The sequence below is a fragment of the Macaca thibetana genome, chromosome 5, assembly GCF_024542745.1.
Source record: "Macaca thibetana thibetana isolate TM-01 chromosome 5, ASM2454274v1, whole genome shotgun sequence".
Taxonomy (NCBI): Eukaryota; Metazoa; Chordata; class Mammalia; order Primates; family Cercopithecidae; genus Macaca; species Macaca thibetana.
The window spans coordinates 150,390,517-150,512,412 of NC_065582.1; the positions used below are offsets into that span (position 1 = coordinate 150,390,517).

The window sequence follows — 121,896 nt, forward strand, 5'->3', positions numbered from 1 at the left end:
CATTTTCAGACATGCAAAAATCTGTTCAAAATATGTTTAAAATTATTTTTAAAGATTTATTTAGTCATACAGCATTCATTTATTATCATTCTAATAAAAACTTACGTGGGAGTCTTAACTATGATGGCAGTCCATGTGGCAATATATCATTTGTTATAAAAAGACTGCTTATGTTAAATAGTTATCACTTTATTCACCATTACCACTAGACTTTATAGAAGAAGGCAGTAGTGATGAGGCCAGGTTATTTTTAACATCACAGACACCAGTGTAAAAATCAGCAGCTGGGAACTTGGGAGGCAGGTTGGATCCCAGAGCTACTTATAATCAGGATTCCTTAGATGAGGGCCGTTAATTCATATATTTATGTAGCTGATTTCAATATATACTCCAAGTATGGAGACTACCATTAAAAATATTTCTGCTTCTTGGATAATTTTCCCTAGATGCCATCATATACTTAAATACAAATATAAGAAAAAAACTGCTCAATCCCTACTGATAATACTTTCAGAGCCCCTTTATTATGTTTTATTGCAGAATAGAAACATTTTTGCACCAACAGAAGGAAACAATTGACAATAAATAAATGCACTACATAAAATGAATTACATAGATCTAACCAAAGAGTTAGGAAGAGGTCCTAACTGGCTGTATTCTCAACACATGACTGATTTATTTGAACTATGAGTGTTTTGTCTCAGTTTTTCAGTTAAAATAGTTTCAAGCATTTCAGGGTAACACACAAAGTATGTACTTCCATTTTCCTTTGAACAGAACTTGACATGATTCCACCAGGTCCACTTTCTCAAATGGCCACAGCAGACATGTCTGAGCCGCAGCTGTCCCACTGAGAATGGCATATCCATGCCATGTTCCTAGAGTTTCTAGTCCTTCCCAAGCCTAGGTTCAGTGCTGCACGTGGGGATTTGATTTTATGACCTATGAGTTCATGAATCACAGACATACAATCAGTTAGCTAATGCATAATGTGAAGTAATTAGGGCTATGCATAGCTACATATTGAAGTCTCCGAAGTGTAATCATCAGAGAAAAATAAAACTACCCGAAAATGAGTATATAATGATAGCAGTTATGCAAATTTTAAAACAAAAAAAGCAATATTTTACTTTTAAAAAATATATAACAGTTGTATTGTTTATAGATACAGGCATAAGTAATAAAAAATTTAAAAAGTGGAATAAACACACACAGTGGAAGGATCATAAATGTTTCTAGTTAGAGAGAGAGAATATAGAAGAGTGACCACATTCTATCTCTGTCTGTTTATTTTCTCTAAAAGATAGAGACAGAAAGGGAGAGAATCAAATGCAATAAAATGCTATCATTTGATAAATCTAGGAGATAGTATTTTTCATTACATTTTCTGTAATGTTCTGTATATTTGAAATATTTAATAGTTACAATTAAAGTATATAGAGTTATAATTCTAGAATAAATTCATTCTTTGTCATAAAAAAATAGTAAAATCCATTTCCAATTGTGAGTAAACAAGTGTCAGGATCCCTTCTGTTTCCAAGCGGATACTGTGTCATCACAGAGTCTGTCTGTGATCTGTGTCCCTGTCATTTGTGACCCAAGCTAAGTTGTGCTGAAAGATGTATTTTTTTTTCCTATTCTAGAGTTATTTGGTTAAGTTTTCATTTGGAAACTCAAATCAAAAGTGCATGCTCCAGAGAAGACATCAACTCATAAGCCTCATCTATTTTTACCTTTTATCAACACCAGAATTTTGGTTAACATAATGGATATTAGAAATGACTAGTTGTGGTGGGTTGTCCTGTTTCTGGAAGGAATAATGAGCTTGTGGATTTTAGGTTGCTAATGAACTAAGATGTTATATGTTTTACTAAACAATAAAGAATTACAACCTTTAGTTGCTAGTCTGGCATGTAAGGAACTTAGAGGTCACCACTCTGTCATAACAAGTAAAAAACTGAAAAATGTGGAAAATCATACATTCTTCTTAAATCTATAAGAGAAGTGAGGTCACAGGAAAAATCACTGTCCCTGAAATAAGGGAGACAGAAGGGCAAATATAGAGACTCACAAGCTACTGGAGCAGAAATCTGAGTGGGAACCAGTACTGAAGTAGGAAACCTTAAAATGTAATTGACTAATTAGGAGTTAAGAAAGGGTAAAACTGGGAGTAAATACTCCAGTAGGGTCCCATCATAGAGGACACTATTAGTCCATTTTCACACTGCTGATAAGGACATACCCAAGACTGGGCAATTTACAAAAGAAAGAGGTGTATTGGACTCACAGTTCCACGTGTCTGCAGAGGCCTCACAATCATGGCGGAAGGTGAAAGGCAGTTCTCACATGTGCAGAGCTTGTGAAGGGGAACTCCCCTTTTTAAAACCCATTAGATCTGGTGAGACTTATTCACTATCATGAGAAGAGCATGGGAAAGACTTGCCCCTATGATTCAATTACCTCCCACTGGGTCTCTCCCACAACACGTGGGAATTTGAGATGAGATTTGGGTGCGGACACAGCCAAACCATATCAGGTACCCCCACACTTTTTTGGCTTTACCTACAGGAGATGAAGTTCATTCTCCACAGTAAACATGAGAGATAAATCTCCAGCTTCCAGCAGGAGAAAGATTCTGTTTTTTACATAGCCTGTCCCTGAGAGAAACTATTTTATCAGATCCTGATCTGAAGGGGTTTTATAGGAGCCTAACGTACCTGGGAAAGTGAAAAACCCAACCCTAACCCTCTCTAGCTTTTCACATGGGGGATGAAAAATACTTGACTCCATCACCCTGTAGCCATCCTCTACTGGTCGATAAAACTGAGGGACACCTGTGAAGTTCACAGTCCAGGGACATAAGCTCATTAAAATACTGAGACATAATCATAGGACTCTAGAATGCTTGCTAAATGCCCACACCTTACCAGCACATCACTAAAGGCCTATTTACTAGAGTTTATTTTACCCACTACATCATGTCCAGCTTTCAATAAGAAATTACAAGGCATACTCATAAAAAAGCATGAAATCATGTCCTTCACAGCAACGTGGATGCAGCTAGAGGCCATTATCCTAAGCAAATTAATGCAAGAATAGAAAACCAAATACCACATGTTCTCACTTATAAGTGGGAGCTAAACATTGAGTTCACATTGACATAAAGAGAATAATAGACATCAGGGACTACTTGAGTGTGGAGGGTGGGAGAAGAATGACAGTCAAAAAATGACCTACCAAGTGCTATGATTACAACATATGTGATAAAATCATTTCTACACCAAACCTTAGTGACACGCAGCTTACCCATGTAACAAGCTTGCATATGTACCCTGTGAACCTAAAATAAAAAGATGAAGAAAAGGAAAGTAAAAATGCCCTAAGGCTAAAAAAAAACAATTACAAGGCATACTAAAAGACAAAAAACACGGTGTAAACAAGGAAGGCATCAGAACCACTCTCAGACATGGCAGGGATATTGGAACCATCACACTGGGAATTTAAAATGATAATGATTAATGCGCGAAAGTGTCTAATGGACAAAGTACACAACTTGTAAGAAAATATAGGTCAGGTAAACAGAGAGATGGAAATGCTAAGAAAGAACAAAAGGAAATGCTAGAGATCAAGAACACTTTAACAAAATGAAGAATTCTTTGATGTGTTCATTAGGAGACTGGACATGGCTGAGGAACGAATCTCTGCGCATGAGAATATGTCAATAGAAAATTATAAAACCAAAATATGAAGAGAAAAATGATTGAATGAATGGAACAGAATATCTAATGACTATGAGGCAATGACAAAAGATGTAACACATGTATAATGAGAAAGCTAGAAAGAAAAGAGTCATGAACAGAAGAAACATTTGAAGTAACAACAACTGAGAATTTCCCTCAAATTAATGTCAGACGCCAAACCACAGATCCAGGAAGTGCAGAGAAAAACAAGCAGGATAAATACCCAATAATTTGCACCTAGTCTGAAAATAAAAGGTCAAGAAAAACCTTGAAATGAGTCAGAGGAAAAAAAAACAACTTACCTATACAGGAGCAAGACAAAAATTCCATCTGACATCTCAAAACTCATGCAACCAAGAAGAGAGTGGAGGGAAATATTTAAAGTGTTGAAAGAAAAAAATACATCAATCTAGAATTCACTCTCCTGCAAAGTTATCCTTGAAAGTCAAGGAGAATGAAATCTTTCTCAGACAAACAAAATTGAGGGAATTTGTTAAAAGTAGATCAGCCTTACAAGAAGTTATTTAGAGAGAAGAAACATGATAGAGCTCAGGAATTCAGATCTGCATGATAAACAGAAGAGGATTAAAGAAGGAATAAGGGGAGATAAGAAAATTTTCATTTTTCTTATTCTCAATTGATCTAACAGATAATGATTTGTTTAAAATAATAATAGCAACAATGTATTTGATGATTATAGCTTATGCATTAGTGAAATAAATGACATCAATGATACAAGGATGATGCGAGGGAGGAATTAGGAATATTTTGTTATTGTAAAATACTTGCACCACACACAAAGTAAAATAATTTTATTTGGAAATAATAATGAATTACTCTTACCACTCTTGTTCAACCTCTTCCCTCTGCTCAGAACGTCCTCCCAGCCTCTGGTCTAAATGAAAAACCTCTCCTCTTCCCCTAAAACCCTAAGAAACATTACCTCTTCTATAAAATCTTTCCTGGTCTTCCTTCCCAGCCATCTATTATGTGGAAATATTTTGATTTATTTCTTTCCATTGATTTTTCCACATTGTATGTAGATGTCTACATTAGTGCATATTTCTCTGTGTTGTATTTTTTTCTGTTAGGAATAAAGTCTACATATTACTAATCTTTATACCCTAAGACTTTAGAAAACTGTGAAGTCACATACATATAGAAGTTATTATTCATATACTGCTAAGACTGAACTAGGGTTTCTTGAGTATATCTCTTTGGGATAGCCCCCACTTATATTTTCCTATGAAATGCTAGACACAAAAGAGAAGTTCAAAGTTCAATTGCCTGAATTAAGAAAAGTGCTGCAATGATGACTTTTGTCACCAGAGGGCATCACTGACTCAGCAGCTGCTTCTCTAATGCTAAGACATTTTAAAACTTTGTATTTAAGTTTCCTTGACCAAGTCAAAAAAGTATTTATTGAACACATACCTTGTGTCAAGCAATGTTCTAGGTCTGGGGAAATACAGCAGTAAATAAAAGTGACGAGGTTTCTTTCTTTGATCTTGTTTATATTTCACTCAAAACTGATGGTTGGAAACAGCCTAAATTCTGTCAGCCTTAGGAATCTAAACTTGCCTAGATTTTGTTTCCAGTATGGGAAACCGGGTTAGTTTCGAGTTCTCCTTCTGTCACTCAGTCAATAAATACTTACTAAAAGCCTACTATGTGCTATATTTGGATTGAGTATTCAACAGACAAGACAAAGTGGCCTTAACTTTCATGGAAGTTACAATATAATCGAGAACACAAACACTAATTTTAAAATGTACAATTGTGGTCAGTGATAAAAAGGTAAATAAATTACAAGGTGATTTCACAGTATACAAGAGGGTAAGCTAATTATTTTTTAGAGTTTAGGGAAAGTATTTTTGAGGAAAGAGAACATAACTCCACCACCACCACCACCAAGATGAAGCATGGGTAGAAATAACTTAGGGAAGAATTTCTATGAGGATGTTCTAGAAAGAAGTAACCAGAAAGAGTCTAATAAAACATGACATGATGCCCGAACAAGGGAAGAACTGTCTAATCACAAAGACAGTTTGATATAGAATAGTAGCTACATAGGAAGCTGTACTAACTTTTCTTTTGATGATCTGGGATATGTCTGCTAATCTGGCTCTTTACCTAATGTAATCTCAGCCGTACAACAGCCTCATGACAAATCTAGAGCCGTAAGAGTTTGGGACAAGACTGAGAGTGTTGCTTAATAAAATACAGCAAATCTCATTGAGTTTACATAGAAGACTAGCTTCTATAGTAACAAGATATGGAATAAACAGCCAATAAAATAAAAAATATACAAAAAGTTTACAACAAAAGATGCATTATAACACCAGATAATTCAAATTAGTTCCACTTTAAGTAAGAATGGTAATTAATCATCTCAAAGGTACTGGGAATTAAGGATAAGGCCCACAAGAAACCAAAGTAGTCTCATGTATATGAAGAATAAGGCATGAAATTTTAGGTATATTTAGCTAGCTTCACGAATGAAAAAAATAAATTTGTTATATTTTTGCTTTTTTAAAAAAAAAATAGACCCAAGAGATCACCCTCTTCCAAACAGGGAAATCTCTGTTCTAAATAAAATACGTTATTAAGCTGGCATGTTTTTTTCTCATTGACTTCCTTGGAAAGTGATTTGAGAATTCTATAATCCAGGAAAGTATAATATCAGGTAGCTGTAAGGAGAGACTGAAATGAAGAGATATACTATTATTACTTTTGTCTGTTTAGTATTTCTTTTCCATTCTTTCTCTGGCAACCAAGCTAATTTTATCTGGGGTGAAACAATTTCATGTGGTTCTATGGAGCCTAAGACGAGACAAACAGGGCTTTGAAGAGCTCTTGTGACAGTAATTAGTTCAATGATGATCATGTGATCCAAGTCACATGAATTTGCTTTTTTGTGAACTTTTCTTCAATTGATATCTTAAAGACTATTTTTCCACTGAGGTTTTAAGTTTGAAAGATATGAGTATACGGCTTGATGATGAGAGGGACAGGATGTGAAGTAGCTCCAGGATCTAGTCATGACTGAAATTTGCCATACTCCATAACTTCCAAGAAATTTGGTGTGAAATATTCTTACCCCACTTGCAAGTGAAAATAATTCTTACTTATACAGAATATATTACAATCTATTCTTGTTATATACATTTTTTTTAAATCTTGAATTTCAAACTTGAAATGTTTTTAAAGATAATAAAGTCGTAATTTCTGCATTAAATAGGCCATTGAATCCTGATATTTTGCATTGTTCATTAACAAAACTATCGTTAACTAAAAATCATTCAAAAATATAAAAAAGCAAAGCAAGTTTATGAGATATTAGACTACGAGACTTCTGGGATTACACAAACAACACAACGGCTTACGTCAGATTCTGAGGTCATGAATTTCTCATGCAGATAAAAATACATATAGGAAATGAGGTGGATTAGTGAGTGAGTGCAGAGAAAGAGTCTAATTTAAAACTCATTATAAAATTTACCTACTAACAATGTAGGATGCTACACATGCAGTTATAAATGTACCTTAACAGGCTAAAAAATGAAATAGAATTTTTGAAGTGTTTAGCTCCAAGCAGAAAGCTGCTGGAGTTGACAAGTCCATTTTTAATATTTGATTTGAAAATCTTGGGCACAGCAGTAACAACTTAAGATGCAAATTAAATTTTTCAGGAAACAGGAGAGACAGATATTTTAATTGCATTTCCCATGAATAAAATGTTATAAAGTTCCCCACTGGAAGGGAAGCAGCTTTGTTTCACAGTCTAAATTTCACTTTGGATGGTTTGGGAGGAAGTCTTAATGTTATTCTCTTTTTTAATTTTCTCCTCCAGTTTGTATTAAGAATCCTCCCATACCCTGATATCTTAGGATGTTGTCAGAAGAACTACCAGGACATAAGCTTTATTTTAAAAGGAGTTAGTTACAAATGAGACCAAGTGAATGGGCTACATGTGACCTAGGATTAGAAGTGAATGCCTTGGAAAGGCAGTTCCCTCCAGGTCTACCTGCCCAGCTAACAATGAACTTGTGTTTGCATTTCAACACAATTTGCAACTTTTTTGCTTTAAGAGATATCAGTGAGCCTAAACTAAAAATTAAGTCCCTTGTTCCTTGACCAACCGAGGGTAACCAGCCTTTTCTCCAGATGTACATGTAGCTTGTCACAGCTTCATGTTCAACTCTTAAGACTAATGAGATGGTCTGAATGTTTGCCTCCCCTCCAAATGCATATGTTGAATTCCTAATCCCTAAGATGATGGTAATAGGAAGTAGAGACTTTGGGAGGTGATTAAGTCATGAGGGTGGAGTCCACATGAACGAGATTATTGTCCTTATAAAAGAGGGCCTTGAGAGGTCCTTTGCCCCTTCCAACATGTGAGGTTACACTGAGAATATGGCCATCTATGAACCAGAAAGTGGGCCCTCTTTAGACACTAAATCTGCTGGCACCTAGATCTTGGACTTTCCAGGTTCTAGAAATGTGAGAAATAAATTTCTGTTGTTTATAAGGTATCTAGTCTGTTTTTTTTATAGCAGCCTGAACAGATAAATAAAGAAGGTTAAAAAATGTTATTACTAACTCTATTAGTGCTGTAATGAATTACTGTATTATCTCGCTGATAGATCCAGAGGCTCACACATGGGGGACTGCTACTTGATGTTCAATGCTTTCCCCATAATACAGTAAACATAGAGATACATAAGGGCTTGCAAAGAAAATAGCAGTAGAAGAAAAAAAATGACCTTAGGAATTACATTTTCAAAGGCAGTAAATTGTCATGTTCCTGTATTGACTGACAGTGACCAGATTGCAGACTTCAGGACCCAAAGCAATGTCAACAGATGAAGTTACAGGATCAGAGGTGAGAGCATGTGGCTTTAGCCCAGGGCCTGGGACTGTCATGTGACACTTGTGTAAAGTCAGTTCAAGCCCATGTTGAGCTGGTCATCACAGTGGCAGCTGGGATAAGAGACAGGTGAGGCCAAGAGGCTCTGACATGGTGCATAAGAGGTGTCTAATACACAGAGACTGATAGAAAACTTAGTTCCAAATTTGCATACAACCACTGACCAGTGCAGCGAGTTTATGCATGCATTTTGTGTATTAACTCCATTTCTTTTAGACATTTCCAAAACTTAATCAATTTTTTTTGTCTTGAAACAAGCAAGACTCTGCAATTTTAACCAAAGGTATAACCAAAAAGAAAAAGTGCTATTGATAATACTGAACTATATAAAATACATAAGGGGAAGGCAAGATTCAATGTCATATATGATGGAGAAAATTTTACATTTTGACATATTTGAGATAGTTGGAATCCTACCAATACAAATCTGGCATCAGGGGATTCTTTTCCCTCTCATGATCCAAGACATTTAGTGTATTGAAAATATCTTTCAGTTTTATTTTTATATCTATTTTATATAATCTTAACTCAATAATTACTTCACAAATTTTTAAATGTTTATAATGAAGTTTTTATTGTGTATTTATAACTGTATGTAGAGTATATATGTACATATCTATAATTTACATATATAGATAACATATAAGCAGATATATATGCATATGTATGTTATGTTTATGTATGTTATCTATAGACATAAATTATGGAGGTATACTATGTGTATGCATATATGTGTTATCAATACACATAAGTTATAGATATATACAGCAATATAGAGAGAGAAAAAGAGGGAAAAAGAGCAAAAACAATTATGTAAACTTTATAATTTGCTACTCTGAGGAAAACACGAAGCTGATGTTTGTATCATTTATTCTAATTGGTCTAATGCATATCTTAACATATTATATTAAACAGAAAGTCAATTGCACCTCACTGATGATACTGTCCTCATTAACAATGATCCAAAGAAGAAATTATACTTCAATTAGTTTATAGCTATTCTTGGGAAATGTAAACCATTACTCTGGAATTTTTGCATATTTAAATATTTATGATTGGTTTACACATATTTATACTTTAATAATTCTGTATATTAAAAGTAAATGAAAACTGCTCTAAATGTGTAGTGGAATTGAGTAAATAGATGGCAGGTGGTAGGTGCCAGATATGACTGGCATCTATAGAAAAGGGAAATTTGAACACAGACAAACACACTGAGAACACCATGTGAAGGTAGAAATCGGGATGGCACATCTACAAACCCAAGAACTTCAAAGGGTGCCAGCAAACTACCAGCAGCCAGGAGAAAGACATGAAACAGATTCTCCTCACTGACCTCAGAAGGAACCAACCCTGCCAATGCATGATCTTGGACTTCCAGCCTCCAGAACTATGAGACAATACATTTCTGTTTGTTTAAGCCACTCAGCTAGGGGTACTTTGTTATGTCAGCCCTAGCAAACTAATATAGTGATTTGGTTCCAAAGAGTGCAGAATGGAAAGAGAGAGAAAAGAAGAATAACTTTAAAGTAGATAAAATTTACAATGATCTCAGCCAGGTGATCAAGGTGACATCAACAGTGATGAGTCATAATGATGGTAGGAACCCTTGGCATGATGTGGTGACAAAAGCACTTTACCTCTGTGACCTTCCTTGCAAAACCCCTAGCCCCAGTCTGGTCATGAGAGAAAGTATCAGACAAATCCCAACTAAGCAGCGTTCTACAAAATGCTGACTAGTGCTCCCCCAAACTGTCAAGGTCATCTAAATCAAGGAAAGTCTGAGGAACTGTCGCAGCCAAGAGGAGCAATGGAGACATGATGACTAAATAGAATGGAATTTTGAATGGGAGTAAGGAATAGAATATTTACTTAAAAGGAAGAAAATCTAAAAAACATTATGAACCTGAGTTAATAATAATGTATCAATATTGGTAAGTTAATCATAAAAGATGTGCAATATTAATATATTAATAACAGGAAAAATGGGTATGGAATATATGAAAATTCTCTGTACTATCTAGTACATTTTTATGTAAATCTAAAACTTAGTTCTAAAATGAAAAATGTATTTAAAAAATAAATGAAAATTTGATCAGCTGTATGTTTTGTGATGTGTTTAGAGTACATAAAACAAAGAACTGTGAAACACAGGTATGTTTAACATAAAATGCAGTTTGCAGTAACCCCCATGTGCTCATAAAAGTTAATGTACACATTAAATAAAAATAGTACTATCATAGGCCATTTATGTAAATAATGTAGTTCAGTGAGGCAGAATATAAATTTCAAATATTATCTACAGCACTTTTTAACCTTTTAAAAGTGTAATTAATGAATTATTTTCCCCTGTCAGGTTGCTAAGAATCATAATAATTTTTGACATAGTATCCTTAGACAGTTACATAAACAACCTGTGGTTCATTTATTTTCAGTGAAACAATAATTTTTGGTTCTACAGTAATAACTTAAGAGAAAATAAAGGAACAGATTGAAAGATTTATTGTAGATTTTATCTTCTGTATTATGTGCAAAATCAGATTGTCTGGGGATTTGCACAGAATTGTTCTGTCATTCTTCGCCTTGTCAGTTTCAGGCCGCTGCTTCTTAACATCAACACAAGACAAGATAGACCATTTACAAAAACATCTGAGGCACTAAGATACCAACTCATGTATGGTATATTAACTTTCCCAATAGAATAACACTTCTTACGAAGACATTAGAAATGCTTTTACTGAGAATTCTGTATCTGGGAATAATTAATTAATGTCTTGCTTTCTATTTGACTAATGATTAGCATTTATCATTGCTTCGGGAATCAACGCAGTTTTATCTGGTGGAGAACTGTCAGTCTGAGAGTCTTCGAATCAGGGATTATTGTAGAAAATAAGCCTTACTACACCATTGTAGGAAACACAGTTCCAGATGAAAGATTGAATCAGAGATTAAGTCACCAAGCAGTCAATTAGAGAAGCCAGGTCCTTCCAGCTAGAGACCTGAAGAGGTGTTTGTGGAGAAACCTATGAAATGCTCTTGCTTCTGCGTAGCTACTGCCTCTGTTGGCCAGCAGGACCAGGAGTAGGAAGAATGAACACAGAAGAGGCATCTTTATGAACGTCTGTCACTGTATAGAGTTGGGATAAGGCCTTTGGAGAATCATGACCACCGCTTTATTTCTGTCTTCAGAGTTCACAGAAGTACCTTTTACCACTCTAACTGGAAACCATACCGGAAAATGTAGCTCTCAGTATAATCAGTTTAGCCACAGTGGGTGTCATATGTATACTCTGTCCTTCTAAAAATCAGATAAAGCTATGAAGTATGTCTGTGCTTGAAATATTTTCGTCTACACATATGCAGGACTTTGTTAGAACACTGATTTGACCATTTGATTCCCAGAGTATACCCTTTATTAGAAAACTTAATGGGCTTAGATAATGACATGTTAGTGAGGATACTGTAAGTTAGGGTTTCACAATGATGCTGCTGGTAAATGCTTTCTTCAGAAATTTAAGAAAGAAAATAAGAGATACCAATGGTACAGCTGTGATTACATCTATGCCTGGATGCAGTCATCAAATATATTACACCTAGAGACCAAATCTATTCTGGAGTGAAATTCTGCTGGAAGAGATAGGGAGACGAAGCCCTTAAAGGGTCAAAGAATTCACAGAACAAAAAGCATACAGTAGGAGATAGCACAAATAATATTTAAAAGCAAGCATTAGACCATTAAACTTCGGAGTCAGATGTCAGACAAGCCTGGGTCTGAGGCTCAGCTCTCTCACTTACTAGTCACTGGACCCTGATCAGTGATTCACTCCCTCTAAACCTCACCTTTATCATTCTATGCTTGTATAATCCTTGCCAAAAGAGAAACTGCTTCAAAATTTTATCATGAAGAATAACAATAATAACTGCCTATGAAAACTCAACTGTACATAGTGCCTGACACACGTGAGTACTCCATAAACAGTTCTAGGAAGGCAGGGATTTTATCTATTTTGTTATCATGAAATCATCAGCTCTTGGCCCTGCTTACTAGCCTCTCATTACATTAATTAATTGAGTAACTAATGACAGCTATTTGCATTGCTATTCTTGCATTTGTTGGTGTCATACACTGAGGTGTACAGTATTCAGAAGGAGAAATATCATGATTGGTTTGTTTGTCTCTCTCAAAACCACATAAGCATGTGCTGCTTTCAAAATGTTGAAAGAAGACAGATTCGCCATTGGGTTTCCAGTATACCAGGAGTCTCTAAATTCTGAGTGTAGCCATGATAATCAGTCTTTTCTAACATCACCATTGCTCAACAGCCTTTTTCCCCATAAAATTCTTCACATGAATGCTTTTTTAAAGGCTGGTGGTGATCACTTTTGATTTTTACTTCTGGCCTCAGGCACTATAGCGTATCTTTGCTGAACAAAATGCTGTTATTTCCCAGAACTACTTTCTAACATTTGAAGTCATATGTCATGCTGTCTGTCTTTTTTTCTTCTCAGCTCCTAGGAGTAGCAAATGCCATTGTTGTTTCATAAAATCTTTACAGAGTCTTGCATATAAAGTGGGGATCAAAATGTGCCATTTTAAAGCCTACAGCCATTTCCAAACTTCAGGGTAAATGCCGACATTCTCCCTTTGTACCTACTGGAGACGTTTGGGTGACCCTATTAGCCATGCAGATATAAGGCAGTGGAGAAATGAAAATGAATGTGCTTCAGACCAAGCTTTTGAGAATTCTGTTTAATCATTTAATCATGTAAAAGGCTCTATTTACTTTGAGTTGACTTAGTCTTTGCAGAGATAATTATGTGGTTAGGATATATAAGTTTCCTCTGGCTGAGTCAGGTAGGCAGAGTGAATAAAAAGCTGAGAAAGGATGAATTTGTCCACCAAAAGAGAATTTGATTATATCCCAATAATATGTATATAATTTTTATTATACTATGGGAATATAATTATTTTCAATAATATGGAAATAAGCCAGCAGCTTAGAAGACATGTCCAATGTCCAGAGAACTTGAATCAAAGAGAATATCCAAAAATAGAGAAAGTTATGAGATAACCAGTTTTAATGTTTTCATGTTTACATTGTAATTCCTTCCCCTTTAAGAGAATACACTCTACAGACAGACTGCATGGGCTGAAATCCTGAGTTAATCGCATATTAGAAACATGTCCTTGGGAAATTTATATATCCTCTCAGTGCTTTAGAGTCTTATCTATAAAATGGAGAAAATAATACCTATATCCCAGGATTGGTAGGATAATTAAATGAATATATAAGTGTACATAATAGAAATGATATTGTTAAAGCAGTGTGTAGTTCATAGCAAGTACTGAGTAGGTGATTGTTATTTTACCAACCATATTATTGTCCCCAAAGGTAAGTAAAATCTTAATCTTGAGAACATTGCAATAGCTGTGTTTAGGAACTTATGACGATGCTTTGGGATGCTCAGGAATAAGATGTGGTCATGAGACGGCTGGAGATAACCTGTAACAGCAGAAAACAGGTCATGTGGAAAACAGGATGGATTTCAAGGACTTGTCGGGAGTGATCTCAGAAATCCTTGGGAAGAGACCTAGACTTCCAGCAATTATCCAGTATGGGGGCTTAGATTATTGGAGTGTGTACATTAAAAGTACAGATTGAGTATCCCTTATGTGAAATGCTCAGAACCACAAGTGTTTTTGAGTTTTGATTTTTTGGGATTTTAAAATATTTATATACACATAATGAGAGATCTTGGAAATGAAACCCAAATCTAAACATCAAAATTCATTTATGTTTTATATAGTCATCTATATATCTTTACCTATATATCTATCTACATATATCTATATGTCTTTACACATAGACTGAAGGTAATTTTATACGTTTTAAATAATTTTGAGCATGAAACAAAATTTGTGTATATTGAGCCATTAGAAATTGTCACTGCTTATTAGAATACCCCCTGGAAATTCTTTCCTCATTGGCTTCCAGGATGCTACATTCTCCTAGTGTGACTCCTGTTTTTCTGGATGATTCTCAGTCCCTTAATGGCTTCTCGTCTCAAAGCTGCTGGTTGGCATATACTGGCCTTCATCTCTACTCTACCTATACTTTCTAGATGATTTTCTCTAGTCTCATGGCTTTAAATATCATCTATATTATAAAGTCTCTCAAATGTATATCTTCATCGTGTACATCTACATTAAACTTCAGATCCACATGTACAGCTATCTGGTGGCACCACAGATGTCTAAGAGCTATCTGAGAGTTAACATGTTGAAAACATAGCTCCTGTTCATTTCTCACCACCTCGCCCCGCCAGAGAAACAACCTCACTCTTTTAGTAGCAGTTTCATTAGTTCAATTGTACAACAAAACCTTGAGGTCATTTTGACTCATTTCCTCTTCTTTCATCCTAGACCCAATTTATTTCCTGGTTGATTCCAACATCAAAATATGATAGAACTACTTAGTGTTATTTCCACTGCTAATACCCCAGGAAAACCATCATATCTGGCTTGGATGAATGCAATTGGCTCTTAACTGGTATCTCCATTTTTACTTTTATTTCCCTAAATGTATTCTACATATAGCAGCCACTAGTGCTACTTCAAAAAAAATAAACCTATCATCTTCCAGCCTCCGGAACTGCGAGAAAACTTATCATCACACTTCTCTTTAAACTGCTCAATGTCTTCTCTTTGCAGTTGCAATGAAAGACAAATCTTTCTCTGTAATTTATTGGGCCCTGCTACCTTTTTGACATTATTTTCAAATACTTGCTTCTCATTCACTTTGCATCAACCACATCGCCCCCTTAGTTGTTTCTCAAATAGTGCTCTGTGCTCATCCTTCCCATTTCCTGGACAATTCTTCATCTAGACATTCACAAGGCTAGTTCACTAGTGCCCAACAGGCTATCAGCCAGGACACAGAAACTACATTAGGTATTTCAGGGGAGAAGATTGGATGTGGAATTGGTTAAGCAGGTACTGAAGGACAGGAACGCCAAAGTCAACATTAAGGCTAACACGACATAGTAAATGCAGGCGGCAGCTACCACTGCTCCAACTGGGACAAAAAAAGGGGAGGGTTTTAGATGACCAGAGCCTTGCCACTCAGAGGGGTGTCCATGGAGTTGTTACTCAGATATCTGATAGTGGGCTGGCCATCTGGCATTGGGAGCTTGGGAAATCAAAGGAGGAGTTCTATGAGGTTTGGTCTCATACCTCAGAGGAAAAAAACTGAATGGTGTCCCTCCTCCCACCCCAAATCTATGTATTGCAGCCTTAATTCTCAGTGTGACTGTATGTGGAGGTAGGAAATTTAAAGAGGCAGTTAAGGCTAAATATGATTATAAGAGTTAGGGGCCCTGATGCAATATGGCTGATGTCCTTACAAGAAGAGGAAAAGGCACCAGGGATGCATGCACACAGAGAAAAGCCATGTAAAGACACACAGTCAGAAGGCAGCTGTCTGCAAGCCAAGGAGAGAGTCCTCAGGAGAAACTTTGATCTTAGAATTTCTGCCTCAAGAACTGAGAAAAAAAAATACCACAGACCCAGCCTGTGGTATTTTATTATGGCAGCCAGAGCAGACTGACACAGACCACTACCTGTGTGTACTGATGCTGAGGGATTCGAATGGAGAGTGAGGATTCTGAGTCGGGAACTCTAAGGAGTCAGAATGTGACTGGTTCAGAAAGTGCCTGAAAACTAAGATCATTTATTTCTTCCAGAGTGAAAGGATCATTTCTAGAGTGATGCTGTCAGGAACAGAATAGGAAGGAACAAATCATTTCTTCCTTCTGCACTCCAGTCTCCCTCTAGTGAATTCTACTGGAAGAACTTATGAAATCATCTGACAATGGAGAAACAATTTGCAGAGTCCCAACTGCCAGCAAGCAGAATACAGCATCAGAATCACGTGATCCCTGACTCTATTCATAGGGAGAAAATACGGTCCCATAAGTCTTAAGTAAGCACTGAAAATCTGTGTTTTTAAGGTGTCCAGTTGATTTTGAAGTTCAGCTTCATTTGAAAGCTCCTGACCTAAAACAAATCTCTTGTTTTGTGGTGAGGAAACTGAACAAAGGGCAGTGAAGTGTCTTATGGTCTGTAACTCTGAGGTTCTGGCTACATGTAAGGAAAAAATTAGCACTGAACATCCTAAGCATTTGCCATTAACAACCACTGCCTGCTTAGCTTGATTGATTTGTTTTTCCGTAATTGGGTTTATTCATTCACTGGGTGTAAATGGTGTGTTTCGCATTAGCTTGAATTAAAAGAGAATCCCATATATTAGATCATAATAATATATTGTATTTTTTCTAAATAGGAGATGGCCAATAGGGTACCATAAAACACAGCACTTAGCCCAGTGATGTCTAACAAATTGTTAGATATTTAGAAAAGAAGTATAATAGAAAATCAGTAAAACGTATGAGATGGTGGATAAGAGAGTAAATGATATAGCTGACAATAAAGAGGAAAGTGGAGTTAATAGATCTGCAGGGGTTTTTGTTTATATAGAATGAACAAAGTGGGAATTCATATGACAAAATTCTCTTGTCAATGTAGTATGAAATGAAAAAATATTCTAGTAAGGTATGAGCAGTGTTAGACTAGGGTGTAGCTATCATTTTTGTGTAAGTGGAGAAACAACTCTTTTTGTCTTTAATAAGCAGATTTGGTGGTGAATAGCATTACCTCAGTCTAGGGCACTGAATCATAAATCTTTACAATTTAGTTTTTTCTTTAAAAAAAAAATCCAGATCTTTTGTCAAAGGAAAAAAATCAACGTCAGTGGAAGGCACTCTAAATGTATCCTGTCCTCCATACATTTTAAAACAGCACTATTATTAGACAGTACACTGCAAAAATCAAATGAAGAATAATTATAGGATTTTATGTTTAAGATTAAAATACAAACCTGGCAATATCTGATTACTTGGCTTGTCTTTTCCCAATTGTATGAAAATATAAAATGATTTGTATTAAACTTGCTACTTCTCAAAGACAAAGGAGATAGTTCTTGGTGTTAGAATCCTGTGAGAATTTTTTCTCTGAATTTCATACACTGTTCTTCCACTGACAACAATAAGCAGAGAAACACATGCATAGGACTTTGCATGACATCTACTGGTTAAGTGTGTACATGATACAAAAGCTCATTTTTCTTTGTTCCAAATATATCAGTGGATAACCTCCCCAAGGCTCCCTGTGGAAGGACAATGCCCACAGGGCTGAAAGACTTCCTTTCTCCCAAAGGGTTCCATAGATCCATTCTGTAACCCATGGGATTTCATTTTACACAAATAAAAACTAATAAATTAGACAATAAAAGATACTCTAGTTGCAACATCTGGGCTTCCTCATCTCCTATATCTGAGTATTTCCTTAAACTCTAGAGTTTTCTCCCTGAAATATATTAACTTGATAAATTAGCAAATGGAACTGGCTTAGAAGTTTGTGAATGACTGAAAGCAGCAGCATGTTCTAGTAACACAGGAAGCGTGCGGTAGGGTTGGTACCTTGTCACACATTGGTAGTGATCTGAGGGTCAGGCGGAAGTCTTCAGCATCCAAAAATACTTTTTAACATTACTTTAAATTTCACTATTAGAAGGTTATATATTTAAACCCCTGCAAACACGTATATCCCTTTTTTAACATGAAAATAATGCAGTGTGTCTATTTTTGCGCTGACAGCTCTCCACTGTATTTGCCTCCTATCCAGATCCTTCCTTTGACCTTCTCTATGCCCCAGGTGTTGACCACCGCAGACTGAATCGCCCAGGTTCCCTTCTTGGCTGGCTTCTAGTTGAGATGGCTAGTGAAAAGCACTAGCAGGAGATCGATCAAAAGGCCGAAGGAGTGAGATATTGTGTCGTGGTGTTTTTTTCTCACTTCCTCATTGCTTTGGTGCTGTGTCTCTTGCAAGAGCTGTGACTGTCCATGAACACAGTTCCTGTATATGGCCCTTCCTTCAGAGTACAAAAACTCAGTATTGTCAATTTCTAAGTGCCCCACCACCTCCCTATATCCTTTGTTTGTTTTGTAGCTCTGCCTATACTCTTTAAGTAGTGACTTCAATAGAGACTCTATTTGAACCTTCGACTTATGTGCCAAAAACTTTAACAATACCTTTCTAGATGAGACTCAGTTTACATAAAAGGGTACATAAAAGGGAAGAAACAGAAGAAGGGGAGGGGTAGCATGCGAAGAAAGAAGAGCAGTGAAAGGCCAGGAAGCTGAAAAAAGGGACCTCAAACTCTCTTATTTGGCTAAGGACTTTTCCAAAATGGGACATGTATTTATATGAAAGGGTTTACCTCCTCATCTCCAAGTTAACATTCTGTGCCTAGGGGTAATTTTGTGCTTTGTTGCATTAGAACTTAAGCTCTATGAGAGAATGGTAGTTTTGGGGTTTTGTTGTTGCTTTCTGCCCGCATCTACTGATAACCAAATATCTAGAATTGATTAGACTTCCTTGTTATTGCAAATATTAAAAACATGTTTATATATTAATTACAACAAATAGTTTTTGTAAAGACAATTGAATCTCTACTCTGTCCTTTGGAGAAGTTATTTAACCTTTTCATGCTTGCACTTTCTCATCTATTTAATAGGATACAGCGTAATATAATGGTTAAGAACAGTGATGTACTGGTAAGTGTTTATCAACTGTCTCTCCAGGAAAAAAAAAAATTATAACATTTGCTGATCTCTTTAGAGTAAATAGTCCCACTAAACTCCTTAGTTTTCTATTGCTGCCATAACTATTTCCTTCTTATGCTGCATCTCTCTGACCCTACTTCTGTTTTCACTTCGTTTTCTCTGACCACAGGTGGGACAGGATCTTTACTTCTAAGGAGTCACATGATTATATTGAGTCCACCTGGGTAATCCAGGCTACTCTCCCATCTTAAGGTCCTTAACCTTAATCACATCTACAAAGTCCCTTCCGCCATGTAAAGTAATATCTTCACAAGTTACAGGGATTCAGACATGCATAACTTTGTTCATGGGGACCATCATTCTGGCTACCACACCCACGATGGACAATTTCAAGCAACCAATGTAACATCAACTGGCTCACAACATCCCTGATAATTCATCAGTTCTGTGAGCCAGATGAAATCACTCCTGCTACCAGAACTCAGAGTGTAAGTTTCAAAATTGAAAAGTCTGGGTTTGAATTTTGGCTTGGCAATATGACTTTGACCAAGTTGCTTCTTTCCTATATCTCAATCCTTATCTGTTTAATGTGTTTAATGGTGATAAAAATACTCCAATTTCACTGGGTTTTTAATGAGAATTGACAACAGAGATAATGCATGTAATTAGAAAATGTGAGTATTCAATGTATGTTAAGAATTATTTTTATGTTTCTATCATCTTTTCAAACATTTTTATGTTTGATAGTAGGAGTACAAATGTTTCTTATCCCAGCAAGCTAAAACATTAAATACCAATGTATACAGTGATTAAGTAATTAGAAAGTTCAGAGCACTCCTTTTCTTCCCAAGGCATGTGTAATTTATGTTCATAATGATTATTCTAAAATGTATCAAGAGGCTCAAAGACCTTCTGAAACGTCAAAGAAAGACACATTCAATTTGGCAGTGTTAGTGTTACTTCAATTTTGAACTAGCCAAATTCTTAGTTGCTGCTATTAAAATTTTCTAGTAACTACAATATCAATGCTTAAGAACAAAGCACCTTAAGCTAGGTAGGAGTAAAGCTGGAGTAAAATGGTCTCACAGTATAGTCTTGGAAGAAAAAACATTGTTGTGAATATACTCCTCTCAGTAAAGGTATGGATGAAACAGGAGCGAGGGGCTGGAAAAGGTGGGAAGACTGACAAGAGGTTATCTTGAGTGAAGTCTAAGTTACAATATCTCATGTATTTGATACATGGGGTTGGAGATGTCACCTTACATCCCTCTTAAGACTTCTGACCAAATAAATGTTCTTCAAAGATTTTTCTCTTCTCAAGTATCTAAGATATTTTATAACTTTGGAGCCACAACAAGACTGCCACATGGTACACAATTGTTCATTTATTTAATAATTAAATATTTATTGTGAATATTCAGAAATTATTCATAAAATAAAACAAAATTGGACAAAAGATATGTGAGGTTCAGATGTGATCTGCAAGTTTGCTTATGGCTCCAGCCACTTGTTCAAATTATAGAGAGTAGTTTCTTAGTTACCTAATGTCATGAAGTATTTTAGGTATTGATTCTCTGTCTAGTTCATTTAAATAATATAGAAATATGTGAGGGGAATATCCCTGATCTCAAAAACTTTATGATTGAAGTTAGGAAAAAATGGGATAATGTGTACCAGCAAGAGCTAAGTAATAACAAATGAATAGTCTAAACAAACAAACAAACAAACAAAAACTACAAGAAGCATATGGCTAAACAGAAAAGGGTAATGGGGTGAGGTGTACAATGAGTTCAGAGATCACTGTGAGTTGGAAAAGCCATGAAGAAGAGAAGACTTGAGAACCACATCAACTGATTAGAGGCTTGAAGGGAAGAGTATATTACAAGTAGAAATAATTAGCATGTGCAACAGGCCAGTTCTGTATGTGACATGTTGTGGGACAGTGAGGAGAGTGGCTGCACTGACCTCTCTTTTTATTTGGGAATTTTCTCTTTTAAATCCCAAATAACGAATTTTTATTTCAGCCATCTCACACCAAGATTTGTAGCTTTTCTATGAATAACAAACAGAAAAAGCTATAAAAAACTAACTTCAGTTTTGTGTAATTTTTTTTCTTCTTTTTTTCTCATGCAACTTTTTTGGCATGGCCTCTACTTAAAGCTATTCATCTGTTTATGTTTTAAAATCTCTAGCCTCTATTAGCAGGTGTAAGATCAAAGAAACCTGAATTGTAACCACCTAGCCAGATTTTTAGGGACATCAAATGTCAGAGGACAAGATAGCCTGATGGAGAGAAGGCTGCATATTCAAAACCAGAGTCGTGACACTCTCCTATTCTCTTTCAGGCTCTTCTTGTTCTGTTTCGTGTCATTTCCATGTGAAAATAAAAGTATCCTGAAAACCATATTCTGATAAAAAGAACACTAAATAAAATCAAGGAAGAATAATTATTACTGTTTCTCTATGTTTTTAAATCAGTTTTGTATCTATAATCATACTTCCCAAAATTTATTTTGCATTGACCCTCATCCATGTTTCAGCACAATACACTGATATGAAAAATATGTATCAGATTAAACAGTTTATTTCACAACTTTTATTTCCAAGGCAAAGATTAACTGTGACTACTCCCCCATGAGGTAAATAGAAGAATCTCCCTTCCCTTTCTTTCCCTGATTCTATAGCTAGAAGAGGGTACTCTACTGGAACTACTTAGTCTGCTCCCCCAATCTCAAGCCACAGAGAACCTAATACATTTTATTAGAATTCTGTGAAGAATTGAAATGAAAACTCACAAAGAAAGAGAGCGGAGACTTAGCCATGCCTGGTTTTGTTTACTGTTAGGTCCTCAGAAACTAGCAGAGTGTATGGCACATGGACATTCAGATAGCGTATGCTGAATGAAAGAATTGGTGAATGAAAACTTCTTAAGGAAAGAAACTTTTACAAGTCCTTGAAGTCACAATTCTAGCATTGTATCTGACCCTAAGTTTGATGGTGTTCAATAATTTGTTTAATGAAAAAACTGTTATAAATAATTAAATAAAAGAATAAAATCATCTCCACTGAAAAAAATGCACATCTCTTCAAACGGGATGGCCTCTACATCACATTTTCTTCTTCTTCAGAATTAAAAAGTCTGGGTTTGAATTTTGTCTTAGCAATATGACTTTGACCAACTTGCTTCTTTCACTGAGTTTTTAATCATGGGTTTCTTTAATCATGAAGATACACAAAATTTTAACTTATCTGCTGACTCTACCATCTTGTCATCTTAAATAACAAATAGAGAGAGACTCTTTAATGGAAAAAATATATTTGGAAATAGAGCACTGAAATGGGAATAAGCATGTGTAAACTGTATGCGTATTCCCATTGCAAAGCTCAGTTCCCAAATAAGCATCTTTTCCATTAGAGAGCTTCTCTCTGTTTGTTATTTAGATTTACACATATGGTGACAGAACTGGGATCTGAAAAGTATCACTTGCAAAGAATCAGTGATGCTTGGAACCTGTGTGCAGTACCCATTTGAGCCCTTTGAGCTCTCCACTTTAATGGCCAGGCTTTTCCACCCTGTCAAATCTTCTCCCAGGTTGAGCCTCCCTCCTTTTGTCAGTGGCTTTAAATGGATCTGGTTTGGAAAAAGCCACCTTAATAGAGGACCATACCTTCCTCCTGAGATAACAATTTTTTTTTTTTGGTCTTTTCTCGTAAGTCCTTTCTGATATAAACACAAGTATCTTTTTTGACTGAGTGCTTATGATTGCTACAGAATGCACATTCTGTCTATGAAGCATATCTTATCTGATTTGATCACCAAGTTTAATATTTTATCTGATCTGTATGCCTATGTTAATATCTTGTGAACATTTTTATCTTGGCTTCTTTCGATTTAGTTTGATATCCTTGCTTGTTTATGAAAACCTGAGTATGGTGGCTTATGCCTGTAATCCCAGCACTTTGGGAGGCCAAGGTGGGCGGATCGAGAGGTCAGGAGATGAGACCATCCTGGCCAATACAGTGAAACCCCGTCTCTACTAAAAATACAAAAAAATTAGCCGGGCACAGTGGCAGGCACCTGTAGTCCCAGCTACTCAGCAGGCTGAGGCAGGAGAAAGTCATGAACCCGGGAGGCGGAGCTCACAGTGAGCAGACATCTCGCCCCTGCACTCCAGCCTGGGCGACAGAGGGAGACTCTGTCTCAAAAACAAACAAACAAACAAACAAACATTCAAGGTGATAGGTGTAAGATGGCTAACTAAAAGCCACTATGGTGGTTGCAGCCATCTAAAACACGAGTTTAAACTCCTGACATTTCCTGATTGCATTTACAGGATTTTCTTTGCTCCTGGGAGATCATTAAGAAATGAAATGAGATTCTCAAATACTGACATGCCAGGTTTTCTGGGAGTCTAGCCAGCTACATATTAAGGTCTGTTCTTGTGCACATACATGTTAAACTGATAGACAAATTACATCAGGAAAATTCAGAACTCAAATCGTCGTTACTGGAGAAATCTACAGCTACAGATTTAATATGCAGAGTCTTCTAATTTTTCTCTATGCTTTTTTTTTTTGCTTTTTTTCGATCTGTTGACTTTTCTACTGGTGTTAAGATAAAAGTAACTGCTTATAGCGTTCCAGCTAAAACATGAATATAAATAGATATTCCAGATAGATAGATGATAGAGATGTCTTAAAGGCCTTTCAAATTAATGACTTTGCGAACTAAAATAGCTCCCTGGTTTCCAAAAACCTAGACACCTTTTAGAAATATAAATTTAGGTGTGCTTGACTAGCAATTATCTATGGTGGTAGAAAATTCATTGAAAATTTAATAAGCCAAAAACAGAACTAGATAAATGTTTATAAGTTAGGCTCTCAGATCAAACAGGTCAAAATCTTGAGCTCAAGGTAATATGTGGTATATGTTCAGCATAAAAATTGTGATTTTCCTTTCACACAGAGGGCAAAAAGAAAAAGCCAGAAATCAAAAATTTAACACTTGATAAAATTCTTTCCCATCTGCATTTCGCTAATTAAACGCATCTTACTAAAAAACAAAAGACAGATTTTTTATGAGTTCAAGGCTATTTGAAGACTTTGTTTTTCTTCTGTAATTCATCCAGTCCTAGCAAAAATGTAAATATTGAAAATTTAACCCTAAAGTTTATTTGAAAAGGAAAACAAAATGGTAAAAGGGTCTTTAAAAATCATATTGTCATACAAACTGCTTTACCGAAATTTTGATCTGCAGTATTTATTAGATTATCTATCAGGGCAAATGAAGTTTAGCCATATGAGCAGATTCCAATTTTGTTAGAAATATTGTCTTATACAAACTGGTTAGTTGGTATTACTACTTCAGTGCTAAAATTTTAAAATGAAAGTTGTAAAATCTTGTTTGTGTGTGTACATGTGTTTAGATTTGTTTTCCTGTATGTACATCTATTATGTGTTTTATCTACATGGTATGATCTAGCATAGTTGACCAGAAACCCCTTCAAGTTAAATGAGTCCTCACATAAAATATAAAATTATTGATTAAGCCAAATGCCTCCTAGTTCACATGAGTTAAGTCAATCTTTAATAAATATGGTGGTTTTAAAATTATAAGTAAAACACAAATTGAAAAGTCTTAAAATAGTCAGCATATATTCTTGCCGGGGTTTACTGGTCAGATAGTTTTTATACTTGCCTTTACCAAATATTTTAAAGTATCAGGTTTTGACAGGAAGGTTATAAAACTATAAACCCAGCCTAAAACGGGGAGATCTTTGTGTGATTTTTAATAATTAAGACTAATTTAATATTATAATCATTAATGTAATGAAACAGCTGTGTATTCTGAGTTATCAGAAAAATATCCATACATTTAAATTTTAGGTTCTTTCTTGGGCGATTATATAGTATTCACAGCTATAAATATAGTTAACAAAGAAATAACTTGAAATGATGACTAGCTTTGTCTGATATCTCAGTTCTCATAAATAATGTAGGTGAACTGTTAAAAATTTAAGTAAGTCTATTCATGTAATTTGAAAACTTAAAATCATGTTAAGTTAAATAATAGATACTTATTCAATGTCAGAGTCATTTCCAAGTAGGATTAAAAAATTATAGGAAAACATGTTTCTAAAAATTATAAGATAATTATTAATAAAACACTGATACGTTACAGTTAATTCAAAATTTTGCCTTCTAGTTTAGTTTTCACTAAAATTTAAGGCTACAAAGAGTTAGAATTTTTAATTCATAAAGTTCTGTCTACAAAGTGTGCCTTAAAATATATAAGATGTGCTTTTAATTAAAAAATAGTATAAAAATTATTAAAATATTGTTTATTAAGAAAAATAACAATTTTGTTTAATTTGGAGGTTATTTCAAAGTTGCTTCAAAATGTGAATTAAAAATAGAAACAAGATAGAAAGAAACCAGTAAGTAGAAGAGATATGTGAAGAAAGTTATGAATATGAAGAGGTATTTTAGGTAAGGAAAGTTAAAAAGAAAGGAAAGTAATTTTGTATGAGAAAGCATCTCACATGGTGAATTTTTTTCCTAAAGTAAAATGACTGATTATTTAAGAAATATAGAACAAAGCAGAAAATACAAGCTTGTCATCAACTACCTGAGTAAAGCTGTGATAAGATTCATGAAAAGAATATATGAAAGGAATTTTGTGTGTGATTGACTATAATTAAAAGGGAATTATTTGTGATAGTCTTTCTAAAGATTGAAATTTGATATTAAAAATACACTAATACAACACTAAAAAATTGTGGTCTTCTATTTTAGAAGAAGATTTCTCTTACAATACGGATTTACTCAGTATACTTGTAAGAGGTTTTGATTTTTGATTCTGAAACCTGCTTGTCTTTGAAACATTCAGATTTAGATCTCAGGAGCTGAAGTTTTGCTTACCTCACTGCCTGTGATTTGCAGGTCATCCATCATTGCCTTCTGGTTTTTCTCCCCTTGAAAAAGCATATATTTTTGCTTGGGTGGGGTGACAACTCTTTCCTTCAACCTTTTTGTCAAATTCTATACGTTTATTTTTAAAAATTCCATATGTTATAATGGCCTGGCACTGAAATGTTTATATGAATATCTAGGAAAAGTATATTTTCCTTCAATATACCTTGATTCTATACTCCTGGCTTCTGTTGATATGTCTGAGTTGTTCCACATAACAAGGTAACTTCTCATACCGTTAGTAAGAACCATGTATTCCCCTCCTGAAGGTACTAGTTTACTTGTTTATGTTTCTCTATAATGTAGTGTACCCTTATAATCCCAGATGCACTCTTCCTATCTCTGATTAAATTCAAGCACTTTTATCAGGTTTGACTTCCAGTTTATCAAAATGAGCTTCCCATAAATAGGATCAGTCACACTACAGGAGGTTTTTCTTTACCTTTTAGGTAACTAGCCATAGGAAATGGTTTTGTTTTCTCAAAATAATTTCTGGGTTGTCTTTATTAGATTTTTTATTACTTTGGAAAACTGAGCTTTCAAAGGGTTAAAGTTTTTACATCCATATATATTTCTGTATCATTTTTGAAGTATTTTCATTATTACTCTTGTTAAATAAATAATTATTATTTAGCAATGACCTGTAATTCTGTTTTGATCCAGTGTTTTGAACCTTTTGAAATTTTTGGCAGATTTCTCCAAGATCAAAATACCAAATTAAGTCTTTCTGACCTAAAATTAACTCTGAGGTTTTGCAGCTGGACTCCTGGAAAGATATATATATATATATATTTGATATATATATAGTAATTATTTAATATTTATATAGATATTAAATAATTAGACCTATTTAGCAAATTGTATGAAAGGCATTTGGAAATAATAAATGATACTAGATCTTTTTTCAGTTACATCTATGAGTATGTTATTGATATAAATTTCTAAAATGAATACAAATTTATAAAAATCTAATGTTATCAATCATAATTTTGATTATATTATATCTTTTCTACGGTTATATTTTTATGTTACTAATGTGAGTACTCTAAAGATTATATGAAATTTATAAAGCTTGATGGTATTAATGCAACACTGTCAGTAATGATTCTGGTTGTTACATGCTGCATGTAATAGAAATAATTAAATTTCCTTGTCATTTGGGAATGTTCATCAGATTTTAACCATGGCTATCTTAAGTTTTTGTCATCCACAGTTATTAAGTTCTTCTTTAAAAGTATTTATAATCAGCTATAGTCCAAAATTGCTTTTAGTGGGAAAACTCTAACAAACACTTTTAAACACAAATTTCTTATAAGATTAAGATGAATAAGCTAAATATAAATTTCTAAAACTCTAAGAAAGAAACAAATGGGTTTATAAAACTGCTAATTAAGATAAAGCAAGCAAATATTAATTACATAAAATTAAATAATTAATAAAGATTATTTTTATTACTTTTATTTAAAATAGCGTGAGTCCTTCACTTAAATGTTTTGTTTTCTAGATTTAAGAAAGTTTTCTCTCATGAGCTATCTATAGTTTTACAACATTTTGGTAAAGTATACTTTCATGAGTGAGGTGTGGATTGGTTGCCCTCTCTGCTTAGGCTGGGAACTCTCCAGGGCAAAGCCCAGAGACTCCAAAGATCATCAGTTCTCACTCTACCCTGAAAGTGATCCTTAGTGGGTCAGAAGCCAAAGTCAGCCCCCTTTTTCTGTGTGCTTTGGGAATACTGAACCTAGGGAAGAAGAGAAATTAATCATCCCTGAATTTTCGCTCAATCCTCCTTTCAGTCCTTCAAGGTGCTTACTATTTTCTCCTTTGGTTGACTGAAAAAGCCACATGAAGGGCCAGGAATCAAATGTGCAAGGGTCTTTTTAAAAAACCTGTGTCATTATTTCTACATTGAGATACCTCCTTCCAAGGCTTATAGAGGAAGCTTCAAGGAAGGAAACAGTCTACCAAGGCTCCCCACTCCTATGTCTTTTCTCATCATTACCAACATTCTACTCCACTCAAAGTAGTTGGCTCTTAAACCCAGTCCTACAATTCACCCCCTCGATTTCATTTATTCTCTCAGCAAAGATTGAACAGGCTTTCTGCTTAGTGCTGAAAATATAGCAATGAACAAGACATACAGGGCCCTGCTGTCTTGGACTTTACAATCTGGTAGGAAAAAGAACAAAGTAAATAGGCCTTGTCATTTTGCTTTTACCCTATAGCTTAATGATAGACTTTTAATTCGCCACTCAATTCTCAGCTCTGCCTCTTCAACTGCCAACTAATCTTTTAAAAATACCATATGGGCTAAAAATACCATATGGGTAAAAATACCATGTGGGCTATTCTTGCTTAAATCATTTGCTGATCACTCAGACCTAAAAGACTCTATGGTAAGTTCCTTGAGTGTGACAGTCAAGGTACTCCAGAAGCTACCCTTACCCTTCAGTTGTTACCTGCTATTTCTCCCCCATCATAAACACCGCAGTTCAACTGAGTAACTGCTTATCCTCCCAATATGCCATCTCAAATATTTCCAAACAGTTTGACTTAGTTGCCAACATTTTTTTTTGAAATGAGAGATCTCAATGTGAACAGAAATCTGTATCTCTACCTCATCTGTCAGCACTGTCCACATTTCAGTGTGGCAACAATTGGCTGAAGCCAAGGAGTGATTGCCTTCTTTAGATTGGGCATGGATTTTCTGAAGTGCCAGGTGCCCTCCTGATCTGAGTGTGCTTTCCTCATTTATGTTGTCTGCTGTATAGGCGTTTGTGCCGGTCATCCCCGTACTGCATTACCTTTTAAGTAGAACAAGAATGAGAGAGCGTGTATTGTATAATGTTAACAACATAGATATGAGTCAAAACCACCAGATTTTGAATCATGGAGAGGTTTCCTGGGGCAAAAACTTTCCCATAAGGATTATCTTTGGCAGACCAAAGACCAATAACCCAGAGACTACTGAGTTTGAAGTAAGCTGTAATATGACATGACTGTGCTTTACACACCTAGCCAGAAAATAGCATAATAGGTCAAAGAGCTCGTTAAAAAGAGACAAGTTTTTAAATAATACTTTTATGAACAAAAGTAGAGACATTTTCTTTTTATCCCTACCTGATTCCTTCAAAATTCAGAAAGTACTTATGAGTGTTCTTATTTTTCTTTATATAAGCTCAGTAAAAATCTGCTTTGTAAGCAGGATACAATTGGAAATATTGTTTATATCACCAAGGCTTTGACTAAAAGTCAAAGAATGCACATTCTTAACTACAGTTAACTTAACTTAGTGCATAAAATCCCTGGCTTCAAAAGATCCCAGACATACAATGAATGAATAAAAATTGTCACTTCCTAACAGATCTCAGAACTTAAGACAATTGAACTGGATCTTGAATTCTCTTGATTTCCTCTAACATTTGGCTGTAGCTCTCCAACTCAAAACAAAATCTGCCCTGTTTCTAAAGCCCCGTGAGCTGAAACTAATAGATTGTAAAGAACAAACCTCATGCATGATATATGGACCATGTAAAAAGTTTATAAAGCTGCCTGAGGTCATGACCCAAGACATTAAAATTAAAACCAGCAGTTAATGTTTTCATGCTGTAGACAGCTTCCCCAAAATGATGGAACAAGACATTATATTATAATGAGACTTTTACCACCCTTAATGCTACCTTTTTACTTGCAGAATAATGGTGTAATTGAAATTTCATGGTCAATAGCTTCTTCTGGTAAATTAAACTTAAAAAAAAAATCCTTTAGTATCCATTAGTTATATAAGAAAATGGTCATGCTATTGATAATACCACATGCTATACTTGAATAATTTCCTTGGGAACGTTGAGACCCAGAAACACAAAATAAGTGAACTGGCCACATGGTTACAATAGATCTCACCTAATTCCTTTTGGTCATAGGAATAATTCAATTGTTTGTCTTTAAGCCCAGGTTCATGGCTCAAAGCCATTATGTAAACTGGAATTGTCATATTACTGTTAATTTTACTTTATATTTTTCCTTTTAAAACTTTGTGTCTATCACTTGTTAAGGTTTTGCAGATGCACAAGTCCTAAAAAAATAATGCTGGGCCAGCATTTTAAGATGATCGTTAAAGACACTGAAACAGACAAAATTGAACTTAATATGGACTCCAGTCACTTCCTTCAAACTTCCCTTGTCACTCAAATGTGACTGAAAGGGTTTTAACACTGATTTCTAATCATCAATCACTCCCTGTAGTATGGGACAAGACCAGCAACTAAGATAGAACCATCCCAACATGAGGTCACATCAAAACCTATCTACAGGATTATTGATCAGGGATACTTTTGGAGAAAGATATTGATCAAAAGGGGCAACTGTGAAAGTTGGCGAAATCAAGATGGTATCACTAATATTAAGAAAACCCTGGGCTGGGTGCGGTGACTCATGCCTGTAATCCCAGCACTTTGGGAGGCCGAGGTGGCAGGATCACAAGGTCAAGAGATGGAGACCGTCCTGGCTAACGTGATGAAACCCCATCTCTACTAAAAATACAAAAAAAAAAAAAAAAAAAAAAAAAAAAACTAGCCCAGCGTGGTGGTGGGTGTCTGTAGTCCTAGCTACTCGGGAGGCTGAGGCAGGAAAATGGCATTAACCCAGGAGGCAGAGCTTGCAGTGAGCTATCGCGCCACTGCACTCCAGCCTGGGCAACAGAGCAACACTCTGTCTCAAAAAACAAACAAACAAACAAAAAAGCCTGAAAAATAGAGTTAAGGGAGGCCGTGAAGATAGGGTACTTACATTAGTATGCCTGATAATGAAAAATACTCCACAAAACCACAACCTTGCACAAAGGCCATCTCAACCTTACACAAAGAAAATACTTCCGCAAGTATATCTGTTCAGTAACTGCATATCTAACCTTGAACTGGCATCAGTCACGCTTGTTATTGATTTTTGCAGCCAAAGATAATTATTTAAAAACAATTATCTAATTCTCCTCATTATTTTCTTTTAAAACCTTTTGTCTTCCTTTACCTCTTTGGATATGCACACAGTGTACTACAGCCTGCATATCCCTGTTCTAATACCCTATTCCCAAATGAACATCTTTTCTCTCAGAAAACCTCTCTCTGTTATTTAGGTTGACAGCCCTAATGTAGCCAAATAAATACATTCCCAGTTTGCCTGGCAAACAGAACACCATGGAAGCCCCAGGCTTCAAACTAATGAATAGAGACTTTTCCACTGATGGTTGCAAATGGTGCCTGGAAGGTTTAAATTTTCATCTGTTACTGTCACTCATGATGCAAATGTCACTGCAGGTAGGCTTCTGACTTTTCACCTGCCAAGGAAAGTATCTTTGCAGAGTCCAGGAAGAGATGGATGTGTTTTCAAGCAAGTTTCCTGTGTACAATTGTCAGATTAATGAACAAAGCAGATATTTCAACTAACGAAAGAGTGGGCGTCCTTCTCTAACGCAAGGACCACAATCCATCAGTCTAATGCTTCTGCCAGGGCTCAGGGAGAGGCTTCCTCCTGTTCTTATTTACTTGACCTCAGCATCAATCCAGGTGCTTTCTATTGGATAGAAATCATTCAATTGTAATGCCCTTTAGAGTCAGCCTTAAGTTTCCTGTACTTTAACTCCCAATTTGTATGAAAAGCTTATCCGGAGATGACATTTCTTATAAAAGCATTGACATTTAGTTTTTCTGCTCTTCAAAATTTTTTCTTGAAACCTTGGCAGACACTAATTGCACTTCTGATCTATTTTCAGAAAACTGAACTAGAGAGAGAGCTATGCTCTTATTTGATGCCCAGGCTTTTGTACAGGCCCTTCTCTACCTTTTCTGCCTGGTGGATTTATGGTGCTTGACTCACATTCATTCCATGTACATGATCTACTTGATGCAAAAAGCAACACTACCTTCATTTTTACCCATAGCACCCCTTGTACCTATCTCTATCCTAGCACTTGAGTCCTGGAGCATATAATTCTCCCACACGAGTATCATCTTCTTGAGAACAAAAACTGACTTATTTATCTCTGTATGCTTGATAATAGTAAATGCTCAATAAAATGTTTGTTGATTGGTGTGATGAATGGATAAAGAGATAATTGGGCAGAAGGAAGGAAACTGTATGTATCAGAGTCAGATCACTCTCAATATGAAGACAGAGGAGGAGAAATCTGATTTATTTGCCCCAGGCCCCAGAGATGTAAAGATTAATGAAACATTTATCTAATTCTCAATGTAGCCAATTAGTGATGCAATGTAGGGGTTGCCTACTAATTAGTCTTCTAGAAACACTCCTTATAAGTAGAAATTCTGAAAACATTTTTAGTAGTTGTAACTGGTTGATAATCACAGTATCATCTTTCTCAGCCAGGAATAATCAGGGTGGTAGATAAGGTGAGATGGGGAGATGATTGATTGACTTTCTTCCCACTCAGTCTGAGTTGGAAAAAAATTAAGTTGAGGAGACTTACATTGGCATATATGATAAGCCAAAAGTGATTCAGAGATTTCCCAGAAATCAGGATAACTAGGAAGCCTTTTTAAAAATTTGAGTGATTGATTGTCTTTTGGCCTCTCTGCTTCCAATAAATAAAATCCTATGCTATAAAATGAAACTTTTTACTTCCCTATGTTCATCTGAATTTATTTTCTTTTTCCATTACAAATGATAATAATGATTTTTTACTCATAATTTTTACCTAAAAACTGAGTTTCAGCTAGTCTCAAAAAGGCTTTTGCTGAAAATATGTGAAAAACTACCCAAAAGAGCAACCTCACAAATAGGAAGATTGACTAACCTTCTTATGGTTGGAACTGAGAGAGGCCAGGAAGGTCCCATGCCCACCTCACCACCTATCACATGTCACAATGTTTAAATTTGCACATGGAAATGTATACATTTCCGTATTACATTTTTCAAGCTTTTGGAGGCCATTCACGGGAGTGGTAACACTTACTAGTGTCAAATAATCTTCACCTTGAGTGTGCCAGATATGTGACCCATGGGCTGTCATGCCATCTTCATTCTCCCTCCTTCTCCTACAGGCTGGTCTTGGCACTCATAGCCTCAGGTTCCTCAAGACAGATTTCCAGGCAGCTGTCACAAAGGGATTGAAATTGACCTTCAAAATGATACCTCTTTGTTAAATATTAGCTGAACTCTTCCTAAAACTTGCTTGGAAGCCCCGTCTTTCATCTGTGATCTTTCAGGTGAGTCGGAATATGTGGCTTATATATGCCTCCGTAAAAGTACCTGTTTGCAAAATGATACCTGTTCGATCTCCCAGTTCTAAGGAGACTTACTGACAGCTGGCGAATATAAAGAAATTCACCTATCTTGATGTCAATATAAGCTGATGTAAGTGATCATGGAAAAATTCCCCGTGATAATTTTGTGATTATCGGTAATCAAAATGGTAGAATGACTCTAAACGAAAAGAGAATAATCTGGATGGCTCAACACTTGAGGGAAATGAGTGACATGTTTTGTTTTGTTTTGTTTTGTTTTGTTTATATACAAGGAAGACTCCATCTTCATCCTAATTGACTTTGTGTATAATTACCCCATATCCATGTTGAATATTGTCATGCAGGAACCCAAGAGAAATAAAGAAAGGCATTTGGTTTTCCCTCAGGAAGTGTTCAGTCTGAGGGAGAGTTATGTTGCTGAGCTAAGAAAGCATAGAGAATCATTAAGGAATTGAATGAGAGTATAAACCCAGGACAGAGAAATCACAATTTTGTCTGTCAGTAAAGCTGACAAATAGCATGGTATAGTCATTTAACTGTTTTAATTTGATGTTTCTCAAATCTCAATTCTTCTCAAACCATCTTTACAATTTTGTAGCCATTTCCACATACGACTGATATAATTATTTAAATGATATTTAAAAATCAACTTGTTGACTTTTAAACAATCTTTTTATTTGAGTATTTTTAGTCTTAAAAAAATGTGAAGCTAGTGCAGAGAGTTCCCACATACCTCACACTCAATTTTTCTTACTTAACATCTGGTGTCAGGAGAGTGCCTTTACCATGATTAATGACTCAAGACTGATACATTATTCTTAGCTAAAGGCCATAGTTTACTTATAATTCCTTAGTTTTTTTATTAAACTAATAAAAACATTACTTTTGCCATTACTTTTAATGACAAAAACCACAATTACTTTTGCACCAACTAGTATTTTATATCCTTTTCATCTTCTAGGATCCCATCCAGAATACACATTACATTTAGTCATCATGTCTGCCTAGGATCCTGTTACCTGTGACTAAGACTTTTTTTATTTTTGATGACCTTGACAGTTTGGGAGAGTATGAGTCAGGTATTTTGTAGAATGTTTCTTAACTTGAATTTGTCTAATGTTTTTTGCATGATTAGATGGTGTTATAGGTTTTGTGAGGAAGACTACCGAGGTAAAGTTCCCTTCTCATCACATCCTATCAGGATTGCACACTGTCCAGATGAGTTATCCCTGTTGATGTTAGCTTATTTATTTTTCACATCAGCCTCACTTCACAAGTCAAGATCAGATCACAGTTTTGATGTGCTGTTTGTATCTTCTAACACATTTTTTCACAGTCTTTTATCTTTGTGTTTCAGTTTAGGCAATTTCTGTCAACCAATTTTTAAGTTCACTGATTCTTTCCTCAGCTGTGTCAAGTCTACTGATGAGTTTACAGAAGGCATCAGCTCTGTTCTCTACTTTTATTTCCAGTATTTTCATTTGACATCTTCCTGTAGTTTGCATCTCTCCACTGAATTATATATCTGTTCATCCGTATTGTCCAACTTTTCCACTAGAGCCTTTAACATATCAATCGTGGTCATGTGAAATTGTGGTCAGATAGCTCCAATATCTGGGTCATAGCTGAGTATATCTGTATGTATCACTTTGCCCATTGAGAGTGTAACATGTTGCTTACTTCTGTGTGTGTTTTGTAATTGTACTGAAAGTTTAACATTGTGTGTACGACAGCAGAGACTGAAGTAAATAGCATTCCCGCCTGGAAATGGGTATAGCTCTTCTGCTAGGCTTTTAGTTTATGGGAATGCAGGTAAGTAAGAGTTGAGCTGGATTTGAGTTTAGCTGTTGCGGTGATACCTTCAGTGCCTCACTGGCTTCTATTTTCTCTACTGTCACCTCGTGCTTAGGGGTTGGTTTTCTGGAAGGCTTCTCACCATATTCCTGCTCTACTCTCAGCTCTAGGTTTTGCCTGTGCTCTTGCCCTTCAGAGAGGCTTTCTCTGCAAGGTTTTGGCCCTCCCCAGTCAAAGACAGCCATTGCTTGTTAGGTAGTGCTTGCTAGCTTGCGGAAGGTGGGCACCAGGATTTTCTATTGCCCCGATTCAGCCTCGTATCATTGCATCTCAGGGCTCTCACAATGATCCTTCTCCCTCAGTGGTAGAAAATCTCTTGTGGTTTGGCCCAGTAGGTTCTGTGCCCCTACCGAGATGTACATTTTCCTTTCATGACCTACAGTGTGTCCTGACCTGTGACCTGTGTGTGGTAGGGTTTGCTGTTCTTCTCCCCAGTGACATAGGCATTTTCTCCCAGAGGGAGCATTCCAATGGAATGTTCTGTCTTTCTCCCAGGTTGTGATCTCTCCCTTTCTCCGGGCCTGAACCACAAGGGAAGTTGTCTGTCTTTTCCCACCTGCCCCCAGTCTTTCTTGTGAACACCCAGTGGAGAACTGTGAATAGCCTGCGTGCAGATACAAATTCCCCTTCTGTTATCAGTTCCCGGGGCTTCTATATTCTCACACTTTTCCACACTCCATTTTTAGCAACTCTTCTTTAAATGTTAGCTGAACTCTTCCTAAAACTTGCTTGGAAGCCCCGCCTTTCATCTGTGATCTTCCAGGTGAGTCAGAATATGTGGCTTGTATTTCCCTCCGTAAAAGTACCTGTTTTCCTTCAACTTTGGGTTAGTTGGTAGACCTGTGACCTCAGCTCTCTGATGCATTCAGGAAACTATATCATTTTGCAGAATACCTTGCTATTTCTGACTGTTAGGGTGTAAGCAATGCTCTTCTCAGTTTTTATAACCTATGCAAAAGCCAGAAGTCCCTGGTGCATTTTCAAATAAACATATAATAACTTGTTAATGTTCATCCTCATCTACCTGGAATTATCTAGTTTACTACCATATTATACATATCAGACTTTGGGAGATTTTCCTGTACTAGAAGAAAAAATGGACTGGATATCAAGAACCCTGGATTATACCCATGCTGTACCACTAACTAGGTGTGTAGCCTATGGAAAGTCATTTATACATTTTGGATTTCAGTTTTCTCACCTGCAAAATGAAGGTGTCACATCTCGTTGATCCTGAAGAGTCCTTTCTAGCTCTAACTTTGATTACATTTCATATTTTTAGAAGGAAAACATATTTTCACATGCTTTTGTGTGTACATTCTTTACTGAATAGAGAGTTGAAATTAGAACTTAGACAAATGTTCCCTGTAATTTAAGTACTTCCTAGCAGCAAGTTACATGCTTGATAAATTGCACTGAATGGTAAATGTTACTTTAGGAAGTGAGAATAGTAAACAGCCCATAAAGAAGGCCTGTGCTTTGCTGGCTGAGTAGTTCATTAATTTCAATAATTGATTTAATTATTGGCAAAATATAAATCCAGAGCAGCTGTGACTCTACACATAGAAAAAAAAATGAGATTTTCTGTAAATAGTAGCCATAGAATTGCACCTCAAATTTTCAAAAGGAAGTTCAGTGTACAACTCACATGAAAATCAAATTTTACAGGATCTACATATTTTATAAAATATATGTGTTCACTTTATTATTTACTTTTTACACTAGAGTATCCAAATAAATACTACATTTATTTAAGTGTTAATGTTTGTCTGTTTTTAAGACTTCAAATTACTTGTTGAATTGTTTTACAGTAGAAAAGCACAGGATATAATATAACTTTTAATAGTGAAAAATACATGCAAGCATATTTATTTTTGGCTTGTCATCTCTCTGCTTGTCCCCAGAAGAGATATTGATTTTTTAACCTATTTGTTTATTCTTATTGTCTAACTTTATTTGATAAATTTGACATGGAATTTGTGAATATGTCAAGTATTACTTTAGATATATTGCATTTAATGATAAATTATTTAAACTGACCATAGCATTGCCCTGTCATACCGCCATTCCCTGAATCTTGTGAAAGAGCAGTGCTTCTGATTGATCAGCAGGGTTGTTATAGGTGAAGTATGGGGTTCAGAGTCTTTGGTTCCCAAAAGCAGTGTTTGACTCAAGGTGGCCTTTCAGATATATTGTGCCCAAAACTCTACACCTCTTCTCTGCAGTGTTGGGTCAAACTCAAGAAATTTCTCCTGTAATTTATCTTTTTGTCCTTTGAATTAACTTATTACCATTAAATTTGTTGACTGCATATTATGCACAAATGTCACGTGTGATGATGTAGTAAGGCATATACAAACATAAGTAAGGCAATTTTTGCTTTTAATATGCTTACAATTTTAGGAAAAACATAGACAAGTAAATATTCAACATTGTGAGGATGAGCATCAAATCTGATAATCAAACAAGCTCTATAGTTTCCAACATGGTACCATACATTTTTGCAGTGCTTTATAGCAATGTTTGTGAAACCTGATTGTCAGGATTATCTGAGGAACCTACTAAATTAGAATCTCCAGTTTGGGGCCGAGGATTTGAATATTTGGAAAACTCAACAATGATTCTGATAACCATCCAGGTTTGGCAGCCACGTCTTTTGGGTTTAACAAAGTGAAGAACAGTCTCTTTAATCTATTTTTTTTTCTGGTAAGATACCCATAATTTTATGGAGGGATGTACTTTAATGCATAGATACTGCTTGGCATTAATGTGGATAAATGTATTGATTGCATTATTCCTTGTCACTATGAGTGTACCAAGTAACCCTGGCATTCTCCTGGTCATCAAGATGTATTTAGGATGGTCCAAATACTGTGAAGTGAAGGTTCTTGGTCATGGGTTTTGCTGTAATCTTTTCTCCTCATAGCCATGCGAAAGAGACTACTGTGCTATAATCATGGGTGAAGGCAGCCTATGGACAGTCAAATGATTGATAATATTGAGTTTGAGAAAATCACTAAGAATTAGTAATAGCGATGAAGGGCTTCCTGTATATCAGAGAATGCTCTAAATCTCTCCCTACCTGTGCTCTTATCAGTTATGTGAACTAAAAGTTCACTCCGTTATCTAATCTAGTTTGAATTAAATTTTGTCCTACTTTCAACCTATATTACCTAATGAATATGTTCATGAAACATTTATTGAGTACCAATTATGTGTTACGCACTTTCTCAGCACTTGGGGCAAATAAACAAACATAACTGAGAATCTCCTTGCATTTTGTTGACTAGATGCTCACAGCTGTATCACAAGTTACTAATAACTGGATATAGTTGCTTCTTTCGGGATGGGGCTGCTACAGTGTTTGTACCTGGCCAGCAAGTCTAGTCATCTGATTAATGTGATCATTTATTCAGTAATGATTTATGAGAGCTTTGTGAGCTAATCATCTGAGTTAATCCACATTAATGTATCTTTTAGGTAATATGCTTCTTTTCCCAGATTATAAACAATTGCAACATCATTCAAGGGCCTCTGCTTCCAAGAGGAATTTAGAACCAGGGTGGAGTTTTCCATATTTTAGTTTCCATCAGAAGACTGCCTGCCATATGCGTAAAAGGACAGATCTTGTTTTTCACCCTTAATCACGATTTTGACTTACCAACTTGCCCAAAACTTTAGTTTGGAGTGGATGAACATTGTGCTGAACTCTGGTTTTTTTTCTCTCATAGTCTACTATATCCTTCGGACCCCATTTGCTCATCTTCTACTCCACTCTCTATTAGAACATCCTCTAAGGAAAGGATTGTACATACATGTTGCCCTATGGAAAGACTTCAGCCAGGATCTCTCTTGCTTGGTCAGCATTCGAATGAAGTCCAATCCAGCTCACAATCCTGCACTCCCCAGCTGTGAGGGCTTTGCACTTTCACATTTCCTGCTTGTCTCCTCAGGTGTTTGGCTTCTCCTGCCCCAACCTGATGTTCTAATAGCAGTTACTCATACTTTCGGTAGAATTTTGCTCCGTGTGTTTACTCTCTGAAATATTCGTGCTATCTTATTTCTTCTTGGAATAGCAATGGCAAGCAGGTAAAGGAGACTTGGAAGGGAAACAAAAGCATCTGACTCAACCTGTGTATTCCAACACGGCTTCCATTTTACTCTGTCATCCCCTAAAGCTATTCAATTTTTTTTAAATTAACTTCTTTAAATCACTTGTGTTTCCTGTTTTATCTATTTTCTGTGTGTGATATTAGTTTCTGTCAATGTGGATTACTTAGTAAATTCTCAAGAGACAGATGGTATTATGTACTTGGTTCGAGACTTGGCAAGAATACACAGTCACTAATGGACTTTTTGATGTTAAATATTTTAACAATTATGTTCCTTGGACTAGTAATACTAAAGAAAAATATTTTTAATTCAAAACCCCTTGTAAAGAGGGTAACTCTTGAAAACTAAAGACCTTGAAGTGCTCCTGTTCATGTTGGTTATATTTAACTATACTTTCCATGTTACTAATTAAAACAGATTTTTTTTTGTTTGTATTTTGTTTTTTGGTTTTTTGAGACGGAGTCTTACTGTGTCACTCAGGCTGGAGTGCCATGGTGCGATCTCAATTCACTGCAACCTCCGCCTCCCAGGTTCAAGCGATTCTCCTGCTTCAGCCTCCTGAGTAGCTGGGATTACAGGTGCCCACTACCTTACCTGGCTAATTTTTGTATTTTTAGTAGAGATGCAGTTTCACCATGTTGGCCAGGCTGGTCATGAACTTCTGACCTCAAGTGATCTGCCTTCCTCAGTCTCCCAATGTGCTGGGATTACAGGTATGAGCCACAATGTGTGGCCAAAACAGAAACTCTTGATATTTTTATCGATTAATTCATTTATAAATAACAACTATATTAAACCCATTATATGTTAACATAAATAACATTTTCACTAAAATAACTATATTTTCCAAAACAAATAATAATGAACAGTGACATCGTTTAAGTTTTTGCAAATTTCTTTAACATCTGGTCTAATACAACTCAGCTGAATTTTCATATCTTCTTTTTCGTTCAGTCATCACACATCACATAGCCTCTGTAAAATTCCACTGTCTACTAATAAAAATGTAAAAGAAAAGGGCAGATAACATATTAGTAGCACCATTAAGTGCCTTTACCTTGTCTTTTGAGATTCCCTGAAAAGGTTCCAGAGACCTCACCACTGCCACCATGTTTTGAGAGCTGCTACTCTGAGTGATAATCAAACTTAAAGAAACATCACCATCCTGGCTAACACGGTGAAACCCCGTCTCTACTAAAAATACAAAAAACTAGCCGGGCGAGGTGGCGGGCGCCTGTAGTCCCAGCTACTCCGGAGGCTGAGGCAGGAGAATGGCGCGAACCCGGGAGGCGGAGCTTGCAGTGAGCTGAGATCCGGCCACTGCACTCCAGCCCGGGCTACAGACCAAGACTCCGTCTCAAAAAAAAAAAGAAACATCAGAGGCATCTCACTATAAGTGCCATCTGGAATAGCAAAAATGGCATATAGAGTTTCATCATGAAAAAGGTAAAAAAAAAAAAAAAAAAAAAGCCATATAATTGTATTTGTCCAACCATGCAGCTTGATATTTACCTGCTCAGATGGGAAGGCGACAAGAGACAGACATCACCCATCACCTCCAGTTCTGTGGCTGCCAGATTTTCTGGTGGTATGGGTATAGCCACGAAGGTCCTGCTGTATGGCACATGACTTGCCCTTAACATCTTTATTATTCTCTTCGTTTAGAAAGAGAGTTTATGTCTCCCACCATGAACCCTTCTAACAAATTGACGAAGCCTATAAATTCTATCCAGAATAACATTTTCAGTGTTAAAAATGAAATGCATAAATTAAAAAGAAAAATTTATATGAAAATAAGTTACCAACATATTTTATTGAGACATAATAAGACCTTTTTAATAACCCATAACATAATCAAATCTAATGACAGATAAATAACCAATATTATATCAAAGTGGTGATGTACATAAACCATATTTCAATATATCTGAAACCATTGTAAGGTGATATGAAAATATGTCTTTTTTATATTGGGACAAAGTCAGGTACAACTAATATTTCTGTGGTTTGTTGCCTACATTCATAGTAGGTTAGTAAAATACAAATATAATTGTTTAAACCGTCTTTTTCTTTTTTATACTCTCCCTGAAATCTATCCATAGATGGTTGGAGATCTACTAACTCTAGCTTCAGTCATGTTTTAGAGAGAAATGTTTCTGATAATGTTATCCTTGGAGTAGCAGCATCACAATCACCTAGAAACTTGTTGGAATCGCAAATTCAAGTGTCTCACTCCAGACCCCCTGGATCAACAACTGAAGTGGGGCCCAGATATCTGTGTTTCTCCAGATGCTGATGTACACGAATGTGTGGGCACTAATGTTCTAATAGTTCATTTACTGTACTCATGAGCAAAGTGTGTCCTGCATTAAGGAAAAAGCAGTCAACCAAGGCACATAGTCGAGAACTGGAACAAAAGGGATCCCTTTTAAAGGTTATGTGAGATTTCTTTCACAGAATGATCCATGAGACATCACAGAATACTAGGAAAATAGAAGAGGACTTGGAGACCATCTGCTCCAGGAGTAATATTCATGTTAAATGACAATTCGATTATGTTTATACGTGTGTTGAAAACTACAAAGTTTAAGAATGAGGATTTTGGTCAAATTTTAATAAATGAATGAATGAATAGTGTCAGGTTTAACTATCTGTATAGATGAATGTGGAGATGGCAGAAAGTAACAACCCTCATGTAGTATATTTGCTCTCTTAAATATTTCCAACTCTCTTATCTGTAACTAGAAAAATATTTTGAGGAAAATATGTAGGAACTTGCCAAAAGACAACAGAAAATTAGTTCCAGAGCCTGAACTAGGAACTCGGGACCTCTAACCCATAATCTAATACTGATGCTCTCTTATATATCATAGGGCAGTAACTTCACAGCCTGTACAATTTTATATGCTTGGACCTCAGAGTCACCTCCGGAAGATAGATTCTTTCTTTCCAAGATTTTATAAACTAGGTAAATAACTTATTTAGATAATATCATATTCTGGCCAGGCATGGTGGCTCACGCCTGTAGTCCCAGCACTTCAGGGAGGCCAAGGTGGGTAGATCAAGACCAGCCTGGCCAACACAGCAAAACCCCATCTCTACTAAAAGCACACACACACACGCACGCACACACATACACACACACACACACACAACAGCTGAGTGTGGTAATGGGCGCCTTGTAACCCCAGCTACTCAACCAGGAAGGCAGAGGTTGCAGTGAGCCAAGATCACGCTACTGCACTCCAGCCTGGTTGACAGAGTGAGACCCTGTCTCAAAAAAAAAAAAAAAAAAGAAAAAGAAAAAGAAAGAAGAAAAGAGAGAGAGAGAGAGAGAGAGAGAGATCACATTCCATTAAATGATTAGGATTGCTGTGGCTGTTTAAGTTGTTTACATGCTATTTAAAACATTGGAAACCCCAAGCCAAGCCAAACCAAGTCATCCCTTCTAGAAAGACAATTTAAGACATCGATTTTATAAAGACACATGCACACGTATGTTTATTGCGGCACTATTCACAATAGCAAAGACTTGGAATCAACCCAAATGTCCATCAGTGACAGACTGGATTAAGAAAATGTGGCACATATACACCATGGAATACTATGCAGCCATCAAAAAGGATGAGTTTGTGTCCTTTGTAGGGACATGGATGCAGCTGGGAACCATCATTCTCAGCAAACTATTGCAAGAACAGCAAACCAAATACCGCATGTTCTCACTCATAGGTGGGAATTGAACAATGAGATCACTTGGACACAGGAAGGGGAGCATCACACACTGGGTCCTATTGTGGGGAGGGAGTAGTGGGGAAGGATAGCATTAGGAGATATACTTAATGTAAATGGAGAGTTAATGGGTGCAGTACACCAACATGGCACATGTATACATATGTAGCAAACCTACATGTTGTGCACATGTACCCTAGAACTTAAAGTATAATAATAAAAAAAAATTCAAAAAAAAAGACATCAATTGAAACAATATTACTGAACAAAGAGAAAGTAGGATTGTTTTCTTGAATGAAGACATATAATTCAATGTACCAAGTTAAAATGGAAAAAAAAAAATTAAACCTGGAGAGAGGGCATTCTAATTGTAAATACCAACGAATAATGGAGCACACTTCAAGGGAAACACTAGAAGATTCATTGCTGAGGAATGGATCCGAGAATAATTTCTCATTTCAAGATTTCATTCCATAGAGTTTTAGGTAGATGAACAATTTGCTGCTGCTGTGCCTTATTTTTCTATTTGTAAACTCAGTAAACTTTCAAGACCATGTTGTTTACACTCTCTTACAGAATGTTGTCCGAACACCTCATAGACCTTGAAATTGGAAAGGAATTCCCTAAAAACTAAAGTCATTTATATTCCAAGTAGTTTAGCTAAGTGGCATTTTATTATAGATACATTTTATGTATAGGAAAAATTAAAACTATTCATGAAGTTTTTGATACAGAAGAATACTAAGGTTAAATAAAAATAATCTTACACAAAAATCATGGAACTTGCCTCCCAAAATTCAATGGTCAACGAATATTTAAGCTATGCTACATAAATAACAACAGAGAAAAAATAACTGGGGACAGTTCAAGGTTATTGTAGGAAATATGTGCATATAAATAAAAGACTATAGCAATGAAAGTGCCCTTATACTTGTTCATACTGTCACCATGGGGAAATCTTTTGAATAGGCTTCTGAGTCCACATAAAGAAAAGAATTAGGAACACTAGTCTAACTGCTACAGAGAATTGTGCAGTCATGCCAAAGTTTCAAACAGGGTAACATTTAAATTAAATGACTCATGGCTCTGGAAAGTATTTCTTGTTCAAAGTAGTATAATATGGGTTGACCACAACAATTCAGAAAGCCTTCACCCAGATTCAACAAAAAAATCTCAATTAGTGTATATGATGAAATAATAAAATTCATAGGATTACTTTAAAAAGGGACTTGAGAGGTCATAAAATCAGAAAATAAAATCACAAGCTCTACAATTTAGAAGGCAACTTAGCAATCTTATAGTATAATTATTTCTCATCACTTTTTTTGCCTTACTCTACTGATCAAGCATATTTCTGAACTCTACTTTCCTACCTTCTATGCAGATAGTTCCAAATATAATTAATATTTGTATTAATGACTTGAAGTTATCAGTCTAAGACGACATTAGTTTTCTATTGTTTTGTAGCTAGTTATCACATACTCGGTGACTTGAAATAGCACCTATTTATATGCTTACTCTTTCTGTAGTTGGAATCTAGCACATTCTAGCTAGTCGTTTGATCAGGGTCCATCTCAGAAGGTCGAGCTCAAGGTGCAGCTGGCTGTGTCCACATCTGGAGCTGTGGCTAGGGAAAGATACACATCCAAGCTCCATCAGGTGGTTATCAAAATTCATTTCCTTGTGATTGTAGAACTGATGTCCTTATTGTATTGCTATCTGTCAGTGAAGATTTTTCTCTTCTTCTTGAGGCTATCTTTGGACCAGGTGCAGTGGCTGACACCTGTAATCCCAACACTTTGGGAGGTCGAGGTGGGAGTGTTACTTGAAGCCAGGAGTTCAAGACCAGACTGAGCAAGAGCAACATAGAAAGAGTCCATCACTACAAAAAAAATTTTTTTTGAATTAAGAAAAAAATTGAGGCTACACTTGGAGTTTCACCAGGTGGCTCCTTCTACTTCAGGAATGGAGAACCTTCTTCAACTGGAATTTCATTCATGCTGCTTTTGACTTCCCCTGCTGAGACCAGACACAAAAGGGCTCAGGTGACTAGGTCAGGCCCAGTTGAATACTTTCCTAATTCCTTTTAACATTACCAAATCCCATGCATTAAATCAATTTATATTCATAATTTGGGGAATTATTGAGTGTATATGACAAGAAGATGGGAAATCTGGAGGAGTCATCCTACAATTCTGTATACTATAGAATTCCATGGAATGGAGAAGACATGGACTTTGAAATCAGAAAGGGAGGGGTTAAAAAACCTAACTTTGCCACGTGATTTATTTATAATAGGTGCTTAAGAAATATTTGTTGATTGAATTATGAGTGAAAAAGTGAACAAGGGAATATGTAAATGAATGAGCTTAACATTTCAAAGCCTACTTCATCATTGAGAAAGAAAAATAACAGTTGAATTGAAGGACGCTTATGAGAATAAAGTGAGATTATACACAAAGAGATCTTGGCACATAGTTAATATTCAATAAATTGGTACCTAGTATTAATCTTTCCACAGCAGCATAATATCTGGGCTTACCACTTTTATAAGGACTTCTAATGTCTCTGGTTTGCTGCAGCAGTCTGCTGCTAACACCAGCAATAATTCCAATCTTTGCATTTTTCTTCTCTTTCCCTTGCCTATAGAGCCCCTGGTTCTGCTACTTCTTTGATCAGCATTAAAGTCAGGTATCTTTAATAGCCATATAGTGTTTTCTTCCTTATGCTTGGTAAATTAGTTGTATCCGTCGGGATAATAGGGGTTTACAACAAACAAAAAATGCATTTTTACATATTTACATACTACTTGTCACAAGTAGGCTATGGATCTCTCCCACGTCAGAACCCAGGCCAATGAAATACCCTTCCCTAAACCATTGCTAGCCTCAAGGCAGAGAGGAAGGGAACATGGCAGAACCACGCCATGACTTATTGAGTACTCTGAATCATATGACCGAGCATAACATCCATGGAGCAGAATGCATCATTCCCCCACAGCAGAGCAGCAAATATTTTAATACAATCAGCCTCATTTTAGTGGTCATCCTTATGTAGTTAGTGGTCTTCAATTTTGCTGCTCCTTTTTGCTTTATGTTCAGGGACTGTTTTATTGACACCACATTGTTGGTTTATGTGCTTAGAGAGGTATTGTGGAAGAAGACATAATATTCAGCTTTGTTTAGAATTTATCTCACAAAATACATTAGTTTAAAATTATAACTAAAAGTATTCTGGAAAATATCACCTACTTATTTGTTTTAAAATCATCCTTATTTAGATATTCTTTTTTTATATTCATTTTTAATGTATGCTAGCCACTTTTTGTAAACCAGCAAACCACAGAAATACCCTTGTTCAGAACATTTCAAAATTGAGAAGGTAATTCTTTAGAATGTCAGTCAGCAGCATTTATTGGAGAGTGAATTGAATCAAAGGTACATTTATTTCATAGTACTATCCATAGTTTATACTTTCAGTTTTCATTTCCTGGTAATTCAGAGAAATTACAGTCATCAATTCTAATGATCAATAATATATGTCATCTTTACAGTTGCTTTGATTAAGGAAACAAGATACAGTGTAATGTAAAGACCTCCATAATGCACCAATTCTTGTAGATAGTACTTTGTTTCTTCATAGCAAATGGAAATTATACATTTCAGAACATTAGAACACTACTTTAGCCACAAAATAATGTACTATTGCATTGACAGTATATTAACCATAGGTCAAATTATTCCCTCTAACTCTACAATAACTTCATAATTAAAAAAAAAAAAAGTATCCTGCAAAACAGATCTTTCACTACATAGAAGAATTTTTGAGATCTTGAACATTTCCTTAATTTTATCTGTGACACAGAGGCCCCCTCGTGGTGGCATCTAGGTATTTGCAGTGACTATTTCTAAAGAAGAGTTTCAGGCTGTCTGGCATAAACAGAGCCTTTCTGGTGGAGCGAGGCTTGGATCAGTTCAAATTTTTGAGGCTCTTGGCATATGTAAAAATTACCAAAAATAAGTCTAATAAAGACAGAATATATTGTGGTGTATTTTAATTTTTTTAGTATACATAAATGCAATGGAATATAATTTTATCCTTTAAACAGAGAGAAAAGATCAAAAATATTAATTCAAAGTTTTCTAGATGGAGGTGACATGTATTCATAGAACCAAGTTTAAAGGTGCACACTTAGCAGATTCCAGGGAATTCAGTTAATCTTTCTGATATTGGTGGGCTTTTCTCGTTAACTACAATTTTAAATTTGAGTTCTTCTGTTGATGGGGGATTAAGCCAAGTGTTCCTCCTTCCCAACCAGTCCAGTTCCACGCCTCAACTCCTCGGCTCCCCACCCTGCCCTGCTTATTCTTGTGAACAGATAAATCATCTCAAATGAGGACTCTAAACTAAGAGGAAAAAATGGGTATTCAGCATAGGACAAAGCTTGCTCTGTTTCCTTTTTTCCCTCCTATGTTACACTTGGTTCAATAATCATCATGAAAAGTAAAAATAAAAATTGAGACAGTGTTTTGGACAGGAAGTGGAATATGATAGGCAATGCCATTAAACTTCCATGGTAAGAGTGTGACTTGAGGTCTTCATTAACCTTACAGAATACTCAGGTACATAGCCAAAGATTCTGATTTAGAAGGCTGTTTTGGTCCTGTGAAACTGAATTTGAACATCTACTCCAGGGTATCTTGGATCAGTTTAGCGTGTGTGTGTGTGTGTGTGTGTGTGTGTGTGTGTGTGTGTGTATATAAAACCTTGGCTACAAATTAGAATCAACTGGGGAACTTTGTAATTCTGATTCCCAGAACACATCTCTGACTAATTCAATCAGAATTTCTCAGAAAGGGTCCAAGAATCTCCTCAAATTCTAATATGCTGCTAATTTGAGAAACACTGGGCTGGAAAACAAAAAGGTCACAGCAGTGTCCCCATCAGGCTAAGACAACCAGGGACACACCTGAAATTCCACAAAGTTAGATTTCTTAATTCATTGCAATGAAGGATTTGCACACAGAGGCACTGTGAGTGCCTCAGTAAACAAAAGCAAAGATGGAGTTATTTGAGTACACAGGAGGAGAGTGGATGCTAGTGTTTCGATAGGCTGAAAGCAAAGCAGAGCTGTGTATAAAGGGGTCAACATCAGGTCTGCAATGCAAAGTGGACCCAGAGTTTTCCTTCCTTGGCAGCAGGAATGTTGAGATAGAAACGCAATGTGGTACCCAGAAACCCTTTATCTGAAGCTCTGCAGCTGGGTAGAAATCAAGAATGCTTTTCTGTGTCAAAATGACTTAGATCTTCCAGGCAAGAAAAGAATACGTCTTTCTCATAGATATGATTTCAGGCAGTACGGTTTCTGATAATCCATGATTTGGGAGAACAAAAATTTCTCAGTGTATAAGAAAGCAACAGTCACTCAAAGAAGCGGACACATTACAGCTGCAATATGTGCTTGGAGGAAACACTGATTCCTGTTAACTTTGCAGGTGACTTAATCGGTGTCTATTATTCCAACTTGAATGGTGGGACAGATTTTTACAGTCTGAGCTAATTGTTTTACCTTCTCAGACATGGCAGCTATCCCCACAAAGTTGCTTCCAATAAGAAACATAGGGTGTAAAAAGAGGATCCCGATAACATGTCAGTGTGTAGATGTTATTCATGAATTAATTCAGCAAAGAAGTATTGCGTGCCTACTATGTGCTGGGCTCTGTGCAGGGAACTGAAAATTCACTGATGAACACTACTCAATCCTCAGTTCTCAAGAAACTTACAAACTGGTTGGAGAAAAGCACAAATAAATAGGCAATTACAACAGTGTATAGAAATGTTATAGCTAGATTTAAAATAGAATTCCACGGACAATTAATCCAGTCTGGGGTATTCAGAAACTCAAAAAACATTATCAGATGTTATGGAAGAGAGAGGAGTGGTGGGGAGTTGGGTGTAGGGAAACGGGCAGAAAGGTGGAAGTAAAAGAAAAATGATTTTGAAAATAGAATCATCTGACTTCTAACCCAGACTCTACTGCAGTAACTCAGAGTTTTCTCACTTGTAAAGTTAGGAAAACAAATCAGAGAAATATTCATTGAGTACCAGACAGAGTTCTAAGTAACAGGAATACGTCAGTGAAAAAGAGACAAGCACCCTGACCCTTGTGTAACATCAATTAAAGCAGGTGTTTATTTGCAGAAAGTAAATAAAAACCATAACTAGTAAGTAAATTATTTGCTATGTTAGGTAATCAATGTCGAGAGGCGGTGGGGAGAGAATTGCTAGCGGAGGAGTCCTGGGAGAGGCGGCGGGGAATTGAAGATTCGTTGTGACGTCTTTCAAAAGGCGTAGGCAGCACGGGGCATTCTGGTGAGGTTAGATCACAGAAGTCATGCTTAGCTAAGCTAAAAGGGAATCCCCTGGCCTGTGTCAGCCACAATTTTGACCTCACTCAATATTTCCCTGTTCTTCTGACTTCAGAAAGCCTGACTTTGTACCTTAGATAAACTTCTTATTCTATAGCACAGTTCTGGATTTCTCATTGAGATCATTTCTGAAAAAGCAATCAGACAACAGTTGACATTTCTTGCAAACACTGGTAGCAGTTGAAAAGTTTAAGGCAGAGCCCTGGTTTGCGTATAATGTTCTAAATTTCCCTTAGCTGTTCTTTCCCTTTCTTTCATTCCCTACTTCAACCAAAAGCTGATTAAACCATGATTCTCAACACCCATGCTTTCGCCCCCCACCCTCAAAACCAGAACGATGTGTAAGAAATTTGGCTTGTCACATTCACCAGGATGAAGAGGTGTTTTGTTAATTTGGTGGAGACGGTCAGGGATGCTGAATGGTCTGCAATTTATGAGCCAGTGCATGTTAATTTTTTGAAAATTGATTTCATTCACAATGCCAATAACTTCTCTTTAAGAAACACTGGGTTAGGAAAACAAAACTTTGCCCAAAAGATTTAGCTGTTTCGAAAATTAGATTATAATGTGCTCAAAGCCTACCTACCTCATTTGTTAAGGTGTTTCTATTTTAGTTTAAAATATTTCAGAAGGGTGAGGTGTAGTAATGCCTGTAATTCCAGAACTCTGAGAGGTCAAGGCAGGTGGATTGCTTGAGCCCACGAGTTCGAGACTAGCCTGGGCAACATGGTGAAACTCCATCTCTACAAAAAATACAAAACTTAGCCAGGTGTGATGGTTTGCACTTGTAGTCCCAGCTGCTTCGAAGGCTGAGGTGGGAGGATCACTTGAACCTGGGAGGTCGAGGCTGCAGTGAGCCATGACATCATGCCACTGAGCTCCAGCCTGTGCAACAGAGTGAAACCCTGTGTGAAGAAAATTAATTAATTAATTAATTAATAATAATAGTAAAATGCTTCAGAATATACAAGGAAATATGTATGTGTTCATTTAATCTATGTTTTAGTGATAGTCAATTGCTGTAATCAAGAATTTACACTCCAGATATAGTAAGTATCTAATCAAGATGACTATGGACATATGTTTTGGTAATTCAAATAATAAATGTTACAAGATTTTATTTATAAAATTCGATGCTTAATAATTAGCAAAATCGTGACTGTAATGGTTTTTTCAATAGTGAAACTGGTGTTATTAAAAATACATAGATTCTAAATGGTAGAGCATTCTTGCACCTCCGTGGTGTGAAATAAACCCATGAATAATCATGTTCAAAGCTTAATTGCTAAATGGTCCTGAGTATAGAACACAGTTAAATGAACTATGGTAAACTATCATTTTGCTCTTAGGTATATACTTGGACTACAGTCTAATCGATGTGAAAATTTTAGCATAGGCATATAATAGAATAGTATACATTAATGAGAATGAACCATTGCCACACACAGCAACATGGATGAATTTCAGCAACATAAAGTTGAATTAAAAAATCAAACATAAAAGAATATATACTGTAAAATTTCATTTTAACTATTTTCAGAAATTGATTATACTAAAATTAATTGTGCTATGGTTATGAAATAGGATATTATACAGTTATTAAAACATTCAAAGACATTAAAAACTCATAATTTAATAAGATAATAATTTTTAAAACTCTATGTATTATATATGACTCCCATTCTGGGAATAAAATCTATGGATAAGTTGCTAGGAGCATAATAGATGTGTGCAGAGAGATAGCAGTCAGGGTCTCAATAAGAAATACAGTGATATACTCAAATTAGAATAATAGAAGAAGGCTTTATTTTAAAAACGGGAGAGCAGGATATAGGGGAACTACAAGGAATAAACAACACAGTTACTCCAAACAACAAGAGAGCTATTACCGCCCCTAAAGTCGAAGAGATAAGAAGACCAGTTACCAAAGCACAAGAGAGAGTTGCCTAGAGGTGGCCTTCTTGAGAGGAGCAGTGGTTGCAGGCAAAGGAGACAGCCAGGCCAAGATGAGCACAGGGAGGAAAGGGGAATAGTATAATTCACTCTCCTTCCTCCTCTCTGTCTTCTGCTGGGACTTTCCATTCGCAAAAGCCAACAAGACATCTCTGATGTGGTCTATACAGGTTGGCTCACCAGACAGAGAAATGGGTACACAAGGGTATGGATGTGGTTATCAATACTAAGGGTGTTCAGGGGCAGGTCTCAACCCAAGTGGCACGGATTACACATGGGATTGATTTCCTGGATTATCTTAGGAGATTCTGCAGGTATGGTCAATTGTTTTCTTTACATACCTTTATATTGCTTTACTGTAACAACAATATGTGCAGTATTTTTTTTTCATTCTAGCGGTAAAATGTATCTGTGTGTGAAGAGATGTGTATATGTGCCTGTGAATGAATGTATGTGAGTGTATGTATGAAAGAGAGAAAAAGAGGCAGGAGGGGTGTGAGAGGGAGTGGTTTAATGAGATTGTATGTGTGCAGGTGAAGTGGTATAGGTAAAGTGAGATGTCGTGTCTGTGTGTGCACGTGTCTGTGGGGGAGGCATATTAATGATTGTATGCGTATATGAAATGTGGAGGTGGGGTATATGTGAATGAGGACAGTTGTGAGAGTGTACGAGTGGATCTGAAACTATATGTGTATGAGGTGTGTGTGTGTGCACACGTATTTATGTATGTGAATAGGTGTGTTTCTGTGAGATAGTTGGGAGTGGGTTGTGCAGGAGGGGTGTGTTTTGACAGCGTATGTGAGGTGCACAGGTGGATGCAAAACCATGCAGACAAAGGGTAGGCCGGTGTGTTTGAGAGTGCATTTGTGAGACATGTGTGGCAGGGGTGTTTGTGAGGGGACATACATATTAGCATGTGTGCATGCAGGTAAACACATATGTGAGTGTCCTTAGATACATCTATACACATAGAAATAGAAATATTTTCTTCAAGTAAAAAGAAAACCAGAAGAAATTATGCCAAAATGTTAATAATAGTAATCTCTAGTGGCAGGATAAGAAGCAAATTTCATTTTCTTTACTTTTTTGTTCGATTGCAATCAGGAAAACAATGAACATTTTGGTCTGTTTTATTTGCTCCAAGAATACATGAAAATATTATTGTATCTTTTTGGCAGTATGTAAAAAAATCTTGACTAATAAAATATTCCTTTATGGGACTATGTTTGAAAATTGGAACCGCCTTTTTCAATATATAACTGAACGCATACCTAAATCCCTGGTTAATTTGTAGAAGGAAATCTTCCATTTAAATTTGAGAACCATTAAAACATTTAATTTTGTAATATAACGTAATTAATTCCTAGGTATTCAATAACTGAAACTAATTGCTACTGATGTTTTCAAGCCAATGACCTAATGGTTTTTGCATTAATGAGTCAGTGAAACTAGTTCAATGTCCCATTTATATCAAACTGCTTCAGAGAGCTAAAGGGCTTTAGGTTTTCCAAAAACTCAAAGCTTATACTAGACATTAATAGTGATTATCAATAGAAAGAGGAGTTTAGATAAGTTTTAAGTTTTCTTTCATTTTAGTGTTCTATTTACAGATGTTTTGTTGTTTTTAATGATGTATATCTAGGGCTTATGTAATAAGGCTTCTGTTAACTAATTTTAAAGCAGGTTTTCTTCCTAAGTAGAAGAAATAGGCCTTGAATTCTTTCACTGAAAACTTATTTTCTCTGCACTGCCTCATTCCACTAGTAACAAAATATGGAATTTTACCTTTTCCAAGTTATGTTTTTATAAAGGAAAAGTTTGTGGCAGTAAATGGCTGAAGTGTTATTCTATTTTTAATTTATTTCGAGCTTAGACAAGTTTTTTAAAGTGAAATACTACCACCGACATCAAGTCTTTCAGCCCAATTTATTTTGTATTGTTTACTGTAGGCTCCATGGTATCTATGTAACTTGAATTGGTTGCCTGAGTCGACCAAAAATAACATTCTAAGCCCCCCAAGATCTGAACAAGCCCCTCCTCTCAGCCAAGGGCATTCCAAAGTTATCCTGAAAAACTAGTTCAGGCCATGATGGGAAGGGGAGGTTGGACATGCCTCATAATGCCCTCCTCTCTTTTGGAATTCAGGAAAAGCTGACCAGCATAAACATCAACAGACCTTAGGTCTGATAAGAAATATTTACAATCTATTCTCCCTAAAGCCTGCTACCTGGAGGCTTCATAAGCATTATAAAACTTTGGTCTCCATAACTCCTTATCATAACCCAGGCATTTCCTTCCTGTTGATTCCAGGTCTTTAGATAATAACTGTTTCAATCAATGCCAATCAAGAATCTTTAAATCTACCTATGACCTGGAAGCCCTCGCTTTGAGTTGTCCTATCTTTCCAGATTGAGCCAATGTACATCATACATGTATTGATTGATGTATTATAACTCCTCAAAATGCATAAAAGCAAGCTCTACCCCGACCACCTTGGGTATATGTCATCAGGATCTTCTGAGGCTGTGTTATGGGCCTGTCCCTAACCTTGGCAAAATAATCTTTCTAAATTGATTGAGAACTGTCTCAGATATTTTTGAGTTCACACTTGAAATCATGGAAAACCAGTTTAATTTTATGTAGATAGCAAATTAATAAGTAATTACATATATCAGATCTTTTCTTCACACTCAGCTTTTAAAATGTGAACAAGTCAAACTCAATTGCAAATGCTATTAAGTGAGGCCAAACTGAAGACACTCATGATTGCAAAACATAATCACTCAACCAGAGAGGAGCGCTCACCCCAGGAATGCTTTCTATTGTCTGATCTGTGCTTCTCTCTTTGTCTCATCTGATTTCTCAATAGCACATCATTAAATAGACTGACTTCAAATAATATCATTTGGAAACTGCTAGGAAAATGTTAACAGAAACAGTCTTAAAAACCCACCATGTGCCTTTTCCTAGGGGTAAAGGAAGAGTGATCAGGCTTTTACTCGGCTGCTACATCAAACCACTGCTGTGGTTCAGTGAACACCTTATTTTCCCACTTGAATTTGAGCTCTTCTGCAAGATCGCTCCTGCCAATCTTGCGGAGATGTCGAGCCAGGAGGCGAAGTTTGTCGGTGAAAGTTGGAAGTGATTTTTTCCAGAAGCAAAGAAACTCGTGGATCTGTTCTGTGAGATCATCAGGGTTCTTGAGTTTGATGAGCTGAATGGTGCTACGGTGCAGAGGGAGAGTTGAGGAAAGAGACTCAGCATTTTCTTCTGAGAGCTCCTCAGCCAACCAATGGAGCAAGTTATCCCAAAGGGCTTCTGTCAGGCACAGGAGGAACACTCAGAGTTAGGACTCTTTCCTGAAGGATGCATGGGTCTAACCCTCCACACCTGTTTATAGGAAGTCTCCCTGCTCTTTGGTTTGGCCTTGGAGCGTGGTGCACAGATATGAGACTACCTAGAGCAACAGTCAAAAGCCTCTGAATCCCTGGTAGTCTGGGATCATCTCCTGGGGGCACTAACTATTGCAGAGAGTTTTAAATGCTTATGAAATTTTAATGTACCTGAGAACCAAGAGGGTGTGTTAAAATGATTTTTACACTCTGCTCTACATAATCTAATTGAGAAAAACTAGAGTAGGGGCAAACTTGACATTTTTAACAAGCTCCCAGAAGATGCTGGTGCTGAGGTCCCCAGCCATGCTTTGAGTAGCACTGTTTATTTGTTTTTTGTTGTTGTTGTTGAGATGGAGTCTCGCTCTGTCTCCAGGCTGGAGTGCAGTGGTGCAATCTCAGCTCACTGCAACCTCCGCCTCCTGGGTTCAAGCGATTCTTGTGCCTCAGACATCCAAGTAGCTGGGATTACAGGCATGCGCCACCACACGCAGCCATTTTTTTTTTTCTGTATTTTTAGTAGAGACGGGGTTTCACATGTTAGCCACGATGGTCTCGATCTTCTGACCTCCTGATCCGCCCACCTTGGCCTCCCAAAGTGCTGGGATTACAGGTGTGAGCCACTGCGCCCGGTCAAGTAGCACTGTTTTTGAAGGGTCATTTTAGGTTCAAACTGTATTTCTCCTTATTAGTGCTAATCTGATGCATAAATTGTACCAGCAGCTAGCCAATCCTCACACACATCCCTAACTATACACACAGTCACACACACACACACAAACACACACACGACACGATCTACCACCCAAAAACAATTCTGTGGAAGATCCTTTATACCAACACTTTCCACTGGGCCATCCTCTGTTGACTCCTGTTCACCTGTTGTTATGGTTGTTACTGATATGTAACTTAGATCCATAACTCTAAATAAAACCTTTTTCTCCGCTATCTGTCTCCTTTCACATTCCAGCCCTCTCCTGCATCGTAGCCACTTTCTCCCACTCTCATGCTCCACCCCTGCACCAGTTTCCCTGGTCTGGTGTTAAGCAAGCATTCTATCTGCTTTCCATTCATTACTCGACTATTCCTTCCTCCTACACACTCCTGTAAATTGCACTCTGATTTTACAATATAAAGCCACCTTTCTGTGAAAACAAGGAAAAGGGGCCAGCACTTCCTTCTTCTCCATCATCACTTTCAACCCAGTGTTCTGCTACCTCCATGCAATGCATTCAATTTGAAGTCCATGCTATCTGGGCAGGCTTTTCTTGTCCCATCCACGTCATCAGCAACACTCTGTAGGCAACTTCATCAGCAGCCCTGCGGATCATCATTCACACCTCTGACCCCAGATTATGTGGTTCCTTAATTTTGTCAACTCCAATGACATGTCTCGTGATGCCAAACTGGAAACTGACTTTCAAGGCCAATCTTCATGTTTCATGCTCAGCCAGAATTATTCTACCTCCATGGTTTCAGCCTCTTAATATTACTGTTGACCTCTACCTCCTAAACTTATTCCATGGCCTCTATTCCTTTGCTTCTGCTCAATATACTCTTTGCTGCCATCAGTACTATAGTGATCCCTTGGTGTCCCCCAGTCATTCAGTCACCTCTGCAGAGTCTCACATATCTCTGTACCTGCACTGCTCCTAGTGATCAATTATGCACATCAACGATAGTCTTGCATCCACCTTAAAATATGTTGTCTTTTTTAGCTTTCATTTTTCTCGGTTTGTCAATCTGAATCTTGAGTTATTCAGATTGCATTCACTTACCTGGGCTGCCTGAGGTTAGGAAAATATGTTGAATGCGATCAACAAACTGTAAGCTATGTAATACCATTTGAGCCCTTAGTCACTTGAAAATCCATTAAGAATAATTTTTCTAAACTCAATATAAATTTGTTTGTAACAAGGACATTAATCTTTTCTCTTTAGCCCCAATCTCAATCTTATTCTGTTTCTCTCAGCCCATGTCTGCTTCTACTTCACCCAAAGTCATTTGACTTGATTTCTCCTAACTTTGTTTTCATTTCAAAATTACTTTCTTACAAAATCTCACCCCTCTGTGTTTGCTGGATTCCATCCCTCACACTATTTTTCATCGAGTATTTTCCCTTCACACCTGTCCCTTAATCTCCCCTTCACCAAGGCTCCTTCCTTGCTTCCTACAAACACTCTCAGGCCTCCTCTTCCCTTGCTTCTGCTACTGTGTCACGCTATTGTGCTATTTCTGTCCTTCTCTTTATCACATATTCTTTTAATGTCTAATGTAAACTTGAGGCCTCAAGTTCCTCACTATTGACTCACTGCTTAAACCTCTGCTTAGGGGTTCTATTCCCTTCTTCAAAACTCTATTGAAGCTTTCCTTTCCAGTCTTCTGAGAGGCCTCCTAATTATTACGCACTGCACTGATTCCTGGCCTGCATCTTCTCTGATTTCCATGGAGCATTTTACTCCTCTTCTTGGAGGCCCTGGCCTCCCCTGCTTCTCCTCTTTCCTCTCTTGCCCTTTGTCAGCTGTCCTTTCCCCCTGCTAACTCTCTTCCTCCTATATTCTTTTCCCTCTGCTAACTCTTTTCCTCCTAATACTGCTGCATTACTGCATCCTATCTCAGACCTCTTATATTTCTGTCCTCTCCCCTCAATGAATGAATGCATCAACTCTTATTGATGTTACCTTATGGGAAATATCCTAGATCTACCCAATCTTTATCTTTTGGCATTGTTTTCCTAAATCCTGGCATAGCACTCCAATATTCATCTCCTAATTATCTGTCAGTGGATACTACAGTCAAAACAAATGTCATATTTCTAAAATCAAAATAATCAATGATGGCCTTTCCTTCTCACTACTTGATCTTCCTTCACTCTATTCACTTTCTTAGTTAATGCGACCACTCACCTGAGCAAACTGAGACATGTGATGTTATTCTCATTTTTCAAAGCCTATTTCTTATCCCCTGCACCCAAGTCCTGATGTTCCTAACTCTGATAATCTCAAATATTTGCTCTACTTTCCTGCCTTGCTGACTCAATCTTAACCGTGTTCTACCTAGCTTCTTCCTTGCCTGTTGCAGGAACCAGGGTTCTCACTTGTATCCCTGCTGTCAGTTTTGGTTCACCTGAAAGTCTAATCTGATCTTGCCAGTCCCCTGTTAACGAATTTCTTGCAGGGTCTTCCTACTATCTAAACGTCTTTACTAGGCATTTAAAACTTTTCATGTTTTCTCCCACTCAAAATGTCTAAGCTCATCTACCGTCACCCTTCCTACAGCAGTTCTGATGGCATTGGTCATGTGGGAGGACTCGTGTGAGGACAAATATCTCCTAACCTGTGTAAGAAACTAGAATTTCCTAGTACCCATAAGAAGGATCCTTCTATCTTTGTACTCTCCAGTGACTGTTGATGATGGCAGTGATTATGCTTTTATCTGGACATCAAATTCTTCAAAGATTAACAGCATTATTAAACTTGCAAAGCTTTCATCTATTGCTATTGTTTTCTATATCATCTGCTCTCTTTTTAGACACAGTTTATTTATACCTGAAAGGGTTTCTAATATGGTGTTTATTATATCCTATTCCTAATGGAGTTTAGTAAGACCTGAACATTTTCTGTACCAATCTGTAAGGGCAACCCCTGATTGAAAGTCTATCATTCATAATGGGCCTGATGCACTAGTAAGAAAATCCTCGCTGATGTTTTTTCAAGACCAATAAATTATCACATTAGCAGCTACTGACATCACAAAATAAAATGTTTCAAGAGCTAAAATAGAATAAAAGTTTCCAATTGCACCCTGAAATCTATAGCATTATTATGTAACTGAATTATGCATAATGACAACCAAATATTAAATGTTTCTTGTGGTTTCATATCAACATATACCTCAATTTCAAATAGATTGACTTCAAATGTTGATTTGAATTGACCATACTTTAAGATTTACAACTTAGGAGTCAACATTTCAGCTCAAAGTATAGTCATCTATTTAGTAAACTAAGCAACTGCTAGTCATACAAGTAAAATAAAACTCAGTAACATTTGTATTTCTTGCAGATTTCAACTCAGCTTTAATTACATGCAGATTTAAGAATGCTAGCTTGGTTTATTTGTGTATGACTTCACAGGAAATAAGTATTTATTAGACCAATAAAGTTAATGATTGTTTAATTGGAAAGTCACTTTCTCCATTCCTTTTTATGAAATGATTCACATATATATATAACATATAAGAGGTGTGGGGAAGCACCATAATGATGACAAAGCGAATATTCCTCACCTACAGGATCCTTAGAAACTCTTTGGGTACTCTGTGGACGGTTGATTAATTTCTTATGCTATTGTGGGAAAGGAACACAAAATAAACAGAAGAAATAATTAATTTGTGAATAAGTTACAACAAAAATTCATCCAAACCTCATCTCTATTTGGAAGAAGTACTGAATTGCATACCTCACAAAATTAAATACTGTGTTTGTGCATGCATGCTCAGCACTTGTTTTCCTAAGTAAAGCAAAGTATACTAACCCAAATATTTCAGCACATTTAAATTTAAGAATACACATTTAAATATTATTAAAGCACTCAGATTAACTCTAAATGAACATTTTCCAACCAAAATTTAAAACTGTTAAACCAGCTAGCATAGAGCAAGCTACCAGCATGCTATAAAGATGATATTTTGTATTTTGTAAAATCCCCTGTGGGGCAGGCGCTTTGCCTCAACACTCAGCACAGAACCTGGCACCTAACAGGTTAAAAGCAATCAAATCAGTGAGCGGATATTACTCGAAAATCAACATTTTATCAAGAAGTAAATATATTTATTTTGCCAGCTTTCTACAGAGTCTGGAGAACAGTTTTTTCTCAGGTAATATGAGATAGTGGAGACAGCATATAAGATAAAATAAAATTATCTGGGTTCAGATACCTAGCCCGTGGTTGAGTAGCATTGCACTTTGGGGAATTTATTTAAGTGCTCAGCCTCAGCCCTGAAATGCCTTTATGGATGCCCACATCACAAAGCCTTGCACACAAATGTTCACATCATCTTTATTTGAATTAACCAAAAACTTGAAACAACTAAAATGTTCTTTAGTAGATACATAGTTGAACAAACTATAGAACATCCACACTACAGGATACTAAAGTAATAAAACAAAACAAAACATAGATACATGGGACAATTTGCAAGGACCTCAGGGCATGATGCTAAGAGAAGTATTCTAGTCTCAAAAGGTTGTGTATTCTGATTATATCACATTGTTGAAATTACAAGATTATAAAGATGTAGAACAGATTAGTGATTGCCAAGGGTTACTGATGGAGGGAGAAGGGGTGAGGGAGCACAAAAGAGATCTTTGTGGTAATGTAATAGTTCTATATCTTGAATGTGGTAGTTACATAAATCTATACATGATAAAATGCCAGAGAACTATACATACACATTGTATCAATGTCAACTTCCTGGTTTTGATATCTTGCCATAGTTATCTAAAATGCAACCACTGAGGAAATCTGGGTTGTAAAGAATACATTGAACTTCTCTGTACTATATTTTGCAACTTCTTGTGAATCTATAATTACTGTATGTCAAAACGTTTTTTAAAGCTTATTTCACAGCAATGATACGAGGATGATGTAAGTGTTACATGTTAATGAGTAGCATACTGCTTCCCACTGAGCCCCCTAATACAAGTTAGTTGAATCTGAATATCACATTTTATAGGCATTCTTGTCACAAATATTATATAAACATGGAAACATATAAAACTTCCATTAAGAAGTTTTAATGGGAAAAAAATTAAGAAACATAGCATGAGTTGAAGTATGTTATACTATAGCACTGCAAAATAGCGCATATAATTTTCAAGGCATCAGCTATGTGTTTGAACCCCTCAAAATATTGAGAGAGAAATACCAGTTTAAATAATGCAGCAGATTGTATCATTCCCATCAAAGGGCCCATGGCCTTGGACAAGAGATACATATTGAGACTTTTCTTTGTATCAGCAGTTTCCCCCCCCCCCATAACTCTTTGTTCACAGATGTCTCATTGCATTTTGATGCACACAGAATGCTTCCAGTGTTTAAATTTTTTTTCATGTACATGACAATGCAATTCAAGTACTTCATCTGATGCACAACCATGGAAGCAGTGAATCGGGGTAGCTCAGGCTCTTTTTAGACTTCCAGGCACTGTGCTGGTTGCCCATGTGGTCCCTTCATGAAGGATTTTCATAAAGGATTTTCAGTGTTGCCTTCTCTTCCCTTCCCTTTCATTTTCCTCCTCTCCGTGCCCCCAAGCCTTTTTTGCACGATTTTGGTCTGTGCACTCTTTTCGCTTGCACACTACCTTTTGAACCTCCTTGGTGCTCAGGCTTAGCTACAAGCAGAACAGTCAGCCAACATTTGGCCTCCTGCAGTCTCCCCTCTCACAGGTTCCCAGCATCCCTACGTGGCTCGCTGGATGACTTCCTTAGCAGAAACAGCTCTCATTCCCGCCGCCCCCTCCCCACTTTCCTCTCTTGCCTCCTTGCAATCAAAAGATGCCTTTAAAGGCACTTCTCTGCTTCTTATTTGGTTTCTATTTGCAGGTTCTATTCCACAGTTTTCCAAGTCTAACTCTGTCACTGAGTATCCCAACCTCCAATCTCAAAATTCATTTTTAAACTTTTTTTTTTCCTTTCTTGATTTTAGCCTTGAAATATACTTTGAAACCGTTTGTTTCTCCCTCTGCCACCAGGCACTTCTGTGAACCATGCTTGCTTATCTAATTATGTGCTGGCTTAGAAATTCCAGGGGCCAATCTTGAAACAAACCAGGCAGAGAGACCAAGCTGTGAAATCCTCCCTCTTAGCGGGAGTTACAAACAGCCCACCACTGCTAGGCTGAAGTCAGGATCGCACAAACTGGACCTCCAGATGGGCGATTATGCAAGATAGCCCTTACAACAAGACACACAGACCTGCACCTTCCTGCACGACTCCTGCATGCTTTCCACACCTTTTCCTTCTTTAACTCCTTCACTCCGCCCAAAATGTTGAAATAGTCATTTGAAGGCATTAACTTGGCCTTTCCGCCACATGCTAGCATTTTGTTAGCGAAACTGCTTTCCCTTCAAAACAGTAACAATAACAACTACCACCACAACAACAAAACAACAAAAGGTGCCATTTGATTACATTTTCTCAGATTCTATTTGTGAAAGTAATATTTCTTATTCCTCTCAAGTAATCTGTTTTATGTTAATGTTGCATATTTTAATTTGCCACCTACGATATCTTAAATGCCACTTGCAACATGTCAGTGCACTGGAGAAATGCTGGACAAATTTAAACGTGACTCTCCAGCTCTCTGTAAACTATTTCCTTGCTGCACAATCCACATTTAAATGGGTATAGTGGGGCTTATGTGGCAGTTTTCCCTGAATTATAAGCCTCTTGAGGGCATCAGTATAAAAATATAAGCAATTCAGATATGTACAGATGTGTCACATTTTACGCTGTTAAGCACGATGCAAGTCTTATCTATTTAGAAGTCATTTTAAAAATTGAAATCAAAGACAGGCACCTACACCAGAAAGAGGTATGAGTTTCTTGAGCTTTATAGCCACTATCATTAGATTCTTTTGATTACTGACTACTCTTTACATGTTCCCTAATTATAGCCCCGTATTGAATTCTTAAAGCGAAGTAAACCATTTTTTACTTGAACTCGTATGTGTGAAAATTTGATCTTTTGTGTGCAACTCAACAAACTGGAGTTGGTTACATCCACTCAGTTACCCAGTGTTATCTCCCAAGGAACCTCCACGAGTTTACTGTCCTTGGGGCTTTTCAGTGCTCCAAGATCCAGCCATTATCAGTCTTCCCTTTACTCAATGTTTTTGAGGATCAGGAAAGTATATCTCATTCCTGTATATGTCAGACATCATCGTAGATAAGGTGTTGTACACACAAAGTGGTAAAAAATATTTTATTGGCTGGGTGCAGTATCATGCTTATTATCCCAGCACCTTGGCAGGCTGAGGCAGGAGGATAGCTTTAGCCCAGGAGTTTGAGTCCAGCCTGGGCAACATAGCAAGACCTCATCTCTACAAAAAAATACAAAAAAAAAAAAAAAACAAAAAAAAAAAAAAAAAAAAAAAAAAAAAGCCAGGCATAGTGGCTCACTCCTGTGGTCTCGGCTACTTGGGATGCTGAGGTAGGAGGATCACCTGAGCCTGGGAGGCAGAGGTTGCATTGAGCTGAAAGCATGCCACTGCACTCTAGCATTTGTGACAGAGTGAGACCCCCCCCCACTCAAAAAACTAAAAAAAAAATTGTGTTCACATGATGATACCGTCTCTCGATTTAAATGATACGCCCCTTCAATTTCTGCCATATTTTCAAGGAACTGGTCAAATTCTACCTCTTTTATCAATTGGTTTCTTATTTGGGAATTTATACACTATGCTATCACACAATTTAGCTAATAACTTAATATTATATTGTTGTTAATGCCATTCATATGTGTTGTTTTTCCTTCCCGAATTAGACACTCAGTGATTTATTGTGTCTTCTTCTGCATCTTCTTTTATATCAGTACTTAAATTTACCACGTGTTAAGCACATCATACCTTTAATAAATACTTAATAGCCAGAGGGGCCCTCCATGGACAGTCACAAGGATTGTTATCATCATATATGTAAGGTCAGCAGTTTCAGCTGTTCACACAGTCTGCACAGCAAGGTTTTTATGTATCCATGAAGATTTCTTCTACTATTTCCTACAGAACACATTTCAGATCTCCGCTGCTTTTTGAAAACACATGCCTTACACCCTGTCTACCACTGTCTCACAAGGTGTTTATTTTTCTATTCGCTGAGAAAATTAAGCAGTGGGTTGGGCATGGTGGCTCATGCCTGTAATCCTAGCACTTTGAGAGGCCGAGGTGGGTGGATCACCTGAGGTCAAGAGTTCGAGACCAGCCTGGCCAACATGGTGAAACCCTGTCTCTACCAAAAATGCAAAAATTAGCCAGGTGTGGTGGTGCACTCAGCTACTCAGGAGGCTGAGGCAAGAGAATCGCTTGATCCCAGGAGGCCAAGGTTGCAGTGAGCAGAGATCATGCCACTGTACTCCAGCCTGGGTGACAGAGTGAGACTTTGTCAAAAAAGAAAGAAAGAAAGAAAGAAAGAAAAAAAGAAAGAAAGAAAGAAAGAAAAAGAAAGAAAGAAAGAAAGAAAGAAAGAAAGGAAGGAAGGAAGGAAGGAAGGAAGGAAGGAAGGAAGGAAGGAAGGAAGGAAGGAAGGAAGGAAGGAAGGAAGGAAAGAAAGAAAGAAAGAAAGAAAGAAAGAAAGAAAGAAAGAAAGAAAGAAAGAAAGAAAGAAAGAAAGAAAGAAAGAAAGAAAGAAAGGAAGAAAGGAAGGAAGGAAGGAAGGAAGGAAGAAAAGAAAGAATAGTAGGCAGTGGTTCTCAAACCTGGGTGTTCCTGCCAATGAATCTTGAGAAAAGGGCAAAAAAGGGAAGCTCACACTTTGATTCAACTGGTCTCAGATAAGGCCACATTTGGAATAAGCAACTGGGTGATTCTGATGCTGAGGCTGAGTGACTGCACATAGAAAAAACCAATCAAGTATCAAACCCTACATGAATTATCAACTAGCAACCCTATAAATGTATCCCAATGAATGCCTGGAAGAATGAAAGAAATATCTTTATCCAAAAAGTGATGAAAATTTCTAATGTCACATCAAGACAAAAGTAAACTTCAGATTGCTTCAACTTACCTAAATCTATAGGGATATAGCAATAAAAATATTAATTTCTATTAAGTAATTTCATAAATTACCTTACAGGAATCACACAGATGACCTAGCTCTGGGGCCCATCTCCTCAGGCAGAAATTCCAGCTTCTGGAAAATTTTTCTCAAGTATTTCTGGCAGTTCCATGGGCTTTACTCTCTTGGTATCTACACTGTTCCACTAGGTGCCCCCAGTGCTCAGCTGGACCATGCAGCCCTCCACACTACTTCTGTGGGCACAGCAGCTTCTCCCCATGCATCTATCATCACGTAGCATGCCATGATGGTTTCTACCTGTCCTTCAGTTTTGCTTTCATGGTGCCACATAGCTTCAGCTGACATCTGTGTTTTCCACAGGTTTGCACAGCTGCTGTCCTACTGCTGCTCTGCTAGGTCCCACCAGCAGTGATACCACTGCACCTGCTCTGTACTGAGCTCTTGGTCCCTCTTGCTTCTCTCCCAAGGAAAGAAATTCTCGTTAGTGGCCAACCTAAGCTCTCTCTCCCGGTATATGAGCTGTGTGGCAAAACATGATAGGATGAAGAAAGTGGCTTCCTACCCCTCATGTCATATGACATTAAAGTAATATTCACTGTGCCCTGATATGCCACAGAACTAAATAAAATAGGCTTTCTGTTTTTCTAATTAAAACTTTTTTCCATCAGACATAATCATACATCTAAGGAGTGGAAATGGAAGATAGATTTTACCAATAGCTGCAGGGCTCAACCCTACACACTTACTGGCCTCTGCTGACTAGAGCTTTCAGTGTATAATTTATATTTATATATTTCACATATTTTAACATATATTATACATAATTATGGTATATAATAATGTATATTATATTTATATTATGTATCACATACTTAACATGCAATATTTAATACATTCATATGTATTTAATAAATTTATATGCTAAATTTATAAAATATGTTCACACGTTTTCAGGTAAAACCATCCTAACTTCCCTGCATACAGAATTCTGTCAAGTCATATCTCATATACCCAGTTATTTCTGAAACTCAGGTTCATTTCTTACCCCAGAAACACCTCAGCTTTCATGCAAATAACTTCTAGGCTGTTTACTTCTCTGCACACTCATAAGGCATGTCTGGAACTCTCAGAATTGAGCCTGAGCTCAAATCTGAATTGTATAAAAATTGCTTTCTCCTTAGTTACCTCATTTGCCTTTCGCTAAAAAAAAAAAAAAAAAAAAAAAGAAAAGAAAAAAAAAGTGTGGAAGATGGAGAGCTCTTACTGTTTTCCTCTGTGATACATGCAACATTAAGGATCAAGAGTGATCAGGTCTCCTGGTTGAGAGCTAACCACACTAGTCTCTGACAGTTCTTTTTTTTTTTTTTTTTTTTTTTAAATTTATTTATTATTATTATACTTTAAGTTGTAGGGTACATGTGCATAACGTGCAGGTTTGTTACATATGTATACTTGTGCCTTGTTGGTGTGTTGCACCCATCAACTCGTCATTTACATCAGGTATAACTCCCAAAGCAATCCCTCCCCCCTCCCCCCCTCCCCCCTCCCCATGATAGGCCCCGGTGTGTGATGTTCCCCTTCCTGAGTCCAAGTGATCTCATTGTTCAGTTCCCACCTATGAGTGAGAACATGCGGTGTTTGGTTTTCTGTTCTTGTGACAGTTCTTGGGACTGGAAAGAAGCTCAATACTTCAGCCTTGGCAGGGACTCACCCTCATTGTAATGTGCTTTCAGGGAGCTTTGGGGTGGTACTGGCACTGACTAAGCTGATGTCACTGTAGAAACATGTGCATGAAAACAAGAGTGAAAGACAATGCAGTGGAAAGACAATTGCCATTGTGGACCAGCTTTAGGGCTGATTTGTTTGGTGATATCACGTCATCATTGTGCCTTCCCAGCCTCACAGAATGAACACAGGTCATTATAGGGAGCAAAGCAAAGATAATGGGGCTCCTCACAATACCCAGTAAAACCTAAGGTGAAAGTTAGAAAGGGGACAGTCAGGAAAATCATAAATCCTTCCCACCATTTTACACATATTTTGAAGGGCTAAGCAGAAAACACAAAATGTTACCTTTGAATACTAGTGCAATATTTTTATTATTTTATTTCATTTCATTTCACTTCATTTTATTTTATTTTATTTTATTTCATTTTACTTTTTGAGATAGAGTCTAGCTCTTGTAGCCAAGGGTCAATGACGCGATCTAGGGTCACTGCAACCTCTGCCTCCAGGGTTCAAGTGATTCTCCGGCCTCAGCCTTGAACTCCTGACCTTGGGTGATCAGCCCACCTTGGCCTCCCAAAGTGCTTGGGTTACAGGCATGAGCCACTGTGCCTGCCCAGAATGCCCTATTTTTAACTGTACCTTGTGCAGTCACTAATTTCAAGGGCAACCGAAACAATATTATTGCCATTTGGCATAAGAAGTTGTAAACTTTGTCCTCTGTAATTTCTACTGCTTCCCAGTTCTTGCAGACTCTAGTGCAGAGCAAATTTTTGTGTAAAGTAACATCGTAAGAATTTTCTGATACTTTTAGCACCATTTAGCATGGATGCCACATAGCCTTATAGCTAAGCATCAAATTTATACAATCAATGAAAGAAAATGACATGCTGTTTTTATTAATTTTATTATTTACCCTAGAGCACTTATGCATGAAGACATTCTAATAGGTTATTATTGTGATACCTGTGGCAATAGCTCTTTCATCCAGCTGCCCTAACCTCACACTCCTCCCATTCCCATGCACTTACTGTAGGGCTTGCTTTTAAATAAGTCTTTTGTTATTAAAAGACATACAAGTAAAAGTGATAGGATTAACAATAGACTAAGAAAGTACATATAATTAGTATTTTTCTGTGTATCTTTAGCATGGATTTTTACCAGAAGCATTTAGGGTATTATAAGTCCTGACTTTTCCTGCTTACTGTACTTTGGATTTATTTTGCATATAGACCTCTTCTACCACGTAAGCATCAACATAAGCAAATGGCAATGCTTAGTTTATAATGTAAAATCATAACTTGTTTATAATGTAAAATCATTATGAATTGTATGAGTCATACATTAGAAAATTCAGCATACCCTTTACTATTATGCAATAATGAGCTCCAGTTTTGCTTAACTTGAGCTCATTTATTGCATAATAGTAAAGGGTTATTTACTTTATTATAATCTTATCACTTTTACCTGTATGTATTTTAGTAACAAAATAAAAGACTTCTTTACCGGAAAAATCCTACACAGATATCACAATAATCGCCTATTAGAATGTGTTCATGCATAAATGCTCTAGGGTAAATAATAATAATTTTATGACGTATGACCTCAAGTTTTGCTTAACTGGAGCTCATTTATTTCATAATAGTAAAGGGTTTGCTGAATTTTATAATGTATGACTCATACAATTCTTAATGATTTTACATTATAAACAAGCTAGACATTATATTGACCAAGAAAGTAATCTGGTACAAAAATTAATGCTAGTATAAAAACTCTGTGCTGTAGTAATGTGTTCAACATAATCACAAATCTAATAAAAGCTTATGTAAGTATCGAGTGAGGATGTACATGTAACTATATCATTGCAAACCCATAACAATGGTTTGAAGTGTTATTATCCCCATTTCACAGATGTAACTTTTCCAAGGTAATATGGCTAGGAATATGGCAAAATTAGTCATGAAACTGAGGTCTGTCTGAAGCTCTAACAATAAATAATACTTCCTCCAGATAATAATACCAGCTACTATAATTGCCATGTACCAGGAATTACTCTAAAAACTTAAAGTATGTTATAGAACCTTGACAGTATAATATGGTATATAGTCCATCATAAACACACACACACATCCTTGTGAGGTTCTTATGCCTATTTTATGAATGAGGAAACAAGTTTAGAAAGATAAAGTTATTTGACTAAAACATACATGCTAAATGACAAATACAACATTTAAACTGACATCAGTAAGAATCCAGGTCCTGTATTTGTAACTTTAAGTTAACATTTGTATGTAACATGAAGGTTGTAATGTGGAACTTTCCACTCAGTTACTTCAGTACCTCCAGCACTACGCTTACTATTTACATATATCAATTTTATTGATTTGGCGGTAGTATTAGATGGAAGTAAAGAGCTCAACTCCTAACGTATTATTCATTAAACTTGTAACCTTAAACAAAGTAGTCCCTTTGTGCCTCAGTCTCCTCCTTTTAAAAGTAAAGATATACAATGTCATTAGAAAGAGGCATTGAGTTACATCATGTATCTGAAATGAGGGTATCATATGTAATAAGTGCTCAAAATAGTACCGGTTATTACTTAAAGTATTTTAAAAAAATGTTTGTTGCCTACATAAATACATGTTAAAAGAAACACTTCTATTTAAACCATAAGTGAGAAAACAATTTCATCTACATAAACACAAGAAAACCTTAAAAAATACAATTAAAAAATAACAATATTATTAAATTCTGTTGCCAGCCAAGATCTCTGAATCTGAGAGTTATTCTTTGTTAAAAAGAAAGCTTTGCAATTGTTAAGGAGATAGGAAAACAAGTTAACAACAACCTGAGTTCCACTCAGATTAAAGTGTAAAAAGAGAACATTGTTTCACTGTTTTGATTCCTTTTTATTGAAAGCTGGTGTGTATATTGTACTAAAAGAGCACCTGCAATTCCAAACTTTGGGAAACAGCAGTATAACCAAGCAACCCTTTTATTTGCTGTGAGTCATATCACTCAGTGTAAACTTATATGAGAAGCATTTTTGTCTTTCAAAACTGTACAGATCACATTTTAAGGGGTATGAATGATAAGTCATAAAAAAGTGCACGGAGCATGAACTCATAACTTAAGATGGAAAAAACTGGAGCTGTCTTGCTCAAGGAACGGCTGTCATCTCTGCTCTGACAATGAGCTAAGAGCTGATGTCACCATATGGATAGAACAGAAAAACACTAAACTGTTCAGAAGTGGCAAAGCATTCAAAATCAAGATGGCTGAAGAAGCCTGCTTCTGACTCCGGAGCTGAAAAAATTTAGGTAAAGAGAAAAACCACTATCCAAGGCTACAGAAGTTCTATTCCAAAGCTTAGTTTCAGCAAAAGGTACGACCTTCCCTCCTAACTGGCTCTTTTGAAAGATCTAGATTTGCCAAACATTTTAAAGGTACAAAGGAAATGACAGGCGATATGACATAGTGGTAAAGGTGGTGGACATAAGGAAAACAAGGATCTGGCTTGCCCAAGGAATAGAAGGAAGCTAGTAAAGCATAAAAGAAAAACGACCTTGTAGTCTGAGTCCTCATACGGTCTCTGCTCCTGTGTAGTTCTACAGGCTGAGCCAATCAATTAAACTCTCTTACTGAAGTCTCTAACTGATTGAGATCATGTCTACAAATGACAGGGCCTACATCAGTAATTCAACAAATGAACCCACATGCAGTGTGTAGGTCCTGATTGGATGCTGTTTGTGAACACATCAACTGCAAAAAGAAAAAAATATAGAGTCACTAGGAAAATAGGGTAGGGCTGGGCAGTAGCTTATATCGTGTAATAATTACTAATATTATTGGGTGTACCAGTAGTAATGTAGTCTTGTGTCTTTTTTAAAAGTTTTTACCCCTTAGAGAAACATTCTGAAGTATTTACACGTAAAATGATATTGTACCTGTGATTTGCTTTAAAATACTCCAACAAAACAAACCCACAAACCAGGGTACTATACAAAATAAGTATGGCAGAAAATGATGGGAGGGGGGTCCATGTAGGTTCATTGTATATTTCCTCTGTTTTTGTGTGTATTTAAATATTTGTGCATGCTTACATGCATGCCCACGTGCACGCACCCACAGACACACACACATACACACAGTTTTTTTTTTTTAAATAAGTAAATTAAAAGATACCAGTACCAGCACTCGCCAATAATCTGTTGTTGTCTTCATGAACTTTCTTATAATTGCACAGTGTAGAACTTCCTGAAAACCTAGGCAGAAATGTTTGGCCTTCAACAGAAAAGGAAGTACCTCCACATAGAGAGGTCTGGAAATCAGCACAAATCCACAGAGAAGTAAGATTGCAGTGGAACAAAATAAGAACAGAGTTTAGAGCAAGCAGTGCTGACCAATAGTGGTCCCACTTGGAGGTAAATACAGAAATTAGATATGGAAACAAAATCAGGCTACTAGCCATCATGGAAGTAGTGTAGATCTGTGACTTTCTTTAGCTCAGATCTTTGCTTCAAACCCATGCACATTTTTTTATCCAGCCAGCTTTATATTTTGCTTCCTCATTATTTTTTCAGTTGCTTACTTCTTAGAAAATCACTCTTTTATAACATCAATCTCATATGGTTTTTTCAAGCAGAGGGAGAATTGATACATTTCTCAGTCCTCGATTGGACAAAAGAAGACAGCTTTAGGCCCCTGGTAACCAGATGGATGAATTCAAATAATTCCAAAGAATCTAAGGAGTGGAGACAGATAGAAGGAAGGGGCATCCAGGAATGTCTACAGATATAAAGTGGGCAAAGATCTAGATATTTCAGAAAATATAAATGGAATATATATATGGAAGCAGTGAAGAAAAATTATCAAAAGCAGTCTGGAATAGATAAACCTGATTTCGAAATGCATGTCTCTATTTTCATTTTTTACCTATTAATGGGCAAAGTAGGTGCACCGCATGAAGTTGCCATGAGGGTTAAATGACGTAATGCACATAAAGCACTTCAAACATGCAAGCACTCCATAATTCTAAATAACTGTTACAATGCATAAGATTTTGCTCAGTATTCCAAGTAATTTTGGCAAGAGCAGATGTCCTTGAGCCATAAATGCAGCTATGTGGAAGACGCTATCACTTCTTAAAGCAGTTCAACAAATCAAAGAAAGATATACAGCATTGCCAGAACTTGCATTAATATTAACCTCCTGTCTTTATTGTTCCACCTTTAGATTATAATCCCAACAGGTTTTGTCAATCCACTTTAATCCTGTCCCTATTTATTCCTGTGCCTATTTAACTCTTAGCATAATTCTTTCTAGGTTATTCTAGGAGATTTAAAAAAATCCTGGGCCAGGCACAGTGGCTGATGCCTGTGATCCCAGCACTTTGGGAGGCCAAGGCGGGTGGATCACCTGAGGTCAGGAGTTCGAGACCAGTCTGATCAATATGGTGAAACCATGTCTCTACTAAAAATACAAAAATTACCTGGGCGAGATGGCAGGCGCCTGTAACTTGGGAGGCTGAGACAGGAGAATCGCTTGAACCCAGTAGGCAGAGGTTGCAGTGAGCTGAGATCGTGCCACTGCACTCACTCCAGTCTGGGCGACAGAGTGAGACTCTGTCTGAAGAAGAAAAAAAAAAAAGGAAAGAAAATTCCTGATATTTTGTTTTGGTTTGGCTTTTCAGATCATAGCTAGAAATAGTTTTTCCAACAGAAAGAGTAATCTGAATGTTTCTGGGAAAGGCCTGGGGAGCCACACACCAAATGTCTCCCTCCCAGGTCTTGCCACAGTGTATGAAATCCTATTAGTCATTCCTTTAAAGTCATGAAAGGCTTCTGCTAGATGGAACTGCTAGCTGGAAAGAAAACAGGTAAGGCTTCTGTCAGCTATTAAAACTCCACCTTCAATTGCTTTTTCAATTTCCCCAGCATGTTTTCATTTATTCATTAAAGAGTTCAGCAAAACATTATTGAATGCATCCTCGGGGAAGGGATTACAAAATTGAATGAGCAGTGCTCTCAGTCCTGAGAAACTCAGTCTCAAAAGCAGACAGTAATATAATGTTAGGAGTGTTGCCATTGAAATCAGACAAACTTGGCTTCAAACAGTAGCTTTGCCATTTTCCCTTGGGGAAAACCTCTCTATGCTTCAGTTTCTTAAATGAAGAAACCTTTTTTTAAGGTTTTTCTGGTTTTTTTTCAATAAATAAGTTAACGTGTAAATGCTTTGTCAAGTTACAAGCAGGAAATAATTTAGTAGGTATTCGTTATTATTATCATTACCATGATTTTTATATAAATAAAAAATTATAATGGACAATAGCTTTACATATATATATAAAATTATATATATAATACATGTAATATATATTTTATATATATAATATATGTAATATATATTTTATATATGTTATATATATATTCAAAGTGCTCTAGTTACAGATACAGTGTATCTAGTTACAGATACAGATACAGTGCAGTGTCTAATACTGCCTGGAAAATTTAAAGTCTTCTTCTAAAGAGGGTATAATAGGGTTAAGTGTGGAGTCATTGCTGTCACAATGGCAACCTGCGGGAAGAGTCTTGGAAAGAAATGAGGCTTTAAGTAGAACTGGAGCAAAATACGTTAGTTGGGGAAATGTAATATAAAAAGGTTATGACGATGAGCTGTGGGAGTTTGTAATGGGCCCTATATGCCATGCTAACTGGCTTGGACTTTTGATCAATAGACATCCGGTGAGGAGTTTTGGAAGAGTGATAAAATCATATTTGTTTTAGAGAAAAACCAAACTGTCAATTGTGAGGAAGGCAGCCTAAAGCAGATAAGGGAACTGGTGACAGGCCTCCAAGGAAAATGTTGCTATCATCTATGTGTTAGGCAATATTAGAGAGACTGAAGATGAAATGCAAGTTTAAACAACACTTCCAAAGTAAAATCAACAAACACTGTATTATATCACAGGAGAGTAGCTCAAAACAGTGTACTGAGAGCAACCTTGGAAATCCCCTTCACGACTTCCTCTATCTGCCAATATTCTCCTGCCACCCAGTCCCACGCACATTCACTCTATTACCAAGACCTGTTGATCTCAAATTCTGAATCTCTCTCCAACTCTGTTCTTTTCTTGCTATCCTTACTGTCATGATCTTACATAGGCTCTCTCCCTCTCTTCTATGGACTATTTCATTAGCTCTTTATTTTACTATTGCTAAGCTCATCCATTTCTAGTTTATCCTTATAGGCTGTTGTAGTAAAGTTGCTGACAAAACTTGATCATATCACTCTCCTAGTTAAAATTTTCCAATGGCTTTCCAATGGCTTGAGCCATTACTCAAAAGATAAAAGATCAACTTAATTATAAACAAACCAGATACCTATGTCTCCATCCTTAATTATGGCCATACCAGTTTCAAGAATACCAGTAGATGAGAGATTTTGTTGTTTACTCAAAAACTGAGGGTCTTCAGTTTGCATGTGCTCTCTATGTCATGAAATCAATCACAGTTTTTTGGTGAATTTTGACAGAAAACTTGTTTACCACAATTACAGTATCATTTAGTTAACCTAAGTAAGGAATTAAAGGCCCTCCATAATCTTTCCCCAACTTATTTCCAACATGACGTTTCCAAATCTTCCCCTGAAGACACACAGTTGCATTCATCATCCTTTCTCAGAACACATCTTGTGCTTGACCACTTCAAAGTTTCTACTCATGCCATCTCTCTTGTGTGAAACTCCTTGCCCCTTTCTGTCTTCCTCTCCAGATCCTAAATATTCTCTGCAATCATTTTGCTCTCTGAAGCACCCTCTGATCACCTCAGTCCACAGAGATCACCCCCTTCTCTGAAATGCCCTAGCATTTAACATCTTACTATTCATTTGCAATTAACAATCAGTTCCTGTCTTTTGTTATTGCTGTATTGTTGTATTCAATTATTATTTATCTCTTGCTTTGTTTTATAACTTTTAAAGTGTTTATACTTTATTTCCTAAACTGGACTGTAATTTCCTTGAAAACTAGAACTTTGGCTTCTATTATTATTATTATTATTGTTATTATTATTATTAGGCCTTACACAATATCTTGTAGGTATTAGGCACTTTGTGGTTGCTAATTAACATGTTGACTAATACAATACATATACAGAAGAAAAAATAAAAACAAAAACAGTTGAAGTTAATGAACTAAAATCTGTTTGAGTTAATAAGCATAACTTTTTACTTACTAAATGTTATAATTTTAAGAGAATAAATGCATACACATCAATGACTTTTTAATTATTAAATTTATTTAAATAGGCAGGAATATGTGTGCTTCCTTTGTAAAAGAAATAGCAAAAGCTCTATGACAATATAGTGACCAATTCCTGTTTAGCTATACTGCCCTCCAAGCAGAGGAAACCTTATCTTTTAAAGTCAAGGGTTGAAGGAGGAAGAAGGAGGGAGGGGTTAAGAGGGATCAGAGAAGGAGAAAGGGGAGAAGGGAAGCAAAAAAGAAGGTGCAGAGGAAGAGATAAAGGGGAGGAGAGTGGAGGGGAAAGGAAAAAAAATGGAAGGGGAACAATAGAAAGGGATGGGGGGAGAAGCGAAAGAATCTCTTCTCATTAAACTGGTGGTCAAAGTACTTTCCAAAAAAGAACACAGGATCCTGTTTCTGACTAAACCAGCTTTGTTCATGTTCCTCTTAGTGACATGGTCAAAACTGTGGCTTTGAAGGTCATTCTGGTTGCTTGTAGGAAAGTGGGACTGCAGACATGAGGATAACATGTAAGGGAGATGCATGGAGTGCCAGAGTTCTCCCTTCTCCATCCATCTTTCTCACTGGAAAGAGAGATTTTGGAAACTTTCAGGGGTTAAAAAAATTAACATAATATTTCTACTTGCCAAGATCCTAGTGGCTTTCTTCTATAATTGATAGGGGAAGGGACATGAAGCACCAAATATGGTATTGGCATTAACTCTAGTATAGAAAGTATGACACTAGGTTATGGAAAACTTAAGAAACACCTTGTGGCCACTATTCCCTCAAAAACCACAGCAAGAAAAAAACAAAACAAAACAAAACAAAATCCTGATTTTTCTTATAAGACTTTCTTCTAATGTGCTCTTTCAGTCTCCTTTTTAAAATGCCTAGCAATAACAGAATAAGTTTCATTTTATCCTTGAACCCTAATATAATTTTGTAAAATTACTGCAACTGAGAAGTCTGAGTAGAATTAAAATGCTTGTGGATGTAAATATTTTTAATGGTTCAGAATCATCTCATTTATCTAGTCAAAATTGCTTTGGTATTTCGTATTGTTGGAAAAAATAATATAGGAACAACATTACCCCTAGCAGAGCAGTGAGATGGTAACGAAATCCAGTGGTGAAAGTGGCGATTCCGACCAACTGATTCCTGCACTGCTATCTGCCTGCTTCCTGCCTTTGACACAGCAAGTTATTTAATGTGGTGAGAAAGAAAGTGTTGAAGCTGTATCATTATTTACTAGAAATCACATGTCAGGAGTTCAGTTTTAAAAAAACAATAATCCAGGAAGTTCAGGCTAAGCAAAACTTGGGTCAACAGGTCGCTTACGTAAATACGTGGGTTAGATTTTACTGGGAAACTCCAGCCTCGAATAGGTGACAGCAATCAGATCTGCAGCCCTTCTTTCCTTCAAAGCAAAACCTCCAAGTAGGAGGAAGGAGTCAAAAGCAGTCACAACCCAAGCTAGCACAAATAAGCAAACGGCCTGCAGTCACCTATCTGGTGTGACTTCAGAGGCACGCACACACGCACACACGCACAAAATATTCTCTCCACTCCCTTCCACCTAAAAAACCTTTGAGAGTTTTTTTGAAACTTGCCTTGTTTTTGCCAAAGTACAATTATGTACAGTGTGAACTGAATTTACTTGAACATTTTGTGAAAGGAGAAAGGCTGAGGCACAACTTAAGAAAGATATAGGGGTGAATCATTATTCTTTTCAGCCACATATTTTCAAATATATTATTTATGGGATCATTTTCAGAAGATTATATGCAATATGAAGTGTCACCAGGACGCTTCCTATCTTACAAACCTCATCATCTTTCTGTAGCCCTCACATGTGCGCTGACCATCACAGCCTTCCTTCGAGACCTTGACTTGAAATGCGTGCCCATCTCGGAGTCTTGGAACTTGCTGCATCTCCCACTTGGATGCTCTCCTGGCCACATAAGAAGGTTCTGGTCTCCTGTTGCTCCTCAGCCCAGTAGTTCCCTCCACAGTGAGGTCTTCCCAAACAATCCCACCTGCCAATTCACACCACGAATTCTGTGTCCATCTTCTAATGCTAATTTATTTTCTTCTTTGGCACTTCTAACTTTCCTCCTTACATTTTTGGTCCATAAAATGCAAGTTATATTGATATATACACATTCACTCATGTTTATCGAGCATCTCACTTACGCCTGACACCATTCTAGGTACTTGTGATTTGGCAGTGAACAAAAAATGTTCCCCATCTTCACAGAGCTTACTTTCTAGTTATGGAATAGAGGGTTTTTCTGCAAGAAATGTACAAATGAAGAAATACATGTAAAAATGGAGAAATGATTTAGAGGAAAAGAAATAAGGCAGATTAAAGAGGATTAGGAATGTCAGGTTGTAGGGGTAAGAGTAGATTGCAACATTAGAGTCAGGATAAACCACAGAGAGAAGGTGAAGTTTCAGCAAAGAAGTGAAGGACGTAAGGGTGACAGATATGCAGGTATCTGATGGAAGAACATTCCAGCAAGGGGAATCACTAGCACAAAGACCTAGAGCAGAAGCAGGTGTGTCATATTCCAAAAACTCAAGAAGGTCACTATGATTGAATAAGTGAGGAGGAGAGTAGAGCAGAGAAGGCCCTGGAGTCAGTGAGGGCCAAGTTCACACAGAGCCTTTATTCTGAAGGAAGCTGGGAGCCACTGAAGGGTTTGGAGCAGAGGCATGAGATGATTTGACTGATACTTTAAGGCAGTAGTCTCCAACTATTTTGGCACCAGGAACCAGTTTCATAGAAGACCATTTTTCCATGTTGCAGGGATGGTTTCGGGATGATTCAGGCAACTGACATTTATTATGCACTTTATTTCTATTATTATTATTTTTTAATATATAATCAGATAATTATATACCATAAAGTAGAATCAGTGGGAGTCTTGAGCTTGTTTTCCTACAACTAGAAGATCCCATCTGCGTTGATGCGAGACAATGACAGATCATCAGGCATTAGATTCTTGTAAGAAGCACACAACCTAGATCCCTTGCAGGTGCATTTCACAATAGGGTTTGCACTCCTACAAGAATCAAATGCCACCACTGATCTGACAGGAAGCAGAGCTCAGGCAGTAGTGCAAGCAATGCAGAGTGGCTGTAAATACAGATGAAGCATTGCTCACTTGCCCACCATTCACCTCCTGGTTCCTAACCAGCCACGGACTGCTATCATTTCATGGCCCAGGGATTGGGGACCTCTGCTTTAAGGGATAACTCTGCCTCTTAGTTGAAAACAGGCTATAGGCCGGGCACGGTGGCTCAAGCCTGTAATCCCAGCAATTTGGGAGGCCGAGACGGGCGAATCACGAGGTCAGGAGATCGAGACCATCCTGGCTAACACGGTGAAACCCCGTCTCTACTAAAAAATACAAAAAACTAGCCGGGCGTGGTGGCGGGCGCCTGTAGTCCCAGCTACTCCGGAGGCTGAGGCAGGAGAATGGCGTGAACCCGGGAGGCGGAGCTTGCAGTGAGCTGAGATCCGGCCAGTGCACTCCAGCCTGGGCGACAGAGCAAGACTCCATCTCAAAAAAAAAAAAAAAAAAAAAAAAAAAAACAGGCTATAAAGAAGAAAGGGAAGAATGAGACCCTACAAACCAGGACACCACTATACATTGAGGCTTTGGGATACACTGTTTGTTGAATTAATTAATATATGAATGAATGAACTACAGAGGCTGTAGAATAAGAGACACAGAGATCCTCACAAGTATGAAGTAAAAGTGATATGTCTTCTCATCTTTATGAATCAGATACAGTATATTTACATCACACTCTATAATTTTGTGTGTGGTTCTATGCCTATATACATATATGTAAATATTTGCTGTGGGTTCTCCGTGAAACACTTTTAATTTGGACAAATACCTTCACCTGTTTTATGCTACATGTATAAATACCCACATAGTGTCATGTTCATTAATGCCAACCTGTTACTATATTAGGCTACTTCCATTTCCTGAAAAATAGCACATTCTAATACTGCTTAGTTGAGGTGAATTTTTTAAATTCTGAACTTTATGAAATGTCTCATCTTGCAAAAATAAATGTCATGGTTTCAATTCCCATTTAGTTACACTAGTTTGAACAGAAAAAAGTTCCCACAGCCACAGATTCTTTTTCAACCCGACAAACTTATTTCTGAAGACTTTGGGCACAAGAAAGGGCCCAGGGAGTGAATTTGGAAAGCCCTATACAAACCCATCTGGGATAAAAAGAAAGCACAGATGGCCTATTGGCAGTAGATTCATCTATGAAAGGCAGCAGACATTTAAATGTACTATTTTTAAACATGCCAATATAGTTTCAGGATTATCAATTTCAAGGCTGAGTAATTGTAAGGTTTGCAGAAATTATCTTGTTCATCTAGTTAGTCACAAATATTTATCAAGCATGTACTATCTCTCCGCACTGGCAATAGAGAGTTGAGTGGGACAGGGTCTGTGCCTGCGCAGTTTATTGAATGCATTCTCAATTTTGATAATGTCACCCTTGGGGAGAGAAAATTCGTCCCTGGGTGAGACACAAAAAGGCTTATTCTTTTAGATGTATAAAACACAGATAAATATGTAGTATATAAACAGACACACAATATATCTGTGGTAATAAAATTTCACAAGGAGGGGTGATTAGAAAAAAATATTTCAGGAAAAAGACTCCCTGAAAAACCATTACAGCAACAAGGGAAGGAAACAAGCAAGTGGTTGTCATGAAATATGGTAACTACAGTGATAAGGAGAGTACAAAACGCTGTAGGTCCATATACCAGGAACACTTAACCTGCTACAAAGGAGGAGTGAGGGAAGGCTTCCTTGGAGAGGTTGCACTTAAGCACCAATGTGAAAGAGGTTCAGTAAGAATTATTCAGGCACATAGGTAAGGAATGGTGTGTTAGAAGCAAAGCAGAGAAGAAACTGATGCAAAAGTACTGGACAATCGTAAACACAGACTTTTACTGAGGAAAATCTACACAAACCCCTAAATTATCTATGTTGGCTAATTTGGCTTGACTAATTTGGCTACTTTTATAAAGTCAGGCAACAGAGAAAACACTGATAAGTGAAAGCTGAATTCCTGTCACATTTTGGGACTTCACGTCTGTCCTCTCTGACATAAGGGCCCTTCTTTCCATGGTCTGCCGTCATCTCAGTAAGGCCCTTACCCCCTCTCGCCAGAGAATTCCAACCACCCCTGGCTTGTCTCCTTTTCATCCTCTCATGGAAGCACAGCAACATGGTGCTCGCTGGAAGTAATGTGCCGGCTGAGCTGCCTGGAGAGCAGCCCTTATGTACCCCTCTCCACTCCAGATCTTCATGTTGATCCACATCGATGCCTTAGTGTGCCAGTTAAGAGTTTGTAGAATCAAGCTCTAAACTATGGAACAGAGAGAATTTGAGTATTCCTTCAAGTCAATAGTTCTTAAACTTTTAGAATCTGGAGAGAAAACTATAGACCTCCCCTTATTCATCAAGTCATAGATATTTAGGGTGACTGCTATGTGCCAGGCACTTTTCTAATCACAGAAGAAGGAACCTGGATAGAATAGACAGGATCCTTCATTCACAGAGTTTGCTTTTTAAAGAAGCAAAGAAAAATAGAAATTATATGAACAAATAAATCTAAAAAAATCAATGATGGGTGTTAGGAAGTAAATCGAGAAAGGGTGACAAGTTAAAAAAGTGACTTCAGATTGGGAGATAAGGGAATAAGAATAACAAGTGACATCTGAGCTGAGGCCTGAATGATAAAGAAGCAGTTATGGGACTATCTCAGGGAAAAATGCCGCATGCATAGGTAACGGCCATATGGTGCAAAGTCTTACAGTGGAAATGAAAACGCACAGAAGCAAAACTGATAGTAGATGTACACCAGTTTGGCTATACTATCATGAAAGTATCATTTTCAGTATCAATGGCTTAATCAATTCCTCTACTTATGCGTACTTACCAGGGACCCCGGGATCTCCTCAAAAACAGCAAGTAAAGTTAATGTCACCAGGAACCTACTGAGGGCTGCTTTCAAGTTCACTGGTTGGTATTCAGGTCATATCATTTGTTAAATATTTCTAATATTATCTCTATAGTAAAGCATAGCACAGACATCATACATCAAATGTGAACCTAGATGCCCTAAAATCCATCTTGTATCTTTGACTAGTAATCCTAGCTTTATGTGCTAACAAAGTGACAGCATCATAGCCATTCAACACACAGGAAGCAGATTTCTTGGGTCTGAATTTTAGCTCTGCCATTTACTTAGCCATAAGAACCTGGGCAAGTTGCCTAAAATGTCTGTGCGTCAGTTTCCCACAAAGTAAGAACAATTATGTATCGTAGGACTTTTGTGAGGGTTTAGTGATACAATGCATGTAAAGTATTTGAAAGGCCTTTGGCATATTAGACATTATTACAATGGTTATTACACAGCTTGTGATTTCCTGCTAAGCTATGCTTACCACCCCAGTCAAATGCACTGTATTTTCTCCCCCTAACTTGCCTTTTTTCTTCATTTCCAGTGGCTGAATTTCCACCAACTTACAAAGTTCAGATAAAATGCCACAAATACCACAAACTTCTACTGGTTACAGATTGTGGAAAAGCCATTTCCCTTCTCTGAACAACTATTAATACCATCTAGTACCAACTGTTAGTACCACTGCTTATATCATCTAAATATAACTTCAATCAGTTACTATCTTACAACGTAATTTTGTGTATATGTTTTGTGTACTTGTTCACTGGATTATAAATTCATTTACAGAAGCACTATTCCATAGAAATATAATTTGAGATACATATATAATTTAAAATATTCTATTAATAGTAACTAAAATGTTTTAAAAAATAAGAGGAAGTTAATTTTTATATATTTTATATAACCTAGTATAACCAAAATATAAATTTATCATGCAGTCAATATAAACAAATTATTAATGAGATCATATATATATTACTGAGTCTTTGAAATGCGGTTATCTTAAACTCACTGCCCATCTCAGTTTAGACTAGCCATATTTCAAGTGCTCCATAGCCACATATGGGCAGTAGTGACCATTCAGAACAACACAGCTTTAGGGCATGTATTATCCTTTACAGCTCTGTATTTATCACAAAGCCTAGCGCAGCACATCCCCTATTTCAGAAGTTCAATATTAATATTTGCTAAATTACTTTAATGATTTATTTTAAATCAGAACAAAATCTAACCACATGGTAAACACATTTCTGCTAGTCATACACACAAAAAATATAAACATGGGAAAGTGATTTTAGCTTTCTTTAAAGAATAAGAAGTTTGTTTTTACCTCAAGATTAATGAAGTAAATTTTTCAGTTATATTTCTTATTAAAAATGTAGTTTAGATTCAACAAGTCCTGTTTCACTGAAAGAAATTGTAATATACAGCAATAAAATGTATTTATTTGTGTGTTACACATATTCAAAGAAATAATTTAATCCTACTTTCTGACATGAGTAAGAATTTTAGGCAAGTATAACTCATGAAACAAACACGCAGAATATGGTAAGTTTCAATGTAAATATTTTGAGGTCATTTTGCTCTTCACCATGACTTTTCCTTAAAATGATGTGCTCTGAAATGCATTTTTTTTCATAAATGATTTTCCAGTGACTCAGAGGCAGTTACAGAAAATGAATGACATTATTTTCATAGTTAGCAACAACATACTGTGAGGACCAGACCAATCTGAAGCATTCTTGTTAGAAAGGCTGATACGAATAAAAGGAGAAATCCTAACACGTTTTCTGATGCTCTAAAATTGGACCTACCTACTCCTTCTTTATTAACTCTATTCTTACCTTTTCTTTTAACTGTGTGTGTCTCTATGCCTGCAAAACTGATTGTTACAGAATTTTAAATAAGTAACAAAATGTAATAATTAGAAAAGTAAAATAACTCACCTTTGGCAATTTCAATGGTAATTTGCAAATTGGCAACTGAGAATGGTTTTCATTAATTACGAGAGATTGATTCAAGTTGGGGACTATCTTTCCTTTAGGTACTTTATAAACGACAATGGTGCCTTTATAATGAGGGCAGCTATAGTTTCCAAATTCGTCCACTTCTTTGATTTGGAGTTCCAGCCTAGGTTTTCTTTGCAAGTGAAAAATAAGTGTGTAGTCTTTTCCATAATCTTTCCCATTACCTAAATAGAAGTAAAATGCATTTATTACCATTAAGATATCTCACTTTGGGAGGCCGAGGCGGGCGGATCACGAGGTCAGGAGATCAAGACCATCCTGGCTAACATGGTGAAACCCCGTCTCCATTAAAAATACAAAAAAATTAGCCGGGCGTGGTGGCAGGCGCCTGTAGTCCCAGCTACTGGGGAGACTGAGGCAGGAGAAGGGCGTGAACCCGGGAGGCGGAGCTTGCAGTGAGCAGAGATCGCACCACTGTACTTCAGCCCAGGCTCCAGAAGGAGACTCCGTCTCAAAAAAAATAAATCAATTAATTTAAAAACAACAACAACAACAAAAAGATGTATCACTTTGTGTTACTTAATTTTTAAAAATCCAAATAATTATTTTACTTTAAAAATATGACTAAAACTTTTGTGTATCATTATCTTTTGTCAAAACATAACTGACAAAGGAACAATAGGCAGAGACCATGTGGATTGCTCAAAGGATTTCTCATCGGTTGTTGGGCCAGGTGCTCTCTGGCTGCTTCTAAACCAAATAATCTTTAGCTTTTGTTTCTCTATTTCATTTTGATATAACCAGAAACTACTAGAAATATTCAGCTTTTGCAACATTTAGAAAATTATTTTCACCCGTTGAGAATTATCTTTCTCCTTTCCCCTAACTATTCATATTGCGACCTCACAATAGATGTTCCAGAACTGCACTCTCCTATAACATGTGGCAATTTAAATTTAAATGAAAATTAATGAACAGTAAATATAATTAAATTTAACTCCTCAGTCTACCTACATTTAAAAGTCTCAGTGACAGCATAAGCATAAAGGCTACCATAATGAATAGCACAGATGTAAAACATTTCCACAATTGTGAAAATGGACAGTGTTGATCTAGAACTTTCAGGTGTGATAGTTATTGAATTTGTGTTACTGAAATTTCTATGAAAACCTGACGGATTCTCCTAAAATGATAATATACAAATGTTTTATCAACTCCTTACTGAAAATTCTAAAGTTTTTGTGAACATAACATTTCACTCATTGGGGTTTTACCATGACAATCAGAATATTTTACCTTGCTATTTCAACAGCAGAATAAACACTACCATGTTTCCTAAGGCAATATATGTCTGCATCAAAATTTGTAAAACTTGTAGGAAGCTATAATGTAGCATTTAAGATAATATGCCTTGGATGTATCAATCTAGGTTCAAGTCCAGCCTCTCTGATTTGTGTATTCTGTAATATTTATCTGTTAATATTTGTCCATTGTTTTTCAGATCTCTGAGCTTTTTAGAGACTTCCCTTAGCTTCCTTACCCTTCCTTAGCTTCCCTTAGCTTCCCTTAGCTTCCTTACCCTTAAAACAGGAGAAATAAAGCTTAACTCCTAGGATTGTTTAGGAAATGAAATGAGAAAATATGGATAAAATAATTATCACCGGACCTGGCACACAGTAAGTGCTCAATAAATGACAGCAATGATACCAAATGATAAAAGGCAGGATTCTTGCACTATTTTGAATTTGCACACACAAAAAAAACAAAACCAAAATCAAAACCAAAAACAAAAAAAAACTCAGTTTTTTTAAAGAAATGTCAAGATGAAGCTTTTTTTTTTCTCTTTTTGAGACTGAGCCTCACTCTGTCACCCGGGCTGGAATGACACAGCTCCACAGTGGCACAATCTCAGCTCACTAAACCCTCCACCTCCCAAGTTCAAGTTATCCTCCCACCTCAGCCTCCCAAGCAGCTGGGACTATAGATGTGTGCCACCATGCCTGGCTGTTTTTTTTTTTTTTTTTTTCATAGAGACAGGGTTTCACCATGATGCCCAGGCTGGTCTCGAACTCTCCTGAAGGCAAGCAATCCACCCTCCTCGGCCTCCCAAAGTGCTGGGATTACAGGCATGAACCACCACATCTGGCCAAGATTTAGCTTTCATGTCTACATGGAAACTTCCTTTGTCTACTGTAAGTCAACATACAGTTGACTGCCCAGAGTTTTCTCTCACGGAAAACGTTCCGTTTTGCCCAGGGAACAAAGACTTCAGTGAGAGATGTAGATGATACCAGGACCCTTCCCCCGGTCCTGACTGCTTGAGGTCATTTTGGTGATTTTTCTAAAGCTCAGTTAAATCTAGAAATAGAATAACTCCAGATTACAGAAGGTGTAGAAGTAGATCCCTTTGCAAAACTTTATATTTGAGAGGCAACCTGGCTACTTAGAGAAAACAAAAAACAAAAAACAAAAAAACAGATTCCTAGGAGACGAATGACTAGCCAGGGTTTGTCTTCTTAAGAGAGTCTCACTTTGGTTAAAAAATAAATAAATAAAAATAAATAAATAAATAAATAAATAATAAAGTGGATTATTTGGGGTAATTTAAATGTTATCTAAATAGTAAATTAGGTAAATTGGAGTTTCCAGCTCACTGGAGTGACACCTGGCTAACTTCTGCTTCTATACTACTAGAGTGCTATCAAGAAAAATTTTACTACTTTGGTCCCTGTGGAATACAAATTAGTAAATTTCCCCTTCTACCCCTTGAAAGACATTATACTCTCTGTTGGGTGCACAATTATTCATAAGAAATGATTTATACAGAGGATATAAGGATTGAGGGTGAGGCATAGCCACTCTGGTTCAACTGAGACCTAAAACATTTACCAATTTTTAAAACTAAAGATCTCTAGGGAAACTCTCTAAAGATCACATTTATATATGAAGTAGGGATGAAATTATTGAGGATTTACTAATAGTAAATAGCAAAATCTTCATGTTGTAAACAGAAACCATTCTGTAATTTTTTAAAGTTGGAGTTTCATCGTTGTTAAGGCATAATATTATATTTTAAAGACGTCTGGTCCCTGAACAAAAGAATAGATCCAAAAAAATAGCAGTGGCATGAAGAAATTGCAGTACTCTGTTTTTTTCTCCCTCACTGGCATATTTAAAGGAGAAATAAAAGAAAAACTCATTCATTCCATACCCAAAGTATAAAATCAAGCACTAGTTGACCTTCTGAGAATCTTTTTCTTCTTCTCAATATCTTACGTATATAGTCCCCTAGAAGTGTCTTGAGATAGTAGCTATTTAGTAAATACCTGTCATGTAAAAAGTTCGAGAATTTACTTATATTTTGTGGATTATCTGCTGTCCCTTATAGTAATATATTTTCTTCTCTATAATGGGCATTAAATATTTTTCATTGATGCCATAGAAAATACAAATGTAAGAATAAATGTTTTTGCTCAGAAAAGTCAGATAAAAAAATTGAAAGGGCTAGCAGTCCAGGAAACCAGAAAAACCCTATGAGAACCACTGGCTCAGTGTATTTCTATATTCTAACCCATTCTCCACCAGCTCTACCTCTAAGCCATGCCATCTTTTGCCTGGTTTACTGCAATTAAACAGTAATCTCCCTGCTTCTCCTCTTGCTCTAAAGCCTATTCTCAATGCAGTTGTAATCTAACTCAGATCACTTCTCTGTTGAAAAGCCTTCATGTTTCCCCAAGTCACTCAGCAGAAAAGGCCGTCTTTCCAATGCCTACAAGGCATGATCAGTTCTCACCTCATCTCCCACAACCTGTGCTCACTCCCTCTGATCCAGCCATCTCAAGCTCCCACTGTTCCCCACACACACAAGGCAGGTTTCCACCGAGTTCACTGGCATTGGCAATCCCTCTGCCTGGGATAAACTCCCCTGAGATAGGATTATGGCTTGCTTCCTCACCCTCTTAGAAACTTCTTTTTTTTAAATGTCACCTTCCCAGAATGGTCTTCCCTAAGATAAAACTGCCATCCCTTAAGATCCCCCTATCCTTTCCCTTCTTTATTCTTCTATAATTCACTTTTCAGCCCAAATTAAGCTATGCATTTTATTTACTTATTTGCTTATTCTCTGTCTTTCTTCATTAGACTTTAATATACATAAGGTCAACAAATTTTTGTTTAGCAAATTAAAGAATGGTTATTATATAGGTGTACAGATACATGTAGAGATACATCCCATAGAATATCTAGGAAAATCACTGCCCTAGGCCAAAGGGCATTCAGGGCAACTTTAAAAGACAGACCTCACAGGGCATTACTAGATGTTATGGGTGATGCTATGTTGCCATTATATAAAATCATATTAAAATACTTTCTGGCACTTTCTGGATTTTGTGTGCAGTGGGGGCTTGGTTATCTTGCAATAATCCAAGTGCTAAACTGACAACTCTCACCTAGAGAATGAAAGCTTGCTGTAACTTGTGTCCAGAAGAATGCCAAAAACCATTATAAAAACCAAAGGACACACCTATCCATCTTCCTTCCTATTAGAGATAGAAATATAGTCCATGTCGTGTGACCTTCACTGAAAAGCCACTCATATTCTCTATAAGTAAATAGAGAGATTTTGGCATTTTCAAAGGGCAATAATCTAAATTTATTAATTAAAGTTTTAAATACTTTTAATTGCACTTAATATTATAATGTTTTTTTCTAAACTTTAGTCTTCATTTCTTTCAACAAATACTGAGTTTCTTCTAACTGTCAGACTCTTTCCTAGGTGTGGGGACTGAATGCTGACCACCAACAGGACAGTGCCTCCACGGATGGGACTGTGGTAGGAGAAACTGGAATTGATCAAACAATTAAACGAATGAATAGAAAATTGCATGTGACAAAGGCCACAAAAGAAAAAAGGAGGATCTACAAAAGTATAATAGAACTATTAAAAAATAAAATAAGTTCTGACATAATCAGGAAGGACAGAGAAAGCTTCTCAGAACATGATCTTTAAGGTGAGACCTGAAGATACAGTAGGAGAGAACTGGGGGTGAGGCTGGGGGTGGGGAGGGCGAGGAGAATCCTCCAGGCAGAGAATCTCTAGCTTTATCTCTTTGAGATTCACAGAGACTATTCTAGGCCCTGATAAAAGGATGGATCAATTCTTTTACCAGGATGAGGTATCAATTGTTTACTGAGGATCTTGTCCCTCTTAGGCAGAGAAAAACCCAGTGAGGCTCCAGATCTGAGCCTGTCTCCCTAGGAAAAGCAAACCTAGGATTTGGGTATCCTGCCTGACTCGTTTTCCTTGAATGAAGACGAACTCTTCCCCATCCCTTATACGGAGGAATTGCTCAGGTGCCGGCTGCCTTGGATGCTCTTGGTTTAGCAGGTGCTCCCCGGTCTCCACAGCAGGCAGTGGGATATTCAGTACCACTGCTTGTGAGTAGAACAGTAATGCGCTCCTGTTTAGGGTGGTTGGTAAACACAGCTGCTGTCCACAGTATTACAGGAAAATCATTTGCATCATTAGTTTGGGTGGGACACTTCTGGTTAGTACTATATCTCATTAGAGAGATTTCTCCAGGGTGGACGCTGTGGTTTCTGCTCCGGAAGCCAAGTAGGAAGGGGCCCCTTCCACCCTTCCTTCCTCTCTCTCCTCTCTCTTCCCTGCCCCCTTCTCTGCCATCTTTGTCACTTGCTCACTAAGTCCTGTCAGCTGGTTCAGATGCTGAAATCCTGTATGTGAGAGTAGAATAGACACTTAAAATTCGGACATTTTAGGTCTCACTTATTCCTGAGATATCAAAAAAGGGGGGAGAGCAGCATCAGCTTCAAGCCTTGTCCCTTCTTTGAAGCAAAAAAGAACCAATGAGGTTGGAGCTATTTCTTGAATCAGAGAGAAAATAGGCATAATGAAATAAATGGGATCCATATTAATTTATAAACAAACAGAGCACATCCCCTCAAGTCAATGTAGAAAGCCTCCAGAGCCAGAAATCTTCATAAAATCTGTCCTGAATTTTCCCTCTCACCTCATTTTTATACACACACCTGTTAGACTCTATTTCACCGCAGGGCAAGCAGTTAGAAAGAGGAAGGTGTTGACTTAATGAAAAAGAAATTGTTGTGATGGCAACTCTTTCAAAGAACGTTTGCTTTCTATTCCCACAAAGCTGTTTTCTCTTCATGTTCTTTTTCTTCCTTTTCTCTTTCTCTTCATCTCTTTCCTTTGGCCGCTTTAGTCTCATCTATTCATTCACTTCTCTAATCTCTCCTGCCACCTCTCATATTCATCCTGCTTGCTTTCCTCATCACTGTTATATAATCATTCATTCACTACACACTTATCAAAAGTACTTGCATGTTCATTGCAGCACTATTTACAATAGCAAAGCCATAGAATCAAGCTAGGTGCCCGTCAACAGTGGACTGGATCAAGAAAATGTGGTATATATACACCATGGAATAGCATGCAGCCACAAAAAAGAACAAAATTATGTCCTTTGCAACAAAATGGATGCAACTAGAAGCCATCATCCTAAGCAAATTAATGCAGAAACATAAAACCTAATACTACATGTTCTTATAAGTGGGAGCTAAACTTAGATGCACATGGACATGAAGATGGCAACAATAGACACTGGAGACTACAAGGGCTGAAAAACTCATTGTTGAAATCACTCTCTAGATATAAGTCTATCAAACATTGTACAGAAGAAAATGAAGGTGATAGTTTGTTTATCAGTCAATGATATTTCTTCAGTGTATTTGATTACGGTGTACAATAACTGGTAATACATTACTTGTATCAATGTTTAGTTGGATTGATATCAAAAATAAAGCATTTTGTAAAGAAAAAAAAAAGCTTTGGATATACCAGTTCCTATGTTAGGCTCGGAGGATGTATTAACAAGAAAGACATGGTCACTGCCCTCATGAAGTTTTCATTCTGGTGAAGGGTAAAGGACATAGCATAACTATATGAACAAAAAGTAAATAAGTTAATTAAATAATTTCAAATTGTGATAAGATTTAGAGTGAAAACAAAAATAGCACTAGAGAAATACGGTAAAAGAAGTAAGCAAGGTACATACGTCATTTAGATGATCTCAGCTCACTGCAACCTGCAACCTCTGCCTCCCAGTTTCAAGTGATTCTCCTGCCTCAGCCTCCCAGCAGCTGGGATTACAGGCACTGGCCACCACACCAGACTAATTTTTTTTTAACTGAGTAGAGACGAAGTTTCACTATGTTGACCAGGCCAGTCTTGAACACCTGACCTCAAGTGATTTGCCTGCCTCAGCCTCCCAAAGTTCTGGGATTACAGGGGTGAGCCATGCACCCAGCCTAGATCAAGTATTCCTAATTTCTTTTTTGTCATAGACTCCTTTAGAGTTTGGTGAAAACTTCCCATTGATTCTCAGAGTAGTCTTTGAAAAATATAAAATAAAATACATGGAATTAAAAATATGGCAATTATACTGAAATATAGATCTATTCACATATCTTTTGGGAGTCCACTGATGCCCAGGTTAGATTCTTTGTAAAACATCTTAAAGAGTTTGGATATTATTTTATAAAACATCTTAAAGAGTTTGGATATTATTTTAGATAGAATAGGAGGTAAAAATAAGGTTGTAATCACTGGTATAATATAGTATGATTTATGTTTTTAAATGATCACTCTTATTACCACATGGTAATTGATTTCATACGGCCAATAATGGAAGCACTTAGAAGGCAACTTTACTGTCGTAGGAAAGATATGATCCTAGTTTGGATTCAGATAGTAACTGTGGAAAAGGCTGTTTCTAAAAAGTATCACTTAGAATCTTCCTATAAAGGAACATGCATTGCCTAAGTAGAAAATAAAGAAATGGGAATGGAAGAAGTATAATACATAAGTCTTTTTCTCTTCCTACTTCCTAAAGTCTCTCGTCAATCCTCTGAAGGTTTCCTTAGTAACACAAGTTTAGCAAACTCTTTTGAAGAGCTTGTGGCTTATAGCCCATAAAATATATAAAAAGATTTCTTTATACGTACTTGAAGCAAATATGTTTCCAGTAAATCTTAAAAGAAGTTGTTCTCCTTCTCGAACTTGGAAATGACGAGATGGCTCTGGAGGTCCCCCAAACCCTTCCAAGCGCAGGTTCTTAAGTGCCTGGCTTAAATCTTTGGGAGGCACCACTAAAACAGCTATTCTATGTGGATTGTCCTTCTGGTGAGACAGCACTATGCAGGCAGTGGTGCTGAGCATGGCTTCCTCTAAAGATTTCACAAAAGTAACCAAATGACTATTGTCCATGGTGGAAGAGAGGTGAAGTACAATAAACCTGCATGGAAGAAAGAGGTGAGACCCGAGGGAAAAACGCAGCATCAAGAACATCACTGATACCTAATAACACCCAAGCAAAGAGCCATTATCAAACAGACGTCTTTTAAAATCAAGTATTCTCAAGGCCAACAAGTTAGATTCATTAATGATTGTAAAGAAACTCTTGGCCATCAAGAAACCGGCTCAGGCTGGGCACCGTGGCTCACGTCACTTGGGAGGCATCCCAGCACTTTGGGAGGCCATGGAGGGTGGATCTTTTGAGCCTAGAAGTTCAACACCAGCCTGAGCAACATGGCAAAACTCAATCTCTGTAAAAAAAAGAGAAAGAGATAAAAAAGAAACCAGCTCAAATCAAACTAAATTCTAAAACATGTTCTTAAATGAAGAAGTCATACAGTCTCAGCTCAGCTCTAAACATGGCAGCATATTTTAAGTTATATTTTAATTAGAATTACAAAAGAGCATATTTAAAATATAGAAGAGAGAGATGAACACAATAATTTATTGACTCTCCATAGGATGCAGAATATATACCATAATTAAATGGGGATTGAAATATGCATCTCTGTGTAGGTGGGAAGGATCGTTAGGATGGACCTTGGTAGGGACTGCATTATGTATCACCGTCTCTGCACACATACACCTTCACGTGTTGAAGTAGTATCCCCTGGTACCTCAGAATGGGACCTTATTTGGAGATAGGGACTTTACAGAGCTAATCAGGTTAAGGTGAAGTCATTAGGGTCTTCTCTAATCCAGTATGACTGGTGTCATAAAAGAGAGAAATTTCAACACATAGAAATGCATAGAGAGAAAACACCCTGAGACCATGAAGACGGCCATCTACAAGCCAAGAAGAGAGGCCTGGGCAGCTCCTTCCCTCACAGCCCTTGGAAAGAACAAACCCTGCTAGCACCTTGATTTTGTACTTCTGGCCTCCAGAACTGTGAAACAGTAAGTTTCTGTTGTTTAAGCCACCAGTGTGTGGTACATTGTTATGGCAGCCTTAACAAACTAATACAGACCTCTTTCCCTGGACTGGGATACCCGTTCTCAAATTCTTCTCCAGTGATTTGGCCTAAAAGAGGCCCTCACCCAGAGTAGCCCTACATCCACAGACAAGGACTAACCAATGTGGGGATGCAAAGCCAGCCACCTTGGTACTGCAGAGCTCCCCAGAGGGTGTCAGGCTACAGAAATACTTCATCTGAAACCATCGTTTTTTCCATCTTCCTCCTTTGCCCTACAGGATTTACCCAAGAGCTCTCTTTCAATGAATCACTTGCTTTTCATCTCAGACTCTATTCCTAGGAAACTGGATTCAAGAAAATCATAAATGTAAAACCTCCCATTATGAAATAAAAACTATCTTTAGATACTTTAGATACATGATCACCCGTCTCTATGAGTGGCTATCCTTCATGAACCTTAAATCTGTCTAAAACTCTTCTCATAATGGGCTGTGTAGAAAACATGGAAATGAGAAAGCAAAATGAGGGCACTGAAGTAACAAATTCCGCTTATCTATACATAGTTATAAGATATGCATAATATGAACAGTTAATTACTATCTCCATGGAATTTCAGAAATGAAGGTGCTATTTTAAAACTATTTTGGAGTTAGCAGAAACCTGTAGTTATGAGTGCTTTCCAAAAGCACTTGTTTAACTATCATAAATGAAATTACAGATAGCATATCCGTGTCAATTCTGGTTTGCATTTTAAGTATCCTTTAAAGAACGGTTAATATTTCTATTTGAAGAATTAAAATGTAATCTTACTATTCCATTTCTATAAACTCCATTTATGACCATCAGAAAAGAGTATCATCAACTTTGATTGTTTGTTATTGTATTACCTCTGCAAATGTTCATTCAATTCAACTGATATCAAGCCGCTCTGTATGGTTTTCACAACATCATCATCAAGCTCACACCAACCACTGTCTTGGCTTCTGAATCCCAGTAATTTCAAACATTCACTGGCATTTTTCCCAGGTTTTCTTATGGAGGCACCTTTTGTCCTATATGATGGTAACAGAAGAGATATTGGTACAATTTACACGGTATAAATATTATTTAATGCATTCATTCTTTCATTGTGAATGATCTAATAACAATTCATTAAGTACATACTATGTGCCAGTAATTATGCTTTGCACCAAAAATACAGAGATCAAACTATATAACCCTTGTCCTACAGAAGCACGTAGTAACACAGTATTATCTGATTACAGCACAAAGTGACCTGTGTGATAATTAAAGAAACGTACACGGTGGTTTAGGAGCAGAAGCAAGAGGCTCGGGAAGCCTGCAAAGTTAAAATGCTAATATTTGAGATGAGCTTTGGAGAATGACAAGCTTTTTAAAACTGGCAAAATAGATTTAAGAGAGTACCCAAAAACATTAATAAACTCACTGATGTAAACCCAGATACTCTAGAATAGCAAACAGTGGTTGTAAAGCAAAAAAGGTAAGCGCACAAACCCAGGAGCAAAACTGCCCAGTTTCAAAGCCTGGGTGGCTTTGCCTCTTATGAACTGTATGACTATGAGCAAATTATTTCATTTCTCTGAATCTGTTTTCTTATCTATCATATGAAAATAATAATTGTACTGATATGGTTTGGCTGTGCCCCTATCCAAATTTCGTTTTGAATTGTAGCTTCCATAATTCCCAAATGTTGTGGGAGGGACCTGGTAGGAGACAATTGAATCATGGGGGCAGTTTCCCCCCATACTGTTCTTGTGGTAGTGAGTAAGTCTCATGAGATCTAATGGTTTTATAAGGGGTCTCTCCTTTTGCTTGGCTCTCATTCTCTCTCGCCTTCTGCCATGTAAGACGTGTCTTTCACCTTCCACCATGATTGTGAGGCCTCCCCAGCCACATGGAACTGTGTCCATTAAACCTCTTTTTCTTTATAAATTATCAAGTCTTGGGTGTATTTTTATCAGTGGCATGAAAATGGACTAATACAAGTACCAACATCATGGGATTAAATGAATTAATATTTGTAAAGCACTTATAATTGTAGTGAGCGTAAGTAGTATTAATATTCTAACTCTACTTTCTACTGTAGGCACAGCCAATTTACTTTCTTGTACAATTTTCCTTCTTGTGTAGCCTGCCCCACCCAAAGGCCCTAAAGAAATTGGCTGTATGTGCCATGTGATATTTTTCCCCAACCACAGCTCATGTGACTAACAGTATACCAATTTCCAACGGCCAGCCAATTTGATTATCTTTCTTTGGAATTTGACTAAGTGGTCCAGGGACTGTAACTTATCACAGTCCTATTTCTGTGGTACCTTGGTCAATGAAAATTAATAAGCAGAAAGATTATTCAGAAAGGAAAAATAGATGCTAAGAGAGAAAAGGAGAAAAATCAAGAGGAGAGGATCCATATAGTCCTAGAGATCCATATAGTCCTAGAGATAGAAAAAGCAGAGGTTCACTATTGTAGCCTCAAAATAAAATATTTTATTGAATTTGTTTAAGTGAACATCTGTTCCCTACAATTGAAGGAAGAAAAGTCCCTAATACTGAACATCTTTGGGGAAAAATACCTAGTCTAATGATGCTACCTACACTCCACAAAGAGACAGAGCCATGGTATATGAATGGAGACCAGAATGTGAATTTCATATATTCATTTGTGAAGTGAACTAGAGTTAAAGGCTTAAAAACCAACTTACTTTCACAGGTTGACGTGTCCTATGACCCATGGATTCAGATTAGAAACTGAACTTGATTTAAAATGTCTACTCTGAAAACTTCTTACTCTGTATTGGTTACTTCAGGGGATCAGCTAGATTAAAATTAGGAGCTTAGGGGAAAAATAACATTTACTTTTATGCTACTGGGTTATAACCACAGATATGGTGAATTCTGTAACCCTTGGAAGTTAATAATTTATTTACACAGGAAGTTACACTCTCACTGAATCCAGAATGTTGGTCATTTACTAGAAATTGACTTGAATGTAATTTTTTTTCTGATAGCATTCATTCACTTTTTTTTCTTTCGAAAACCTAAATTATCTGTGGAGACCGGCAGGCTCCCAAGGGTGGTGGGGCTGTCCCTAATCCTAGGACCATTGGGTATATAACCTAAGGCAAATAGTGTATTTGTCATTCATTAATGCTCCTCACCAGAATATCCAATTTCGCCCTGATCTGAATATATGACAGGGTTACACTTCCTGGACTCTGTGGTTGAATGGGGCCAAGTGACTAGTTCCAGTAAATGATGTGAATGAAAAAAAAATATGTGTCACTTTGAGGCCAAGCACTTAATTGCTAATATGGGTCTAGCCAAAGATCTTTCTTCTGCCACTGTCATAGCAACCGAACAGTGGCTGTTCTATCTAGAGTAAGTATGACCAAGAAGCAGCCTACGTTTGATGGCCACGACAGATGCAAAGATTGTCGTTTAAACCCTTGGGATTTGAGAGTTTTGTTACCATGCCATAACCTAGGCTAATCTGCACTATATCTGTCTTCTGGTTCCAGTGATCCATTCAGTGATGAGTTTGTGATAGATCTGGAGTGAGAATCAGGCCCTGGGCTTTTATGCATATTCATAGGGAAAAAGCTTCCTCTTTTCCACTGAACTTGGACTTATAAAGATGTAGCTATGTTGCCAGAATGAGGAACAAGCATGTCAGAGAATGGAATTGGCACAGAGGAAAGCAGATAGAGATGAGGAAGAGAGATTAGGTTCTTCCTGGTTGAAGAAATATATATATAGATAGATACATCCTCAGATTTTTAATTTACATATATCAAAAATTCTTTTTTGCTTAAATACTTCGGATTTGCTTTCCTGTCACTTAAATCAAGAGTCCTTAATGATATAAAGATTAAACTTAAACTTTAATAGGCACAGTCCACATTCAAATTAAATAATCTGATGGTATACTTGTGTCTCGCAGCTGTTAACAGCTCTGCAACTAAACTATTTCCTTCATATATGTTATTAGCAAAGTTTGACAACTAGTATTGTCTGACAGTGAATAGCACTTCATCAAACTCCATAAAAGGCAACATGCTGACATAGTGATAGTTCCAAAAATAGTAAAAATTTATTTTTTAAATGTGTTTATTTTAAAATGACCAATTTTGCTTGGGATTCACGCAGACAGTACTAATCTCTCTGAGGTTACTGATTAAAATGTCATCCTACTTTTTCTGTGGAAAAAAATAATATATGATACAGAACTTGACAAGTATTCAAACTATCAAAATTCTCATTCTATATTATATTTTACTTTCGGGATATTTTCTTTGTGATATTCATCATGCATAGATATTTAAAAGTGAATGTCACCAGTGTTTTGAGGTTAACTTTTTCTCAGGAAACTATAATTATTCATTAAAGTATTAATTTTAAATGGTATGCTGTATTCAAAAAACTTAAAATATTTTCCCATTTTAAGTTATTCATGTTGATTATAAAATTCCTTTAAAATGGAAAAGTAAAGGGAAGAAGAAAGTCCACATAGCCACATTGTCTGAAGTCAAATATTACAATATATAGATACATTTCTGGTAGTTTTTATTTTTACATGGATTTTTTGACTTTAAAGTGGTGAAATATTTGACGTATTTTAAAGCATGTCATATTTATGTTAATATTATGTCATAAATATTGCCATATTTATGTCAATATTTGACATATTGTATGACAAATTGTGTACCTTAACTTTACCATTTGTAATCAGTGTAATGGTTGTTGGATATCAATTCAAATGACCTGAGTGCCTACCACACAGCTGAGAGAAATGTTCTCTCTTGATATAACTGTACATTCTGACTGTAGGTCCATCTACTCTTGGAGCTTTACTCAGTTCAAGGTGTCACAGTTACAATTATTGTACAGAGGAAAAAACCCTACATAATCTAAGTAGTCCTCGGTCTTCATGTATCGTCCCATTCTCCTTTGCTTTGCTGATGTTGCTGCCTCACTGCTACTGAAAACAAAAGATCCTCCATGATCTGATGCAGGGCCCTCGTTTGGTGTATTTACCTACGTGTGCCACTACTCTGGCAATAGCTTTTAAGGTGAGGAAAAAGAAGAAAACTCTCTTTCCACTGTTATGCTATATGTGATTCAGTTATTCCACCCTGAGCTTGAGCTCCCAATGACACTGTACCTTAGTGGACCCATGCACCCTGGCCCCCAACATGCCCACACGGTAATTTTTTTAAAGAAATTTTCACAGTGCTGGAACTGTCTTATATTTTATCCAGTTTCTGGACAATAAATGAGCACAGGTCATCCTAGGCTGAAATGTAGTCATCCATTCAAATTTCTTTCTCTATTATGCTATCTTTTCTTGCCAGCTGACAGCAGAATATCCACTTAAATCCAACAGAAACGTTTCAATAATGTTGCACCTCAGGAAGAAAAAGGGAGTGATGACTTCAATCTCTTTCATCTCAGGAGACTCTGTTCACTCTGTAGATTTGCCTGTGTATCCCTAGGGACAATAAGATTCATATACCAAGGAGTATACAGATAAGTAGATGTATTGGATACGACTCTTTGGGGTACAGGTAACAGAAACCCAAATTCATTTTACTTAGTTATAAATAAATTAATTATAGTAATCCTTGATTGTTAATGGGGAAAAGAGACAAATGTGGAGGGCCTCAGATATAAACTCTGTCTGGAATTGGAATATCATCTTTGTCTAATTACTTCTCTTCTCTGCATCTTTCCTTTTTTATCTAGTACTATTAATAATCATTCTTTTTCCAGCAGCAGAAATCACGGTTGTTGACAACTTCTGAGTTTTATATCCTAAGGTATGAGCTACACCCAAAATTACCCTTTTTATTAGGCATCAGGGAATTACAATCAGCCTCTTGTGGTTCAAGTGTTTAATTATACGTAGGGATATTAATGAATATAGAAGCTCCCATTGCATCTGCATGGATAGAAAGGGCAATTTGCAGAAATTGTGGTACAATTCCCAAAACATAAGGTGTCTAGCAGGGAAAACAATAGATATATCCTCCAGTCTGCATTTTCTCAAGCCTAACAGTACACAATTACATATTTCCCAGTTAAATTGCCTAAATACCACACAAACGACATTCAAAAGATTTTTCACAAGATTAAAAAATCTGCTCCAATGCACCTTAATATTTTGTTTCTGTAACTAGGAAATAGACACTATCGGGAATTTTTCAAGGATAGTTTCTTTTGTATTTAAAAACTAAATTATTTCCCACTTGGCATTCCAATTCACAGGGAACCTTGTTTTCTTACAGAAAATAGTACATATGAATTAAAAATACTTCTAAATACACTACCTCCAAATTTAACACATGAAACAAATCTTACTTTCTCTGTAAGCATTTACTTCAATGTTTCATTGAAACAATTTCACTCCATTAAATGAGATTTGCCTGTGTTGACAATACGGCACTCACTGATAAGCACAAAGGAAAATGTAGTATGTGCGATTTCATTATTTATAAAATTGTCATTTTCTTCTTAGGTAGACTGTCTAAAATATTATAAATTTAATACACAAAATCCACAATTATAAATAACAAATTTAGAATAATCTCTAGTTTAAAACAACTAGATCTTGATAAATGTGCTTTTTGATACTTTTTTTTTTTTTTTTGGCTTGCATACTTTTGAAAGAATTTTTTGATACAAATTCTTTTGAAATTTTCCAAACTCCTCTCCAAATAAAATGTGTGAAGTCAGGGTTGCAGCTAAGGGAGAAACCAGGCAGGAATGAGGGGATTACTAAGATGGCAAGCACCTTTCCTGTAATGTAGATGCAGGAGCATGCAACCGTAAGCAATAATCAAGTGAGCAGAACATGAAGCTGTCAGTCCTTGGGGTAACAGCCATGTGGGAAAGGTGAACTTGAGATCTTCACCAAGACTCTCAAGAAGGTTAATGTAGCCCCAGGTAAGTAGCAGATGGTTCTCAGCAGAGGTGGGAACAAATGCCACCTTGAGGAAAGCAACTCCATTATGCCTGAAGAAACCCCACGTTTGCATGCTCACAAGCAAAAGTTCTCAAACAAATTAGAAGGTAAATGCCATGGATGACAGATATAAACACTCCCAAAGACTTCAGATGTTAGAATTAGGAGACTTAAGATGAAAACAACTATATATGAAAAGTTTAATAAAGGACAGTATCCCACAAATAAGTAAGCAGGAGGAAACTCTAAAGATAATTAGGGAGATTTAAATAAGGGCCACGTAGAACTTTTTTTTGTTTTTTGTTTCTGTTTTTGTTTTTTTAAACAGGGTCTCACTCTGTCACCCAGGCTGGAGTGTAGTGGCATGATCTCGGCTCACTACAGCCTCAATCTCCTGTGCTCCCACCTCAGCCTTCCCAGTAGCTGGGAAAATAGAACTTTAAGAAATAAAAAATATAATTGTCTAAAACAAAACTCAAATAATAGATTAAAAGTACATTTTTAAGGTATGCCTTATTTTTGCCATTTCAAACTGGAATGTGAATAAATCGCACAGAATATGGCACATAGAGACAGGGAGATGGAAAACATAAGGGAAGTAAAACAATACGGAATTTAAAAAGAGGTGGTCATTTGTCAATTTTGACTTTTGTTGCCATTGCTTTTGTGTTTTAGATATGAAGTCCTTGCCCATGCCTATGTCCTGAATTGTATTGCCTAGGTTTTCTTCTAGGGTTTTTGTGGTTTTGGGTCTAACATTTAAGTTGCTAATCTATCGTGAATTAATTTCCATATAAGGTGTAAGGAACGGATCCAGTTTCAGCTTTCTACATATGGCTTGCTAGTTTTCCCAGCACCATTTATTTATTTATTTATTTATTTTTAGAAATATCTTAACAAATTTTATTTTGCTGATATCTTTCTTTTATGTGTGTGCCAAAGTGATGGCCAGTACAAATCCATGTCTAATTAAGTCCAGAAGAGCTCCTTCAATAAGTGCAAAATGAAAGTTATGAGTGATAAGAAAGCGTCATGTCAGTTTCATTGGCAGCATTTTCTCTTTCTTAGTGGTTCATAAAATAGCGCAGTGCTTTGCTGTCGATGGTGTCTTAAATTCGGTGAATATTCAAAGTTAAATCTAATGCTGAACAGCGGCTGTGTGCAAGCCGGGTGATGTGTGTGCTGTGTGTGTTCGCTCATCTAATGCTCATGACACCTTGTCAGCTGTGAGGGAGGAGAGGGAACTGGGGAGCCCCGGGGATGGGAGTGCAGGGTGCAGTTTAGAAAGTGGGGGGTGGTCAGGGGTGGCCCCTGGGAGAGGTTTGAGCCAAGACTGCAGGTGGCAAGAGGGTCATGCCTGAGCCTGGGAGGGGGGGATCCCAGGTCCCAGCAGTTCTGTTTATTTTTTATTTTGGATCCTTTCCCCATTTCTTGTTTTTGTCAGGTTTGTCAAAGATCAGATGGTTATAGATGTGTGGTATTATTTCTGAGGGCTCTGTTCTGTTTCATTAGTCTATATCTCTGTTTTGGTACCAGTACCATGCTGTTTTGGTTACTGCAGCCTTGTAGTATAGTTTGAATTCAGGTAACATGATGCCTCCAGCTTCACTCTTTTGGCTTAGGATTGTCTTAGCAATATGGGCTCTTTTTTGGTTCCATATGAACTTGAAAGTAGTTTTTTCCAATTTTGTGAAGAAAGTCATTGGTAGCTTAATGGGGATGGCATTGTATTAAACTAAAGAGCTTCTACACAGCAAAATAAACTACCATCAGAGTGAACAGGCAACCTACAGAATGGGAGAAAACTTTTGCAATCTACTCATCTGACAAAGGGCTAATATCCAGAACCTACAAAGAACTCAGACAAATTTACAAGAGAAAAACAAACAACCCTATAAAAAAGTGGGCAAAGGATATGAACAGACACTTCTTAAAAGAAGACATTTATGCAGCCAACAGACACATGAAAAAATGCTCATCATCACTCACCATCAGAGAAATGCAAAGCAAAACCACAATGAAATACCATCTCACACATTTAGAATGGCAATCATTAAAAAGTCAGGAAACAACAGGTGCTGGAGAGGATGTGGAGAATGAGGAACACTTTTACACTGTTGGTGGGACCATAAATTAGTTCAACCATTGTGAAAGACAGTGTAGCGATTCCTCAAGGATCTAGAACTAGAAATATCATTTGACCCAGCCATCCTATTACTGGGTATATACCCAAAGGATTATAAATCATGCTGCTATAAAGACACATGCACACGTATGTTTATTGCGGCACTATTCACAATAGCAAAGACTTGGAATCAACCCAAATGTCCATCAGTGACAGACTGGATTAAGAAAATGTGGCACATATACACCATGGAATACTATGCAGCCATAAAAAAGGATGAGTTCGTGTCCTTTGTAGGGACATGGATGCAGCTGGAAACCATTATTCTCAGCAAACTATTGCAAGAACAGAAAACCAAACACTGCATGTTCTCACTCATAGGTGGGAACTGAATAATGAGATCACTTGGACACAGGAAGGGGAACATCACACACAGGGGTCTGTTGTGGGGTGGGGATACAGGGTAGGGATAGCATTAGGAGATATACCTAAGGTAAATGATGAGTTAATGGGCACAGGACACAAACATGGCACTTGTATACATATGTAACAAACCTGTACGTTGTGCACATGCACCCTAGAACTTAAAATATAATAAAAATAAATAAATAAATAAATAAATAAATGAATAAATAAATAAGGTGGTCATATATACATCTATACATCTATTTGGAAACTCAGAAGGACAGAGTGCATACAATGGAGAAGTGCCATCATTTGATTAGAAAGCACATAAGAACTTTTCAGAAATGTGAAAAGGCATACATCCACTTATTCAGGAAGCACAATATATTGTATTCAGAAAAAGTTTAAAATTTGCATCTAGGCACATCATAGATAAATGCAAAACACCAAGTGCAAAGAAAAGATCTTGAAAGCAGCAGACAAAATAAAGCAGATGATCCATAAAGTTATGAAAATTGCGTCCACTGCAGTCTTCACAATGGCAATAAAGAGTGACATAATATCTCCAAAGAAGTGGAAAAAAATCATTTTTATCCTAGTATGTTATAGCAAATGTGGTAGGTGGTCTCCAAAGATGACCCCTAGTGAACTATGCTCTCTTCCAAACAAACCAGAGTGACTCAACTTTAACATATGGAGTGCTGCCGGAGAAGAATAAAATGTGTCGGGACAAATATAAGTATATGTGATCAAACAGAGAAATAAATAAAAGCAAAAGAATAATTGAAAATTTCAGAATAGTGGTTAAATTTGGTGGGGATGAGTGACTGTGGTGAGGACAAAGGGGATTGAATGAGGTGGGGCAAGTAAGGAGATGCATAATTTTATCGATAATGATCAGTTTATCATTTGATATTAGCTGTACTAGTTGTCCATTTCATTATATGGTATGACTTACATATATTTTATAAATATTCTCAGGTGTGAATCGCATATTACATTTGAACAACTTAATCTTGAAAGCAATTGCATTATGTCGGAAATGTCATTTTTCATGGGCAAAAACCATTTTCCTGTCTAACTCTCTAAAATATTGATTGCATAGTAAGGAATAAACTCCTATTTAATAAGGTATTTTTCCCCTTTACTGCCACGAGAAATCTTTTTTGGCACATAATTAAATGACTCTCATCTTTTCCCTAGAAATCATTCAGACATAAAGGAACATGACACAATACAGACCTTTCATTCCTAATCTTCAGACTATGCTTTGGCCTCAAATAGTTTTCATCTTTTTCATTACATGGGGTATGGATTGCTTTTTGTGTTTCTGTTTCCATAGAAAATGTCCAACTGGCTTTCATTCTTTGATGAAAGAATGCTAAATAAACAGTTGAGATGGATTCTCATTTGCTTGTTTTATGCTCCACTAGATGGAAAAAAAATGTACCTACTATTTGAGACTAATAACAACATAGCACATTGTAATGTGTCAATTTAATATTGTCAAAAAGTGCAGATGAATTTGCAATACAATTTACATTTCCACGAGTTTACTCACTAATTTATTTAATTTACCTAATGTTTTTAGCATTTACTATGCTGCAATTGTGCTAAGTGATGACATGTAAAAGAGAATATATATTATTGCTACAGGAGAATGTAGGGTGTGTACAAAGGATGGGGTTGGCACAAAAAGAGAGCACTTGATTGCTCCTAGAGAGCTTAGGATATCTGCGCAGAAAAAGAAAAAGTTGAACTGAAACTTACAGAATAGGCAAGAGTTTATCAGTTAAATGTGGCAGAAGAAAGATTTTCTAGAAGAGAAATTATGTACAAAGGCAAAAAAAAGTGTCAATTTCTAGCAACTTGGCCAATTTAACTGATGACAAATAGCCATTTTCCCACTCCACAAGAATTCTGGACAAAATGTCACATAAACACACACACACACACAGAAACACACACGTGCACACACACACACTTATATGAACTCAAAAGCTGAAAAAGAAATCCCCTCTAGATCTGGACTCAAGGATCTAAAAAGTAAGAATTCTCTTTCTTCCTTAGGGAACTCGAGGAATTGATTCTGTGGGTGCTCCTTCCTCAATCGGCCTCCTCTTCTCAACCCCAAACATGCACACATCCCAGGGACTCGAGGTACATTTTAATATCTATTCCCAGACATAAGATGCAACCTCCAGCTGCGCAGGGAGGGAACTTGAACTAAGTCTTGAAGCTGGGATCTCAGAAGGGCATCACTGGCCATGAGAGAGGCATAACCTTTTCTGGTTATTTGGTTATTGGTAGCAATAACCAAAACCCTGTTGCTTGTTGGCTCAAGAAAGTAGTCAAGAAGCACACACATACAAAATTAATTGCTTTGGATTGGGGGAAAAGGGAGAAGAAGACTTGATATTTATATCTGATCAAAAATTAAAATCAATACTTGGAAATGAATGTCTAAGGGTAAGAGCCTAGAACAGAATCAGTATGAAATTCTGCAAGATTACACTATGCTCCCAGATAGATGATATAGTGTTACACATCATGTTAATAAATAGATTATTCTAAAAGAGACCATAAAATAAATATGCTTAAATAATTAAAGGAATAAAGGAAGAAATACAGCTGAACCTTGAACAACACAGGTTTGAATTCTGTAGGTCTACGTGTACACAGATTTTCTTGCTCCTCTGCCACTCCTGAGACAGCGACACCAACCCCTCCTCTTCCTCCTCCTCCTCAGCCTACTCAAAATGAAGAGACAAGGATGAAAACCTTTATGATTATCCACTTCCACTTAATGAATATGATTTTCTTAATAACGTTTTCTTTTCTCTAGCTTGCTTTATTATAAGAAGCAGTATATAGTACATATACCTTAAAAATATGTGTTAATAGACTGTTTATATCATTGGTAAGGTTTTTCTCCTGGTCAACCATAGGCTATAAGCAGTTCAGTTTTGAGGAGTCAAAAATTATACACACATTTTCAACTGCTTGGTAGTTGGCACCCCTAATTCCCCTGCATTGTTCAAGGATCAACTATATAAAGCGTAGTAAAACAATGAAGCAGATTGGAAAAAGCACTAAGCTTTTAGAAATGTTAATTATAGTGAATAAAATGAACAATTTAAACAAATGATAAAAAATTAATAATGTGTATAATAAACCTTAGGAAATCACCCAAGCACATCATATAAAGTATTTAAAAATATCAAAGTAAGATTATGAAATATGGACAATAATATGAATTATGTTTAACTCATTTATATTCATTGTCATAAGATTATTTTACATATATTATCTTGCTTACACTTGCTTTTAAAAGTAGACACATATCACCATGCTGATGTTTTGTTTACTTTCCATTATCTCTTTCATATATATTTTTACTTTTGAATTTTTCTGCTTTTATATTATTTATGCTCAATATCAAATTTTAAAGATAAGAATAATACTTGCTTGTTCTTGATATCTTGAATCTTATTAAGTCAGCCTATTAATTTTATGTACTTTAAGAGCATGTGAGTAGTCCATTCTGAGAGCCCTTGTATTTAAAAACAAAACAGAAACAAAATGGCGTCTTTGTAGGATGAAAACCCTAATTTCTCAATCTTGCCCTTTGAGAACTTGAGAACTTTGAAGATTTTGGTCCATTTTTATTTCCTGATATTAGTGCTGCAAAGAATAAAACTGACACCAGATTGATTTCATTCCTTTTTTGCATAATCTGTTTCTGGTTAACGGATGCTTACGGAATTATGTTTTATTTAAACCTACATTTCAGTTTGCCATGTTATGTCTAAGTTGGGTCTTTTTTCATAAATTTTTCTAGTAACCAATCAGCACTTTTAACTCAAGGCTTTAATCAGCATCAAAAAATCAAATTCACCTAGGCCTTTGATTGTTGCTTTTTTAATGATTGCTTGGCCTCTTCTTCAATGGTACCTATAATTATCAGTTTGCAGCACTTTGAAATGACTCCTTATCATATTTTGGTCCCTTTTCATCTCATCTTGTTATCTTTATGCCACATCCCTTTGTCCTTTCATCTTTTCTTCATCTATTCTGATGATTTTCTGCTAGTGTTTCTTGGCAATTATGCTTACTGGCTACAACTAAACTTATAAAATAGGTTTCTTTAATATTCTCCAGGTAACTGTAATTCTCATTATTCAAATGACTGAGAAACATCAGGATGATGCTATCTCTCTCTTCCTTTGTATTTCTACAAGTTTGTTTTTTGTTGTTTTTGATATTCTTTAGAAATCTTGGTATTGATTTGTTTTTCTTCAAACACCACGTAGGATTTTGGTTTTTTTTCTTACCCTCAAATGAATGCTTATCCACCAATTATTGTTTGGTAGCTATTTGAATCTCATTCTTGAATCTAGAGATGAGATCCCTTTGCATAATACCTGATTCAATTGTCAGCATCTAGCCATTTTTACTGAGTATAATTCCTCTGGACTATGGTATGTCTTTCTCCTACCTCTGCTGACTAAATTTCCAGTGCTTTGAATAGATTGAAGCTTTCAAAATGTGCCACCCCAGCATGCATTTCTGCTAGGGTTCTTACTGTCTCCATCTTTATCTTTATACTTGTAGGAATTTTGGGGTCCATAACAGCTAAAATTATTACCTTTTTTTGGATCCACAATATTTTCTTTCTAGATTAAAGGTATTTCATACTATTTTAATACAGAATTTAAATACAAGATATTTGACTGCAAGTTTTAATCATCTAAGCTTCTTTGTTTGACATTAAGCCAGTCACAATATTAGAAACTTACTCACCGGCTGAAATATGAAGATGTAATCCTATTTATTGTGGCACTTGCTCGTCTTTTATGATCTATCTCAGAATCAAGATTGTTTTTATCAAGGTATGGAGAACAAGGTAAAAATACAGTCACTGGCTTCTGAAAAGGATAAGTTGATGGGTGCTGAATGTGAATCAGAGGGCTTGTGGATTGGACTGAGTAGAAAGTATCTTGCTGTGCTTTTAAATGTGCCACCAGAGCTGGGTCAACTGGTTGGATCTAAACAAAAAATATATTTTTTCTTACATTTTAATAGAAAAGATGCAAACTGTTGGTACATTTCTAATCCAGTTTTTTGAAAATTTTATGGAGCATAGTTTTATACATTTCTCTATACATTGTTAGCTGTAATCAACATTGCATTTTATAAAATATTTATAATGTATAAAAGAACACAGTATTTGGGCCCTTTTTACAAAGTCTTTCTGAAATATGGGTTCCCTGTTTTATGTTATAAATAACTAAGAAACAGACTTAATTGCAGGCAACAAAATGACCTAGAAAACAAAATAGATGTTTTATAATGATTTCTAATTAGGACTATTATTAGATCAAGTGATCTTTAGAAACTAGAAAAACATGACTTGTTTCTTTTCACATAAGAATGGTTAAAAATAAAACATAGCTAAGATGATTCCAACATTTCAAAGTTCATGGAAAATATCTATAAATAAGTTATTTATTATATGTTTTCTTCCTAATCATTCTTCTTCACTTACCACTTACATTAACAACTGGAAGAAATAGAGAGGAGAGCATGGGAGGGGAATGAAGCAAGATGAACAGAGAATATTATTTGAGGAAATAAGTCTTGAAAAATATACATTTACATGCCCTTTGCAAATAGTGTTTGCATATATTAAATCCTTACTCCCAGAAAATGGCTGTTTCATAATTAAATATAACCAAATATTTATTATAATAAATATTGTAATTGATTGTCCTCTTTTTTGCCATCCTCTCTGATCAAAATCTTTGAATTATATGAATGTTCCAAAATCTGTCATCAATTCTTTCATAGTCATGCAACATAAATTTTCCCAATAAATATCATAAACAAAACAACACAACACAAAAGACTAACTGCGAAAATCTTTTGAATAAAGAGAAGATTTATTTTTTAATGATATTTAATATGCTCAAAATCATTACATTATTGATAATATCACTAGGTATTAGGCCATTACAACTATATAAAATAATCCATTTATTGTTATATTAAATATTGGTACCTTCTTTGTTGTTTAGAACCATGCTTGATGACCCACAAAATCTATGAGCAGGAACTCACCTATTTTTAATATGTTTACCTTTAACTGCACAAGTACTGGAGAGGTAAAAACTCCTGGAGGGTAACTTAAGGATATTCGGGAATCCATGCTTGACTTAAGAGTGAGGCCTTTCTTTGTTACTGTGAACGACTCTTTCTTTAAACAAGACACAACAGAAAAGATACCCAATTTGTAAACTTTTACTGAAGCACAAGTCCCCTGTATGGAATAAAGAACATTAAAACAAGGTATAGCACCGATTTGAAAAATATTTGCTGTATAGACTCTATGGATTGTCAAAAAAAATCTCTACACTCTTTATTTAATCACCTACGATTTAAAATGATTCCAGGAACCTAAAATGGATGGTTATTTTATGAGATTAAGTAGAAATCGGTAAGAGTTTCTCAAATTTAGACTACAAAATAAAAAACAAAAATAAACATATTTCTTAAATTTAAATTAAATCTTCCCCCAAAATTGTGCGAATAATGGGCAATTATTTTCAGTGTTTTCACAAATATTATTGTTCCTAGAATTCTAGCCTCCATTAGTGAGAATTGATTTTAAATACTGACCTTTATCCAAAACATTCAACACTGTTTTAGGGAATCCTAAGGACTGGAAATCCATTATTTGTGTAGTTGGCTTAAACACTGTAACACCTGTGCTGTCAGCAAATTCTTTCTTCTAATAGCTCACAATAACTTAGGTTCCCCAAATAAAGTCATTTTCTCTATGTCTCTCTGTCCAGTGGGAGCAAATGACTAAGATATTTGTGTTTCTTTTCATATAACGACATTCAAATTTATAATGCATATATACAGACACATACTGAAGGTTTTTTATTGCACAAAAGGCAACTGCGTACATAAATGAAAACAAAATGATCTTTTCCTATAATCACCAAAGCTTAAAAGAAGGAGGCAGAGTTAGAAGTAATTTGGTCTATTCATACTTCCCCAAACAGCAGCCAGGCTCTGCCCCAGCATGAGTGGATAATCACGCTCACATACACAGAAAAACATTTCAGGGACAATCACAATGGAAAATAGTCTACCATTTGAAAGCTGACTAAGGAAGAGATTTCACAATATCGCTGAATGAATCTGTCTCTGGGAAAATTCAGGGCATGGTGAATATTATTAATTGGCCAGAGGGAAAATTGTGAGAAGTGAAAAAGAAAGATCTTCTAGAAACCAATGGTAGTTGCTGTGCACTTCGATCATATTTGATAGATTCTGAAAAGCCAAAAAGGTTTTTAAATAATTAGAAATTGAAAATGTCATACGATCCACATAAAAATTTGGAAGTAATCCAGAGTTTAAATTTTTTTCTTACTATAAAGAGAAAAATTCATGCCTGTATTTGTTATGATACCCAATGATTCCCTCTCTCTCTCTCCTTCTCTCTCTCTCTTTTGTTTTAATTATCCATTTACTAAACATTTTCCAAACCCATTTTATGACAAGTGGGCTATGAGCAGTTTTCGCTTTTATTGTGATAGTTACACAGACTGGCCAAAATTTAAGAGCTCTAATCGAGGGCAATGCTGACTAGACTATCATACCTAGAAACTTCTGATACTAAATATAAAATGTATTAGTTGCAGGAATTGGAGTAAGTACATAGAATAGGCTTAGCTTTCATATTCAACTATAAAACCTTATTTGAAACCCAGAGAAAACCAAAATCACAAAATAAATATATAACAAATAATTCCATGTATATATGGATTTTTTTTACATTTATTCCCTGCCCTCCTCATCAAATGACAACTTACATAAAGCTGAAAAAGATAAATATTTTAATTGCTTAAAAAGAAGTTAAGTGGCCCAAAGAAAAACTTTAAATATTAGTATCCATAAACTCCATACTAAGTTTATTATTATTATTTTTTTATTTTTTTGAGACGGAGTTTCACTCTTATTGCCCAGGTTGGAGTGCACGGGTACAATCTCGGCTCACCGCACCCTCTGCTTCCCGGGTTCAAGCGATTCTCCTGCCTCAGCCTCCCGAGTAGCTGGGATTACAGACATGCACCACCAGGCCCAGCTAATTTTTTATTTTTAGTAGAGACTGGATTTCTCCATGGTGGTCAGGCTGGTCTCGAACTCACGACCTCAGGTGATTAGCCTACCTTGGCCTCCCAAAGTGCTGGGATTACAGGTGTGAGCCACCGAGCCCAGCCTCCACACTAAATTTAACAGTTATTATATTCTCTCTTCACAGCATATGAATTTGTGATCATACAGAGCCTCAGAGTTATTACAATTAAAATCTGACATGAAAATGATAATTTATCAACAACTAACATGTATTTACAGGCTTCTTTCTCTCTTCATAAGTGTATTATCTATTTAATTCTTACAACCATACCAGGTAGACACTATTATCATGTTTATCTCTCAGATGAAGTCACTGAGTCACAGCAAGGTTACATAATTTTCCCAAGTTCACACAGCAAGAAAGTGTAGAAACCATATGTCAAACCTAACCAATCTTCTTCCACAGGCCACATCTTAACTACCACATATACTTTCTTCTATGTATAGACCAAATTTCATTTCTAGACTTATTAACAATCTCAAGGCATACACACACATACACAAATTTTTAAATTTTTTGTATATTTTCCCAACCCATGAATAATAACAATTAAAGCTACTATCATCTGGGGATTCTAACATTCTTAAATTTAGACAAGGGTCCATCATATTAGAAATGTTGGTCTGAAGTTAGTCAAAAGCACAAAAGTAATTAAGCCATGATTTTGATTTTGTTTCCTAGGTGAAAAAAAATAACATTTGGTAGGTGTTCAAACTAAGCTCTCCATTCCTAACTTTGGCTAATCATTTCCATCCTTTGATCTTTATTGATGGCAATAAATTGTGAATGCTCTGGCACAAATCCAAAAATCCTTCCATTTATTACTAGTGGAGCAATTATATCTACACTACAGTCTATTAGTCTGAGTAATATTTAGAAGAGGAGCCAAACAGCAAATGTAGATATAGTCAGGAATTTACTAACCTTATAACCTCCCTTCATTCCTTCCAGTGAATTTGGGTTTAGGTAACTTGATTGAAGGTTTGTGTCACACACTTTCACCATGATATCTCTGTAATTTCCTCTGTAACGTGCAGTAAATGGAATTGCAATGCCTATTGGAAATGGAATTCTCTTTTCCTTATCTGAGCATTCAATAGTTACGACGTTGCTAACTAACTCTTCATTATCACCCACTATTAAAGAACTCATGTTATTTATTATCCGGCATTCCAGTTGTTGTAGAACATATGATGGTGCTGTAATATAACAAGACACTTGGGGGTCAGTATCATCACTCAGCACATCAAGATACCTGAAGGGGAAAAAAGAATGTCATTTTTCCAATTATTTGATTTATGTACTTTACAGCTAAATGCAGAAAAGCACAGACTCTAGATCTACATTGTCTTGGTGTGAATTCCAGTTCTGATCAAACCTGTGACCTTGGGCAAGATCCTCAGCCTCTCTGTGCCTCAGTTTCCTCAATGGTAAAAGGGTGATAACATAATAACTGTCTCATGGGAGTATGAATTGAATTAAATGAACCATTACATGGGAAGTAATTAGAGCTATGTCTGGTACACCATATGTGTTATATATATCAGCTATAATTCATTTTGCTACCATTGTTATTTAAGCAATTGATTCATTCCACAATATAAAGCTGAAGATTGCTGAAGTAAAATCAGTACTAATACTTGAATAATTTCCTCAACTGTGAGGAGAGGGAGTCAACATATATGAAGTATTGTAATTGTCTAAACACACTAGATCAAATGATGATGGTGATTATATATTTTTAGAAAAGCTGAGAAAGATACAAAAAAACTGTAAATTTATCATTAATCATAATAATTAGGCAAAGATCACTTACAATCTCCCAAAAAATCAATCCAAAATTTTATTTTGATCATTCATTTTACTCTTTTTAACCATCAAATTTGCCGAGGATTTGAGAGTCATAGATTTGAATTCAGATTTGAGATCAGTCACTATTTACTTGACCTTACAAATTAATAATTTTTATTAAAATAGCTAATATTTTACTGCTTTCTATTAAGTAGTTTTTAGGCTACACACTATTCTCACAACTATTGTATCAGGCAGGTGCTACTAATGTAACTATTTTACAGATAAAAACACTGAGGCTTAGAAACTTTAACTTTCTTTCAAAGATCCCACAGATGGTAAATTTTAGGACGGATAATTGGCTCCATCTAGCTTTAATGTAAAAGTCCAAACTATTGAATATAATATCATAATTCCTTAAATCATTCAAAAATGCTGGTTACTTTATTCATTGCAAATTGAAACTAACATCTAATTCATAATAGTGTGAAGACTGAATGCAATGAACCACTTAAACATACAATAATGTGTTGGCCTAAGAAGTGTGCTCAATAAATGCTGGTTTTCTACATTAAAATGACCAACTTGAGTTCCTCTTTTTTTACTACTCATTTATACCAGTGAAATGATTGAAATACTGGCAATGTTGAAGAGAAATAAGAGGATCTATATTTAATAAAGCATTAATGTCCAGCTCTACAATAATCAGATTTTAGACATTTTTCAATTACTGGTGAATAGAATTATAAAGTGCAATTTAACATAGAAATCCAAAAAATATGTAGAAATTGCAGAGAGAGTCATTGATTTATGTTTACAATTCTAAACTCATAGTTAGAAGGAATAGAAAATGACTCAGCACATTGTTCTGCTTGAGTATTCTTTGGTGATGGTGATCAATGTAATTCAAAAAACGAGAAACATTGTTTAATAGAGGATACAGTGACCCAGCATTGTATAACTTTAGGAATGACTCTCCTCTGTGCCTTGGAAACCATATTAATACACTTTTCTTCCAGGAGTTATGTTTCTCAACTGACAGATGAAGTAGGACAAGGAGACTTTTAAACAGTTCCATTCTCTCTAGCCCTAGTGAAATAGATCTAGACTAGACACTAAAATACAGTTACATGGTAGTTACCAAAACAGCATGGCACTGGTATACAAATAGGCACATAGACCAATGGAACAGAATAGAGAACCCAGAAATAAAGCTAAATACTTACAGCCAACTGATCTTCAACAAAGCAAACAAAAACATAAACTGGGGAAAGGACACCCTATTCAACAAATGGTGCTGGGATAATTGGCAAGTCACATACGGAAGAATGAAACTGCATCCTCATTTCCCACCTTACACAAAAATCAACTCAAGATGTATCAAGGACTTAAATCAGACCTAAAACCATAAAAAGTTCTAGAAGATAACATCAGAGGCCCAGCACGGTGGCTCACGCCTGTAATCTCAGCACTTTGGGAGGCCGAGGCGGAAGGATCACCTAAGGTCAGGAATTCAAGACCAGACTGACCAATATGGTGAAATTCCATCTCTACTAACGATACAAAAATTAGTTGGCGTGCTGGCAGGCACCTGTAGTCCCAGCTACCCAGGAGGCTTAAACAGGAGAATTGCTCGAACCCGGGAGGTGGAGGTTGCAGTGAGCTGAGATCGTGCCACTGCAATCCAGCCTGCGGGAAAGAGTAAGACTCCATCTCAAAATAAAATAAAATAAAAAATAACATCAGAAAAACTTTTCTAGACATTGGCTTAAGCAAAGACTTCATGACCCAGAACCCAAAAGCAAATGCAACAAAAACAAAAATATATAGGCCTTAACTAAACTAAAAAGCTTCTACACAGCAAAATAAACAATCAGCAGAGTAAACAGACAACCCACAGAGTGGGAGAAAATCTTCTCAATCTACATATTCGACAAATGACTAATATCCAGAATCTGCAAGGAAATTCAAACAAATCCACAAGTAAAAACAAACAATCCCACCAAAAAGTGAACTAAGGACATATATAAACAATTATCAAAAGAAGATATACAAATGGTCAACAAACATATGAAAAAATGCTCAACATCACTAATTTTCAGGGAAATGCAAATCAAAATCACCGTGCAATAACACCTTACTCCTGCAAGAATGGCCATAATAAAAAAACAAACAAAAAAGATGTTGGTGTGGATGTGGTGAAAAGGGAACACCACTTTACATTCCCACCCTCAGTGTAAAAGTGTTCCCTTTTCACCGCATCCACACCAACATGTTTTTATTTGTTTGTTTTTTGATATGAATGAGAAAATAAAACGTTTGTTTTTCCATTCCTGAGTAACTTCAGTTAATGTTCTCCAATTCCGTCCAGGTTGCTGTGAATGCCATTATTTCATTCCTCTTTATGGCTGAATAGTATTCCATGGTATGCATATATGTGTGTGTGTGTGTGTATATATATAATATATAATATATTATATACATTTCATATATAATATATAATATTTATATAATATATAATATATAAATATATATTATACATAAAATATTTATATACAAATATAATATATAAAATATAATTACATATAGCATATAACATAAATATACAATATTATATATAAATATAACATATAATATTTATATATAATATAACATAATAATATATAACATGTATTATATGTAATATTTATATATAATATATAAATATAAATATATAATTTATCTTATATATTATATAGTATATATTTATATAACATTATATAAATATATAACAGGCCTATTATATAAATATATAAATTTATATATTATATAAATATTGTATATTATATAAATGTATCATATAAATATATAAATATATATATTATATATAATATATATAATTACAAATATAACATATTATATAATATTTGTATAAATATTATATAATGTTTATATAAATATATAATATGTGATTGATTATATAATCATATAATATTTATGTAAATAAATATTATATAATATATAATATTTATATATAATATTTCATATATTGTTATATATAATATGTAATTATATATAAGTATTACATACAAATACATTATATATTATATAAACATATAATATATAATACACATACATATAATATATTATATTACACACACATATATGTATGCCATGGAATACTATTCAGCCATAAAGAGGAATGAAATAATGGCATTCACAGCAACCTGGGTGGAATTGGAGAACATTACTCAAACTGAAGTTACTCAGGAATGGAAAAACAAAGATTTTATTTTCTCACTTATAAGTGGGAGATGAGCTCTGAGGATGCAAAGGCATAAAAATGATACAATAGACTTTGGAGACTCTGGGGAAAGGGTGGGAGGGAGGTGAGGGATAAAAGACTACACATTGGGTACAGTGTACAGTGCTCAGGTGATGGGTGCACCAAAATCTCAGAAATCACCACTAAAGAACTTATTCATGTAACCAAACACCACCTGTTCCCCTAAAACCTATTGAAATAAAAAAAAGAAAAATTTTTATTAAAACTTTAAAAAATAAAATACAGGTATGTAGAACATGAAGACATACCAGTTAACAATGGACTGCACATATAATAGTGATCCTAAAAATTATAATACTGTATTTTTACTGTACCATTTCTATGTTTAGATATGTTTAAATACACAAATACTTACCATTGTGTTATAGATGCCTATAGTATTCCGTATAGTAACATACTTTACAGTCTGTGGCCTGGGAGCGATATGCTATACCATATAGACTAAGTGTGCAGTAGGCTGTACCATCTAGATTTGTGTATGCACATTCTGCAGTGTTTGCATAATTGACAAAATCACCCAACCATGCATTTCTGTGAACATATTCCCATCTTTAAGTAACCGATGACTGTAATCACACTGGTTTATTCTAGCCTTATTTTCCCTTTTTGTGTACACCAGGACAGCCAGGAAGAGATAGGTTTCTTTCAGAAAGCTATCTGGGTTTATCACACACATCTTTTATGTGGCATGATAGTTTCCTAGGCCAAGGGATTGCAATGAGTACTCAACTTCTCAAATACACAAGCGAAGCACAATTGGTTTGGGTGCTGCAAAGAGGAAGTCACTAACCAGGAAACACCTAAAAGAGGTGTTAGTTCAGGCAATGACTCATTAACCGATGCTTTGAGTCATTTCTGAATGTGAGAATATGAAGCTTCAATGTTTTTCTCAAGTGAAACAGGTAACCACATATAGACTACTTTAGCAGTTGTTTTGTCAGAGCAGTAGTTCTTACAAATCATGTAGGTCTATCATGCACTGAATACCCTCAAACATAAAATTCATCAGACTCTCTGACCTGTAGAAACATTACAGCCAAATTAGAACCACCTCTTCATTTTATAGCAAGATAACTAGTGTCAAGGTGAGTAAAATGACTTGCCTAAGGTCATAGTCCTCAAAATGGTATCATACACCTGAAAGGGCATCAGCATATCACAGCAGAGATGGAGGTAATGGAACAATGGTGGTAAGTGGCAGGTGAAGAAAGTGGGAGTTTTTGGAGCTAAAATAAACGAATAGACTAACATTTACCTGGTGTGAATATCTGAAAAAGTGGCCTGGTGTTAGGTCATTTAAGTGATTTTCTCATTTGACCTTACCAAATAATCCCAGGATGTATATATTATTTCTACAAATAAAAAAATGAGGCTAAGAAATGAAGCAAGTTGCCCGGGGTCATAGAATTAGTATATAATAAAACAGAAAGTGAAATTTAAGTTTTTCTGATTCCCAAAACAAATAATTTTTTTTCACTTCTAAGCGTGTTATGTTTGTCTGGGAAAATATGGGTGTGAATATCTTATTTTATATGGACAAATAGGGCCTTATTACCTCTTTGCACAGGAGATAAAATTTACAAAATAGATGGGTCTTTCTCACTTTTTTGAAGTCATGGTCTCCTAGAGAATCTGATGATAGTTCTAGACCATATCCAGGGAAATGAAATAGGTCTGAACATACACATTTAATTTTAAGTACCTCCCAAAGTTCATCCATGAAATCCCAAGAGTTCTACAGACACAGGCTTAAAACTCATAATGATTTTCTTGAGAATATAAATAAAGTGAATCCAAGGATAAAACATTCTCTCCAAATCTTCTAACTCCCTACAGTCTTCTAGTTTTTGTTACTATAATTGAAATAGTAGTAATTTGCAAAGTGTTCATGATCTGGACAATTGATCATTTTAACTACTTTCCTGTCTACTCAATTCCTTCCTCTTTAAAAAAAAGGTAATGTGTTTCCTAAAGCTATAAGAAATACAGCTTTAAGATATATAACAATATTAATAATAGTGGCCATATAAATTTTCATAGGAGTGATTCAAGCTGAATTACTAATTTACAATATCTTTGGGAGATATGAAATGGAAATTTTATTCATGTATAAATACTATGCATGTTGCTATAGTCTAAATGTTTGTGTCTCCTCAAAATTCATGCAATGAAATCCTGGCCCCCAAGGTGATGGTATTAGGAGGTGGGTCCTTTTGGGAAATGATTAGGTCATGAGGGTGGAGTCCTTAGGAATGAGATTAATGCCTTTATAAAATAAGCCCAAGGGAGCTCATTCACTTTTTCCACCATGTTAGGACACAGCAAGAAGCCACCTCCCAGACACCAAATCTGCCAGCACCTTGATCTTGGATTTCCAAGCCTCCAGAACTGTGAGAGATAAATATCTGTTGTTTAAAAGCTACCCACTTTCTGATGTTTTGTTATAGCAGCCTGAATGTACTAAGACATGTACTGACTATAGAAACACACATATAAGTAGGCATACTTAAGCACTTCCCACATTGCATTTACTTACTCCTTTTCCATTATGTTATTCTTGTGCTTTATATTCTCTGAATCATTGGGAAGAGTACTATTTATGTATTTCTTGGAGATATCACATATTATTGAGGACGTGGTCATCTCTTCTCTTGGGCTTTCTGAGGTTTCTTGAATTTCTCTCTCTGTTGTCTGGATTATGCCATGAATCTCTTTCCTGTCGCCATTTATGTTCTCAACAGTCGTGTGTTCTATTTGTTTATCATCTTCATTTTCTGCATTATCTGGGAACATTTTGTTCTGTGATTCTTCTTGCCCCAGTACACATCCTTTTAGTGATGTATTGTTTTCTTTTTCCACTAATGCTGAACTCACATGTGTTTTATTTTTTTCTAACTGGACCTGGTTTGTGTAATGACTGTCCTCTCCATTTGTGGGAGAAACAGTAACTGTTTCTATGACATTTCGTTCCCCTCTTGCAGCAATGTCTGCTGCTTTGGTATCTTGAATGGAGGACATTGTCTGCTGTGGAGTACATTCATCATGCATGCCGCATAAATTACACATCTCCTTTTCTTCTTTCTTTAGAAGTGCAGCAGTGCTCCCCAAATGTTCAGTTATTTTTATGAGGCAGTCTATGAAAGTAACGATTTCTACACACACATACATAGACACACAAAGAATAAATACAAAACTAAACCAAATCATGTTTCTGCATTGCCATCTAATGAAACATGGCAAGATAATTTTAGAAACCTACAAAGACCTTTACTGGGCATTTAAGCCAATCTCATGAAGGAGAAGTAATTATACAACTGTCACTCTTTTAACAATTGTAGAATTGAAAACAAACCACTTTTAACATGGTAGCAAAGAGTAAATCTAATCCCTCTTGCTTATAAAGATATTTTGAATATTTAAAGACAAATGTCATAACTTCTCGCTCCTCCAATAAGAACTGAAGTCAACATCTCCCTCAATTGTTTTTCATTTGCTATGATTTTGAGAACTGTTCTTTTACCACTGGATGTACAATAGTTTACCAATGATCCATTTAAAATGCTGGGCTGAAAATTAGGTGAACACTTCAGATGTGGCTTGGTTGGCAGAAACACCATAACTCCATTATTTCCGCCAATGTAGATGCTATGTTTTGGAGCCCAGTTACTACTATAAGAATTGGATTAGGTTCATATTATTCCTCCTGATGAATTTGTGATCACTGGAAATTTTCAAATTAGTCCTTTAGAGAATAGCTCTGACCATACCAATTCTCTGATTGGAACGTGAAGTGACTTTTCAAAGCCTGTTAACTCAGGTCAACCTTCTTCATTCTGGAGTCAACTCTCAGTATGGTCAAATCTGATATAATCTCTCACTCCATCATCATTCTTTCCACGCTCCTATTTGTTCATCCTGCTTCTCCTCACTACTGAGGTCACCTGATGACTTCTTGCAGGCTTAGTGCCTCTCTAGTCTTTAGAATTCAGTTCTAAACTAAAGAATATGTAATTTAAGGCCCCATAACTTAGTGTTTTTAAAACCATCACCAAATCATCCCTTCGCCAAGTCCTTGCTTTTTTCTGAATATGTATTTGTCTTGTTATGTTGCCAAGGACCATGTTCCATTCCCTCCAGAGATTAAAGGTCTGATTTTGGGCTGCAGCTGATGGCGTCTCAGTCATGCTACCTTTGGAAAGATTTCCCTGATGCCCACTATTTGCCCTTTAGACTGAATTTCTTAATATCATCTACCCTGGATTTCATCATAGATGGAACCTGCCCACTTATCTTGATACTGCATTATTTAGAGTTGAATTTCATGATGCCGCCTAGATGCTTATCTGGAGTAACTGTTGTTATCTAGGATTATATTCATCAGATTCCACATTCTTCCTGCCCTGCTGTACTTTTCCACATCCATAACTGGACCTATTCCCAAGAATCCCTCTCCAGCCTCAGTGTATAGGGATCCAATTCCCTATCCCAACCCACTCCAGTCTTCTCAGGAATTTTGCAATTAATAAGTCTAAGCTCAAATGACCCTAGAAATAGAATATTATATTCTGATTAAAAAAAAAAAAAACAAACTACTAGCTCTGCCTCAAACTAGGCCTGTATTTTCCTGTCTCTTAAGTCTTGGATCCTACAAAAAATACCAACTCTCTATTTCCTGCTGCATAAGTCCAATTCACTCTTTAAGCTTCAGCTTAAATACTACATTTTTCTAGCAAACTTCTCAATTCCCCACCCTACAGATGGGATTTAAAATGCTTCTGAAGTCCAAAAGCACTTCATTCAAGTGTTTCTAATGGGACTGGCCCCAATGTCCCTGGCATTATTGTGCATTTGTCTCGACTTATTTCCCGTATGAAATTGTTAGTCTCTTGCGGACAGAAACTCCGTCTTAGCCTTGTTGGTATGCTCATAGTCCCTCTCAGATCTTGCCCTAATCAATATTTCTTAGAGAAAGAATAAGTTATAAAAAAATACTTGCCTTTTCTCCAGACACATTGATTCTCCTTGTCAAGCAGCACATGCAGCTGCTGGCAGGTGGAATGCAGGGTGCCTGCGGTGTGCTCCAGCAGCTGGTGAAGGGCCCTGCTGAGCTCCTGACCCAGAAAGACCACAGTGGCCATCCAAGTGGCCCCACCAGCCCCCTCACAAAGGTCATCACCCAGGAGTGCCTGCTTTAGCATCTGGTTTTGTCTCCAAATCTGCTTCAATATTTGGCCCAGTTTCCCTGAGCCCATGTATTCCGTATCCATTTTATGGTCCAAAAGTGGTATTTTCTCTCCTGCCAGCAAAGCCTAAAGGTTTTGCAAATTCAAACTTGGTGATGGTTATGTCTCCTAAACTCTAGGAGATGATCCAAGTCAGCTAGCCAAGCACCTTCTCACAACATAGTGGTTTATTCAGTTTGGTGTTGACTAGTGAAAAGTTACTAGGTGACCAAAGAAGGGGCGTTACTGTACCGTGTGTGCTACTGTGTACAGAATACATTAATCACTGGGGTAGAGCTAACTCACACGATCCAACTCTCTATGTGAGTTTTACTAAATCAATATACTGTGGAAGTCCCAAATACTTTTCAAGTTTTCAGGCAACAAAATATGGATTCCAGGTGGGATAAGAAGTTTATTAATCAAAAGTAAACTGTTAGAACAATATTGCTGGCAGGATTCCTGTAAACTTAAAAATATTTATGAATAAAATAATGTGATGTCTGATTTGCTTCTAAATAATCTGGGAGCATAGGGGTTGGTAGAGGTATAAAACGTGCTGTAAAAATTAATAAATGTTGAAGCTGGATATGGTTACACATGGGGTCTTGACAAGTCACTCTAATTAATGTGTATATGTATAGTATTTTTATAACCAAGAGTTTAAAAAGATTCCTCTACTGGAGCAGAGCCTATTACCATTGGTTAGGTAAGTATAATTATCATCTTCTTATATGGTAAATCTGCAGAGACTGAGATAAGAACTTGGCCTCTAATAATTTCCCTCTAATTGGATAAAAATGCCCCTTCACTGAAAGAAAGCAAACCTGAAGAGTGGCTTTCTCTAAACTAGCAAGAAGTCTTTACCATGTGTAATTAAAATTCAGATACAACAAGCTCTCCCCACTGCTGCCTGTCTGCCTGCCAGCACATCATATATGGGGCTATGCAATACAGCACTTGGGGGTATTTGGAGTAAACCAGAACAGTCTGCCTCCCTCTCTCCAATCCCACTGCTCAAGGAAGGGAGAACACACACCCACGCCAAAGGGAGAGGGCAGTGAGTACATTCCAGAGAGGCTCATGTTCCCTCAGGGGTACTGGAACAAAATGAAAGCTTTTCAAAGGGAAGCCGGAGTGCTTCCCTCCCACAGGCAACACATTATCTCATCTTAAGCCCTGAAGTTCTAAGAGCTACACTCAGAGCACCTGGAAGACAAGATGGGAAAAACAAGCCCAGAGAATAAATAATGAAGAATGACTGCCACTGCAGTAAAGACTGTCAAAACCTCTGAAGGAAAAGAAAGGGAGCAGTATTGAGCGACTGGTGGCTGCGGAGTGGAGAGGGGCTCCTTCGCTATTATGTGTCTTATTTTTTCAGTTAACTTCTGTTCACTGAAAAGGGGACCTTTTTTGCAACATGAGTTCCTATCACTTCATGGATTGGATCATATGAATCTTCTCAAACTAAAGACTCACTCATTCATTTTATTTTCTTTCTCTTACTCCTTAAAGAGATGTCATTCTCAAAAATAATGTAACATGGCTTTAATTCAATGCCTATTTTGAAAACTCCTGTAGCATTTACTGTGGGACAGGAATTAAGTGCTGGAGGTCAGCCCTTTTTAGGACTTCAAGAGACAGGTGCATGAACAGATTATTAAAATAAAGCTTAGACTGTGTTGAGAGCTAGAGGAGAAGTATAAAGAAAAAGTATCATAAAAGCTTTGAGGAGT

The 121,896-nt window shown here is 36.4% G+C and overlaps 1 protein-coding gene and 1 long non-coding RNA gene across 2 annotated transcripts; one reads left to right on the forward strand and one right to left on the reverse strand.

Moving 5' to 3' along the window:
- Positions 1–50,515: 50,515 nt before the first annotated feature.
- DTHD1 (death domain containing 1) lies at positions 50,516–120,773 on the reverse strand. The gene is made up of 11 exons (XM_050790006.1): positions 119,935–120,773; positions 117,475–118,090; positions 110,747–111,077; positions 107,753–107,932; positions 106,417–106,661; positions 92,989–93,153; positions 90,839–91,128; positions 82,778–83,022; positions 59,338–59,395; positions 54,612–54,976; positions 50,516–50,610 (listed from the first exon to the last, which is right to left on the reverse strand). Exons 1-10 carry the CDS (start codon positions 120,203–120,205, stop codon positions 54,654–54,656), a joined length of 2,724 nt encoding a protein of 907 aa, XP_050645963.1. The 5' UTR covers positions 120,206–120,773; the 3' UTR covers positions 50,516–50,610; positions 54,612–54,653.
- On the forward strand, positions 81,011–87,794 carry LOC126954501 (uncharacterized). The gene is made up of 3 exons (XR_007725618.1): positions 81,011–81,170; positions 81,373–81,502; positions 87,561–87,794. It is a non-coding gene; the product is annotated as an uncharacterized LOC126954501 (long non-coding RNA).
- Positions 120,774–121,896: the final 1,123 nt, after the last annotated feature.

What these genes read in the sequence shown, in the direction of transcription:
- DTHD1 (XM_050790006.1), bottom strand. Translation starts at nt 120,205, where the DNA reads ATGGATACGGAATACATGGGCTCAGGGAAACTGGGCCAAATATTGAAG. An exon ending in AATAACATAATGGAAAAGGA is followed by an intron (nt 111,078 to 117,474) that starts GTAAGTAAATGC and finishes TTTCCCCTTCAG; the next exon opens with GTATCTTGATGTGCTGAGTG. An exon ending in TGGAAACATATTTGCTTCAA is followed by an intron (nt 83,023 to 90,838) that starts GTACGTATAAAG and finishes ACTTCTATTTAG; the next exon opens with GTAATGGGAAAGATTATGGA.